Source organism: Eumetopias jubatus, unplaced genomic scaffold (genome assembly GCF_037043125.1).
Source record: "Eumetopias jubatus isolate StellerSeaLion01/CBP00866 unplaced genomic scaffold, mEumJub1_p1.0 scaffold_8, whole genome shotgun sequence".
NCBI classification, from domain to species: domain Eukaryota; kingdom Metazoa; phylum Chordata; class Mammalia; order Carnivora; family Otariidae; genus Eumetopias; species Eumetopias jubatus.
In genome coordinates, this window is record NW_028274814.1 from 131,762,659 (window position 1) to 131,889,033 (window position 126,375).

At 56.0% G+C, this 126,375-nt stretch overlaps 2 protein-coding genes across 11 annotated transcripts; both read right to left on the minus strand.

Moving 5' to 3' along the window:
• Nucleotides 1-25,944: 25,944 nt before the first annotated feature.
• On the minus strand, nucleotides 25,945-68,220 carry MFNG (MFNG O-fucosylpeptide 3-beta-N-acetylglucosaminyltransferase). 8 transcript variants are annotated; one of them, XR_015768739.1, is made up of 13 exons: nucleotides 67,873-68,220; nucleotides 62,680-62,728; nucleotides 62,187-62,289; nucleotides 61,617-61,770; nucleotides 58,570-58,655; nucleotides 56,654-56,819; nucleotides 54,811-54,896; nucleotides 53,251-53,409; nucleotides 33,383-33,681; nucleotides 30,381-32,072; nucleotides 28,919-29,043; nucleotides 28,365-28,457; nucleotides 25,945-27,600 (listed from the first exon to the last, which is right to left on the minus strand). XR_015768739.1 is itself a non-coding variant. In XM_028115345.2 (8 exons), exons 1-8 carry the CDS (start codon nucleotides 68,125-68,127, stop codon nucleotides 53,343-53,345), a joined length of 966 nt encoding a protein of 321 aa, XP_027971146.1. In that variant the 5' UTR covers nucleotides 68,128-68,220; the 3' UTR covers nucleotides 52,468-53,342. The 8 variants fall into 8 exon arrangements, 1 of the variants encoding a protein (XP_027971146.1); XR_015768736.1 differs by having other exon boundaries at nucleotides 25,945-28,457; nucleotides 33,401-33,681; XR_015768735.1 differs by having other exon boundaries at nucleotides 25,945-28,457.
• Nucleotides 68,221-68,353: 133 nt separating this feature from the next.
• Nucleotides 68,354-96,166, minus strand: CARD10 (caspase recruitment domain family member 10). 3 transcript variants are annotated; one of them, XM_088025368.1, is made up of 21 exons: nucleotides 95,985-96,161; nucleotides 95,560-95,811; nucleotides 94,527-94,664; nucleotides 92,361-92,686; nucleotides 88,737-88,922; nucleotides 87,677-87,832; nucleotides 86,935-87,060; nucleotides 85,703-85,894; nucleotides 84,363-84,497; nucleotides 83,899-84,014; nucleotides 82,944-82,972; nucleotides 82,373-82,496; nucleotides 77,281-77,440; nucleotides 76,746-76,857; nucleotides 76,036-76,279; nucleotides 75,787-75,856; nucleotides 74,606-74,708; nucleotides 72,974-73,132; nucleotides 72,756-72,871; nucleotides 72,185-72,297; nucleotides 68,354-69,902 (listed from the first exon to the last, which is right to left on the minus strand). In XM_088025368.1, exons 1-21 carry the CDS (start codon nucleotides 96,121-96,123, stop codon nucleotides 69,890-69,892), a joined length of 3,009 nt encoding a protein of 1,002 aa, XP_087881494.1. In that variant the 5' UTR covers nucleotides 96,124-96,161; the 3' UTR covers nucleotides 68,354-69,889. The 3 variants fall into 3 exon arrangements, with proteins under 3 accessions (XP_087881494.1, XP_027971144.2, XP_087881495.1); XM_028115343.2 differs by lacking the exon at nucleotides 68,354-69,902 and adding an exon at nucleotides 70,982-72,000 and having other exon boundaries at nucleotides 95,985-96,163; XM_088025369.1 differs by lacking the exons at nucleotides 68,354-69,902; nucleotides 72,185-72,297 and adding an exon at nucleotides 72,304-72,432 and having other exon boundaries at nucleotides 95,985-96,166.
• Nucleotides 96,167-126,375: the final 30,209 nt, after the last annotated feature.

The window sequence follows — 126,375 nt, forward strand, 5'->3', positions numbered from 1 at the left end:
CAAATCATGACCCGGGGTCCTGGGATCGAGTACCACATTGGGCTCCCTGCTCAGTGAGAGCCTTCTTCTCCCTCTGCCACTCCCCCTGCTTGTGTTCCCTCTCTCGCTGTCTCTGTCAAATAAATAAATAAAATATTTTTAAAAAGAAAGAAAGAAAGCGGTGTATACACTCACACATTCCCCTTTGCACACTGCCACACTCAACGAATACACAAAAATCACCCCGTTGCGCACGTGCACACACCCACCCAGCCAGCCAGCCACCTTCCTTGCGCGGCCCAAGGAAGGGACATAAAAGCTGCCCAGAGATGGGCAGAGTGGAAAGATGAGAGACAGAGAGGAGACGGGGAGACACAGATGGAGTGAGAGAGAGAGGCAGGGCCAAGAAAGCTCCACTCGGGCCCTGGGGCGATCTGCTCAGAAGCGGCCCAGGGGCCCCAGAAGAGGAAAGTTCTGGGTTCTACCCAGGTTCTACCCTCAGCCCAGCCACTCACCGACCCTGGGCCAGTGCCTCTCTGGGTGTCTGCCTGCCCAGGAAGGCAGGGCAAAGGGATGGAGACCCTGCGGGGTCTGACCGTCCAGCACTCCCTGGTCCTGATGCCCTGCCGAGGCCCAGCTCCCACCTCTCTCCCGGCCCCTCACTGTCCGCAAGCTGCCCCACGGGCCCAGACGGTCTCTGAGGACAGCCCCGTTCCTCCTCCCTGGAGCTCCCCCTGAATGCAGAATCCAGAACGGAGTATCCGGGTCAGTTGCCGTCTCAGCCAAGCCAGGAACCCCATTCCCAAAGCCCCCTCCCCCTCTGCAGCCACCAAGGCCAACGGATCAGAGAGGGGAGGAGCAGGGCAGTGACAAGGGCCATAAGTGCCACATGTCACGCATGCCTGTAGAGGAGTGAATGATGCTGCCCGCCTGCTTCGTCTCACTTAATCCTCATGAAGAACCTTGATCCCATTTTGCAGATGAAGAACCTCAGGTTTGGAGATGACCTGCCCAGAACCATGCAGCCAGCAAGGAGATGAATGAGCTGGCAGGGAGCCCAGGCCATCTGCTCCAAAACACAGCAGCAACGTCCACACCTTGTCCGGCAGGTACTGGGGAGAGCGGGAGGGGCCGGACAGGCAGACACCCCAACATTTCCTAACCCGGCACCGCAGGCCTCAGGACTCCGCAGGCCACAGCGTATCCCCAACAGCCTGAGAGGGGGTGGCTGGGAGGGCCGCTGAAGTCCTGCCTACCTGCTCCTGCCACCAGGAACCCCAACAACAAGCAGAGTCAGCATGTATTGAGCACTCACTGTATGCCAGGAGTAGGGCCAAGCTCTTTATACTATCAATCCTCAGAGGTGGGTACTATTTTAATTCCCATTTTGCAGAGGCGTAGCAACTTGTTAGAGTAGAATGGGGAGCTGAAGCCAGGCCTGGGCCCACAGGCTTGACCACTGTGTCACCCCATCTAACAGCCCCAGGACTTTCTCTGCTCTGACCCACCGACCCCCAAGTCAACACCCTGCAGTGTCGGACAGAGGCAAGAAGGGCCTCCTTCCTCCAGTCTCTGCTTAGCTCAAGGGCTCCCAAGCTGCCATCATCTGGGGTGCCTGCTCTCCTCTGCCAACCCCTCCGTGGCCCATCTCTTCCCAGGATGCTCGGGATCCTTGGCGAGCTCCCACCTCCATCCTTAAAGTGCAGCCTTGAGCAGGGAGAGGACGGTCTCTGTCTCCCCACAGACCTCAGATGGTATCCTCGGGAAGAGGAGCTGGGTCTTAGCCTGAGGCCCAAAGAGGGTGTCGGATGAGCCAGGGTCACACAGCAAGTCAGAGGCAGGAAGGAGAACTATGGCCCTTGGCTCCCCCTCATGGCTCAGCACAGAGTCTGCCCTCTCTCCTGTGTTTGTAAACCTTGACGCTAGGATGGTTGAACTTGACCCAGTGTGGAGGCAAGGGAAGGGGGGATGGATCTTTAGCAACTTCTAGAATGCCTTGGGCCTTACCAACCATGCCGCCCCCAGCAGCCCTATGGGCCTGCTACGTGTAAACAGTCCTCTCTGCAACCCTGTCTCATTCCATCCCCTGCAGGAGCCCAGCACTAAGCGGGTAATGTCCCCATTTCACCAACAGAGACTCATTTCGCAAACAGAGACTCAGGACCCATTTCACCAACAGAGACAACATTTCGCAAACAGAGACTCAGGACCATTCAGGATCAGGATGGAACACACTGTGCCTTGCTTCCAACCACAGAACACATCCTCCTGGAGCCCCTGCCCTAAATCTAACCCCTTCCTTAGGGACTGCCTCTTCCAGGAAGTCTTCCCAGAACTCAGGGAGCCTCCACTCAGAGGGACTGTGCTTTCTTCCTACACTCATGAAGCAGACTGAGCCTCTGCCCTCAGACTAGGGCTCCTGGGAGACGGGGGACTCCCTGAAGTCACGGCTATGGCTCCCTCAGACAAGGATACTGATGGTCTAGAATCCGCCCCAGCCCTGGAAGACTAGGGACTCCCTGAGGGCAGGGCCACCATGCTCCCCCTCCTTCACCAGAGGCAGTAATGAGGGTGAGACTCCCACCTCCCTCCTCCTGCGCCTCCACCCACACAGCCCCCCACTCAGAGTACAACCCTCTGCCCGACGGTACAAGCGGGACCTCTCCTCCTCTCCCTCTCCCTCCTGGCACTCCCCCAGGCCTGGCCTGTACCAGGCAGCCTACCTCCCTCCCCCGGGCCCTGTCCATGAATCCCACCTCTGTTGGGCACCACAGACCCCCCTTTCTCCTCCCCAAACAAATGGGGTCTTGAGTGAACCACTGGGACCGCACACAAGGCCAGATCTATTCCCTGGGCTAATGTCGCTGCCAGCAGGAGGCTGGGGGTGGAGGGGATGGTGGGAGCCGGGCTGGGGCCGGGGGGGAAGCAGGCTGTCCACGCCACAGCCTCTCTCGAGGTCCAGCCTCCAAAATCAGGGCCAGGGCTCTCTGAGCTAGGTCCTGGTGAGGCTAGGATCAGCAGCCCACGCCCTGTGTCACCCCAGAGCAGACCAACCCCAGACGCCTCCGTCGTGCCTCCCCTGCCCGACACAGTGCAGGCAGGAGCCTCTGAGCCCAGGTCCAAATCCCTGCTCTTGCCCTATAGAGATATTCCCCACACCTGAGGCAGGTCATCTGTAAAATGGGCATAAGAAGCCCTACTCTGCCTGGGCTGCTGTGACCGTGAATGCGGACGCAGACAGGAATGTCCCCGGCATGCACTAAGTGCTCAAAGAAAACCAGTTTTCTTCTTTCTTCGATCTTCTCTTCTTGGGGGGGTGGGACGGGCAGGGCGAGAGCCCAGGCTGCCAGGGCAGAAAATGGCCTTTTCCAAGGACTTTAAACATCTCCTATTCAGAAGTCAGAAGCTCAAGTCCCCTCAGGAATGAGCGGTGGGGCCTCCCAGGCCTCGCAGGACTGAATCAGGGGTAATTGAGCAGAGGCTGTTTTTCTACCCCAGGGAAAGGGCCTTGGAGTCAAGCCTGCAAATCGAAGCTCCAAACCCACTGCCTCCCAGAAGGCCATCTAGATAAGCCAAGACGTCATCTCCATTTTACAAACAAGTAAACTGAGACACAGAGTGGTTAAGTAATTTGCCTAGAGGCACACAACTAGCAAGCGCTGAGCTGATGGCTTTTGACAACTCAGGCCGCTACCAAAAGCTCTTCCTTAGGGCAGGAGCCTTCTCCACTTTAGAGTCTTTCTGCTATGTTGCCTCTGCGGTCAGAGTGAAGTCCAAACTCCCTAGCTCGAAAGGCCAGGCCCCCAGCAAGGTGGTGAAGGTGGTATAGAGCAGCAGAAAAAGCCCTTGACCCAGAGTCCACACAATCGCGGCTCGGAGGCCAGCTCTGCCACGCACTTCCCGCTGTATATCCGGGGCCAGGTGACCAGGTCTCCCTCCCCAGCCTCGCTGCTCCTGTGGGTGAGATGGGCATGACAAGACTGGCGTCCCATGGTGGCCGGCAGGGTTAGCCATCCATGCAGTCACCACCTACTTACTGAACGCCTGCTCTGTGCCAGGCCCCGTTCAAGGCACTTGGGATAGAGCGGGGAACAAGATCAAGAAAGCTCCTGCCCTCATACGCTGACACCGGACGCTGGTGGAAGGGTGAATAATAAATAAGCAAAAAACAACAAAAAAACCCAACAAAATAGCATCCGGTTGTGTTAGGGGCTAAAGGAACAAAGAGAGGGAAGAGGCCCAGGGTCACAGACAGAGCGCTCAGGAAGGGCCTCCCTGGGGAGGCGACACAGCACCAGAACAGGGACAGGGGCCAGCCCACTGGGGAGCAGTGTTGAGCACAGGAGGGGCCACAACCACCCCCCCACCCCCCCACCCCGCCTCCGTACAAAGGCCGAGGAATTCAGTGCAATGGGAGCCCAGGGGAAGCGCCCAGCACACAGCAGAAGCTCCAGAAAGAGGAGCTGGTGGTGTTGCTGCTATAAACCCCATGAGCTCCTTGCACCTTGCTTTCCTCTTCTGGAAAACAGGATGCCAGGCAGCTTCGAGGGAAGCCTGTCTCTTCCACACACGTGGATTCATTCTTATTCCTCCCATTTTGCAGGTAGGGAAGCTGAGGCTCCCAAGACCCCACAGCCCGAGGTCTTGTCATCCCCAACCCGAGGTCCTGCCAGCCTTGTGTGGCCTCACGGGTCACAGAGCGCTCACTGCCTCTCCCCCCCAAGGTGATCCCAAGACGGCGCTGACCACCAGAAAGTCTCTTGGAATGAATGGAGGTCTGTGCCTGGTTGGTCCCCCTTCTGCCATCTGGGGCCACGCCGGACACGTCTCCCCCCACTTCCCGCAGGTCACTGGAACGGTGAGGAAGGGCTCACGGGTTCGAAAGAGCACCTGCCGCTCCAGGGAGCCCCACCCAGGCGGCAAACCTTGGGCTTTACTGTTGTCCCCCGCCGCTCGCAGGCAAGGTGAAGCCGCGTCCCTATCACATGCATCGTACAAAGAAAAAAGTTGAGGCCCCCAAAAAGCTAAGCAACATGCCCAGGGCCACCCACCTAGAAAGTGGCAGAGGGAGACTCTGAACTCAGGTCTGTGGTGGTGGGAAGGACTTGCCCTGAATCCGTTACTCCCAGGACACCACCAGCCACTCGCCTGACATGCCGTGCCCCAGGCCCGTGAAGGGACGCTCGGGCCCCGTGAAGGAAGCCAGGGGGCAGGGGGCTCAGGCAGTGGCTGGGGAGCCAAGGCCCACGTGAGTAAAGTGCGCACACGGGCCCCTGGAACAGGTAGGCAGGTAGCATGGAACGCGGAGCCAGCAACACCTGGTTCTATGCTGGCTCAGCAACCAAGGTGCCGTGTGACCCTTCTCCTCTCCAGCCCCACTTCCTGCTGTCAGGTCATCGCCTCCGGGGCTTAAGGGTCACAGGGAAGGGCGCAGGGTGGCAGACCTCCAGTGAGACATCACCTCTGTCCTCCCTAGGCACGTCAGAAAATCATTTTTAGATCATTTTTGAAAGGAATTATGACGGTGGCAGTGGCTAACGCTTACAGAGGGTCCACGATGCGCCAGGAACCACACCAGGGGCATCGCAATCCCCAGAGACCAGCAAGCCCAAGATGCATGTGTGTCATCTCCATTTTAGAGATTGGAAAACTGAGGCCCCAGACCCTACAGCGGTAAGTGCCGGAGTCAGGACTCAAACCCAGAACTCTGCCGTCCCATGCTGCTTCCTACTCGAATTATCAAAGTGAAATGCTTGCTTCGGAGAAGTACCTGGGGACTGAGGGGAGAGAGAGATGACTCTCGGAGGGGCAGGCTCCCAGGGGAGGAGGAGTCAGGGCAGGTGAGTTTGGACATTTGGGGAGACAGGTGCCCAGGGGTCCAATCCCAGCCCCCCTGCGCACGTGCCTGCTGTGCGACCTGGGGCAAGTTACCTCCCCTATCTGATGCCTCAAAGGCAGGTATCAATGCCGGGTATCCTGGAGCACAGCAAACCTGAGGGACGGGGACCAAGGCACTTGGGGACAAGGCGAGAACATGCATCCGGATGGGGGGGACTTGTCCAGTCAAAGGCCCTGAGGAGGAGGAAGGCTCCAGGAGGCAGAGGTGGGGACGCCTGGCCGCAGAAGTGGGAGGGAAGAGCAGGATGAGCCTGGAAGTGAAGGGCACAGCTCAGACCCACCCACTGTGCCTCCGTCCTCCCCAAAGAACCAAGCCCAGGGCCGCAGTTCCTCCCTGTCCCCCCAGCCCCCCCCCCACGGACTCCCCCCCACCCCCCTCGCTCCCTGCGCGGCCCCTCTAGCGGCGCACCCAGCACCGGCCCTTCCCCGGGGCCCTCCACACCTCGGCAGCCACAGCCCCTCCACGTGGGGACCACCTCGTCCTAGAGACGGCATCTCGCTCTCCTTAGCAACCACCAACACGGTGCCCAGACCGCCAGCCTCCTCCCTCCGTCTCCTCCTCTCTCCATGGAGACCACAATGCCACAGAGGCGGCTCCCTCGCCAAGGCAACCACTCGGTACCCGCCCGGACCACAGCTCCCTCCACGTGGCCACCACCAACACAGCCGTGGTGACAGTGACAGTCTCTCCCCTCAGGGGCAGCCACCAGCCCCAGCCCAGACGGAAGAGCTCCAGCCTGTCTGAGGCCTCCAGCTTTCTGACCGCCCTCCCGACGGAATTCCAGACGCACGAGACCAGACCCGCTATTGATTCTGCCCCACGTGTCTCTGCTCCCAGCTCACTCCCAGCCCCTCGGTCTGCCCCTTTCTACAGTGGGAAGCCCCCCCCCCCCACCGCACCTCAGGGAGGAGAGGAGACCGTGCTCTCCCAGGCTGGGCACAGACACCCCGACCCCACTGGGGTGCAGGCAGGCCCTGCCGGGCCAAGGGGCAGCAGTGCGACTCCCTCCCACCCACCACGGTGGGCCTGTACCGGCCTCCAGAAAGGCCTGCCACTCAGCCAGCTGCCTCATAGGCCCTGAGGAAGGGAAGCTGGGGAGGGGCAGGTGGGGACGCCCACAGCTGGGGGCGGGCCCCCCCCCGCCCCCCAGCAAGGCAGGGAGGGCCGGACGGGAGACAGGCCCAGCTACACCACAGTTCGCAAGGCCAGGTCATGTGAGCCCTGCTCACACTCGCACACGGTCAGAAGGACCCTGTCCTTACCGATGTCTGAGGGCTAAGGGGGCCCTCCGGCCCACAAGGCTCTATCCCTGGCCTGGTCTCAGGGAGGCCCCCCTCGGCGGCAGCCGGCAGCAGCAGCAGCAAGAGCAATGGGGTCTCGGGTCCTGGTCCAGCTCCGGCGGCAGCAGCTTCTCACCCAGGTCCTCTGCTTCTGCGAGGAAGCGAGGGGGAGAAAGGGGAGGGAGGGAGAGGAGAGGAGGAGAGAAGGAGGGGGAGGGGGGCAGCAGGAGGGAGGGAGGAGGGAAAATGCTGAAGTCTTGAAGGGTACACTCACTTCTTTCTTAGGTTTCCCATGGCAACCGAATATACCACAAATGAATATCAGTGTGAGAGAGAGGGAGGAGGCAGAGAGAGGGGAGGGATGGAGGGAGATAGAGGCAGAAGATGGAGAGAGATGGAGGAGATGGAGGCTGGGAGGTGGAGAGATGGAGGTGGGGAGATGGAGGCTGGGAGGTGGAGAGATAGAGGCTGGGAAATGAGGAAGATGGAGGCAGAGAGGTGAGGGAGATGGAGGTGGGGAGATGGAGGCTGGGAGCCGGGGGAGATGGAGACAGGGAGATGGAGGCTAGGAGGTGGGGGAGATGGAGGTGAGGAGATGGAGGCTGGGAGGTGGAGGCTGGGAACTGCGGGAGATGGAGACAGGGAGATGGAGGTGGGGAGATGGAGGCTGGGAGCTGGGGGAGATGGAGACAGGGAGATGGAGGCTAGGAGGTGGAGAAATAGAGGCTGGGAAATAAGGAAGATGGAGGCAGAGAGGTGAGGGAGATGGAGGCTGGGAAGTGGAGAGACGGAAGCTGGGAGATGAAGGAGATGGAGGTGGGGAGGTGGGGGGGGAGGGAGGCTGGGAGATGGAATCAGAAAGATGATGGGGAAGAGAGATGGAAGGCTGGGTCCCCATCCTACCCCACTGGGCTCAGGAGTGAGAGGAGGGAAGGGGCTGGGACCACAGGACTTCTTTCAATCCCTCCCTGGTTCCTGGAGGAGGGGCAAACAACGATGGGTGGATTTTCTGGGTGCTGAAGGGACCCCATTCCTACCACCCCACCCCAGCCTAACCCATGTTCCTGACCCCCGCAGGGCCCCAGGGCCTGGAGGTTCTTCCCACATCCCAGCCAGACACCCCACTCAGTCACGAACATGCACAGCATACCCAGGTGGGGACGCCCCCCACACCCTCCCACTCCCTGTGGGCAGGTGCTCACATACACAGCCCCTCCCTTCCCACATGGGCAACCACACCACCCTCCTATTGGTCACCCCAACACCAACCCGACCTACTCCTTCTACAACTGGGCCCCAGCCCCTCTGCTGCAGGGAACAAGCACCGCCCCCCCGCCCCGCCCCCCACCCCACCCACCCCGCCCCGCCCCCCACCCACCCCGCCCAGCTTATCATCTCCCGTTGATGACTCTTGGGCACACACACGCCTTCTCCCAGTGTGCCCACAGCGCGTGCCCTGCTGGGTGTAATGCCGCCATATGCACTCACACACCCTAAGAGTAATGCATCTATTGACCTCCACCGGCACAGACACACACACTTCCAGACAGACGTGCCTCCACCCCACCTTCCTCCATCTGTGTGTACACATGCACACGCATACACTCACTCTCTTCCCCCAGAGGCCCCTCTCCCTGCCTGGCCCGCACCCCCCACCAGCCCAGACAGTCCTCCCAGCCCTCCCGCACAGGCAGGAGGCCTTGGCCCCCTCCACACTGCCATTCATAAACATACGTAGACCCTCCCAGTGCTGGCAGCCGGCGGCCAGCGAACAGAAGTGCGCCCTGGGGCCCTGTGCTGCCCCGCTCCAAAGCAGAGGACAAGGACGCACCAGCTGGCGCCTGGAAAGGGCTCCCAGGCCCAGGTCCCCAGGAATCCCTCCTCCACACTGGACCCTGAGCCCGGTGGCCAGCAAACACCCTCACGCACACCAGCACCCCCCAGGACACTCAGGCAGCAACTAACACCCGAGTTCCACAGCCCCTCCGACGGCCGCGTGCACAGAGACCCAGAGGCGCTGTCCACAGCTGTCCACAGAACCCCGATAGAGCGGTGCGCACCTGAACACGCCGACTCACACTTGTGCCACCATGCCCGCGGCCACGGCACACACGCCCCTCAACACACCCATGGAAACGCACTGGCGCCCACTCACCGTGGACGGCCCCCCACACGCACTCGGGCTTCGCCATACGCACCCAGACAAACATGCCCACAGGCACGGGGGCCCCTACACGGCCTCCCACGCCAACGCGCACGGGCCCCCGGCACACCAACGCACGGGGAACCACTCCCAGACCCCCCTCCAGCACACGCCGGGCCACGCCTGCACACCCGCGGCGCCGCCCTCCCAGCCCGTCCATACCCATCTGACACACACACCCCGTCGCCAACAAGTCGCAGGCCCTCGCTCGGGCCGCCCCTCCGCCCCCTTCCCGGGGCACGCGCCGCGGCCTGCCGCCAGCCCCTGCCTGGCCCCCGCGGGTTTACGATCCCGCGCACCGTGCCGAGCCCAGAGGCCGTGAAATTGGCTGCGAGCGGCAAGGCATGCGGCTGCAAATTCTAAGCACAGGGAAGTAAGGCAGAAACCCGGCGGGCTGCGGGCCACGGCGCGGGCGCGGGGCGAGAGGCTGGCGGACCCGGGCGCGGGGCGGGGCGGGGGGCGAGGGGGTTCCGTGAGCGCGCTCCCGCCCAACCCGCCGGCGTGCACGTGCCCCGCTGGGGTGGGAGGGGAGGGATGGCTGCGCGCGGGTGCGCCCTGGGGGCCCGTCCGGGACGCGCACCGGGGATGGATACACCTCACCGCCCGCGGGATCGGGACCTGCCTCCGCCAGAGCGCCCTCCAGATGACCGGTCTCGGGCCACAGCTACGCAACTCTGCGCTGCCGCCTCCGGGAGGCCTTCCCGGCTCTCCGTCCTCCTCCGGCTTCTCTGCTCCCACCTCCACCGCCTGGCAGCCCCTGGCCTCTGCTCGCATGCACAACTCCAGGCTCAGCTCCACCTGCACCCTGGCACCAAAGGAAGGGACAGGGAGGGCATGGTCTCTCCAAGATGCCAGGCCGGCCCTCTCCAGTCTCACTTCATCCCCACGGCACTTCATGCCTTTACCAGCTGTGCGAACTTGAACCCGTGACCGCAGACTCTGCCTCTGTTTCCTCGTCTGGGCAGCAGGAATGAAGCAGAGGGTTGTTTTGAGGGTTTAAGGAGGGCCACTGAACAAGCTTAGAACAGCAGTCGGTGACCGTGGAGATTATTAGTCAGTATTGGCCTGGTCTTGCCGCAGACAAGGGGCCACACTTCTCTGAGCCCAGGCTTCTCTGAAAAAGGCCGATGCCTTTGCTGCCTCCCCACCTGTGTGGGAAATCCGGAAGATGCAGCCCCCTCAGCTGCCCTCCAACCAGCAAACATGGGTGAATTAATAGTCTGGAGGTGCATTAAAAATGCAGGTTCCTGGGCCCCACATCAACCCTCCTGAATCAAAATCTCAGCCAACGAGGCCCAAGAATCTGCATTTTTTAACAAATACCCAGAGACTCTGGCGCTCCCTGACAAAAAGGATAACGCTCCCTTTCTTAGCCCAAAGTTTCCTGTCCCGTGTAATGGATCCCCAACTGCATTCCAGGCTCATCTTCCCAAAATCCACCCCACGCTTTCCGACCTCCAGACCTTGGCTCCCACCGTCTCTCCACTGGGCCTGCCCCCACCCAGACGCTGGCTGGCCCTCTTTCACCCTCCTCCAGCCAAGATTAAACAAGATAATAGCCGGCGTTGAGCCCTGCGCCTGGCACACAGCAGGTGTGCGGTCACGGGAATCCGGCCTTGCCCTGAGCAGAAGTGGGCCCCGCCTCTCCCATCCTGCTCCCCAGGCTGGCTCAGCACCTGCCCTGCAGCCTGCTCGGCCAGCCCATCAGGGTCAGGTCCACAGACAACCAAGAACCCCCCTGTGACCCAGGCCCTACTGTGTGTAGGCCCCACGCTGGGCACTTGGCAGATGTTTCACGTGTCCCATCTCTCTTCCAGATGTTCCATGTGACTCCTCTGTGTGCGTTCCTGCCTGAGCCCCGGGCCCAGCAGGGTGAGATATGCTTGTGGGCGCGCATGTGTGTGTGTGTGTGTGTGTGTGTGTGTGTGTGTGTGTACTGACTGCAAAATGCGTCAGTCCATCCTCAATAGTACGTAGATAAGAAGAACTTGCACAGGTCATTTTTGAGGGCCTACTAGTCTGCACCTGTGTGGAGCTGATGTACTAGTAGGAGAGACAGACAGGAAACAGCTAAACAAGCAGAACCATGAACACCCTCCCCTGCCCTGACCCTGGTAGTGAGAAGCGCAGAAAGCAAGGGAGGTGGGCTGCCAACCCCATCACTTGTGTCTCTCCGCCATCCCAGGAGAATTTCAGAGACAGAGGACAAAGATCGGCCAAGGAGGGAAACTGAATCAGGCCTGAGTCTTGGGTCTGGGCCCTGAGCAGGCTGGTCAGGCAGCCCTTCAGAACTGCTCCCCACCTTCCCCCCTGGGAGAGGTGAGGACCAGCGTGCAGAGGCCCATGCAGCATCACACATATACACACGGTCACATACACGCACAGGTACACACACAGATATGCCCTGCCCCCTCCCAGCCCCTCTGCACCTTCCAGCTGTGGGGACAGGCAGCTCCCAGGCCCCACTCACACCTCTGCGGGGCCCCCTAGCCCGGCTCCTGAAACAGTTTCTATGTATTTCAGGGGGTGAACGTAGAAACTGAAAGGAGAGGGAGGGACACACACACACACACACACACACACACACACACACATACACAGCCCAGGACCCACTCCAGAGAACCAGGAATGAATAAGGGAGACAGATGGGAAGGGGGAGGGAACTCATCTAATTGGCACCTACTATGTGCCAGACACAATGCTCCGCACTTGACATTCTCTTATGTAACCACACTGGAAAAGTTAGGAACCCGGCATCGTTATCCCCACTTTATATTGAGGAAGCAGGGCCTTCTGGAAGGGAACTTACTCGCCCAAGACACACACCATTAAAAAGAGACAGAATTTGGACCCTGGGGCCCTAATCTTTCCGCGAGCGAGACAGGAGGGAGAGGACGGTAGAGTGGCCCAGGGGGACTGCAGCTGAGGCCGTGACAGCCTCCGAGCCTGGGGAAGATACTGACCTGGGAGCAGCGTCCCCTCCATCACCCAGGGGCGCCCCCCCCAGAGGACCCGTTGGGTGCCGGCGCTGTGCTCGGTGCTGGGGGACAACAAGAGAGCGTGCTGCTGGCTTCGGGAATGTCACAGGTCACGCTGGGGGACAGGGAGCACAGAAGGAATGTGGACCAGGCCTGAGACCCTTTGTGCCCCTCTGTCCCTGCAGCCAGCGTCACACCCACTGCTTCTCCTGCTGACAGATGAACAAGGCAAGGCCCAGAGAGGCCCCTCACTCAGGGACACCCGAAGACGCAAAGGTCCCCTGGCAGAGGAGTGCACCGATTCGTGGTGCTGTTGTGGGGCTTCTGGTCCCGGTTCCACTGCTGTGTGGCCCTGAGCTGGTCTGCAACCTCTCTGTGTCTTGTGTGGGAAATGAGGAATAAGAATAGCTGTGCTGCAGAAGGTTCTGTGGGGATTAAACACTTACAAAGAGCTTCACCCCGGGCCTGGCTCTTGGGCTCAGTGAATATTAGCTCATAGCATTATTATTATTATTACTATCACTGTAATTATTGCTGCCAGTGTCACCAAGCAGCCTCGGCTTGCCCGGGTGGCTCCCTAGCCCTCAGGGCCTCTCTGCGGCCTCCCTGGGGACTGTCTGCAGAGAAGAGGGGGAGGGGCTCTATTATTCCAACCCCCAGAACCCCACCCCCACCCCCTGAGGAATAAGGGCCTCCGGTAATAATGGCAGTGACTCTGCCCCAGGTGCTGAGCCATGAGAAGGTTAATTTAATAGGGGATTGGACGGGGCAGTGAGAGGCAGAGGATTGAGTTAACCTTCTGGACTGCCGGTTAAGGAGGCTCGGGCTTCCAGGCGACCCTGCTTCCTGGCTTTCTGCTCTGCACGGCCCAGGGCACCGCCACCAACTGTGGGGGGACAGAGCTGGGCCCGGGGGGCACTGTAGCTGGAATGGGGGAGGGTAACCGTGATGGGTATCTCCCGGCCCTGTGCGTGGATGCCACACTTTCACACTTGCTCACTGAGCCTGCAAGACAGCAGCCGCTGCCTCGCAGACAGAGGAGAGCAGGGCTGACCCCTGTTGTCACACACAGCCGCTCAGCCGAGGTGTCACTGGAACTGGTTCTGCTTCCAAAGCACACGTCCTGCAGACTTCAGGGAACAAGGAAGCCACACTGGGGAGCGGGCATGGAGCGTGCTAGAAAAGGCTCAGCAGCCGGAAGCACCCATTTCTGTCACCCTGCCTATCGCTGAAGCTTGTAGGGTGGAAGGACTGGGGGTCGAGGCAGCCTCTTACAGTGGCCAGTGGACCCTCCGCCTTGGGGACTCCCCACCTCCACTGCACAGAGCTCCCTGTCCTGCCATAAAAACAATGAAAGTGCCTGCAGGAAGGGACCTGCCCATCCAGTGTGTCTCCCAGCACGCACCCACCGAGCTGGGGAAGGCAGATGGGGGCAAATGCTTGCTAAGGAATCAATCAACAGACAGCTTGCTTTACCATTCGGACCTCAGTTTGCTCATCTGTCAAGTGTCACATGATAGCAGCCGGCCGGCCCGCCCCACAGGACAGCTCTGAGGATCCGAGGAGGCAGAAAGAAGTTCTTTACAAAGTTCGACTCCGAGCTGGAGGACAGGAGGCCAGGGACGTGGTAGACAGAGCCCCCACATGGGCCAGGCACCCGGCACCCCGGAGGCTCACCGTCTCCCGTGACACCCCTCACCTTTCCAACCACCCCTGCCCCAGGTTACACATGAGACACTGAGGCCCGGAGAGGTGACAGGAAGGCCTAAATCACAAAGCACAGAGTGGCCACATGGGGCTGGAACCAGCGGGCCCTGTCCCCCTGGCTGTGCTGTCACATAAATTTGCTCACACAGCCTCGCTCACAAACACGTATCTCCATGACCTGGCTGGGGCTGGTGGAGAACAGGGACTGTCGGGGGAGGGGAAGAGGCACCCCACTGAAAGATGGGGGGCAGAGGAGAGGCCTTCAGGAGAGGGGCCCCACACCCACTTGGGGCATCTGGAGAGGGACCACTCACTCAGGGGCTCCATCCTCCTCCCCCTCTCACGGCTCACAACACAGGGCACAGAACCACACTCAGCCACACGCCCTCCCACTTGACATCACACACTCCGGCTGCTGAGGGTGACCCCTCACCCTGCTGTCCCAGTGACGTCACTGGCAGCCTGGAGCTGATGTCACACCCAGAGCTTCTCACTGACGTCACACCCACAGACAAATGCTGACATTACGCACACTTCTCCCAGAGACCCCTCCCCCTTCAATTACTCGTCTTTCTTGCTGCTCAGGGGCAGATGGCCCAGAGGTCGCCACCCACGTACACAGCTCGAGTCACTCCGGACAGGCGTTCACAGACAGGGCCTGAGTGTGCATGTGCGCGTGTGTGCATTCCTCACAGGACACACGTTTACACACATGCGCAGGCCCATGTGCCCTGCCGCTGGCCTAGACACAATCTGTCCCACAGGTGCCCCCCAGGCCACGGGCGCAGGTGTGTGAGCCATGGACACACATGTACACAGGCAAATCCTCCCCGCCCCGCACCCGTGATGCGGCTCCTTGTATGAAAATGTCCCTCAATGACTAAATCGGGCAGCCCAGGGCTGTCAGCTTCTACCACATTCCTCCAGGTGTTGCCAGCACCCCCCCCCCGCCCCCCCGCCTGCTTCTCTCCTCCTCCGACAGCCTGGCCTGCTGACAGCGACATCCGCAACCCGGACACACACACACACATACTCCAGTCCAACACCTGTGTCTGGGCAGGGGGGGCAGGGGGATGGAGGCAGTGCCCTCCAGAGGTTGCCACTGGGCTAGGAAGGGTTCGGGGAAAGGGGCAAAGCACGGAGCGCACAGCGACAGAAAGTGCCCTCAAGTCCCATGTTCCTCCCGAGCTCAGCCGAGGGCCAGCGCCACCATCCCCTTCTAACCTCTCTCCTTGGGCATGCCTGACACACTGTGGCTGCCTCTGTCCTGGACACACGCTCCCCGAGTGCACACACAGACATGCAGACCAGCTCTGTCCTCTCCAAACATTCCAAGAAAATCCTGCTGGGCCACAGTGTGTGTGTGTGTGCGTGTGTGCGCGTGTGTACGTGTGTGTGTGTGTGTTCAGACAGAGCGAGCAGGGTCCATGCGTGCACACAGCGCTGTGTGCACACACAGGGCACACACGTCCCTCCCCACGTGCACACACCACCACCCCCCAGCCAACACGCCCACCCCCCTGCCCCCATCTTCTGCCAGTTGCTGGAGTCCACACATGCAAACACACACACACACACACACACACACACACACACACACACACACACGCACGCAGCCCGGCAGTGGCCCTCCCTGCCAGAGCTGCAGTCTATGCCGATTTCTGCTGCTTCCCCGGGCTGTCTCCCTGCTTGCCCCACACCAGCACCACGGAGAAGGGGGCAAAGCCTTTGCAAGGATCCCCACCCACCTAGGGGACCCCATTCCCCGCATCTGGTCCTCTTAGCAAATCCATCGCCCTCCTGCGGGTAAAGGGGGTAAAGCCCCACCCTGCCCCCCTCCCCCTGGAGCAGCACCAATCAAACCCCCCCTTACCAGCTAGGAAGATGAATTCCTCGACCCCGGCAGCACTCGGGGAGAGAGGGGGCTAGAGTCCCCGATTCGCCAGGATGGGGGCAGAGAGGTGCGGTGTGGCACTGACTGGTACAGCCGTCCACCATCGAGCCTCCGCACCACCCCCCAAAAATGCTCACCTCACCGACCGTCCTCCGCGTCCTCACACCACGCCTCCGCCCACCACCACCAGTACCCCCCGCACTGGGTGGTCCCCCGGGGGTCTCACAGCGATCCCCAGACCCCGGAGCCCCTGGGGGTGGCTTTCCCTGTCTCATCCTCCCCCCCCACACCCCAGGATGTGTCCCCCGGCAAGCCCCACCCCCACCGGCGGAGGGGGGTGCCCTCCGGGTTCCAGCCCTCACTCCCACCGCCTCCGCCGGCCGCGGGCGCTCGGATCCGGAGGGATTGACTTACCTCCAGCCCAGCCGGGATCCGGGCCGAGCGCCGCTTCCGGCGGCGGCGGCGGCTGCGGGGCCTGCGCGCGAGTGTGAGTGTGAGTGTGAGCGCGGGTGCGAGTGCGCGCGGCGCCCGGCCGGGGCTCGGTGCGTGTCGTGTGTCTGTGGCGTGGCCCGCGTGTGCGTGTGTGTGTGTGTCTGCGAGCGAGCGTGTGCGCGCAGACACCGCCACCCCCGCCTCCCCGTCGCCGCGCCTCTGCCTCGGCGGGGCCCGCCTCCCGGGAGGGGGCCGGGGCGCAGCGTGCGTCAGGGGCCGCGGCCGGCGGTCTGTCCGTCCGCCCGGGCCCGCCCCGGCGCCCGGCTCCCTCCGCAGGCCTGTCCGCAGCGAGACCCCGCCCGCCCCCTCTCGAGGCTGGCTCCTGCCACCGCCACACGCGCACGCACAGGCACACGGCCGCGGGGCGGGGGCCGCGCCCGGCTCCAACGCCGCAGCTGCAGCGCCCGGGGAGGCGGCGGCGGCCGCGCGGACCCCGGAGCCCCCGGCCCTGGCCGGGCGCCCGCCCCCCCCGGCCCCACCCCGGCCCCCAGCCCCGCTCACCCCTTGGGCTCCGGGTCCCGCCGCCGCCGTCGCGAGCGCATTCAACAGCTGGAGGCAAACTTGCCGCGGGGCGGGCCGCCTGAGGTGCGCAGCGCCCCCCAGCGCCCGCCCGGGGACGCCCGCGGCCTCCCCCCCCCCGCCCCACCCCCCGACTCCACCTCCACGGGACCCCCTCCTCACCTCGTCCCCGCCGCCCGCCGCCCGTGCTCCACCGCGGGCAACCCGAGAAGTGCGGCTACTGCGTTCCCATTTTACAGGCGAGCCAACTGAGGCTCGGGGGAGAGGAGTGACTCGCCCAAGGTCACACAGCGAACTTGACCTCAGAGACAGTGTTAGACTCCAGATCTCGACCCTTGTGCAGGGGCTCTCAGCAGCGGCTCACTACCCTTCACCCCCCCGCCCCCGGAGACGCTTCTTCGGCCCTAGCCCCTCCCTGGCCAGCACCCCCACACACCTGTGCCACCCGCAAAAGGGTAGAAGCTAGGGGGAGGAGGTAGGAGATGCAGAAAGAAAGCTCTGGCATCCGGGCCTCTACTCCTGCACTTGGGCACACAAGCACCTGGTGGGGAGACTCGGCTTGTGTCCCGTGCACACGAAGGAACGCGCGCCTTCTCTCGGCCCCCACGATCCGCAAACCCACACGCTGAAGCCCTGCCTGGAGCAGGGCCTCCGCGTCTCCATCACTGAGGACAGGCATCCATCCAGTGCCTGTCCTCAGGTGGTACACAGCAGAACGTGAGATCCGGGCCGCAGGAACTCGCCGCAGGAGCATCCCATCCAGGCCAGGAACGGCAGCGACTCCCGGGAAGGAGCCACGGCCCGAGCTGAATCTTGACGGATGAGTAAGAGTTGGTCAGCTGAAGAAGGTGGAGAGGGATGTATCAGGCTGTGGGAACAGCCTGTGCAAAGGCACAGAGGCGTGAAACAGCCTGGTGTGTGTGTGTGCAGGAATCTCCACAGAGCTGGGCATCACTGGTGCAACAAGAACGTCTGCTCAGAAATTCCTCCCTCCTGTCAACGGGGACCAGGAAAGCAGGTCCAGGATGAGACTGGGAGGACAGAGAAGACCTGGAACGCAGGCCACCTTTATCTCCCCAAGTAGGAGACAGACAACAGGGTTGCACCTCTGCCCTCCACAACTGCACCCCAGGCTGCTTAGCACACTCCTACCCACCCTTCAAGGCCCCTCACTGCAGATCCTACAAGTCATTACGCTGTCTCTGCCCTCTGAACTGAGCCCTCCTACAGGGCAAGGGTTGTTCGGAACACATTGCATGTTCCCCGTACAGAGCTGGGGCAAGAAGCAGGGTCCCAGGCCAAAGTCCTTGCGAGAGGAACCTTCCCCCACCGGCCCGCTCACCTCAGGAGGAGACACAGCGACTCCTGCGCCCTCTGGCGGATAGAGTGCGCAACTGCAGAGAGCTCCCCACCCCGCCCCCCCACCCCAGTATTACCTCCGTGCGGCTCTTGCGAGCAGATCCTCTTCAGAGGTGGGCACTGGTGAGGCCCACCTAATCCGCTCCGGCCCAAGGAACTAAGCCATGATCTCAAGACATACCAAGCAGTGGGTGGCCAAACAGCCTCTTCTGGTTCTGCTTGGATGACTTTCCCAGCCATCTGCCAAGGGACAGGTCACACCCCTCTCTGAGCCTCAGTTTCCCTTTGGTGAAATGAGAATAACAAAAGCAGCCCTGTCCCCAACACAGTGCTGGGCTCACTACATGAGCACTCCCTTACCTTGGGACCTCCAGGTCTAGCTGGTTTAGCTCTGGGGTGCTTTTGAGCTCTAAAATGTTCTAAGAATCTCTCCCTGGAGACTGTCCTTAGTAGGCAGACATAGACTGGAAAGACTTTCAAACTCTTAACTTAGTCACTGCCACTAAATAGAAGAGAGAGTTGGCCTGGGCTCACCGAGGGTCATGGTGGACCACACTATTGGGACACCCGATTGGGCATTCTCTAGATGAGCACTGTCCAATAGAATTTTCTGTGATGGTGGAAATGTTTTATTTTTTTAAGATTATTTATTTATTAGAGAGAGAGTGCACACGAGCAGGGGGAAGAGCAGAGGGAGAGGGACAAGCCGACTCCCCACTGAGTGTGGAACCTGCCCCTGCGCAGGGCTTGATCACATGACCCTGAGATCATGACCTGAACAGAAATCAAGAGTCGGCCGCTCAACTGACTGAGTCACACGGGTGCCCCTTTTAAAAAAAATTTTTAAAGATTTATTTGTTTATTTATTTATTTAGAGAGCCATGTGATGGTGGGAATGTTCTACCTGCACTGTCCAATGTCACTAACCACATGTGGCGGTGGAGTGCTTGAAATTGTGGCTAGTGTGGCCGAGGAACTGAATTTTTAATTTTTATTAATTTAGGTTTAAATAGCTGTATGTGGCTAGTGGCTACCATGTTGGATAGTGCAGGTCCAGAAGGACAGCGACCTCCTCGCTGAAATAGAGCCCGTAGGGAGCTCTCTCTCACACACACACACACACACACACACACACACACACACACACAAACACACAGCTCCCCCAGCACCCTGGCCAGGCCTAGGGAGCAGGGGTGATAAGGAGACTGCCTAGAATCTCTCTAGATGGACAGGTAAGGTTGAGACACACGTGGGCAGCAATATGTCCATCCCTATAGTCACTGTCCTCGGTCAGGCCTTGCTGTCTTTCACCTGGACACCTGGACACCTGCGACAACCTTCCTCCTCACCCTCCAATAGCCCCTACGCAGGGAGGCAGTAGGTTTCATTTCTCATGACGATGCCAGATGATTGGCAACAGCTGCCTGGATTCTCCCATTGCAGGCAGTGTCATGATCAATTGGTGTTGTCTGCCTTGGGTGCAGCCATGGGCACCAGTGGTATGCCCTCTCTGCTAGGGAATCAAACCCCAACTCCTTAACTTGCCCAAGTAAGGCCCTTGGCAGTTGGGCCTTTACTTACCCCTCCAGCATCCTCTCGTATCACCCCACACATGCTCTGGGTCCCAGCGACTCCAATCCCTGCCCCTTCCAGAACATGCCATGAAACTCTCACCCCATAATCTCCATACCATTTGTGTTTTTGATGCTGCTGTTCTCTCAGCCTGGATGCCTTCCCTCTTCTCATATTCCCTCTCCCCTCTCTACTTCCAGTCTTTCATCAGGTACTGCTCAAAGGCCACCTCCTCTGTGAAGCCTCCCCTGACTACCCCTAAGCTGAGCTGGCCAAGTTGCTTCTTCCTCCACTGGTTCCTGGAACACTCTGTGTAGGTCTGAATGACAGCATGCATCCTATCGTACTATTATTCATTCTCACACGTGTCCTCCCCCGACTTACTCCTCACCCATCACCTCCATCGTAGTAGCTACTGTGTATGGTGGCTCACTCAGGACCAAGCACTGTGCAGAGCGATTTTCATACATTATTCTCACTAATAAGCCACCGAAGTGGACATTAGGGGGCTTTTGTTCTGGGAACCCAGTGTCTAGCTCCCTTCCCACCAACGCCGCAATGGCCCCTCTCCCCACCGCCATGTGGGGTCTTGGTGGAATGCGAATCCAGATGCCCCCCAACCCGCCTGCTGGGCTAGTTGAGCTATCAGAGGAGTGACACGTGGACAGGAAAAACCACCGAAGCAGAACCATCCCAGAAGCCTTAGTGCCCGATGACAGACAGGTGTTTCCAGCTGCCTGGACCCCCATCCTGGACCCCAGACCCTGTCTGTTCTGGAATCTCCCAGCGGTGCCTGGGAGCTGCCTCTAACAGCCCACCACTGAGTGCCCCTTGTCCCTGAGTTGACCACATCCAAATGAGCCCACAGCCCTGGCCACATCGCCATGAGGACATTTTTTCTGGAAGCTCTTCCTTTCTGCGGGGCTCAGAGAGTGAAGCGGTAAGAGCCAGAAGAACACAGGAATGCTAAAAGCTGCCCGTGCTGTTTAAGGTGAACAGCAAGATCCACCCTTTGTACTTAGATGAATTGTTTTTCACTTGGTCTACATGGCATTTTGAGTTGATTAAGAAAATTAGGTTAAGCGATGCTTTTAGTGAAACACACAGATAGCAGAGTATGTATGAGGCATCACACTCCTGTTTGAGATCCAAACCAAAAAGCAGATTTTCCGCTGTGTCTCCGATGCTGGAACCAAGGCTACAATCACTTGAGACAAGACCTAGTGATGAGACACAGGACCCAGAAGGGAAAACTGAAGCTCCCCTTCCTAAAATCTCTGCACCTTGCCCACCATGGAGCCATCCCGATGGAATATAAAGACGTGGAGACTGAGCTTCTCGGGAAGGGAGGCCCTTTACGTTGGGAGGGTTTTGTTTTGCTAGGCACTGTGACAGGTCAGGGTATGCAAGGTTGAAGGCAGGGGGCAAATTCCCAGTCCTAATAAGGATGAGAGGATGCGGAGCTGGGGGTTGAGAGAAAGTGGGTGGTGGGGGGAGAGGAGATTGCTGGTCAGGAGAGGAGGCATGCAGCAAAATCCCCAGAGGAGGCTTGGTCGTGAATGGATTTTGGAGAACACACACATTTCCAAAAAGGATTTTGAAGTCATTTTGCCGTGGAGTGTGCAATATAATCCCCCCTCCCCACTTCAGCCTCCCCAAACACCTTCCCTGCCCTGCTTCCTCTAGAGATGTCTACATGCTCTTCTTTGTATGGTCAGTATTAATTTACAATCACCTACATATTAATCATATTGCATTAATTCTTTCCTCTCACGTTTTCACCCAGAATTATTTTGCTCATGGATATGTTGCAGCAATTTACTTTAGTGAGCGTTTGCTATTTTCAAACTCTGTACTCTTGTTTATCTGAATTCATTGTATTTGGCTGTGAAAGAGATTTTTTGATGGTTATCGACTTCTAGGTCATCGGCTGTTTCCTTTTAGCATTATGAAAGGTGTGACACTATTTACTGACAAAAAAAATAGAGAAGTCTACATGTTTATCATATTAGCCATCTGTGGCTGTGTTAACACATTACCTCAAAACTCAGTGGCTTATATCAGAATTAAAAAAAAAAAACAGTTATTATTGTGCTGTTACTGCAGTCAGGAATTTGGGAGTGGGTGATTCTTGCTTGAGAAATCTCCTAAGATTGAGTCAGGCTGCTGCTGGGGCCGCACTCATCCGGAGGCTGGGCTGGGGCTTGAGGAGGTTGGTGCCAGGCAGTGGGCAGGAGGCCTCGGTTTGTGTCCCATGGACCTCTCAACAGGACTGCATGAGCATCCTCCCAGCATGGCGGCTGCTTCCCCCAGAGCAAGAGCAAAGAGGAAGCCACGGGGTCTTGTATGACCTATCCTCCGAAGTCACACATCCTCAATGTTTGCAATTTCCTATTGGTTACACGGGTCCGCCCCCCTCACCATCGAAGAGAAGGACACAGGATATGAATTCCGGGAGGAAGGTATCCTCGGGAGCCATCTTGGGAGCCAATGGGCTTGAGGTCAATCAATTATATTGGGGGGAAATTGAGAAAGTTCTGTGTTCTGCATCCAGACTAGCAGAGGCGAAAACAGAATTAGGAGTATAGATACTGGAGCTGGAGAACCTAATTCCATAGGATTCTATGATTCCGAGAGTCTCTAGTCCTCATATCTACGAATCAAGGGCAGCTCAAGGCTAATGGGGCAGGAAGAATGTACATAAAGTCCCTGATGAGGCTACACTAGAGGCTGGCTGGGTGTGCATCCCCCAGGAGAGGGTGCCTGTGAGGCTCAGAGGCCAAGGCCACACTCTAGGGGATATTTTGAAGTGTCCACGGGGATACCCTTTGACCCACAGATCGAGTTATGGGAGGGCCCCCAGGGAAGTTCATTAAGGGTGCTGATGGCATCCTGCCTGCCTGGCTTGGAGCTGAGATTCCTGGGTGGTGAGCTTGGCCAGCCTGCCTCCCCACCAGTCTCAGTAAAGCAGACCTGGAGGGTACCCTGGGACAGGAAAGGAATGAGATCCCCACCCCACCCCCACTCCCATTGATCTACCTGGTGTCTCCACTGGAAGGTGAGCAACTCCCAGATCTGGCCTTGTCCGACTTGGTCTGTGCCCCAGGTGCCCAGGCACTCACCAGGCACAGAGGGGAGTGCTCTGGGTGGGAGGGCCCTCATGAGCAGCCCCACCCAGTGGCACAAGGGTCAGGCTGAGAGGCTGAGGCTGCTCCAACACAGGTAGGGTCTGCATGCATGTGACAGACCACCTCTCGCAGCCTTCAGAGCCAGGAGTCACTTCTGAGACACCCCCCAGGGAGATCCAGAAGGGGATAAGGGGGGGTCCAGGCACTGTGCATCTACCGGATTTTTGCTGCCCACTAGCCAGAGGCTGCTGAGCCCCATGCGGCCAAGGTGTCTGCCATTCGGGTCTAAGCACCCTTACATGGGGCCTCAGAATTCTGCCGTCCAGGGACTCTGCCGGCACCTCAGGCCTCGGTCCTGCAGCCAGAGCAGGGGAGTGGCGTGAGTCTCTGCTGGCTCAGCGGCCACAAGGTCAGCCAGGCAGCCTGCGTTATTAAACCATCTATCTGGCTCTGCCCAGAGGGATGCTGGGGTGGGGGTAGACTCCATTCTACTGCCTGGGTCCAGAACTGGGGCAGCCGGAGGCCCCTGGGAGGCTGGAGGCCACCAGCCTCGTGGCCTGGCTCGCCACCGTTTTCCTGCTGCCGGCCCCAAGACTCAGGATGCTTCAGGGACCGGGGAGACGCCGACTGGCTGGTTTCCTCCTGTTCTTTCTCTGTTCAAAAACTTCCCGGCTCTGACTCCATGGGATAAAGTGCCACTCCTTACTCTAGCATCCGGAGTTTTCTGCAACCTGGCCACATTCTACCCAGAATCATTATAATAGCTCGAAATTGGGGCGTTTACTATTTCTTTCAGGCTCGATGCCAAGTGTTTCCCATGAATTAAAGTCTCAGCGAGCAATGACAGCTATCTTAGGAGGTACTTACTGCTCTTATGCCCATTTCACTGATGAAGCTCAGAGATGCTAAGCAATTTAACCAAGGCTGCCCAGAGGGAAGGAGCAATGCCATGATCCGCCCAGGTTTTCCTGCTGAGGGAGCCATGCTGTAGCCCAGGACGCTTGGGGTATTTGAGGCTGGTCGTCCCATTCTCAGCCTTTATACTCAATGTGCTCTCGGTCTAAAATCTGGGTGTCTGAAGGTCCCTGTGGGCAGGAGAGTAGCTGTGTGCTCCCGAGGTTCTGTGGGGAATGGAGGGTGTATGCCTGCTACCAAGTTACTCAGACCCCAACCCCGGTGCCACCTTGATGGCGCCCGGGGCTCCCCACAAACCGGAGCCATCCACGACCCCTATGAGCTCTGCCTCCAAAGTGTACCCTAAACCCAGCCCCATCCCTCCCCGTCTCTGCCACACCAGCAAAGGCGGGGTCCATCCTCTTCTCCTCTGTTCGATCAGAAGCCATCATGCAGTTAGCACTCCCAAAACGTTTGTGGAATAAAATGATCCAGTTCGTGCCTGAGGGAACAAACGAAGGAAGGAAAGAAGGAACGAAGAGTCATCCGAGGAGGAAAGCAAATGTCTGGGAGAATGGGAAGGTGAGTGAATTCAGCTCTGCCCTGGGGGCCAGGGGTGGGGGCCCTGGGCAGAAGGAGAGCGGGCACAGGAAGAGATGCCCCAGCTCCCTGCCAGCCTGACAGGTGCGGAGGGGCAGGCAGGCAGCGCACCCAGAAGGAACGAGGCACAGACGCGTGACATGGCCAGAGCAGCAGGGGGCAACTGAGACCCAGGAAGGCAACCCAGGACCCTGTCTCGTCCCTCCTCAGGCTCTGCAAGGTCCTCCCCAGCCCAAGCTCGGGTGCCCAGGAAAGGTGGAGGCATGCCCTGTCTACATCCCCTGGATTTCCCGGATGGTGTCTCTCCCTTCCTGGCCCACAGCCCAGACCTCAGATAAAAGAGCGACTTCTGCCCTTGCTCACGCGCGCAAATCCTTCTGATTGTTCTGCCTGTGGTTTCCCTCAAGCTTCTCTCAAATCTCCTGCTCTCCCCGTCCCGGCACCTCTTGCTTGGAGCCCGTGGAACCAGGTCCCCACAGCTCCATCATTTTATCCTCAGAACAAGCACTAGACAAGCGTCCACGTTCCCAACACCAGCTACCTCTTGGTTTCACTGGGTCCGGCCAGACCGATGTGGGGCTTTCCCCCCTACTTCTGCGGAGGAAATTTTCTGCCAGCGGCCCAGTTCCCTCTCCCTCCCCTCTGGTGCCTTTCCCAGAGCAGAGCCCAATGAGCAGCACACTCAGCTCCCAGCACCAGGAGGAGGGGTCCCCACACAGGGCCTGGCGGTGGGAGGACCTGTGAAGTCAGGGGGCTGTGTGCGAACCAGGAGCGGAGTGAGGCAGGTGTCAGGGCCACAGCCAAGCAGGCTGGAGTTCAAGCGGGGCAGGTCCCAGACTCCTTGGAGAAGATACCAACATCCTTCACCATGTATAGGGGGCCTCCCTTCGTGCCGTTATATACAACCCGTCAAATCCTCACAGCAACTTGAGAGGAAGGTATTAATCAGGGCTCATTGGTTGCAAGTGACAGAAACCCAACTCAGGCCCAGTTTGAATTGACTTAAACTCAAAAGAAGATATATTGGCTCCCAGAACGGGGCAGGCTGGGAACGCTGTGCCTGAGGAAAACTGGGAAGGAGAAGGAGGCCATCTTGAATGCCATCAGCATTCATTCTCTCTCTCTGTCTCTCTGTCTCTCTCTCCCTGGCTTAGTTCTTTCGGGCCATAGTCCCTCTGCAATGGAACCAGGAGTACCCACAACCCCGGGCTGACAGCCTCCCAGGCTGACGGGGAGACTGAGAGAGTTTTTCCTCCCGTTCCAAGCTGAACAATTCTAGGGAAGGGCTCTGATTGGCCCAGCCTGGGTCACATGCTTACCCCCTGGACCAATCACTGTGGCCAGGATGATGAGGGCAAATTAATGGCCCAGCCTGGGTCAGGTATCCCCACTCTTGTCACAGGGGGAGGGACCCTGGGCAGACAAAAGCAATAACAGCAGTGCAGGTTTTGTTTGGTTTTTAATCAACATCTTATTTTGGAATAATTTTAGGTTTCGAGAAAAAAGGCAAAGGTAGTGCAGGAGCGTTTGGCCGTGTACCCTTAGCCCAGCTTCTCGCGATGTTGACGTCTTACATAACCACGGTATGTTTGTCAGAACTAAGAAATTAGCATTGGTACATTACTATTAACTAAACTCCAGACTCCACTTAGATTCGCCCGTTTGTCCACTAACGTCCTTTTTCTGTTCCGGCATCCCGTCCCGGAGACCACATCACATTCACTCATTCCGTCCTCTTCGTCTCCTCCGCTCTACGACGGGTTCTACTTCTTCTCCTGCTTTTCATGACCTTGGCAGTTTTGAAGGGTACCGGTCACGTAGTCTGTAGCCTGTCCCTTGGGGCTTATCTGATGTTTTCTCACATCATGGGTCCCAGGACCGGGAGAAGAGCACAGAGCTGTGATGCCCTTGCCCTTGCTGTGTATCAGGGGGTAGGTGACATCCACATGACGGGTGTTGCCAACCTTGAGCACTTGGGTAAGGTGGGGATTTACTCCCATTTGACACATGGAGAAACTGAGGCTTGCAGAAGCTGAGCTGCTTGCTTTAGAGTGAGTAGCAAGACAAAATATGAACCAGGCCTGTCTGACTCCCATTATCCCACAGTTCCTTGGCGTTTTAGACGGGAAAACTGAGGCAGGAGCCCAGCCCTAGGGATGGGAAGGTGAGAAAGACTGCACCATGGAATCTACATGTGAGGTTTCCAGCAAGAAGCCGGAGCCCAAAAATTCTTCTTGCAGGTGCGAGGCCCTGTCCGGACTGGCCTGGGAGCCTGGAAGCCACAGTAGACTCTAGCCAGGAGGGACAGGGAAAGGACACAGGCTGACACAAGGACCATGGCTCAGCTAGGTAGGAAGTATGAAGGAAGGAGGGAATGGCAAGTGTGACTAGGCCAGAGCAATCCAGGAAGGCTCCCTGGAAGAGAAGGCTGAGATTGTAGGAATAGTCGAGAAGGCAGCTCCGGTGAGAGGTCTGTCCCAGGAGACAGGAGAGCAAAGTGTTTCAGACCAGGTGCCGTGAAATCCAACAAGACTGGGTTCAGTTTCTTGTGCTATCACTGCCTGACAAGTGGTCTTGGGCAAGTGACCGCTTCTCGAGCTGATTCCGGGCTTCCTGGCTCCGAGGCTTTGCCTGCCCTGCTCCCCTGAAATGCTCATTCCTGCGCCAGCTCTCAGACCTCTCCATCCTGGCCCAGCTACATACTTTGCGGGCCCCCTTTTTCAAAAATGATTAAGGCTTTCAAGATAGTGAGGCAGGCCATTAAAGTGTGGGGTCCTTCAAGGCAGGGGTGACAGCACGGGTCACATGCCCATGAAGGTGAGCCAGTTCCCAGCCCTCGGTGACCACCCGGACCCTGCGATCTGACAGCCATATTTTCTCTACGGTTCCTTGGCCATTCATCCCCAGCCGCCTACGGGTACCACTGGGGCCATCCTACCGAGCAGCTGCTTTGCTCTCACGTGGCTTGTCCTTGTCTTGCCCTGGGTGGAAGGTTGGAGGAGATGAAAGCCAAGGTGCTTCCAACAGTTAAATTTGATGTCCTTTCATTTTATGGCTTTAATATTTTTTTGTCAGGAAGCTTCCCAGCTCCCACACCTGAGAGGCCAAGAGGCGAGGGGTCAGGGTTTCCCTCATGCGGTCTCAAAACCCTGACGCCCCCAGGCAGCGTGGAAGTTTTAGAGGAGAAAATAACAGGTGGAAGAATTTCATCCACTTACATTGTGCAAATTTGAAATGTAAAATTAATGGCGATTTTTGTAGAAATCGCTGGGTTCTTAAAAGTGGTATGTGTTTTCCAAAGTACATCAGTCGGGGATGGTGGGTCCAAAGGGACCAACCTTCCCTCAACAGGGTGCTGTCAGCCTGCCTGGCACACATTTTTGCATTTTGTGCGTTACTACTCGTTTGTTAACTTTGCTTCCCCACCCCCTTGTTGTCAAGTGGCAGACTATTAGAATCAGCCTGCCGGCACACATCTCTTCCCTCTGCCGTGAAAACGTGTGCAACTTGCTTAAGCTCTCTGGGGTTAAATGTCTTTATCTGAAAATTCGAGAACTAAATTAGTTCTATGTCTTGGGTTCCTGTTCTGGCTTAAAAATTCTAGTGATGGGGAAAAAAGCCCACAACCATTTGATTCTGCTCATAGTTTTATGGGTCAGGAATCCGGGAAGGGCTCAGCGGAGCACCTCACGCTTGGGGTTCTCGTGGGGGTGCAGTCAGATACATTCTGGGGCTGCCATCATCTGATGGCCCAGCTGGGCTTGCAGCATGTACAAGATGGCTCACTCACAGAACTGGCGCCTGGTGTGTGCCCTAGGTTGGCAGCTAGCTCTGCTGGAGCTGGTGACCAAAGTGCTTACCTCCATCATGGCAGGATCAGGGAGCCGGGCTTTTTCCAGAACAAGCGTCTCGGGAGAACCAGGCAGAAGCTACACGGCCTTTTCGTACCTGGCCTTGGAAATCACAAGTCATCACTTCCCCTACTTTCCACTGGTGATAAGTGAGTCACTAATGCCAGCACAGATTAAAGGGGAAGGGACATAGATGCCACTTCTTAATAGAAGTGTCCCCCAAAATTGGGACTATGTTTTCAAACTGTCACAACGTATATAAAGCACTCAGAATAGTGCCGGGCACATAGGAAGCCCTTAAATGCATTTGCTGTCGGGTTATCGCCCTGAATAACGAAAATGGATTGGTAAGACAAAAATGGCTTGTTGAACCACTAAAGTAGGGATGAGAATATTAATGTAAATTTACATTTCAGAAAAAGGCATAAACATCCACTGTGAAGAGGATTTTGATGCGCCTGTGGAATATGCTGGTTGGGAGAGGTAGGATTTTGCACAGGGAAAGAGGAAAAGTAAAAATAGAAAGGACAACCTAAATAGCTGAAACCGAAGTCACGTCATACCTACGACCAGCGTGGGGTCTCTCATGTCGGCTCGTCTGGCGGCGGCGAGGAGCCTCTGAAGTTTGCACATCTTTCCCCCCAACAAAACAATCGAGCCATCACTCTGGGAAACCACTGGAGTGTTTCTAGAACAAGCACAAAATAAAGCTTTCCAGTACAAAATTGATGACTTCCATCCCTAAAGGCGGAGAAGGGACCAGAAGCCCAGAGGCATTATTCAAAGGTGCTTGCCTCGTAGAGAAGCCAGGTAGAAGCTATTCTATTGTTGAGACAGTTACAGAGCCAGCCACACGGTGAGTGACAAGTCAGAGCGGACAGGTTTAGCGGCTGGCAAAATTATTTTCTCTCTTATCCGATAACACTATTGGGAGTGTGGGGGCGGTCCGTAAAATCAGCGACCAACAATGTAGAAGGTGGGTGGTTATCCCACAGATGCGCTGGCAGGTACCTCCCCGTACAGATGCACAAAACCACTGGTGCACAGGGCAGCTCAGACCTTGGCACGCGCAGCAAGCCTCCTTCCTGCTCTTAGCTGAACCTGGCTGCATTTGATGGGCAATGTGCCCAGCACTCAGCCCATCCTGAGAATTCTGATCCTGATTTCCCAGCCTCCCTTGCAGCTAGGGGTAGGCATGCAACCTCGTTCTGACCAATGAGATTGAAGCAGAAAGCAGCTGGTGGGTTTCCAAGAAAGCTTTTTTTTTTTTCCTTTTAAAAGAAGTCAGACACAACTGGTGGGCCTTTCTTCCACCTTCTCCCCGCCTGGAACACTGACATAATGCTGGAGCCTGCTGTGGTAGTCATCTTGTCCCACCTCCAGGCTTCTTGTCGGGTGAGGGAAACAACCACATTGGACACAGCAGACTGCTCCTTCCTCCTTGAAACCCTCTCCTCGTGCTCTCCTCCCATTCGAGTGTCAACTCCATTAGAACCAGGATGTTCGTTTTCTTGTTCACTGCTCAACCATCACTGCTGTGGGGGCTCAACACCATTCATTGGATGAATGAAGAGACTTCTAGTTGTCCCCTAATATCTACTCTCTTTTTCTTCTGCGGAAATAGAAATCTGGGGGCACCTGAGTGGCTCGGTCAGTGGAGTGTCCGACTCTTGATTTTGGCTCAGGTCACGATCTCAGGATCATGAGATCGAGCCCCATGCTGGGCTCTGCGATGGGCATGGAGCCTGCTTAAGATTCTCTCCCTCTGCCTCTGCCCCTCCCCCACCCCGCCCCCTCACCGCTCACATGTGCACTCCCACGTGCCCTCTCTCTAAAAAAAAGAAAGAAAGAAAGAAAAGAAAAAAAATTTTTTTGCTGAGTACATAGCTGCCCAGATAAAGACTACATTTCCCAGCTTACTATGCAGATGGGTGTGGCCATATGTCTGGATTCTAGCCAATGAAATGAGAGCAGAGACAAGGAGTGCAATTTCCTATTCATGCCCTCTAAAGGAAAAGTGCATACCTCTCCTTTGTCTCTCTGCCCTTCCCACAGGCTGGAATGTGGCTGCAATGGCAGGAGCGGGAACGGCCATCTTAAACCAGACAGTGGAGCCAGCTACAAGTTGAGGGAGGCAGGTAATACAATGAAAACCTGCAACCGATCAGCGCTGGTCACATCATGCTCAGACTGTTATATCCGAGAGAAGTAAACGTCTATCTTACTTAAATCTCTGTCATTCAAGCTTTTCTTATAGCAGATCTATATTCTCAGGAATGCATCTTTATTTACTAAAACATTGGTGGTTGGAATTTTTCCAACAGACGCAGCCTGATCTGTACATATATGAAGGAAATGTCCTCCACGATGTATTTGGTCCTGTCCATCACTCAACATTGGTGCTGCAGAGGAGGACGTTCTTTGGTTAAGTTGATGATTACTTGTGAGCCACGACGTAGACCGGAAAGGGCCACAGAGATCAGGACCGACTCTCCGTTGCCGTGTAGGCTGCTAGGAAGGGCACTGCTATGTGGATGGAGGCACTTGCTTGGGATGCCAGTGGTCAAAGCTTATTCACAGTGAGCAGCTAGCAGACAACAATGTGTTTCCAGATCTTCATTCAGTGCCAAGAGAAATTGAGAATATTATAAGTGCAATCAAGCCAAGGCCACTGAGTGGACGTCTTTTTAGCCAGCTGTCAAAAGAGATGGGCTGAACAAAAGTCTGCTTTTCCAACCTGAGCCACTCTCGCTGTTGAATGAAGGTGCACAACAAGTTGGTTTTTTTTTTTTTAATGAGGGCCAAGATTCACAGTCTTTCTCTGTGATACAATAATGCCAATGAAAACCATTCCTTTGATTTTAAGAAACCTGACTTGTCTATACAGTTGCACCTGGAATAATGAGACTCTATCAAATGTTCACGTTTGATAAAAAGATATCAGGGTTTTTGAAAGACTGACTGGGGGGCAAATTTCTTGGTTCCCCCAACAGCCGTTGACGGTCCCAGTACTTGGCAATTCTCTCCACTGCTCAGGGGGAGAAATCGATGACGCAGCAATGAGCAAATTAAAAGCCATATCCAAGGGACGCCTGGGTGGCTCAGTCGGTTACGCATCTGCCTTCCAATCAGGTCATGATCCTAGGGTTCTGGGATCGAGCCCCGCGTCCGGCTCCCTGCTCAATGGGGGGCCTGCTTCTCCCTCTCCCTCCGCTGCTCCCCCTGCTTGTGCTGTCTCTCTCTCTGACAAATAAATAAATAAAATCTTAAAAAAAAAAAAAAAAGCCACATCCAAGAGCTGCTGCCGCATAAGAAGAAATGTCTCCCGGCGTGAAACGCAACCAAAGCGGGGTCTGGGCCTTTGGGCCTGACAGCATTCCAGCTCCGGAGTGTGCCGAGCATGGCATCTTCCCTTCTGACGGCACCATAAAGAGGCCTCTGTGTGAAATCGCTTCTTCATCAGCTCAGGGGCTGTGTCCAATCCTCAAAGCCCAGGACCACCTGACCACCATCAGGCACCTGTCCCCGTCCCCACCAATCTGTGGCTGAGCGATGGGTTGTCTGCTCTGGTGAAATCAAGAGAAGCAGCTGCCTGGTTGGGAGCCTTGAGCTGCTGGATGAGCTAGCTTGTCATCGGGCTAGATGGGGAGGCCCGGCTCTTTCACACACTTGGCAAGTCATGTTGGAGGGCCTACTATGTGCCCGGAACAGGGGGGCCTGGAAAATCAAAATAAAAAATAGAAAAGACAGGGGATGACAAACATAATGACCTCTTCCAGTGCAAGAAAGTCACTTTTTAATTGTAGCAAAATAAACATAACGAAATTTAACCATTTTTAAGTGTATGATTCAGTGGCATCAAGCACATTCATATCCTTATGCGACCAGCACCCCCGTCCATCTCAAGGACTTGCTCACCCTCCCCAACTGAACCCCTGTGCCCATTTAACACTAACGCCTCATTCCTCTGTCCCCAGCCCCCGGTTAACGGTCATTCCATTTTCTGTCTCTATGGATTTGACTATTCCAGGTGCCTCACCTTAAATGGAATCCTCCAGAATTTGCCATTTTGTGTCTGGTTTCTTTCACTTGGCATTATGCCTTCAAGGTTCATCCGTGTGGTAACATGGATCAGAACTTTATTCCTTTCTTTAAGGTTGAATAATCTGCCATTGTATATGTTTGTTTTACACTTTTCATATGTTTATATATGTTCTGTATTTGGTTTATCCATTCATCAGTTGATGGACATTTGGGCTCCTTCCACCTTTGGGCTCTTGTGAATAATGCAGCTGTGAATTTTGGGGTGTGTTTGAGGCTCCGCTTTCAGAGTTCTTTCAAAATCTTTTGAGTTTATACCCAGGAGTGGAATTGCTAAGATCCCATGGTAATTCTATGCTTACTTTTTTTTTTTTTTTTTAAGAGAGAGAGCTTTTGAGCACAAGGGGGAGGGGCAGAAAGAGGGAGAGAGAGAATCTTTTTTTTTTTTTTAAGATTTATTCATTCATGGGGCACCTGGGTGGCTCAGTTGGTTAAGCGACTGCCTTCGGCTCAGGTCATGATCCTGGAGTCCCGGGATCGAGTCCCACATCGGGCTCCCTGCTCAGCAGGGAGTCTGCTTCTCCCTCTGACCCTCTTCCCTCTCGTGCTCTCTATCTCTCATTCTCTCTCTCTCAAATAAATAAATAAAATCTTTTAAAAAAAGATTTATTCATTCATTTTAGAGACCATCTATGAGTAGCAGGGAGGGGCAGAGGGAAAAGAATCCTCAAGCAGACTCCCTGCCCAGGTTGGAGCCCCAGGCGGGGCTCGATCCCAAGACCAGTGAGTGAGATCCCAACCTGAGCGGAAACCAAGAGTCAGATGCTTCATAGATTGAGCCACGCAGGTGCCCCTCAATATTTCTCTTCTGGAGGAACTGCCAAACTGTTTTCCACAACGGCTGTACCATCCTACGTTCTACCATTAATTTTAAACATATTTTATTTAGATTTTTTTTTAATTATGACAAATCGTTTCTTAATTACCTAAGATTGGTGGTTCACCTGTGCCATGATGTAGCCCAAGATGTCATGGGTGGGTGCAAGACTGCTCTGTGGGTCTTCAGTTCTGCAGTTCTGGATCAGAAAACTGAGATGCTGAGGTCCTGTCATGCTCAGACTAAGATGTGGGGCACTGTGGGATAAGGTCTGTGGGTGCACCTTCAGGCCGCGGTGTTGGGTGTGGGGTCAGTCAGCTGTGTCTTCCCCAAACAGCTTTGGAGGAAGGGCAGCTGGAGGGGAAGCGGCTGAGGGCTGGTTGAGGCCAGTGCCATGTTCGGGAAGGGCTGAGAAAAGAGAAAATCATTCATTCCACAAACATCCTCTGAGCACCTGCCTCACTGGGAGCCAGCCTACAGAAACAAGCAGACCTAACCCTCCTGTGTAGAGACCCCAGCGAGTCTCTGCTTTCACCAAGTCTAACGAGCCCACTGAAGGTCTCCCCAAAACACCGACTCCCACACAATAACAGCCACCATTCATGAGGGGTTCACCATATGCTGGCTGACTACTAAGCGCACCGCGCAGATTAACACTTCATCCTTACAACAAACCCCATTTCACAGGTGAGAAGGTAACTGTAGCTCAGAGAGGCTGAGTAGCTTCCCAAGATCACACAGCTGGGATGTGGAGGAGCCCATGTTGGTCACCCCAAACTGCCCCTCTAGATGCGAGAGCCTTTTCTGAAGACACTGGAAGCAATACCAGCAAGGGGGTTGACATCACATGCTCCGCAGAATCCAGAATTTTCTGAAGTCCCTCTTAGAGGGGAGGCCTCCACCAGGGATATCTCCCTGCCCCTCCCCGAGGCGTCCTTGGGTCCTCCTTCCTTCTGCCCAGACTCCCCAGCACCCGCCCCTGCCCCGAGCCTTCGGCTGTGACAAATGGCTCCTTCCTTCTGTAAAGCCGTGATGGACATAACCCACCCACCATGGTGGCCTCTGCGAAAAGCCAGGCTCTCCCGAGAGCAGCCCCACCTCCTCGAGAGCAGGCAGGACTGCTGAGAGCAAACATTTTTCCCCTTTGTCACATAGAGTAATAGACTCTTGAAAAATCACATACTTGGAGGATCACAGTTGAATCTTATAATCTGAGACTCTCCATCAAAGAACCTTACAACCATGGACTAATAGAATCTTGGAGTCAGTGACTCGAGAATCCCAGAACACTACAATCTCCCCATCCCAGACTGGGCAGGGGCTGATATGGAGTGGCCCAGGCCGGTAGGCTGACCCGGGGCGGGCCGGGAGAGGGAGGGGGTCAGGGAGGCGAGGAAGACCTGGGGTGCAGAGGCAAGGGTGGGGGTGGAGGAGGGAGGCTCAGCTTGTTGTCATGCCAGAGGAAGCAGTTGGCGGGTGAGGCCTGGCTCTGTTACTGATGGTTTTTAATTATGTAAATCAGCCCAGGGCCTGCGCCTGGCACCGGCTTGGCATCCATCAGCTGGCAGCAGAATTAATCAATAAATAACCAGCTGGATGGGGCCTGGGCATAAGCACCCAGCCACGCCCCCACCACCACCCCAGAGGGGTCCTCCCCAGCTGGCAGGAGTAAAGGGATCACAGGCAGCTCGGGCCGTCGGTGTGGTTGCACACGCGCATGCCTGCACATGCATGTGTGCACACACACGCATGCACCACGCATGTACCCGCAGCTTTGGATCCATCATGTAGCTGCACAGGTGGACACGCCTGCCTGCACGGGCCCTGGACTGCAGCCGCCCCTGTGTGCCCGACACACATCTCCCCACGCAGAGCCCAGCACACGCCTGGGAGCACAGCCGTCGGAGGCAAGTTCCTCGCTCCGACCTCCCGCTTGTCTCAGGTGGGACAGAGCTTGGCAGCTCCCGGCCATACCCCTTCACCGCCACGACCACCCTGTGCGGCTGGCCCGGCTGGGCTGAGGCCCTCATTTACAGAGGAGAAAGCTGAGTCACAGAGAAGGGACTTGACCAGCGTTCTATCGGGGGGGGGGGTCCTTCCTCCCCCCCCAACTGCCCTTGCCCCCACCCAAAGGTTCGAAGGGGCTCTAGACCCAAGAAAACTGGGGCAGAAAAGTGGGGGGAGTGCTAGGGCCCCCCAAGCTCCTAGGCAATGCCACCTCCCCCTGAGAGCAGGGGCCTTGGTGACATGGTGGAGGGCAAGGCAGGCTCACCCCCCGTAGGGGCCAGGCAGGCGGGGGGACTTTCTGCTCCCCTAGGAAGCAGTGATGGATTGCCCCCTCCCACCCGGCACGCTCACTCCAGCTCCCCAGCACAGCCCCCATAAATCAGCCTCCGCATCTGGGCCTTGGCTGTTCCTTGATCACTTTCCAGCATCAGGGTTGGTATTTTCGACCATCCCTAGTGCAGGAGGGGACTTGTAGGAAGAATCATAAAATGAATGGACAGGTTTCCTCTTCCCCTCGGCCCCTTCTATCTGCCTCTGGCTTTCTGCAGGCTCTGACTTCTCTCTGGTTGGGATCACTAAATACTGAACGAGGAAATGACCCAAGACATGAGCAAGTTTCACCCAGCGTGCTGTAGGCCTCTGTCTCTGGGTCTGGTTGACAGTGCAGCTGGGGTCAGCTCACAACATCCGCTTCCCCCAACCTCAGCCCAGGGGTTTCCCAGCCGCCAGCTCCCCAGGAAGCAGGAAGAGGAAGTGGGAAGCTGCCCTGCGGGGTCAAAGCAGACTCAGCGGACCCTGGGGAGAGGCAGGGAAAGAACCTTGAGAGCCAGGGGTCCCCAGGGCAGTCAGCCCTTTGGAGCAACCACTCCTTGGAGCAGCTGATAAAGACTGTGGACTTCGGTGCAGGTCCAGGATGCACAGCGCTGGGAATTCAAAACCATATGAACAGTGGTTGGCAGCTCAGCGCCTGGAGCCAGGCTCCCCAAGTCTAAATCCAGGCTCAGCCGCTTAGTAGCTGTGTGACCCTGGGCAAGCTGCTTCACCTCTCTGTGTCTCAGTTCCCTCTGGGGTAAAGTGGAGTGAGTAATAGTACCTCTATCACATGATGAGTGGGTACATACTCTTTAGAAGAGTCACTGATGAGCACATTTAGATGCTCTAAAAATTAGCCATTGTTACCATAATTAAAGGTGCCGGTACCCAGGCCTTAGTGTGCGCATCAGAATGCCCTGGAGGGCTTTTAAAACCCAGGTTGCTGCCCCTCCTCCCCACTCCCCAGAGTTTCTTCCTCAGCAGGTCTGGGAGGGGCCTGAAGTTTGCATTTCTAACACATCACCAGGCTTTGAGAACCCACTAAAGCTCACGTTGATGCTCCCTACCCAGCTCAGCTCCCACACCTGCTCTTCAACTTGGGAACTGAGACCCAGAGAGGTGCCTGTGTGCCCAAGGCCACACCTGGTGGGGGTGGCCCGAGCCAGGCCTCCCCAGAGGAGGAGGAAGAAGAAACCACTCCCTAGAGGTGGAGTGGTTCTGTCACTAGCACCCCACCTCCTCTCCGACCATCCCCACTGACTCAGGGAGCAAAGAGGAAGAATTTGCCTTCCCTGCCAGAGGTAATCTTTTAATCTCTTTGGTTTTAATCTTGCAGCACAGCCTAAACCCAAATCCGGACAGGGGAAGGAAGGGGGTGAGGGACACAAATCTCATGTCCTGGGGAGGCGAGTAATCCAGGCTTTTAACCCCGCATTTTATCAGAGGTCTTTCATCCCATCTCTGCTTTCCTCACCCCCTGCTTCTGAGAGGCGCTTCTAATAGGAGATGAGGCGGCAGAGAGAGCAGACAGATGGCATGAGGCCACGTGGAGTAATGTGTTAAAATGACTCCACTTGGGGAGGCAAAGCTTTCTTAAATGCAACACAAAACAACATAAAAGAAAAATGATACACTGTGCTTCATTACAATGAAGAGTTATATTCATCAAAAGACACCATTAAAAGGAAGAAAAGCCAATTCACAGATGCAGAGAAGATATCTCAATACATGTATCTGACAAAGGACTACTATCCAGCATATATAAAGAACCGCAAATTAATAAGGAAAGAACCCCACTTTTTTTTTAAACAGGCAAAAGATACAAACTGGCGTTTCATGAAAGAAAATATCAAAATGACCAATATGCACATGAAAAGACAGTCAACATTATCAACCATCAGAGATATGCAGATTAAAACCACAACAAGTTATCATTCACACCCACAGGAATGGCCACAATTGAGAAGACTGAAAGTATCAAATATAGGAAGGGTACACATGGGAGTGGTAATGGTTCAAGCTGTTCGACAGTTTCTTACAAAGTTAAACATGTATCTATTCTCTGACCCAGCCATTCCACAACTAGGTATTTGCCCCAGAGAAGTGAAAGCATATGTCTACACAAAGATGTGAACATGAATGCTCACTGCAGCTTTACTCATTACAGCTCCAAACAGGAAACAACCCAAATGTCCATCAACAGACAAATGAATAGACAAATGGTGGCATAGCCCACAGTGGAATACGACTCAGCAATAAAAAAGACTCAACTACAGACATACATGCCACAACCCAGATGACTCTTACAGGCATTATGCTAAGTCCAAGAAGCCAAAAGAAAAAGAACACACTGCATGACTCTGTTTGTATGAAGTGTAAGAACAGGCAAAACCAATCTCTAGTGATAGAGGTCAGGATCGTGGTTGCCCTTTAGGAGAGGAGAGGCTGGTGACTAGGAAGGGACATAAGGAGCCTTCTGGGGTGCTGGGAATGTTTGACAAACAGGTAAAATTCATTGAACTGTACACTTAAAATCTACACTTTCCTTTCCTGTGTGTAAATTATACCTCAATTTTTTTTTTAAGTTAAAGTAAAAAAGAAATGAAAAGACACTACATTCAGAACATTTACTCAGACCATCCCCCCTCCCCTTTGGGACTCAAAGGACCCAGGGCCCAACCCAGCTCTGCCACAGTGTGACTTTGAGCCCATCTTTTACCCACTCTCAGCCTCAGTTTCCCTATCTGTAAAAATGAAAGAATCTCCCCCAACCTCACCAGTCTGTGGAGAGGATCAGTGTGACATGGAGGCAAAGATGCCTTTGGCAATGAAATGTTCCCTTGGATTGTCACAACCCTTGTGACCCCCTCTCAGGGCCTGGCAGAATGAGGGGGGTGTGTACATAAACTTTTTCGGTGGAACTTTAGGCCACCTGGGGCTGGCCCTACAGGAGCGTCAAGAGGTCTTCCTTGACAGGCTACCGTCTGCTGGCCACCCACATCCTCAAGACTCCAAGCTACCCCTATCCTGCCCTCCTGGGTGGACCACCCAGACCTCCAACCCAGTGCCAAGCTATACCATCACCACTGTCATCACGGTTCCTTCTAGAAGATACCTGCAAGGCACAGAGTCCCCTACTTGGCAGCCTTCTCCTCTCCCCGCCCCGCAACCCCACCGTGGTTGTCCAACAGAGCCCCTCCCGCAAGGTTGGAACTACTACAGGACACTAAGGGGAGATAAAACCCCAAACTAGCAAGCCCTTGCAGGGCCTGGGTGCTGGCACTTGCTGCTAGGGCTCCTTCCCCTAACCCTCTCCAGCTGTTTGGTCCGAAACAGTCACAGCACCTGGAAAAGCAACAGCCTTCACTTCAGGGTGCATAGGAGGATGCGACAATACTCTGGGACAGAGACTGCAGAGTACCCTCATTATGTCCTGTCTTCCATTTTCCTTAGTAAAAAACTCATATGGCAATGTGCCCAGCTGAAAGATTCCATTTCCCAGCCTCCCCTGCAGTGAGGCAAGGCAAATGAGGGCAAGCATAAATTGTTAGGTTGGGACAGAGGGAAACACTCGGCCGGTCTATACCCACCACCCCAGGAAGCAGATGTGATGATGGAGATCCAGCAGCCACATTGGAACATGAGGTAACTTTGAGGATGGAAGCCACATGCTAAAGTTGGTGGGATTAAGAGAAAAAAGGAGCCTGGGTCCCTGATGACCCTGTTGAGCCTCCCCCCCCCCCACCAGCCCTGGACTCTCCTACCTCCTGACATCCTTTGTGTGAAAGAGAAATAAGCTTCAATCTGGTTCAAGCCACCATTACTTCCAGTCTCTGTTATCCGCAGTGGGAAGCAATCCTGACCTGATACACGAAAGCCTCCTGAGGTTGCAATTTTTGTGCAACCCAACCTCTCACACCCGCAGACACCCTGCACCCCTCTCAGATAGCCATGATGCCCCAAAGACCAGTGGTCAAATCCCAGCTCCCAGACACTGTGGATCAGCCTTGGCCTGACCTGGAGCAGGCCCTGCAGCCCGGCATCCGGGGCACTCTGTGCGGATCACTGCAGCTAGAGCTCATCACACAAGTGCTGTCGAGCCGGCGGAGCGCTGACCTGGACAGCAAGCCTGTTGTAGAGATAAAGCAGAAGCCAGAATATTTACAAATCACAAAGAGGAAACAAACTAACAGAACACCAGCCAGGTACAGTAAAACTCTCCTCTGAGCTTGTTCTCCTCCGTCTTTGCCACGTGAAATGGGGTAGTTGGCAAGATGTTCCCTAGTGAAACTAAGGTTTGTGGTTCTCCTGCAAGAAGGGCACTGTTGGGGCGCCTGGGTGGCTCCATCGGTCATGCATCTGCCTTCCGCTCGGATCACGATCCCAGGGTCCTGGGATGGAGCCCTGCGTCCAACTCCCTGCTCAGTGGGGAGCCTGCTTCTTCCTCTGCTGCTCCCCCTTCTTGTGCTCTCTCTCTCTCTTTCTGTCAGATAAATAAATAAAATCTTAAAAAAAAAAAAGAAGGGGCACCGTTCAGCCATGCTCTGACCACCCTACACTGCTGTCCTACAATGCATGGCACAGCGGCTGGGGACTCAGCAAGGGCACCAGACAGCCAGGGTTCAAATCCCTGCTCCATGAACTGTGGCCCTCCTTGTGCCTTAGTTTCTTCATCTGTAAAATGGGCACCATCGGGTGAGGATTCCAGAGGCTGACCTGGGAGGAACTTGCAGTGGTGCCTGGTACGCACACAGGAGGGGCTGTTGATTGTCAGCCACAGTGGTCATGTTCGTGCTGAGAACTTTCTTTCTTTAGGCATGTGTGTTACAGGAAACTGAATTTACTCACCAGTTCTGGAACATTTCATCCCCTGACTTCACACTGACTGCTCTTATTAGAATTAACCCTATGAAGAGCCTCCTGGCACAGGAGGTGCAACCCAACGCTTTTCCTCTTGCTTCAGTTTATGCAAGGAAAAATAAGTGTGATTACAGGTGAATCAGTTGTCAAACACAAGGTCAGAAATCTCAATTTGTCCATGGCAGCGCCAGGAAGGCAATGCCGGGGAGCTCCCTATATCTCAAACTATCTCCCCTCCAACACTGACTGAAATCCCACCATTAGAGCTGGAGAGGCCCTAGGAGGAGAAGCAATTTAGGAACATAGCATCTTGGAGTAAATGGGAGTAAATGCACGTATCCAGGTCAGCAGCGGGGAGTGAATCTCAGCAGGGAAAGGGAGGGAAAAGCCACAGGCAAATTTTTGGATCTTCTCAGGGCAGTTGAGAAACCTACAGCCGCTAAAGGCTGTGAGCTCAGTCTCACCCACCTACACATACACACACACACACACACACACACACACACACACACACACGCACGCACGCACCACACACCAATAATCGCTTTATCCCAGCAGTCAGGGCTTAAGCGGCTATGTAGGCTAGCCCGCCCCCGCCCCCAGCTGCACCAGCCACCTCTGTCCCAGGGTGGGGTTCCCAGAGGCTCTGCAAGGAGACTCTTCAGGGCTGGAAGCTGAATTCATCAGAGCCCGCAGTTACCTGTGGTACACACAACCACCCTCCCTCTCTCCCTCCCTTCCCCCCCCCAACACATGCACAGACACACAGTCGGAGGCAACATACTAAACACGGACACACACTGAACTGTCCTCCCAAAGGTATGACAAATCCGGCGAAGCCACACGGAATCGTCCTGTCTTGGAGAAAGCTATAGCCCTGTGCTCCCAGAAACAAGGGAGCTGCACAGAGGACACTCACATCAGGTCCTTCCCCACCACCAGGGTCTCTCTGCCCCCACCCAGAGCCCCCCATTCCTGCCCCTAGCCAGGCACTCCACCCTCCCCCCGAGGCTCTCAGCTCCCCTCGTCCACAGGAGCCCCCAAGTCTTCCCAGGAGCCAAGCCCAATCAGGTCCTCTTCTCCGCCCCCCCCCATTCCCCTTCCCAGCACTCCGGGCCACCCAGGAAACTTGTCACCCTCCCGTACTTCCCCCATTAACGTCCCTCCTAGCCCTGGAACTCTAAGAACCCAGGAACAGGGAACCGTGTCTGCCATTGTCCCCACAGCCCGCAGCACAGGGCTACGCACCGAGGGGCAGGGCGGCAGCCTTCCCCTCCCCTTGCCGAGGGCACACCCTTCACTTCCCCTCCTTGGGGAGCCGCTGGAGGCTCTTCTCATTTTCCAGTGAGCACATGAAAACAGAGATTAGAGCAATTAGAGAAAAGTCATCAGAGGGCAAGGCAGGAGCCACCACCGCACCTAATTACCAGCTCCAGCAAGGCTTGGTGAAGCACAGACTCACTCACACAGATGACAGATTTGCACAAATTCCATAACAGGGAGGGGCAGGAGGGGGGAGCCAAGTTCCGTTTTAGCTTCTCTTGTTTTTGTTTCAACCTGCTCTCTGCTGTTTGCGGAGGCTTTCTCCTCAATGCACTCAAGAGAGGCAGACGGGTCGGAAATGATTTCGGTCCCATTCTATAGAAGGGAAAACTGTGGCCCAGGGGACTGGGGAAGAACTGTTTCAGAGGGTCCAGTCCACAGGACCAGTGCTCCTGACTGAAGTTGGGGACGAGGGTGGCCCCCGCCCCCAGGTGAGGTCCGCAATGGCCTTCCATCCTGTTTTCTGCTCCTCTCCTCTCCCTGAAAATAATCAGCAAAAGACTGAGGAACACAGGCATGCTGTCTGGTGCTCATGGTGCACTTGGATCTGCATGTGGGGCGACCTTGCCCTTCACCAAATGGCAGAATCATTTCACTGATGCCTGCTGTCGCCAGTTGGTCATGTTCTGCTGAGCCTGGTAGATATGCTGCGTACTGAGGGGAGGTTTTCTCAGAATCCGAGTGCAGCGGGCCCATTTTCATGTTCCTTCTCTGATGAGGCTCTTCCCAAGCCTGGCCTGGTCCCCCACAGCAGCTCCCCAGGCATCCTCACCTTCCTGTCCGACCCACCTTGCCCTGAGCCTGCCCTGGCAAGAAGCCAGCAGTGGTGCAGGAGTGCCCCCTGGTGGTGATAGTCTGCCCTGCCCACTGGGATCCCACCCAGGGGTGTAGCTAGCCCCACTCCACACACACCTCCAGGACTGCCTGTCTTGGCGAAGGGAAGAGTGGGCATCTGTGGAAGAAGCACAAAGTCCTGAGGCCTGAAGTCGTTGAGAATGGCTTCGTTCCTGGGAGCATGGAGGCTCCTGGGTGGCGGGTGGACACCAGGCATAGTCAAGCAAGAGGGCAGGAAGGATGCCCAGTATCGCGCAGGGTCCATCAGAGGAGCTCAGGAAATGTGGGACAGATGAATAAAAGAATGAGTGAATGTCTGAATAATGAATAAATGAATTCATGATCTCCTAAAAGGTGGTGTGAATATCACTAACAATACATAAGTTTCTTTTTAGATAATATTAACTTGTTTAAAAATGATATACTCATTTTTTAAGATTTATTTATTTTAGAGAGAGATTATGAGTGGGAGGGACAGAGGGAGAGGGAGAGAGAATCTCAACCAGACTCTGCACTGAGTGCAGAGCCCGACCCAGGGCTTGATCCCACCACCCTGACATCATGACCTGAGCTGAAACCAGGAGTCGGATGCTTAACCGACTGCACCACCCAGATGCCCCTGATATACTTATTTTTATGTGTGTTACTTAAAATATATCTGGCCCATCCAATTGATCATATAAAATGTCTTTTTAAAATAAATGTCTTGAGGCGCCTGGGTGGCACAGTCGGTTAAACATCCAACACTTGGTTTCAGCTCAGGTTGTGATCTCGGTGTTGTGAGATTGAGCCCCACGTCGGGCTCCACACTCTGCATGGAGTTACTTGGGATTCTCTCTCCCTCTCCCTCTGCTTCTCTCTTTCTCTCAAATAAATAAATCTTTAAAAAAAATAAATAAAATAAATGTCTTTAGGTACAAAAGAGTCAATGTAAGGAAAAACAGAGGGTAAATAACACGTGGGTATCCTCAGGACCTAGCAAAGAAGGTGTGTGATAAATGCTAGTGTACTAAATGAGTGAGTAAAGAGATGATCAGGCAGACTGTGGATGGTCTTTAGACAGCAGTAGGTCCCAAACGTGGCTGTATGTTGGAATCACCTGGGGAGCTTTAAAAAACATCTCTGGGCAGGTATGTGTCTCTGTCAGGTGGCTGAGGAGGAAGCCCCTGTGTCCTTGACACACTCAATTTGGGCACTGAATAAGGAGCACCCTGTGAAACTGCCATCATCGGAGGAAGCAAGCCATGCTTGGTGCCCTGGGATCCCCACGCTGGGTGAATAGCTGAAATTAATGAACCTGAAGATACGCAGGGAAAGAGAAGTGAGCTTATATTTATGTAAACAAAGTAACACAAGGTATAAAGTTGATGTGCATTTACTCTGATTTTAACATACTGGTTAAATATTTCCCATTTATCCATGCTGCATATCATGTTTTATTTTCCACATGTCTTTACTATCAGTTAATATAAGTATTACATTAATTGCTGCTCAGAACATATAGGATTTTCTGTCCTGAGTTTATTTACAAGTTAGTTCTTCATTTATTGGAATTTTCTCCCCTTCAAACAATTTTCCCTTATTGAAAACTGTGACTAGTTACTTATGAACATGTATTGACATAAAGTGGTTAATGTAGTTATAATCTGTTTATCTGTTTTAATTGGATCCTGGTTTGCTCCTAACAATTTTCAGTTACTTTCTTGAGTAGAAGTTGAAGGAGCAAGTGGTTTGGTGTGGGCTTTGTAAAGAGGTTCTGTTTGCTTCTAAATCTACATGTAGTCTAGAAAGTGCAGGTTGAGTTAATATCTGATGTGAGTTGTTATCTTGTTAGATACTATTAATAAGAGAAGAGAACTTCTAGTTGTGAATTTTCATGGCTATACCTCTGGGAAAGAATTGATAGAAATAAATTCTGTATTATTTGCAAAGATTGGCATACGCATTGAGGTTTGAGTCTGATTTTTTATATCAGTTTAATGCTATTCAGATAGTGGCTTTTTTTTTAAACTTTGAACGGATCTGTAAAACATAAAATGCAAATAGATTTGTCATAGCCCAGGGTCAAAAATTAGTCCTGTTGATGGCGAGTTATTTGATATTAATTCCATTTTATGAACAAATGCAATTAAGTTGCAAATCCCTTAACAGAGTGGAGCCTTGGGCCAATGTTTTAATCGGTATTAGGAAATGTCAGATTAGCATCCCCAAGGAAGAAGAAATCTTTGGCACAATTCCGAAAACATATGTGTTAGTTTTAAAGCTGCGCCTTGTTCTCCTACATGGGTTACAGGGAATATAAATCAGTACATCCTCTCTCAAGGGCAACTGGAGAGTAGCCACCTAAATGATAAATGCACCTTCTCTCTAATTCACCAGTCCTACTGCTGGGAAATTATCCTCCAAAATACTCAGCACGTGAGCATAACATATGTACAAGAAAAATCACTGTAGCTTTTTTTGAAGAGCATGTGACTGGAAACAACCTGAATATACATCAGTAGAGGACGGGTTAATAAAACACCGGAGAGCAAGTCTTTGAAACACTACATGGCTGTAAAAAAAAAATGAGGACCCATCAACAACAGAAAATAACCTGATTAAAAACGGGGCAAAGAACTTGAGAAGACATTTCTCCAAAGAGGATGTACAAGTGGCCAATAAGCAGGTGAGAAGATGTACAGCATCACTAACCATTAGGGAAAAGGAGATCAAAACCACAGTGAGCTACCACCTCACACCCACTTGGAGGACTACTATTCTTTTAAAAGAAAGAAAGAAAAATAACAAGTGTGGGGAGGGTGTAGAGAAAATGAAACACTTGTGAACTGTTGGTGGGAATGTAAAATATGGTGCAGCTGCTGTGGGAACGGATGGCCATTCCTCCAAAAGATTAAACATAGAATTACCATATGATCCAGCAATTCCACCCTGAGCATATTCCCAAAGGAACTGAAATCAGGGATGCAAACAGATATTTGTATACCTGCTGTGTTCACAGCAGCATTATTCACAAGAGCCAAAAAACGGATTCAACCCGAGTGTCCATGAATGGATGAATGGATAAACAAAACAACGTACACAGATGAGGGAATAGTCTGAAGCTGTAAAAAGGAAGAAAGTTCTGCTACATCCTGCAGCATGGAGGAACCTTGAGAGCATTATACTTAAACATTAGGAGAAAGTTTTGCTGGGGCACCTGGGTGGCTCAGTGGTTAAGCATCAGGTTTCAGTTCAGGTCATGATCTCATCGATTTTGGGATCAAGCCCCACATTGGGCTTCACCCTCAGCAGGGAGTCTGCTTGAGATTCTCTCTCTCTGCCCCTCCACCTGCTCGTGCTCTCTCCCTCTCCCTCTCTCTCTCTCAAATAAATGAATAAATAAATTAAATAAATAAATAAATAAATCTTTTTAAAAAGTTTTGGTGATGGTTGCACAACATTGTGAATATGATTAATGTCACTAAGTTGTTCATTTAAAATGGTTAATATGCCAAATTTTGTTATATATGTTTTAACACAATTTTTTAAATTAATAATGTACTTTTTAAAAGGAGTATGGGGAGTCTAATTCATCCTCTTTGATTAGGGGTCAGCCTTGGTTACTGGCTTCTAATGAAGTGATGCTCATCCTCTCATAGGCCAGGTCAGAAGAGGCAATCCAGCTTCTACCTAGCTCCCCTGGCTGAGAGCCCTGAGTCAACACGTAAGAAGTCCAGCTACCCAGAAAAGTCATGCCAGAGAGACCTCCCAGAGATAGAGAACAATGCCTGAAATTTGAGTCTTCCTCACCCAGGTATCAGACCCGTGAGAGAGCCTTCAGATGACCATAGCCCCAGCTCAGAGCCGCCCCAGTTGATACCCAGTGGAGCAGAGACAAACTGTCCTGTGAATCCTGCCCAAACTGCAGATTCGTGAGGAAAATAAGTGGTGTTCTGTTTTCAGCTACTAAGTTTTGGGGCAGTCTGCTAGCAGCATTGAGTAAATGGAACAGTAAACGTATTACTTATGTATTCGAGTTTATTTTGATTTAATTTTAGAATAATCAGATACAAATAAAACAGATTTAGACTACATAAATCTTGCAAACCAACTGGTAAATTGAGTGTTTCCTCTCTCATGGTCTGTATCCTGCCTCTATAAAGTCATTAAAGGTGCAAAGATACTTTCACCTGAATACTAAACAAAGCTGGGGGGGGGGGGGGTCAGTGGGCTGGAGACATAGCTGGCTGGGAACATACCCAGGCTCGGATCTTTACCCCAGAAGGCGAGGATATGGGTGGGAAAGACAAAGTTCACTGGGGGTGCATAGCATGAAGGGACAGGTTTCCAACCCAGCAGGGCCAAATGAAAGATAAACCTGGCCAGCAGGTCCTTGAAATAAAATCCAGAAGGTGGGAGAGGAATATGAGTGATATACATATCACGCGAGACAGGGTTTTGAGAAGCTTGAGGTGGAAGTTACCTGTCCAAAGCAAGAAAATTTCAGACCCGGACCACTGAGGGGCAAAAGGTTTATTAGCTGAACTTAGAAGAAGTTAAAAACAAAGGGATAATGTGTGCCCCCAAAGATCCTCCACTGTTTCCTCCCTGTGTGTGTCCCTCATCACACCATCATGTTCTGGAACTCCTGCTCGCTTGTTCACCTGTTTGTTGTATCTCCCTGTCTTAGTCAGCATCCAGTAAGCACTGTAACAAGCATCCCAAACCCAGGAGCTCAACCCAACACAAGTTTGTTTCTGGCTCTTCTGACAATTCAGTGCAGCCATTTGGCGGACAGCCTTCCATGGGGAGATTCTGGGACCAGGGTTCTGCCCATCTCCATGCTCTACCCTCCCCTAACCCACAGTCCCCACCACCAGCCAGCGATGAGGACAGAGAGAGAGCCTCTCGTGGGGGGTGGGGGAGGTTACAAGTACAGCACCGTCATCAGTCAGAATTCAGCCACATGGCCGCCCTCACTGCAAGGGAGGCTGAAAATGGAGTCCAGCGGGGGCCCAGCAAGAAGAGAGGAAGTGCCACCGCTGCCCTCCACCCCTAGGATAGGATCCTTGGGTGCCACCTCTCAACCACCTGGTTCATGGTATCATGCCTGGCATAAATTCGGAGTCTGTGAGCAAATTAGTGGTGCTCGAGCTCTATCATGGGTACTGGGCTGGGTGCCCTGTGCCCAAATGCCCCGGAATGAGTTGGAGGATGTCATCACTCCCGTTTCTCAGATTAGGAAACTGAGGCTCTGGTAGCTGTGCAGCCTGCACAAGGCCATGCAGCTAGTCTGTGCCATGGTTAAGGTCTCAGAGCCAGGAAGCCTCTGCTCTGGAGATAGAGGAGGCAGGGAGGGTTCTGTCCATGGTGCTGAACTCACCTCAGCCCCCACTCCGTCCTCTAACCCAGTGGCAATTCATAGCCTCCTGGGAAACCAGGGGAATATACAGACTCCCTAGCCCCTTATTTGGAGACTTGGATTCTAAGGATCTAAGATGGGGCCCTGGAATCCCTTTGTACCAAACACCCAAGATTTTAATGCAGCCATCTTGGTACTGGCCTAAAATTGACTCATTCAATTAAATGGTCATTGGTATTCATGAAGTGCCTGCTATGTGTCCAGCACTGTGCTAGATACTGGGAGGCACAGAAACGCATCTAGCAGAGCCTCTGCTCTGGGAGAAATTTAGAGAGTCATTCGGGAGGAGATGTCGGGAGGCAAGGAGGAAAAGCACTCCCTCTGTTTTATGTGGACACCGTGCTAGGTACACCTTTATCCTGCAAGATGAGATAAGTAGGTACCTGAAAACAGTAGTACCCATAACCATAACCAGTATTTGTACCTTTCCTTAGCGTCTCCCTAGTCCTATCTGCAAGGCAGTGTGTCACACATGCTGCTCCTTCTGATCTTCTCACAGCTCAAGACCCAGATCCATCAACTCATACATCAAGTCTTCCTGATCTGTACTGCCCTGTAAGCCCCCCAGATTTTAGTCCTTCCTCCTTTTGCCCCATGGTCTTGTTTCATCATCGTTACAAGATACGCCATGTTTTCAATATGTCCGGACTGGGATTTGAGCTCCCTCTTGAGGCTAGGTCTTGCATCTGTGTAACCTCTCACACGGGGATGCCTCCCCCACCCAGAGGAGGTGAGCAGTACATTCTTATTGGACAGATGACTAGGGGGAGTGGTAAGTGGGCGGAGGAATGTGTCCAATGACTGTGCGCAGGAAGAGTGCCACTGGGTTACAAAGCAGCTGGAACAAGTGCTCAGAACCAAAAGAATCAGGGTAGGTTTTGAGGAAACCAGGCAAGAGGCCAAAAGTCACTCAGGCAGGGCCAGCTTCCAGTCAAGGTCTGCCTCTCCCTTCTCCGGCTGTTTGGGGAGAACAGGAAGTGGAACCAGACTGCAGCGTCTGATGAGAACAGATGTTATCTGGGCCTGAATGTGGGGCATGGAGGAGGGGGCAGGGGAGGGAGAAAGAAAAGGGGGAAGGCCAGAGCCAACAAATGGAATATCCACAGACCCTCTTTATTTTACTTTTTATTATGGAAATGTTCAAACACACCCTAAAGGGAATAACGTAATGAATCCCCATGTGCCCAACACCCAGCTTCCACAACCACCCCTATTTTGCTATTATTTCATTCCTCCCCTCAATGTCAAAATTCCAGACATTATATCATTTCACCCATAAGTATTTCAGAATGTATCTCTTACATATGAGAACGTTTCTTATTAAAAAAGAACCCAGGGCTGCCTGGCTGGCTCAGTCAGAAGAGCATGCAATTCTTGATCTCGGGGTCATGAGTTCAAGCCCCACCTTGGGTATAGACACATTATTAAATAAATAAATAAACTTAAAAAAAAGAACCTCAATATCATTATCACACCTAAGAAAATTAACAATTTATTTTTTTAAGATCTTATTTATTTATTTGAGACAGAGAGAGAGAGCATGAGCAGGGCAGAGAGAGAGGGCGAGGCAGACACATAACCGACGGAGCCACTCAGGCGCCCCCAAATGAAAAATTTCTTAATACCATCTAATACAGGGCGCCTGGGTGGCTCAGTCGTTAAGCGTCTGCCTTCAGCTCAGGTCATGATCCCAGGGTCCTGGGATCGAGACCCGCATCGGGCTCCCTGCTCGGCGGGAAGCCTGCTTCTCCCTCTCCCACTCCCCCTGCCTGTGTTCCCTCTCTCGCTGTGTCTCTGTCAAATAAATAAATAAAATCTTTAAAAAAAATACCGTCTAAGATAAAGTCCATGTTCAAATTTCCTCACTTTTCTCAACAATGCCCTTTCTTGCCCATTTATTCAAACCAGGGTCTAAACAAGGTCCATGTGTTGCATTTGCTTGCTATGCCTCTCCAATCTCTTATAACCTCTAACGGTCCTTCCTTCCTGCCTTGTGATTGCCGTCGTGCTTGTTGAAGAAACCACGTCCTTCGTCCTGTAGAATGAGCTCCCTGTTGACATGCTGGGCTGAACCCTCACAGTGTCATTGGACATGTTCCACTGTCCCCCCATTTCCTGGATCCTGGTATTTAGATCTAGAAGTGTGGCCAGTGTAGGGCCAATTACTTGGGCAAGCAGACTTCCTGGGTGGTGCTGTGTCCTTCCTATTGCATCCCATCAAGAGCACTGAAGGTCAGGTTTTCCCTTTTGGGGTGATACTAAAAATGATCAGTGTCCCCAGGCTGATTACCCACCTGGGTGAAACCAGCTGGGCATCCACCAGGGGAAACAAGGAGGCCAGTGTACCCACCAGTAGTGAGCAAGGAAGTGGCTGTGGGGACACAGGTGAGGCGGACAGTGGTCCAGACCCCGGGGAGTGGAGGGGATGGCCAGTCCAGCACCCTATCTGCCCCCCCTTTTAACAGAAGAGAGAGGCCAGGGAGCTGTTGTTTATTGGACAGGTAGTACCTGTGCCAAGAGCTTTCTGTGCAGCATCTCAAAACAGCACAGCACACAACACAGAAGTCACTGTGTCTATTTTACTGGTGCGGCCGGTGAATGGTGGAGTAACCTGCCCAAGAGCATAGAGCCAGAGTAGAAAGGACAGTAGAGCTCTCCCGACCCTCCAGAGTCGTCCCACACTGAGGTGACCACTGCAGAGCCAGGTGGCCTCAAGCCTTGGTTCTGGCACCTCTAAGCCCTGTGACCTGGACCATGGGCCTTCTCCCTCTCTGTGCCTCAGTCTCCTAATCTATCAAATGGGAATAATACCTGCCCAAGGGGCACCTGAAGACCAGTACAGGGTGGTCCAACCTTGTCCCTCTCCCCTATGGCCGGCCCTGCCTGTGGGGCCCACGTGGGTCACATCAGTCCACAGTGCAGGCGGCTTTCTACTCTCCCATACAGACCCGCAAAGGGTTAAATCCAGACACACACACACACCGCACCCCCCCCCCCCCCCCCCCCGCTTCCTCCATCCCAATTCTGATCCTTGCTGACTCTGCTCCCCCTCCCTACCACAGCTATTCTGGGACAATGGAGGCAGCAGATGGCCCGAGTCCTGTTCCCTCCACCCGACCCCCAGGATCTGGGAACAACCCGCAAATCTCCTGCTGTTGCTTCTAAAAGCAGGCCGGCCGGCAGCCTTCCGGGTACGGGGTGGAGAGGACAACAGCTGTGGAGCACACCCAGTCCATCCCCCACCAGGGCTGCAGGGCCAGGGCCACCCCTACTCCGTTCATGGCCCGCAAACCCAGCATTAGCTTAGCCCAGAAAGAAAGGAGGCTTTGCAAGAGCCCAAGCAGCCCGACTCTGCACTTGACCTGCTGTGTGACCACAAGCACATGGTGGTCCCTCTCTGGGCCTCAAGCTCCTCCGTGGAAAACCAGGGCTGAGGCTCTGGTGCTCTATGGTTCAGGCTGTGCCAGACAGAGTTGCATGAGGGACAAGGTGGGGTATCATTAGCTGGGGTATCCAAGGGCCGCAGGGGGTGCACTCCAAGGAGCCCCCAGCCTTGGCTGCCTGGCTTATCCCTCGGGAGCTCTCCTCTGTCCTCCCTCCTATCCCCATCCCAGAGCCCCATGGTGGCCAAAACTTCCCACATCACTGGGAAGGATGCAAGGGGAGAAGAGGCATCCCATCCCCAAGCCTCCCCAACCTCAGCACCAGCATTCCTGAACTTCTACCATGACTGTTTTCATTCATTCAGGCAGCCTCTTTGGGACCTGCGATCCTAAGCATGTTTGCATTGATTCATCTCCTACCCCGGCTGTCAAACTGCCCCTTTCTCTGACACACCAGAGGCTGACTCCCTCGGCTGTGTCTCCACTCTGCCTCTCCCAATTCTCTGGCTACCCCCAACCCAGGCTCCAAGGGCAGAGAAAAGGAGAAGTAGCTCCCAGCCCACTAGCACCACATGGCACACACCCAGTCACACGTGGATACATTGTACACACATGTGTGTGACGTGAGCACCAACACACACATCCACCGCACGTGTCCTTATGCACAGATCTGTGTAGAAAGGGGACACACCACCCCACACAGTCACGCACACCCTCACACACCCCGGCTCACCGTTGACTCAAGCACTCGCTAGAACAGTCACTGCTCACGGAACCCTTCCTTCTCCATGCCAGACTGTGCCGAGCCCTTCACGAACGCTCTATCATTTCACCCAGATATCAACCCACAGAGAAGGGGTTCCTTCCCTCCTCTATAAAATGGGCATACAGGCCAGAGAGACGGAGTGGATGCTTCAAGGTCATGCATCCAGCCAGCAAAGGCAGAGCAGGGGTATCTAGCTCGGGACCCAAATCAACACCACCCATCACCACTGTGACAGGCCGATCTAAGAGCCCGCCCCAGCCAGGAACACACTGACTGCATGTAACGGAAAACTGGACCAAGAGAAGTTGAAACAAGTAAGGGTTTAATTTTCTCACAGAACCAGATGCCAAAAGGGACAGGTGTGCCTGATTGTCATGGCCTTTCCTTCATGATAACAAGACAACCGCCCCAGATCCAGACATCACATCCACATTCGCAGCCTAAAGGTATGGGGTACGGGACTGCCAAGTCTTCCCCAGAAGCCTCTCTATTGGCTTTGTTTAATTCGCACTAACAGACTGAGCAAGGGAGGCTGGGAAAGTGAGCAAAAGGATTGTCACCAAGGGCTGGGATCCATCATGATCCACCATCAGGGTCTGGGCACGCTGATACTCCAAGCAAAATGGGATCTGTTGGCAAGGGGTCGGAGCAAGGAGCTAGACACTGGTCAGCAATGACAGCCCCTGCCACAGACCCCGGGCTCTGCCCTTATTCCACCTGGGTCCCCTCAGGGGTTGGGGAACAAGCCAAGGGAGCCAGGAGTGGGTGGCCCAGTGCTTGACCCCAGGGGAATGACAGAGACCAGAGCTGGGGGTGGAGGCCAGACCCCACCCGAGGGCCTATGTAATTCTCTGGAGGGTTAGGACCCCTGAGCCCCAACCCAGTTCAAGGGCCCTCCATGCTTGTTCAATTCAGCCACCCAAGGCCCATAGAAGCCCAGCCCCTCGGGCCTCTCTGGCCCTCGCCTGGTGTACCTGTTCTCTGGGTTGTCCAACCCACCTCCCAGGGGCTTAGGACACCTTCACCGCCAGCCACCATCCAATCCTGGGCTGACCCACCCCTCAGAGGCCCTGCCAGGGACTCCCTACCAAAGAGCACTTGCCACGAGTCCCCAGGGCTGCCTGGGGAGGCCAAGGACAGCCAGAAGCCTCAGCCCAAACTTTGCCCGGCCGTTCAGGGTTCATCTGGCCATCAGCTGTGGGCACCAAGGAGTATCTGGGTAGAGGAGACAATGGAGGGAACGGAACCTGTGGAGAGACCAGAAATGGACAAATGGTCACCTGACTCCCACGCTCACTCCACAGGTTCCTGGGAGAGCACATGTCACAGAGACGGTTTGGAGCCGGATTTCTCCCCCTCAGCACTCTTAAAACTTAGGGCCAGATAAGTCTTTGCCTTCGGGTGTCCCGTGCATTGTCCAATGTTTAGCAGCACCCCTGGTCTCTACCCACGAGAAGCCAGGAGAACCCCCGAGTCGTCACAATCAAAAATGGTTCCGGACGTTGCCAGATGTCCCCAGGGGGGTGGCCCCTCATGAAAACCACCGGTTCAGAGAGACTTCAAAGGCCAGAGATGCCACAAAGAGACCCCAGCTGAGGCCAGACTATCTGATCACATGTATCTGAGTCCCCAGTCGGCTCCAGCCCTATTAGGCAGGAACCTTTGGATTCTAGAATCTTCGGGCTCAAAGAGAATTTCCCATCCACTCTTAAACCTCTTGGTAGTCTAGCCATAACTTGTGCCCTTCCACTGATGAGGAGCTCACTCCAAGAGAAGGCGATTCCTTTCATCTCAGAAATGTGAATTTTTTTTCCTATATTGAGCCAAACTCTGTCTCCTTGTAATGTCTAACTTGTTCAACACAGCCCTGGCCCCAGGGCCCCTTAAACAGTCGTGAGCTCTCTGCCCCCGACAGACAGCTCTGCGGGACTTCAGAGCCAGGAGTCCTAGTTCCCCCAAGGGTTCTGTACTCCAGATAAATCCGAAGGCCCGACAGAGCCCCCAAGGCCTTGGGGAGTCCCCTGCCCCCTCTCCTCCTGCATCTCAGCCACAATGGCTGCCGCTACTTCCTTCGGGCGGGCCTGTCCTCCCACCACAGCGTGTCACAGGCTGTGCACCTAGATGCTCTACAGCAGCCAGGCCTGAGCGGAACAGCCTCAGCCTCCCTGTGGCCTGTGTAGGGACAGAACCGGAAGGTGCCTGGGCGCCATTTTAGCCTCCTTTCCAACCATCTACCTACTGAAAAGAACCACTGAAGAGTATCAGAGACACAGAGAGCCTACAAAAGCTCAAATAAAAATTTCCCATCGGGGCCTGAAGTTCTGCCCTTAGAGCATCTCCTTTGCCCAGTGAAGACATTCCAGTGTTCCAGGGGCTCCTGAAGAACCGCAGAGGATCAGGGCTGGGAGAGCCCTTCAGATCCATGACACCCAGCTCCTTGTGTTACAAATGGGGAGGCTGAGGCCCAGAGAAAGCAAGGTATTTGCCCAAGGTCACACAGCAATCCTGGGGCAGAGCAGAGACTGAAATCCCCTCCCTCCACTCCTGGCTCTGCGCTGTCAGCCTCCAGGGCTTACCTTCCCTCCAGGTTCCCCTATGCCTGGACTCAACCCCTCCTCCAATCCTGCAGTTTGAGCCCCCAGACTCACCTGGAAGGGTCCTCCTTAGGGGAGAAGGGGCCTTGTAGCTTAATGACATTGAGCTTCCCCTCAAAGACGCCATAGCTGAGGGTGACCTGGGCAGAGAAAAGCAGAGAAGAAAGTGAAGGTTGGCGGGGTGTCCCGCTGGGGACCCCGCAAGGGGGCGGTATTGGGCCAGAAGCAGGGAAGATCCATAAGACATTCTGAGGGGCGCAGAGAGCCTGCCTTGGCCCCTGAAATTCCACCCTGAGCATTCACTGAGGAGCCCACCCCACTCCGCAAGGCGCTTCAAGCTCGTAGGGCACTATCGTGCCCAGACCCTATTTGCTTCCCCAGCTATCCACCTCACCTGAGAGGATGGAACGAGTCCCTTGCCTATAGACTACGAAACTGAGTCTCAAGAGGGGAAGGCACCGTTCCAGTAAAGTCCATGCCTGGACAGAGGTTTCTTGAGACTCACCATGAGGTCTTCACACTCCCTCTCTACCCAGAGCCTTGGGTTACTCCACATACAATGAGGACATGGGATAACGCCCCTCGTCAAGAGGCAGGGGACCACAGTAGTTAAAGACTGTGGACTTAGGGGCCACCTGGGCAGGGTTCAAATCCCCCCTCTGCCTTATGTTAGCTGTGCTATGTTCAGCTCTCTGGGCCTCAGTTTCCCCACCTACAGAATGGGAATGTTAGTGCTGACCTCATGCAAATGCTGGAAGGAAACAGAGTTAAAGCAAATAAAGCCACCCCAGCACGGTGCCTTGTGTGGTGGGTATTCTGAAAATCCAGCCATTAGGGTACCTGGTTTTGGCTGCCCAAAATCTGCCCCCTTTTCCTGGCTTCAAGCCTTGCGGTCTTATTGGGGCCAACCCTACACCCCCGTTCCAGGCCTGGCGAATCAACACTAACGCTTGGCCCTGGTAGGAAACGGGTCATGTGACACAAGCAGGCCTTCCAAGCAATGAGCACCAGCCCTGGAATGTGGCAGAAGGAGGAGCTCTCCTCCTGTGGGTGGGGTGGAAACCTGGAGCTGCCATCTTGCCTGCCTGTGGGTAAGCCCAATGTCAGGGAAGACAGATCAGAGTGGGGACAGTCTGAGCACGCAGACTCAGCCAGAACCAGCAAGGCGGCCCCCAGCTTCTCAAGCTCATGAGCCCATACATGTCCTTGTTTGTTCGACTGGTCTGTGTTGCATTTGTGTCCCTTGCTGCCAAAGTGTTCTGACTCGCACTGTTGGGTGAAGGATCCCGAGGGCCTCCCAGCCAGGATCCCTACGGAACTGGCCACCCATGAGTAGGAGGGCTGTGTGTGCAAGGCAGAGCCAGCTGGAACTCCGTGGAATCATTGTTTGCCAGGTGGTAGAATGGGGTGCCCCTCCCCCAGCCAGACATTATGCCTGAGGTTTCCCACTAAGCACCTGATCTTTCTCAGCAACATCTGGGTTAGAAAGAAAGCAGGGGGGCAGCAGACAGGTAAGCTTTGGTGAAGGCAGGACAACTGACAGGCAGAGTTGGAAAGGGCAGGCCTGACCCCTTTGGAGGGACGTGGGGGGGGGGGATGGAAGACGGAAAAAGGAACAGAGAGACAAGAGGGAGCAGAGCAGGTAGGGAGGGGAGTGGTCTGAACCTGAAGGCAAGCTTCACCTGGTCTGTGCAGGTCGTTCCAGCTGGCGTTCGGGGACCAGACCAAAGAATTTGAGCATCACAAACGCTAACCCTTGCGGGTTGGAGGTGGAGAGGGCTGAGTCACTGTGGGCCCGTCTGAGGGTCCTTTCCCACCTTGAGCCTCAGTTTCCCCATCAGTATGGGACAGCCCTCCCCCCACACATCCTTCCCCCACTGCCCCGGGGCCAGCTCACCTGCTCTGGGAGCTGGGCAGCCCCCAGCAGCTGCAGGGTCTCCAGGTGGGAGTGGAAGAGGGGGCTGGGCTGCAGGCGGCCACCTAGCTTGCACTCGACAATGTAGCCCACAGTGCAGTCATCAGGCAATCGGATGAGGGCAGACGTTTCCACGAAGCGGGAGCCGCTGAGAGACAGAGCCGTGCTGTGGCCACTGGCGCAGAGCTCCCCCTGCCTCCCAGAAGGCCCTCCCTCCACCGGGGTCCATGGGCAGAGCAGAGCCTCTTGTGCACTGGGTGACTTCGGGCAGGCCACAAACCCGGGGAGCCTCAACATCCTCTTCTGTGAAATGGGCATGAGAATGGCCGTGCCCTCACTGGGCTATTGTGAAGATTAAGTGGAAGAATGGCAAGAAGTAGCCCTTTATAAATGTATCCCTTCCTCTCTTTACATTCATTCATTCATTCATCCATTGCTGAGCCTCGAGGAGCTACCCGGAGCCAGGTACCGGGCTAGGGCTGCAGATACAGAGATGAGAAGAAAAAGCGTCCTGCCCTCAACAGCAGCCCTCATTCTGAGGGGAGACAGTGAACAGGTCATTTCAGAGTAGGACTGGCACTAAGTCAGAGAGAAGCATGAGGCCTGGGAGACACAGGGAGGGTAAGGTGGGCTTCCCAGAGGAGGTGGCAGTCTTTTGTTTTGCTTTTTATTTAATCATGACAATGGCAGGCTTTAAATAGAGTCTTACAGAATGTGTTGGAGTCAGCCAGATGTGGAGGAGGGAAGGGGCAGTGTCCCAGGGAAGGGCATCACCGGACTGCATGCCCCATGAACATCCCTGGGGGCCAGTTTGGGCAGGCCGCGCCGCTGCACAGAACGCCTCCCTGAGGGGCTCAGTGGGTGCAGAAACCTAGCCTTCCCTTCCCACCCCAGGCTGTGCCCGAGGGTTGCACCTGCCCAAGGGGGGTACCTTTTCCAATTCACACAAATATACCATAAAGGTGGGTAGAAGCCCGGATGGGGGCACTGGGCACAGGGAGGACCCCTGGTCACGTGTACACACCTGCTGTGGACATGTCCTAGGACAGCACTACCACTCCCAACTGGGGCCCGAGGTCCCCCCGGGAGGACCCCTCCTGTCCAGGTCAGAGCACGCCAGGGTGGTATAGGGGCAAAGCAGACAGGCCTTGGAGCCAAAGCCAGCAGCTGAGTGACCTCGGATCTGGGTGACCTTGGACCAGTCACTTGCCCAACCTCTCACGCCTCGGTCTCCTTAGCTGTGGAAACAAGGCTGACATACCTTCTTCCCCAGTGAAGTGCAGCCCTGGCTCAGAGTCAGCCCCCAACACAAGGTAGCGACACGGATGTTGCTGCTAATAACAACATCCTGTCCAGGCAGATCTCGAGAGGCCAGGCCTTTGCCACTTCCTCTCTAGAATACCAGTACCCTCATCCCATACTGGGGGCTTCCACCACCCCAAGGAACCCCTTCACTCGGGGACCTCTAAGGCTATCCCAGTTCAAAGGCCACCCCTTCCAGGAAGCCTTCCTCTGTCCCTAGGCAGAAGGCCCTACTTCCTTCCTCTGAATGCCTCTACACTTGGCCTTCACCTCCCCTGTGACACTGGGGACCGGGTACCAGCCCAAACATTTTCCCATTTCACCCTCACACCAACCATTAGCGATCATATTATCAAGTCCATTTTACAGATGGGGTCACTGAGGCTCCCAGAGATTATACAACTTGCCTGTGTGTGGCAGAGTGCCCTGAGGGCAGGATGGCAGGTGGCTTGCTCACCACTAACTGTGTAACTCTGTGACACAGCATGAATGAGAGGCAGTTTCTCCTGAGCTCACTCTTAAGCCCTTCCTGCTGCAAAGCCCCCCACACATACCAGGCCCTACTCTCCCCCACCCGCCAGTGGGGCTTTGCTTACCTGGCCCATGGGGCCATCTTCAAAGCCAGTTTGCGATTGATGCAGAAGCCAGCACCCCCGGTGGCAAACCAGAACTGTACCAGCCTCTGGCAGGAGAGGTGGGGAGGGCCAAGGAGCAGGGTGAGCCTGGGGGTGGGGGCAACACCCGGGCCCTCCCTCACCCCCCAACCAGCATGATTCAAAAGCTTTTCATTTCACATTTCACTAAAGTCTTGCGACAGCCTGACATTATTATGCCCATTTTACAGACAAGAAAACCGAGGCCCAAAGTCACATGGCTAATTATTAATTAATTAAATTAATTAATAAATTAATTAAAAGTCACCAATTAGACCCCAGTCTGGCTGGATTTCAGTTAAAGAGAATATGTATCCTATTTGTCCGCCCAGCACACCTTACCCCTTTCCCCAGCGGAATGCCTCTACCTCACCCCAGGTGGTTCGGGGGCAGGGGTGGGCTGCCAAATACAGCATCTGCTCCCCTGGGCCACAAGAGGTGGGCAGGAAGGGTGGATCACAAGGCCACACCCCCTGAGCCAGTGATTGGCTCAGTGATGGGAAATGACTTAGGCCAGCCAATCCGAGTTCTTCCCTGAGCTCCCTATGCTACCTAGGGGGAAGAGCTGCTTTCTACAGAGACACCAGTCTTGGGAGCGGTAGTCCCAAAGCCCCCGGTGCCAAGCCACCTGTACTGGCCTCACCACTTCCAGGTCCTGGGACTGAGAAAACTCTGCACAAAGAAAGATCGCGGCCTCTCGCAGAGTAGAGAGAGAATGACGTCCCCAAGGCCAGCAAACCCCTTGACATCTCAATCTCAGGAACCAATAACCTCCCTTGGGGTTTAAATCACTTTCTGCCCCTGCCTCGTCAGTGAGGCCTCGTGAAGTCACAGCTCATGAATTTCTCTAAGGCTTTTGGCAAACCCTGCTCCCTTTCAGCTGTACTATATCTTGACCAACGAGTTCCCTACAGTTACCTTCTCCCAAGTACATAGTTGGTGCTTAATTGATGCACGGTGCATGGGGTTGGGTTATCTCCCATGATGCAACAGTAAGAAGAATCCAGGGCAGGAAACTGGGAAGCCTGACTCTGGGGCCTCAGCCTCCTCCACTCCTCCCAGCTGTGTGACCTTGAGAAAGTCTCTGCTCCTCTCTGGGCCTCAGATTTGTCACCTGTGAGCACTTCTGCTCCAGTGCGGCCAGCCCTGTCTCCTCCTCCTAAAGATCTCCATGAGCTGCTTCTAGAAATGCCTCCCTCTTAGCTAGAGGTCAGGCCTCGAAGCAGAATGAACGGGTTCTTAAGGACCTGACACATAGGAGGTGCCCAGTGAATGCTCGTTTAATGACCTACAGGCCCAGGGCTTCTGTTCCCAGATAATTAAAGGAGCGACGGCATTAACAGTAGAAGTGCCTATGACCCTGAGCACTGCTATATCGCATCCTGGGCCACAGACGAGGTGACGAGGTGCAGAGAAGGGTGGTCACCAGCCTGGGGTCCCAGAGCTGGGACTGAGCCTGAGCCAGAACTCTTGCCCCCTTTTGCTGTTCCCCCCCCCAACCACACAACCCGGGGGCTATCCCAGAATCCAAACAGGCTGGGACACTTTGGGGCAGAGTCTAAGGATCCTGCCGATGGAGTGTGTGCAAGGAGGGTGTTAGTGCACGTTGTGGGGTCAGGGCCTGCGTGTACTCAACAGGTGCTGAACCTGCCCAGTGAGCAGGAGGCCGGGGGACGCAGGTGTAGCTGGGTTGGGTACCAATCGCTGACACTTACTAGTGTCATCACGTGCCAGGTCCCATTCCAAGCACTTGGGTAGGTGACCTCATTGAATTGTTCCCTTTTTTGCTCACAACCACCCTATTAGGTGGGGATGGTTATCACCCATTTTGCAGACGAGGAAACTACGGCACAGAAAGGTGGGGTGACTTGAGCAAAAGTCAGGAAGCCAGGAGGTGGCAGATGGCGTGTGAAGCCCGAAAGCCGGGCTCCAGAGCCGCGTGCTCAACCCCTACCGCCAAGCATGTGGTGGTGTGGGGGCCTGGGGCACCCCTCGCTCACCTGCAGTCAACTCACACACACACCCCCAGGGCCCAGGAGGATTTAATTAGGGCTCAGAGGCCGATTAGCCACTGATAATTAAGGTTGTGTGCTTCCTGCTCTTGGTCTCCCTAACGAAGCAGATGGTGAGCCGGGGAGGCAGAGAGCCCCACTGCAGGCCCAGCTCCTGCGCCACGTGCCGCCTCTAGGGAGGGGGCGCCCCCTGACTAGCCTTTTCCCTGGGGCCAAGGGAGCCCCCTAGGGGCCTGGGTCACACCAACACCAGAAGCCTGGTGGGTCCTGGGGACCAGGAGAGAACCATGCTCCATACTTATACTACAGAATTCTTCCGTGTTTATCTGCAAGTTCAATTTAACTATTATCCTGATTTTTGGTTTATTTGTTTCCTAAATCTCACAACCCTCATTAGCAGCCATCTAGGTCTGGAGCTGAATGAAGCTGGTGCTAGGGACCCCATTATGCCCAGGTGTCACCTCTTTAGGTGCTGGTCAGTGAAGTCTGGAGAAAGGAGGGGTGCAGAGGGGAGGGGAGTGCTCAGGGGCTGGGGGGCAGCGCAATTTACCGCGCAGCCCAGCAGTATCGGGCATTTGAACAGCCTGTACAACTACATGACAATACCAGGGGCTAGGAGCCCTGCCATGGAGTCAGGCAGCCTCAGCTCAACCCCCCCCCCAACACACACACCCCCCCCACCCCACACACCCCTGTCACTGTGTGACCAGAATGAGCCCCTGCTCCTCAGTGACTGAGGCCCTCCTGTGTGCCAGAGTCTGCGCCTCACCTGCATTATCTCAGTCTCCCCAATTCAGAGGAGAAGACAAGATCGATGGCAAAGTCACCAACCCAAACACACAGCAAGGAGACCAAATGAGAAAGTGGGAAAACCCACCTGACTCCGCAAGGGCCCTGGCCCCGGCCCGGCCCCGCCCCCCGGCCTGGCCACAGCCAACACCCACGGCCAATGCACGAAGGAGGAAGGAAGGGACCCACCGTGCGGTTGTGGGGCCTCGGCTCAGAAGCGCGGATAGGCCGGTTCAGGCTGGGCCGGCCTACGTAGACATCGTGAGTCTGTGGGAAGGCTTTTAGCAGCTTCAGCAGTGCCCTTGGGTTCACATAGTTGTCGTCATCCACGTGGCAGAACCACCTGTGAGGACAGAAGGGGGATGGTAAGCTTGGAGGAGGGTTCCCAAGGGCCACCAGCTAGCCAGACTCCCCCATGCCCCCCATAATCAGTCAACAAAATTTGGCAGTGAGAGTAGCTAACACTGAAGGCCCATGCTCTGAGCCTGATAGCATCTTGTGTGAGCTCCCAAGGAGAGTGTGCCCACTTAACAGGTGGGGACCAAGGTTCAGAAAGGTTAAGACACTTGCCCAAGGTCACACAGTCAGGATATGGCAAGACTTGAACCCAGACCATCTGCCCAGAGACAGACCCCAGGAGGCCCTTACATGATTAAATTCACAGGACCCAGCCGACTTCATTTTTTGACACAACACCCTATTCAGGAACTAGCCTGAGGCAAAGGTCACACCTGGCCCCAGAGACCCAGGGGCACTCACCACAGCCCACGGGCCAAGAAGGTGTCAAACTCAGCAGCCATCTTGCAGGACAGGGCGGGGTGGCTGTGCTCAGCAGAGCAGTTGGTGACCACAAGGTGGGACCCTGGAGAAGCGGGGACAAGTCAGGGGACCCTACCCAGGTCCTCCCCACAGCCGGGCACACCATGAGAATGCAGAGCAAGACTTCAGCCTGGAGCGGCCCACCCATTCCCATTTTACACATGGGGAAACTGACCAGGGAGGGCTCACTCCCCAGGACCCCAGAGCTAATGAACAGGAGGCTGGGCTGGGACCCACGAGTCCAGGGTACCGTCCAGAACAGCCCCTCCTCACACCCACACCCGCTTCCAGGGAAGAAGCCTGCTCCTCTCCTGGGCAAAGGGGAATCCCCACATGCCAAGAGAGGGCAGCCCTGTTTCTTGGGGACCCCAGGCCAGGGGACAGCCGCCCCAGCTTTCCCTGGAAACAGCTGAGGGGCCCCACCTGGACTTACCCAGTCTCTCCTGGAGGCCTTCATCTGAGCTGTCGGTGAAGACAAACGTCTAAGGAGAAAGAGGAGTCAGGACCGGAGTCGACCAAGGACAGCCCGCAGGCACGCCCCTGCTGAAGCACCTGTCAGAGCTCCATCCTCCGGCAGTGACAGACACACCCCCTCCCAACATCATCACACACTCCTTTCAGACACCACGACTTTCTCAGCTACTCCCCTGACAAGACACACAACACAGCCTCACACCACACACCAGCGACCACGTCACTTGCACGAGTACCCTTGCAGACCAGCGCCCATGGGGACCCTCCCAGAGTCACACCCTCTTCTATCCCACACACATACACACACTGCAGTCCCCCTTGGCCCCTCCATCACCACACGTACACAACCTGAGACACTTTGTCAGGGGACAGACTCTGCGTGGCAAGACCCACACCCTGGGACAGCACACCTGCTTGGGGAGATGGCCATGGCTTTCACAGCCACACAGACTCCCTGGGCAGGTGCAGGATCCTTACGCATCTCAGAAATTTTACATCATGATCCAACCCCAGCTCTCCCAGATTGCAGAAGCAGCCCACCAGCGGCTTGCACAATTCCTGGTCCCTGATGACCTCACTGAACCTCAAGACAGGTGTCATAATCTGTCCCCCTCGCAGATGGCAAGACTGAGGCTAAGGGACAGGCTATGGTTGTACAGTTGGCAACTGCTGAGCTGGGATTCGGACCCACGGGCCCTGGATCTCTCCTCACCACGCCCCAGGCAGGTAGAGGCCACTCAAGCCCTAGATAAATTGAACACAAACTGAATGAGAGACGAATGAGAAGCAGCTTGTGGCAAGACAGACCCACAGCCGGGGACCCGTCTAACCCCCATTCCACACCCTGCCCAGCACATGCACCTTTCCCTGCCTGAGCAGGTCCTCTTGTCCGCCAAGCACAGCGAGAGCCTCCTCTGACCCTTAGGTGGCCCTGTCCAGGGCCTGGACAATTTTGAATTCTTTCCAAGGGAGGACCAAGAAGAAAGCACCCCACCTGTTGAAAGGCCCTCAACATCCCCATCCCTCACTCGGGCCACTCTGGGGCTGGCCCTGTCCTCCTTGCAGACTCAGGGCCTCCAACGGCATGCCCCTCCCTGCTCAGCCACAAACTTCTCCCTGGTTTCCAGGAACTAGCCCTTCAGATCAGATCAGCCCCTGCTTTGAGCCTCAGTTTACCTGGCCGGAAAATGGGGGCGAGCAGTAGCTGTGACAGTAAAGTGAGATAATGTGAGAAAGAAGAAGAAAGAGGTGGCAGCGAAGCCAGGCTCCGCTTCTTATCTCGGGGGAAACTGAGGCTCCAGAGACCAGAAGCCAGGGTTGGGCACAGGAAGGGGCACAAGGGAATGAGTCCTGTCTCCCCAAGAGTCCACAACCATGGGCCTTCTGAGCCATTATCTTTCAACGGATTAGGACAAGACCTTCAGATCTCTTTTCCTGTCAGGACCAGAATCAGATAATACCCATACCCACCACCCCGCCTAGCACCTTCTGTGGCTCCCTACTGCCCTCAGGATAAAGGCCAGCCTCCTAAGTGTGGCCATGAGGGGCCACCCAGCCCCTGTGCCTGATGCAGCCTATCCCACCACTTCCTGCCCCACCCCTTCTCTTAAATCCAAAGGTCTTTCAGTTCCCCAAATGTGCCACACACATGCACACCCCTCTGAGCCTTTGCACAGGCTGTGCCCATTTCTTGCCTCCTAACTCCTAGTTCAGTCATCACTTCCTCCAGGAAGCCTTCCCTGACACCCCTCCCACGTGCCCCTCAGCCACCTGTTCCTGCTGATGGTAAGTAACAACAGCCCCTTGGTAATGAAAATCTATCCTTTGGTCTCTCCCACCAGACAGTGACATCCTGAAGGGCACAGGCCTGGTCTGATTTATCTCCCTGTCCAGGAGACCTGGGCAGCATCCACTTTCTGAACCCCCCTCCCTGGGGTGTGTCTCCCACCTTCAGATTTAGCTAACACTGGAGGTCCCTGGATGTCGCTGCAGAAAGTGTTGGTGGCCCGATGCTGGCCCTCTTCTCTGTCCCACCCACCGCCTCAGTGATGCTCTCCAGCCCCTCGGCTTTCAGCAAGAAGCCATCAAACCCCACGGCAGCCCCAACTTCTCCCCGGGTGCCTCAGACTCAGTGCCCCAGCTCCTCCTGGACCTATGCTCCTCTCGGTGCTCCCCATCTTGCTGGGACCCAACACGCTGGGGTCACCACACCTCCTCTCTTTCACACCCCACACCCACCCAACCTTCAAATCACCCAGGATGCGACCTCTCCACAGCAGCCTCCACGGCCACTGGTGGCCCAGCCCCTCCCTGGTCATCTTCTGCCTGCTTTGCTACAGTCACCCTTGCCCTGGTCTCTCTGCTGTCCTGTCCCCACCCCAAGTCTGTTTTCAACACAGCCCCCAGGGAGCCAGGGAAGTAAATCAGGCCTTTCTTGCCCTGCTCCCTGGGAAACTTTTGCCACCAAACATTCACCAGATAGTGGAACTCTCTGGAGTTTGGAGCATGGGCCAAATGGGCCAGGGCATGTTTGCTGATGGATGAATAAGCCCCGAATCAGTAGGGGAAGGGGGAGGGAGGGGGTCCCGCTGCAGGGCTGGGGGCTGGGCAGGGCGCATGAGGCCGGTGTTCCAGTCCCTGGGAACCCTGAGATTGGCACAGAGCGGTGGGCAGAGTTTCCTCTGAGCCAAGGGTTGCATTTAATTTGTTTAAGCAGGAGACTCTGACAATGGTTAAAACCTCACAGGAAAACGAAAGGATAGGCAGCTCGCTGGGGTCAGGCGAGAGGGGACTGGGGGCCATCTGGTGAAAAGGAAGGAAGATGTGGGGCAGGCTCTGCAGCCCTTACCCCCCACCCACCGCCCTCGAGGGGTCTGTGGGGAAGGGAAAGGCTCCCCACGGAGCCTCCCCCAGCCCACCCCCTCTGCCGGGGACAAAGGCTACACGAGCCCCAGCCCTGCCACCACAAAGGCCCACCTGCCACCCGGCCGCCCTTAACCAGCTGGGGCGGGCGCCTGGCCCTGGAGTTAACTAGCTCAGGCCCACTGCTGAGGGCAGAGCTAAGAGAGGCTCAGAGACCCTCCTGTCCTGTGCAGATGGGGAAACTGAGGGCTGAAAGGGGGAGGGTCTCAGCCAAGGTCACAGAAAGAGATGCGCCAAAGGGTTGAGACAAATGAGCCCCAGATGCAGTGTGCGGTAAGCATGTGTCTCCCTGCCTCCCCTCCTCTTCCTCGATGTAAGCATCCTTCCTTTCCTCAACCCTACATAAAGGACAAGGTTTCTCGACTCTGCCCCTTGTGCTGGGGGTGGAGGGGTGTCACGCAACTGAGTGAATTCATCTCCTACCTCAGCTTCACTGTGCTCAGTTTCCTCGCCTATAAAACAGGCCTATCGATACCTCCCACTCGGGGCTGCTGTGGGGGTTAAACAGAGTGAGGCATCTGATGGGCAGCCCCTTGGGTGCTGAGCAGTGGGCATGTGGGATTGAGCTTGAGGCACACAGTGGGTGGTTGCTTCCTCGCCTTTGCTGACCTGGTCCTGCCAGGCCCACTCAGGCTGGGGGCCCCAGAACCCTCTCCTGTGGCCCAGCGACAAGGCAGCTCTGGGATCCTGGGTCTCAGCAGAGAAAGAAGGGCCCCAGCCAGGAGGAGGGGGCTGGGTCCCACTGGGCTCTGCGCCCCCAAGCCTTCGGAGTGACGTTGACAAGCACTTCCTCCCTCTGGCCTCAGTTTCCTCATCCGGGGCAAGGGCACCACCATGGTGATCAAGACAAGGCAGGAAGGGGCCTCAGACCACGTGAGGCAGGCTCCCGGGTACACAGACGCAGCACCATAAACAGGAAGGTCTGTGGGCAGGGCCAGGCTCAGTGGCTTCCGCAGGAGGAACCAGAATCTCCCCAAGATGAGAAGCTGTGTGTGGGGGGTCCAGGGAAGAACCTGGGTGCTGGGGTCCCCCTGGAGAAAGGGTTAAATAGGGTGCTAAGACATCATGGTCAGGAAATCGGGGAGTGGGGGTGCCCCTCCCCAGAAGGCCCTGGGCTCCTGCAGACATCCCCTCCCCTGCTCCTTGGCCTCCCAGGAGCCCGCAGTCCCCTCCAAAAGCCCAGTCACTTCCTCCCACTGAGCCCGTCACCACAGTAGGGACTGTGTGTGTGTGTGCGCGTGTGTGTAAAGCTAACCCTTCACCTCCCCCAGAGATGGTTCCCAACACCCCTAAATCACTGACTTTGCTTGGGAAGGGCACTGGGTCTGTGGAGGGCAAGAGCCAGAGGGACTCAGCTTGTCCCCAGAAAGACATAAGCCATACGGCCCCATCATCCACACACCTCGTCATAGCCCGTCTAACGAGGACACTCTGGCTCCCTGCAGGAGCGCGCGCGCGCGCACACACACACACACACACACACACACACACACACACGCACATGCGTGCTGGGCAGACCTCTAACCTCTCCCCGCCATCGCTTGGTCACCACCGTCACAGCGGACCTCCCCCCTCCATCCGAAACTGCCCCACAGGAAAGGAGCACAGGAGATGAGGCGCCGCTGCGCTGGGCACACCCGGGGTAGCAGCGGCGGCGGGGGGGCTGCCAGGAATTCTGATGCTCCCCCATCCCACCCCTCTCCCCGAACAGGCCCCCCCAAGACCTTTGCCTTCTCAGCGGCTCAGCCCCTGGTCTCCACCCGAGCAGCCCGAGCAGCCCAAGCAGCGGGACAACAGGCCTGGGCTGGGGGCAGCCTGGCCTGGGCACACGTCCGAGTCAGGACCCCGCAGACGCCTCTACCCCGGCCACCCTGCACCTCCCCGCTGTCCCCATCGCCAGTCTGGGCCAAGGTGGGCAGGAGCAAAGACTGTGCTAGAAGAGCCAGGAGGGACTGAGGAGCCTAGGGCAGGGGCCCCGCCTGGCCCCTGAAAGACATGGAGCAGGGGGCCTCAGGAGCACCTGGCTCCAGGGCCAGCGAGGGGCCCAGGCCGGGCGGCAGGAGCCGCTGGTCCCCAGAGGAAGGAGGAGGGGGAAGACAAGCCCAGACTGGGCAGGTGGGCGGGCAGCTTCTCCCTGGAGGCCGCCAGGGACCCCAGCCCAACAGAAAGGCCTCCAGGAGTCCCTCAGGCCAGGGCCCACTCCTGGGGCCCGCAGTCGCCCACTTGTCACCTGTTCCCTGGTCCTGGAGACCCACGTGTCGAGCAGCAGCTCCAGGCGGGAGCGGTGGAAGGCTCGGGTCGTCTTGACTGCAATGAAGACATCGTGCAGCCGCAGCTCGGGGGACAGAGGGCTTGGCGGGCTCAGTCCGGGGGTCTCCCGCATGCTCTGTGGAAACAGGCTCGAGTGGTACCGTAGGGAGACGAGCCCCATGCACAGAACGGTGAGGAGGGCTCCCGCCAGGCCCCGGACGAGGCGGCACTGCATTGGCCCTGGGACCCCAGACAGCTCAGCCCCCGAATCCCCACCCGACAGGGAGGCGAGGCTGGTTCGGCAGGGGCCCCGGCCCAGGCAAAAGTCTGGTAGGCATCGGGGGGTGGGGGGGGCAGGCGAGGAGGGGAGAGGTGGGAGCCGGTGCTTTGGCCGGGGAGGCCGAGCCCCGCCGCCGCCGCCGCCGCCGCCGCCGCCAGCCCTCCACCTGCTCCCGGCGCGCTCCCGCCCGGCTCCGGGACGCCTGGCCCCGCCCCTGCCTCCAGCGCAGCCCGAGGGGCGGGGCCGGCCCGGGGAGCCCCAGAGGTGGCTGGAAAAGGCTCTGCCAAAGGGACAGCCCCGGGGCCGGCCAGCTGCTGCAGTGGGGGTGGGGACAACAACAAACCCTCCATGCCCCCATGGAAGGGAGGGGCCGCCCAGCCTCCCCACTCCCCAGGGACTGTCAGGTTAGCTCATTCAACACCCATTGTTTTACGGTGTCCTGCTCTCCAGCCTCCCAGCTTTTGCTCACACTGTACCTCCTCCTGGATGCCCTCCCCCATCCTCCTCACCGTCACCCATGTTCCTTTCACCCAGCTACATCCTACTTGGACGTTAAGGCTCAGCTCAAGGATGCCCCCCTCCCAACCCCCAGGGCGCCCACAGTAGTTTGCTCAGCTCCTTGGCTCTTCACAACAGCGGGAGGATTGCTAGTCCCGTTGATAGCTGAGCACATAAGGCACAGAACCATCGAAGATGACCCAGCAGCTCAGCCACAGAGCCAATCGAACCCAGGTCTCTGGGTCTCACCTGGCCCCCAGGAGGCCCCAAAGGGTGCCTGTCCTGCTGTAGCCGACCGCACCCCATCTCACTCAGCAGTCTTTATTGCTGCCTCTCTCCTAGCCAGGCCAGGGACAGAGGGCATTCTATCCAGCCACCGCCTCCATCTGGTTGGACACAAGGTCATTCACATCTCATCCTTCCTGTTAGAGCCCTGCATCTCCCATCTCCTTCAGAACAAAAGCCCAAGATCATGCCGCAGCCAACAGGTCCTGTGTGAACTGGCTCCCCATTCCCTCCAACCCCGCCTCCTACTACTCTCCCCTTGCTCCCTCCACTCCAGACCCACTGGGCTTGTGGCCGGTCCAGGCACACACCCACCTCAGGACCTTTGCACATGCTGTTTCTGCCTGGGCCTTTCCCTAAAAGGTCTGCACATATCACTCCCTCACCTCCTTCAGACCTACACAAACGTCATGTTCTCCACAAGGACTTCCCAGGCCACTTTTAAAAAGTTGCACTATCATCTCCCCCCTCCTTCCTAGCCCCCCCAGACCTGTCCTTTCCAGGTCCCTTTTTCTGCCGTGTTCTCTCCATAGCCCTTTTTATCTTCCAACACCCTAAATATTTTACTTATCTACTGTCTGTCTTTCTCATGAATATATCAGGGCAGGGGGTTCTTTTTTATTCACTGAATCTCCACTGCCTAGAACAGTGCCTGGCACACCCAAGAAATAGTCATTAAACACAAGAAAGTACCAGATGGCTGGTGAATTGGACTGGGCCCGCTGGGGCCCAAGCCTGTAGTAGGCGTTTGGGGTGAGAGGAAAGGGGAACCAACCCTTTTGAATCACCCTCCTGTGGGCCAGCCCCACGCCAAGGCCCTTCATGGCCCATCTTCTCAGAACGGCATCTCCGAGGGACGATCCCAGGCTTCACGCCACAGACCAGGATTCAAATCCTGACTGGGCTACTTACCAGCTATGTGGCTTTGGTCAAGTTACTTCACCTCTCTGAATTTTAATTTCATCATTTAACAAATGGAGACAAAATTAAGACATGGTGAGAATTAAGGGGTTAGTGGGCTTCTCTGCCCAGTAAAGGGAAACCTACCATGGGACCAAACAAAGCCAACTGCCTCACTGAGGTCCCGCAATGTCACCCAGACTCATGTCCATAGACCAAGCACTGGGCCAGGCATGCAGCAAGAAAATGGGGAGGTCCGTTTACCCAAATGAGCATTACTCGGTCTCCACACCCAGGGAGCTCACGGCCACCCTCAGAGACCCACCATCCTGCCACAAGGCATGACTGAAAAGTCCCAAGGCCTGGCAGAATCAAGCAGCCTTCCTGGAGATGGTGTCTGAGCCAGACCTCAAAAGACACTAAGATATAGGCAGCCCCCACCCCTGAACTTGGGACTTCCCAGCTTCATTTCCTACCACTCCACAGGTGGCCAAATTCAACCCATTTTCTGTCTCTGAGACTTCACTCCGGGGATTCCCTCCACCTAGTAACCCATTCCCCCACCCCAACCTCCAGGGGCTGACCCAAGTTCATCACTAGGACAGAGGGCAGCCATAGGATGACCAAGGACAGCACTTAGGCACATAGGTCCAATAAATACTTCTTGAAGGAATCCCAGACCCTAAGCTGAAGCAGCAACCCCCGTGGTAATCCTGCCTGGACCATCCTCTTGCCGGTGGAATGGTCTCAGGACCTGATTGCGCACAGAGGGTTTGCTCGTGGTCTCCTGGACTCAGCAGCCGGGCTCCTTAAGCCAAGACCATACCCTGCTATCCTCAGTGTCTCCTCTCCAGGGGACGCTCCTCTGAGGATTAGACACAGGCAGGGCTGAGCGTGGAGGGGGCCCATCTGTGGGGCCCTTTCTTTGGTCATTCAGGGGCAGGTAAGGTGATGCCAGCAGATGGCGGGCGGCTCTGGGATGAGTCAGAAACGAAATCTGACCCTTCCCATGGGCAAGCGGGGGCCTGAGAGGTGGTATCAGCCTGATCTGGGGGTGGGGGGACGAGCCGGGGGAGTGGAGAGGGGGTCCGGGGCCCGGAAGGCGAGCAAGCAAAAGGCCACCAGCTTCTATGACAAACTGTTTAATGTTCCATAATGTGTAGAATCTGAGTGAAAAAGGCCCGTTAAAAATCAACAGGCCGTACATTCTGGTGACGGAGCAGCCGGCCTTCCCCCCACTGTACCTCTGAGAGGCGGGTCACTGCAGGGAGACGGCGCTGTGAGAACATGGTCCTCGGTGTACTCCCCGGGCACACACGAGGGTTAGTGCCCAAGTGTCACGGGACGGGGTGTGACATTTACACAGGAGAGAACCACAGACATACATGTGACGAGAAGACGCGAGGGGCCCGGTGGGCCAGGGAAACCACGGTGCCCACACGTGGAGGTATACACAAGAAACGTGAGCGGGGTGCGGGGGAGGGGCATGCCGGGCGGGCTCGGGGCTTCCTTGAACAGAAGGGAACGAGGACCCAGGAGACCTCATGTGCCTGCCGTGAGAACCTGGGTGTGTAAACCAGTGCACCGGAGTGAGAGCTCAGATGCTCCTGGGGGCAAGGAGAACAGGTCACAGACACGTGCGTGGGGCCCACAACTGGAATCACGGAGACAAGGGGCGCACTGAAGGCCCAGAGCAGCAAGTACGGGGGCGGTGGGAGCTCCGCCCCGAGGGCTCCTGGAAATTCACTCGGGGGAGAGCCCAGAGCTGGGGGCCCCACGTCTGGGAGGCCAAGGGTCTAGGAAGGCTCAGGATGAGGAGGACCCAGCTCCCACTGCAGACACCGGGGTCCGCAGCGGGGGCTTCGGAGGTGTGTGAGAAAGCCGCAGGCACCAGAAGGGGCCCCTCAGGCCTCGCTGCTGCTGCCGCCGACGCCCCCGGCACAGCTGCCGCGCTCCACCCACACGAGGCGGGCCTGCTCCTGCAGGATGCGGCCGCGCACCACCTTGGCCAGCCCCTCCGAGTGACCCCATGCATGCGCAGGCACCTGCACCCAGGAGCAGGGCAGCCCCCAGAGCACCTGCTCCGAGCGATGGCACTGCCGCAGCAGCTCCGAGTCCCGGCAGCCGGGCCGGCCCAGCAGACCCCTGCCGAGAGAGCGGGCGGGCAGCGGTCAGAGCAGGGGCCCAGGACAGACAGGGACACAGAGACACACCAGGATACAGAGAGCCAGAGAGAGCACGGACAGATGCAGAGAGACAAAAAGACACAGAGACAGGGACATCCAAAGAGGAGGAAAGGCTGGTCCCACCCACCCCCACCCTTCCTTACCTGACTTCCCGGACGTTCTTCTCTGTCACCTCCACGTGTATGACGATGGGGTAGATCTCGTTCTGGACCAGCTCCCGCACGCCCCGTGCACCCAGCTCCAGCAGGCAGTGCTTCTTCTCAGGAGACCAAGGCTACATTTTACTCCGGCCCGGAGACACCAACCTCCCTGCCCCCACTGGGCCCCACGGCACAGGCCCCCATGGGGGCCTGCATCCCTCTCCAGAAGGGCCTTGGCAACAAGGAAAGAGCTGCAAGGGAAGGCGGGAGGCCTGGGGAAGTAAGTCACATCCCCGCTCCGGACCTCAGCTTCGCCATTGATAGGATGGAGCAAACCCTACCACCACCCCCATGCCTGGCAGCCCCTAGCCAGCCCCCCAAGGTAGCGGCGAATCTGAGACGGGATGGACGGGTGAGACGGACCAAACACCTCAAAGGTGACCCACGTTTGGTTGGCCCAGCGCTCCCACTTGCAGGTGAGGAAACAGGCCCGTGGAAGGGCAGGGGCTTGCCCAGCGCCCCTCAGACTCTAGCCCTCTGGCCCAGAAAGGCAGCCCCCCACCCCAGTACCTACCTTCCCGACAGACTCCTGGATGGCACGGAGCCTGCTGCCCAGCCCAGGGGTGGCAGGCTGGGCCTTGGGGGCTCCAGGTGCTGAGGATGAGCACTGTTCCTCCCCAGAGAGGCTTTCTGCAGAGAAGTGAGACGCAGGGAGGAAGGGCCAGTGGGCTGGGCTGCCCCGGGGTGCCACCCAGCCCTCCCCATCCCTCCCCTCCCCGGGCACAGGCTCACCCGCTGGGCACACTTGGAAGTCCAGCCGGGAGTTGGGCAGGTCAAGCAGGTTGCGGATGAGCCGGGGTGCCAGACACTCGGGCAAGAGCACCACGGGCCGCAGAGCGGACACCAGCAGTGGGCGCACCAGGCTGTAGGGTTTGAGGCTTCGCTCAGGCTCTGCAGTGGGGTGGGGTACAGAAGAGATGAGGGTGCAGGTAGAGTCCCCAGCTCCCCATTCCGAGGGTGGCCAGCCCCCTCGATACTCAAAACCCCATCACCTCTTCTCAAGCCCCCCATCTCTTTTCCCTTCCTAAGTCTTACTATTGCTCCTCCTGGGGGTGTGTGCGTGCGAGTGTACGTACGTACACACACACACACACACACACACACACACACACACACGCACACACCCCAGAGCTGCCCCCTCCTGGCTGTGTGTGCGTGCGTGTACGCGTACGTACGTACACACACACACACGCACACACCCCAGAGCTGCCCCCTCCTGGCTGGCGCCTCTACAGCAGCGTCGAACCCTATCCCCCACCTCACCCTTGTCCGCTCCAGACCATTCTCCTCTCAGCGGTCAGAAAGAGGCTTTAAAACGAAAGTCAGATCGAGTTACTCCCCTGCTTTCAATGTGCCAGTGACTTTCCACGACCCTCGGGAAGAAGGCCACATCCTCCACATGGGTGACCCAGCCCTGCCAGAGCCTAGAGAGGCGGCGAGTCCCGTGCCCCAACGCATGGATCGACTGCCTCCAATCACAGGGCTTCTGCATGACTTGGGGAGGCCTAGCCGCACTCCAGCATCTCCCGGCCCACATAACCCCAACTCTCCCTTCAGAGCCCCGGTTATACCTTCCCTGGTCCCCAGCCATGCAGGGTCTCCGGCATGCGCCCCAACACACCCAGTTCTCCTCTAGTACACGTGCCGCACTTTGTAATCACGTTTGCAGGTAGAATTATCTGACTGGCAGGCAGCTGCACCCACCCCCACTAGGCAGTGTGCTCCAAGGGGAAGTGCCACGGTGTCCCCTGGACCAAGCACAATTCGTGACAGACCTGGCGTTTGATAGGCACTTGCTGTATTCAATGGCCTGCACACACATCACACACAGCTATACCTCGGTGCCTTTGCACGGCTGTGCCTTGTGCCTGGAACAAACTCCTCTTCATCCCTGAAAACCCTACCCCAATTTCCCTTCCAGGAAGTCTTCCCTAACCACCATCTTCTTGCCTCTCAGGATTGCTACCCCTCATCTGGGCTCCCCCAAGCCCTTCTCCCTGATCCGACCCAAGGCCTCCCCTTCTGCCTCCAGAAACCCACTCTGGGCTCTTCGTGGTGCCCGCCAGCACACACATGTGAGAAGCGCAGCGACACCCGCTCTGCCAGACAAGAACAGAGCTGTGCTCATGTGTGCCCCAAAATCATACAGACCCACAATCACACTTGCACACGTGTGCCTCCTCTGACTGGCTCCCTCCACCCTGGTGGCCCATGTGCCCCCCACGGGGAGCCTCTCAGATCCCTGGACGCCCTGTTCCCCGCTGGAGGAGCCAAAGGGACCACCAAGTTCCCAGGCCCCCCACACGTGCACACTCGTGGACGCCGTGACCAGCACAGGACATGCCTTGGCCACAGTGCGCTCACCTGAGCAGGGCTCCAGCAACAGCTGCTCTGGAGAAGCCGCCGCGGAGCTTCCCCCCTGTTTGGGCTTCACCAACCGGAGTTGGTCCAGGGCTCGCTTCTTCAGCTGGGGAGGGGGCAGAGAAAGAGGAGGCCCTGAGAGCCCAGTTCCATCCCACCCTCAGGGAGGAGAGGCTGGACGGGACCCCTGGCAGAGGGGGCCGGGCTGCCCCTGCTGTCCGGGATCTGTGGAAGAGCTTGGGTCAGCAGAAGGGTCCCCTCCCCACCAGGCCTTCTCCTGCCCTCACCCAGCCCAGTGCAGAGCCCCCCACCACAGGCAGGCGAGGGCAACCATCCCTATGGGCCCAGGGAAGCAAGCTTGTCAGTACCAGTTAGAGGCGCCTGAGGTCTACCCCCCCGGACTTTACAGATGGGGAAACCGAGGCCCAGGGACCCGAGGAAGCTAATGTCACACAAGAGACAAACTTTGGGACCCCTTCCAATGAATTAGCAATGTGACCTGGTGTAAGAAGAAAAGAACAACAATAAAGACAGCACCAATCACACCAACAGCTACCTACCAGGTGTCAAGTGGCTACAATGTGACAGACTCTCACTAAGCCCCAGATGTCATGAGCTCACTGAAGCCCGCGAGGCAGGCAACGTAACTCCTCCATTTCACAAAGGAGGAAACAGAGCCTCAAGGGAGGGTCAGGTGCTGGTCCAAGGTGGCGAGGCACGTGGCAGAGCTGGGATTCGAGCCTGGGCAGCCTGGCTCCAGAGCCCGAGTTCTCATCCCCTTAAGCACCATGGCCTCTTGAGTTATTTTTACTTCTCCGAGCCTCACTTTGTCCGTGTTGACACAGGGAGGTTCACCCAGCCCAGCCCTTATCCGGGGACTGGAAAAAGGAGAGACTGCTGCTCTGTCAAGTGCTTATCGTGGCCAGGCCAGCTCCTAGAGCACCGGGCACCTGCCACCTCCTTTAACCCTCTCAACACCCCTGGCCAGCAAGCCCCGCCGTTGTTCTGTTTGCCCGGCATGCAGTAGACCATCAACCACGTCCAGGAGAAGGAGCGAGGTGGGGGCTTCCCTCCCCTTCTCCCCGCAGGGCTTCCAGAGAATGGAACCCGGCCTCTCCCTTTGGGAGCCGACCCCTGGCAGTCCCTCGCCCCAGGCCCTTGCCAGCCCACCCGGTACCGCTTACATTACTTCGGGACCCTCGGTGGCGGCTGGAGGGCAGGCCTTTCTCCTGAACTTCTAGGAGCTGCTGGGCTCTGTGGGGTAGAGGTGGGGGACACACGTCATGCATTTGTAGGGAGAAAGGGAGGCCCCCTCCAGCCCCCCTCATCCTGTCCCAGAGGATTGTGAGGGGTTGCAGGAAGAGGGGAAAAGTCTCCCAGCCTGCTCCGGGCTCCCTGTGGCACCTGTGCCCAGACTCCCAGGTCTGCATCACCTCTGGTAATTGGGCACAGTGCCCCGGTCCAGGTCCCACAGCGTCAGGGGGTCGACCCGGGTGCAAAACCACTCCTGCCGCCGCTTGTACACCGGGTCCACCAGACGCAGGATCTCCTGGGCTTTCACACACAGGGCGTGAGGGTCTGCTCGCTCCGGCAGGGTAAGGTTGGCTCGGATATAGAAGGGCTCGGTGCTCAGCCCCTTTGTCCAGGCGTCGAGGGCCTCGTGGAAGGACTGACAGGCTGAATGTGGGAAGGGCAGGGGCAGCAGGGCAGGCAAGAGGACGACAAAGTCAGGGAGCAGCCTCGGGCCACAGACATGCCCCTTTCAAGGCCTGGGCTGCCAAAACCCTACCTTCTCCTTCTTAAAGTCAGAGCCTGAGGCCCAGAGAGGGCAGGCACCTGCCCAAGGCCACAAAGCCCACTAGGAACAGAACCAGGACTTAAACCCAGGTCTCTGGACTCCTGTCTAGTGCTCCTTTCACAGTAAGCTCCTTACTGAGGAGGAGATGGACAACCAGCAAGGGGACCGCAGTGCGGGAGGGAAGGGCACTGCCGAGAGTCCGGCAGCGAAGTGTCTTGTCTCTCTCTCTCTCGTGCCTTGGTTGTCCCACCTACACAATGGGCTGGACAAGCTCTTTTGGGCTCTCAGCTCCATCCCTCTAGGACCCGGAGTCCCCAGTTCCTCCCCGCCCCGGACCAGACTTACCCTTGAAGTCCATCAGGAAGGGGAACGTGGACACCTGGCTCCAGGGCAATGTTCTCTGCTGGACCTCACCTTCCACACCTGCCCCCTCCAGGCCAGCAGCCTCAGCCCTTGGCTGGGAGAAAACCCAGGCAGGCAGGGAAAGAAGTGAGCTTCCCAGGGCAACACAGCCCTGGGGCTGGAGGAAGATTGGGGTGGGGATGGCGTGTCCCATAATTCAGATGCCCCCACCTGCCAGGATGCCAGTCCCAATCAACAGGACTCCCGAACCAGGCTGCCACATCCTGGTCTCTCCCATGTTTAAGGGTGGAGATCTGTCGAGGTGCTGTCAGTTTGCCCCACCTCCCAGCCCACCTGCCTGATCAGATTTAATGTACCGCTGGTTGAGGTAGGGCAACCCGAGTGTCATCTCTGAGCCTGCCTCTGCTTTGGTCAACCCCCAGAAACACTGCCCAGTGACCCAGATCCACCAATCAGAGGGCTCCAGCCCCAGCTAATGCATTGGCTCCACCCCCAACTCAGAAGGGCAGGATCATACCTCTCTGGACTCCGCCCTGGCCGACCCTGGCCCAGAGAGCACCCTCCGCACCATGGCCCCAGACCAGCTGTCCCCAAGGAACGACAGGCCATCTGCGCCCTTGTCCTGGGACTCGGGCCCCCCCGGGGGGCTCCGGCAAGACACCCGGATGGCCAGAGACCTGGGAAGAGAGAAGGGAGAGGGGAATTAGAGTTCAGTCAGTATTTCCACGTGGTTCAACCTTCTTGGGAGAACCATCACAGCAATCCCCCCAGTGTGCCATGACTCCCACCCCTGGGGCCACTGCACCTGCCGCGCTGCTGGAACGCCCTTCCCCCTCTTCTCTGCCTGGTGAATTCCGCTCATCCTGCAAAGCTCAGTTCCAAAGCGACCTCTCCCTCCCAGCCCCCTGCACATGTGAGGCAGAGCTTTTCCCGTAGGGCCGCACCATCTGCACCTGGCCAAGAAAACCCCCTCGGAACCAGGCTGCTATCATGCTCAGCTCCGGGTCCCTAGCACCAAACACCATGACTGGCACACAGCAGACAACTAATAAAAGCTTGTTATGCTCACAGTTGAGGGAGGAAGGTCACCATTAGAACATAACACAGACCAGAGACGGTTACAGCCAGCCGTGGGAGCACAGAGGGGAGCAGCTTCCCAGAGGAAGAGGCCGCGGGGCTACACCGTGGTGGAGAGGAGAGGCACTTCGGGAATAGACAGAGAGGAGGTGGTGTTCCTGAAGGGCTGGCAGGGGCAGAGGTGCGGAGGACAGAATACAGGATGTGGGGAAGGATTCAGTAACAACAGTAATAATAGCAACAGCGAACACTTACTGAGTGCTCCCCATGTGCCAGACGCCATGCTAAGCTCCTTGTCCTAATTAGCTAATTTAACATCATGGGAGACAGCTCCCAGAAAGGGCTAGCTGGAGCCAGCCCGCAGAGGGCACAGAACGAAGGCGTCTGGCCTTCCCCGTGGGCAGTGGAAACCACTGGCAGTTAAGACAGAGTCACCCAGATCCCCATGTTGGCAGCATTCTTCCTGCCCCTGGAGAGAACTGCTAAGGCCCAGGGGCCAGCTCAGAGACAGTTGCCTGGAATTCCCTTCCCTGACTCTCCCCCCAGCCAGGCCAGAGCATCAGGGAAGAGGAAAGGCCAGAGTGTCCCCCGCCTCCCCATCGCCCCCCCACAACTGCAGCCCACGCAGCCACACTGACCCCTGCTGCCAGCATGGGATTAGCAAGGCTACAGGGACTTTAACCCAATCAGCACCAGTGGGGAGCAGGGAACTTTGACCGCCCCCCACCCCCCAAGCCTTTCTCGGCTTCTACGCCCTCAGTCAAAACAGCCAAACCCGAGGGGCTGCAGCTGGACGGGGTGGGGGGGGTGGGCAGAGGCATCCGCGCTGCCTTCATGGGCTCCTTCGGCCCAGGACTGTCCTGGCTGCATGGAGGTAGCCCTGCCAGAGATGGGAGGCCGGAGGCTGGGCCAGGCTAGGTTGCCCCACGGCTGGAGAAACACAGTCCCGCTCCACACCCAGCATTAACTGGGCCCCGGATTTGGACGAGCGAGCTGGCTGCTTGATTCTGTCACCACATCCATAAAGCCAGGACAGTAATGGCATCTTCTCCCACCACAGGTATGACGGTCAGACAAATGTAAAGATCATGCGGGTAGAATGGAAACCAGAGGGCTCCAAGGAACACCCAGCTGCAGGCCTGGCCCCAGGAGGCTTGTGAGATTCACAAGGTCATGGCCAGCGCTGTTTCTGATTGGAATGGAATGGAAAATGTAAGCCAGCCGCGCTTCGAGTAAATCTAACTATTGTCTCACGATCCTTTTCGGGCATGTGTACTGGGTGTCTGTCGCTGTGGGGTGCCATCAGGGGAGTCTGAGGAAAGTGGCACCGGCAGGGGCTCTGGGGCCAGACGGCCTGGCTGCTCAGCCTCTGGTCCTCCGCAGCCCCAGCAGCATCCACCCACCTCATCATGGGACTCAATTAAACGTGGAGTGCTCTTCGAACGTGGCCAGGTAACACTGCGTGCCCAATCAAAACTGGACATCTACTGTTCTTAGGTGTGGCCCCCACTTTCCCCACCTGTTCCAGACCCACAGAGAACCGAGCATCATGGCTTCCCCAGTCAAGAGCCCAGCCAGCAGCCTGCACTCAGCCCTTCCCCGTCCCACTTGCTCGCCCCCCACCCTCTGCCCTGGCACACCACCCCCATCCCCCGCCCTGCAATCCCTGAAACCCCAGGCCAACACAGCTCAGGCACTGCCCTGAGGCAGGACACCCTTGCCCAACTCCCTGAGGGACCATGTGACTTCTCTGTGCCTCCATGGCCCCCCTGGGGAAGGGGGGAGTGTCCACCTGGGGGCTCCCTGGGGCCAGGTCCAACTGGGTCCCTCTCAGCACCAGGTCTCAGCAGACAAGTGCATGGCGGGGGGCGCGGGGCTGCCTGCTCCAACCTCTGGACTCCTGGGTCTCTAGCAACACAACCTGACTGACCCCAACCCTCCCTGTGAGTGGTGGGAAGGATGGGGTCCCCAACTCCCAGCCCCTCCCCCCCGTGTCCAGTGAGGAGTCGGGTCACAGAGGGAAACCGGGCCAGTCCTTCACTCTGCCCACTCTGAGCAGTGATGGGCCGAGTAACCCGGATGAGTGCTCCCCCGCCCCAGTGCACTGTGGGAAGACCTCTAGGCCGGGCACATGACTGCTCTGTTCCAGGCCAGGGACCTATGAAGCTCAGACTCAAGCCTGTCACATAACTTACCTCATTTAACCCTCCTGACAGCCCCATGGGAACCATCTGTGAGCCTCCATGTTAGAGAAGAGGGAAACTGAGGCACAGGGAAGTTATAACTTGACAAGGGTTGCCCAGCCAGTGGGTGGTGGAGGAGAGCGATAATCTCTCTGGGCAAGGGCAGCTGGTGCCAGAGATGTGGCATCCATGTGACCAGTGTGGGTGGGGGCAGGGGCCTGCCAGGGAGACCCACCCTGACATTCACCCAGCAACTCTCGCCCAGCGCTTGCCCCCCTCAGCACCCCACTTACACTCTCTGGCTCTTCCTATCTCCCCGCCTGCCTGGGTGTCCATCCAGCCTCCAGCCTGCCCCAGCACACCCACTGTTCCAGCATCCCCTGCCCTGCCCCAGGGCTCTGGGAGCCCAGAAGGGCAGGGGAGACCGGGAGGCTGCAAAGGCCCAGCACACAGTATGCACAGACCACAAGCATGAGGTGAAAATAGCTTAGCCGGAAGGAAGGTACCACGGAATCCCCAACTCCACCACCGAGTGGTCTTGAGACAAATTCCTGACTCCCCCTGGGCCTCAGTGTTGTCATCTGTATAATGGGGCTAAACGCACCAGCCTTGCAGGGCTTTTGTGGGAACCGAGCAGCACCGATCACAAGAGCAGGGAGCTACCATTACCACTCGCTCTGAGCCAGGCACTGCTCCAAACACTCTAATGGGGACCCTGGAACCCCACGACAACCCCATTTTACAGAGCTGGAAACCAAGGCCGTGGGAAATACAGTGACTTGCCCAATATCCCTCTGTAGCAGGTGACAGAGCCCCAGTGTCTGTTCTTCCCCACTGTGCTCTGCACGGTAACACCGGCCCGGGACACGCACGCACGCAGGCAGCAGCCCACACACCAGTCCGGGATCCCCGCTGCCCCCCAATCTATCCACGGCTTTCAGTCCACCACCCCAGTGCGTTCTCTCGCCCCACTCCTCCCCAGGAACTGCAGAGGGGGCCCCTGGGATCCCAGGCCCCGGGCGGGGGCTGGGCCAGAACCTCCTGCCCCGGTGCCCCGTGGACAGCAGCCAGGACCCCTGCTGCAGGCCGCGCTGGAGGAAGGGAAGCAGGCAGGAAGGGAGGCGCCTCCGCCCCTTCCCCCAGAGGCACGTCCTGCACAGGGAGAAACAATGTCGTACTGGGCCTGCTGCCGGAGGGCAAGAGTGGGGGCAGGGGCCTGGACCAGGGCCTGGCCAAGCTGCTCAGGCCCCTGTTCCTGCTCTGCCCCAATTTCTTGTGTGGCCCATCCTCTGCATCCCGCACCCCCACGCGTCCAGCTCTGACGTTCCGTGCCTCGTACGCCCTTTCCCAAACCCAAATCCGACCGGGTCACTGGGGACCCCGGCCCTGGCGCTTCCCAGCTGTGCGACCTCAGGCAAGTGGCTTAACCTCTCTGAGCCTCGATTTTCTCCTCTATAAAACAGGGATGATCCTAACAACACCCACCTCCCCGAATGGAGAGAATAATGTGAAGCAGCCAGCAGCCAAACCTTGCCGCGTTTTCCGGAGCAGAGTGTAGAAGCCAAAGTCCACACTTTCCCGCCTGACTCACACCGCCAGCCTGACTCACTGAGCCTGCCCGGCCCCCTCCCCCTCCCGCTCCAGTCAGAGCCAAGCTCCGGGCTCTGCCTGGACAGCCTCTGCCCTCTGCTCTTCCCCAGCTGCCCTCCCTACCTGAGTTCCAAGGCCACATTCTCAGCACGGCCTCCTCTCTCGCCCGCCCTCCCGAGACCCACCAGCGAGCCTGACCAGGGAGGTCACTCTCCAGTCAACACTGACAGAGCACTTCGCCTGCAGTGCATGCTGAGCCCATCTGTTTCGTGACTCTTGTCACGGGTTGTGGCCAGCCCAGCTGCAGGGCTCCCATGGTGGCCCCACCCCACCCACAGCACGAAGCTCTGCTGGGAGCTCAGAGCCGGGGAAATGAGTAACAATTACCATTTACTGAGTACCTATTAACATGCCTGGCAAAGCAGGCTACTTTCCTGACACGAGTCCTAAACCCCCAAACCACCCCCATGCCGAAGAGATCACTGGCCGCCTTCGGCAGAGGAAACGGAGACCCAGATAAAGAAGTGACCAGCCCAAGTCACCCAGATGACGAGCAGCAGTGATAGGATTTGAATCCCAGGTCTCTAAAAGCCTGACTATTCTAAAGGTGCATGAGGCCGAGGCTGAGCTGTTATTCCCTCCCACCCCACCCCTGCCCTGCTCCAGGAGCCTGACCCTCCCACCCCCCTGGCTCCCCCACTGAACTCCCACCCGACCCTGTCCCTCCGCCCCCCCACCCACCCCAGGCAGCCACAGTACCTGTTGAGGAGATCCAGGCCACAACCTCTGGCCAGGGGGCCGTCGGGCTTCCCCAAAGGCCACACGCTATCGGAGGATGAAGACGAGGAGAGGCCAGGAGACCAGGGCTTAAGCGTAACACTCCCTGGGCAGGGGTGGGGTGGGGGGGAGGAAGTGAGGTTCTGGGGTGCCAGACCAAGAAACCAGGGCCTGTGAGAAGGGGGTGAGCCCCTGGAGCCCAGGGACTGCCCAGGACCTTAGCAGGTTTGAGGCCCCAGAAGGACACTGGACCCGCAGGGCTCAGGGCTGGGCCAGGGTGACCCTGGAGAGAGTGGAGGGCGGCCTGGGACCAAGGAGCCCGTATAGCACAGCCAGGCATGGGAGAGAGGAGCAGGCCTGGGCTCAGGGGGAGCGGCATGGCCCGACTCCCCACCCAGGGCCTTCCTGAGCACAGCCTCCCCTGCCTGGCCAGGGCACAGGGGGGCCTCAGGAAGGGGAGCCAAGGGCAGAGCCAGCAGTTCAGGCCTCAGGTGGGCTGGAAAGCCACCCCCCACAGTTGAGCCCTCCCCACGGAGTCCCAGAGGGTCATTACCTGTGATGTCGGACATGCTGCTGAAGGACCTGGGGGTGGGGGGGAGGCAGGAGCTGAGGCACAGGGAGCACTCTGCCCCACTCCACTCCTCCTGCACCCTGGCCACCAAGAGGTCCTGCAGCCCCCAAGCACACAGAGGCTACAGCCAAGGCAGGGGTCCCAAGCACAGGGCAAGTGTGCCAATGAGCAACCCTCAACTCACAGGGCAAGGAGCTAAGAGCCTGACCTCCGTCCCACGTCCTTCCACCTAGAATGCCCCCTGGCCTGTCCTGAAATGCCACCCTCTCCTGGAAGCCTCTCCTGACCTCTCACCTTACCCCTCGCCTCACCCCTACTTTCTGCCTTTGTCATTCGTGACTCCCAGGTGCCTTCCTCATCACACACCCTAGTCACAGGGGACGCGCTCATCAGATCAATCAAGTCCGTGTTGATCACGGCCTCCTGTGCCCAACGTCCGTAAGGGAACAAATCAAGGGCAACTTGCCCGGAAAAAGCTGTGACGGGGGACATATACCAGCCCCTGCCCTTGGTCTTGCCACCAGCAGACACAGCCTGGTTTTTCCGGACCCCGTTTGCCGCTCTGAACGTGGGGCCTGGCTTTCTTGCCTGAGGCCCCTGACCCCTTGGAACATTCTCCATGTCCCCTAGTCCTGAACCACCTAGACATCCCCCGGGGTTTAGGATCATTGAGGCTTGCCCTCCAGGGGCTCTCCTGCCAGGGTGCTCCCCAGGGATGAAGCCCACTCCGCCCTCTGGCCTTGTCTTAGCCTCTGACCTGGGTCACGGCTGTGACTCCTGGGACCTGAGTCCCCAGCGCCCCAGCCATTGAAGAGCCATCAAGGGAGGTGCTGGCCCAGCCCCGACGCTGGTGCTAGGGATTCCGGGAGATGGCTGTTTGGAGAAACAGCAGCAGCACGTCCCTGAGCCTCCACTGCTTTCTCCCCATCCTGTTTACCTCTTCGGGGGTGCAGGGTCCTCCTCACGCTGCCGGCGGAGGATGGAGCCAGCGCTTGGGGGGAAGGGCATTATGGAGAGCCGATTGATCTCCTTCTCGCTGTCTGTCGCCTCCTCCTGCCAACAGGCCACAACAGGGTCTGGGTCACCTCCACGGCATCTCCCACACCTCAACACCCCTACTTTGTGCCCATTCCACAGGTGACAGACAAGTAGGGCCCAGGGCGGAGGTGTGGGCTCTGCAAGAGTACAGTGGGGGTCCCAAGTCTCCTGGCACCCAGGCCCAGCACTGAGCTGGCTCTGGGCGAGCTTAATTAAGGCACTTGGGGGCCTCAACGTCCTCACATGTGAAATGGGACTGTCGACAAACTGGACAGCACTCCACATATTAGTAATTACGTCACATGAACACTATTAGCATCCGTACCCCGCCCCCACCACACTCGGGGAGGGCAGGTGTCTTACCGAGGTGTGGGGCTCGGATCCCCCCATAATGGCCGCCTCCCCAGCTGCTTCCGGGCCTCCCAGCAGCGGGGGGAACTCACTGAGGCTCCAGGTGCTGCTGAGGTTGGAGCACAGGGAATGGGAGGAGGCACAAGCCTGGGAGAGGAAGGGGAGAGGGGAGGTGAGCAGGGCGGGGCAAGGGTCAAGGGTGAGCCACAGGCATTTACTGGATGCCCGGAGGAGCAGGGACAGAGCAGGGAATGAGACAGCTGGATCCCTGCCCTCACCGAGCTCACAGCCTAGAGCAGACTGACTGTAAACAAGCAAGCTGATTAAGGAAATAACCCCACACTGCCAAGAGAGCAGAGAAGGAAGGTGCCCAGTGTGGGGAAGGCACTCAAAGGGCCCAACCTACCTGGGGGCAACGGAGTGCTTTCTAGAGAAAGTGTGGTTTGAACTGAGGACTCAAGGATAAGTAGGCGTTAAGCAGATAAAGTTGGGGAGGATGGTCCAGGCAGATGGAATGGTATGCACAAAGGCCCTGGGGCAGGACTGTGACACAATCCAGGAATTAAAAGATTGTGACCCAGAGAACAAGGTTCGAAGGAGGAAGGGGCCCACCTTTCAGGTCTCTAGGGCCTGATAAGGGGCTTTGTCTTTACCTAAAAACAAAAAAGCCACTGAGAATTTTAAGTGAGAGGAGACAGATTCATGCTTCCTTTGTTCTATTCCTCCAGGCTTCATGCATCAAATGCAGGGCCAAGGGATCATCTTCAAGCAAACCCAAGATAGGAAAAGGCAGAGTTCCTGACAGAGGTCCAAGGACTAATATCTGGTTGAGAGGGGTGCTGGCTGGCTGTGTGACCTTGAGCAAGCCCCTGACACTCTCTGGGCCCTATACAATGAGGGAATTGGACTAGCTGGTCTCTGAGGGGCTTTCAGGCCTTCCTGCAGCCGGGCTTCTCCAAGCATATGCAAAAACAAACTTCACTATTCCTGGTGCCCCAGGAGCAACCCCAGAGACTTGGAGACACACGTGCCCCTTTCCCGTCCCCTGATGCACCAACCCACCCCAGCGGAAAGCTCCACCAGACCTGCGTATTCTCCGTCCTGCCCAAGGGCTCCGTCCCAGACCAGCAGGTTCTTGACCCAGGGGGAGGGCTCCAGCCAGGACCCACGTATTTCCTCCCGGAACCTGCATCTTCCTGAGCCCAGCCGAGGGTTCCCACTGGGTCCTGCGGAGTCCCACCCCCGGGGCTGATGTCTCCCACCGGGTCCTGCATGTTCCCAACCCCGGCCAAGAGGTCTTGCCGGGACCCCAGCATTCCCACCAGAACCCCTGTACCCCTGACCCCGCTCACCTTGAGGCAGGGGCCGCCCTGGACCCGTTGCAGCTGTGCCTCCAGCAGGGCCTTGGCGCCCTCCAGGCTGGTGAGCGTGGTCAGCAGCTCATCCCGCTCAGCCTCCAGGCCCCGCACCTGCTTGCGGTACTGGTCCTTCTCGATGAGGCTCTGGGAGTACTGCAGCTGGATCCGGTCACGGCTCTGGATGGCCTGGGGAGAGCGGGCAGCGAGGGTGAAGGGGCCACACTGGCCCAACTGTCCTGCCCTCTACCCTCTGGGATGGGGTGGGGGTCAACAAGACCAGCAGCTAACAGGTAGTAAGCCCTTCCTGGGTGCCCTGTGCTAAATATGAGCTCATTTAACCTTCACATAAACTTTCCAAGGTGGACGTTCTTTTTATTCTCATTTTACAGACGGCCCAGCCAGCAGGGACAGAGCTGGGATTCAAACTCAGGTGGTGGAGGTGCCGAGTCCAGGCTCTTGCCGTCTCCCAAGAGCAACTTAAGCCTCTTCTGGGAAACCCACTGTGTGCCTGGGGCTTCACTCACAGCATCCCGGGCTAGCGGAGCAGCTGGGATTCAAACCCAGCACACCGCACCCAAAGCGCTTGTCCCCACCATGAAGACCAGGGTCCCTGGGAGCTGGGACAATGGCCGGGACCTGCCCCCCAATGCCTCAGGGGGCATGGGGGCCAGAGGCAGTGCAGGGTCCTGGGCCCACCCCAGACCACCAGGTCACCTGCACTTTCACCATGCCCACCAGTGGTCCCTGAGGCTCGCTCTAGTGGGATTCGAACTTGGTGCAAGGACAAAACCTCCTGCCCTGCCCCCTGCATGGGGAGCCCTCCACAAGGAAGGCAGGGGACCAGGAGGAGATGGCCCGCCCTGTGGCCACAGGAGATGAAGACCATGAGACCCAGGGCCCAGGAGTCAGAACTCCAGCGAATTTCTTCGCCGGCAAATATTTGCAAGTGCCTCCCCGTGTTGGCCTTGTCCTTGACATGAAGGGAAGAAGGGATTCGGAATTGACAGGTGCCAGGACCAGCTTTCCTGAACGCGGAGCTCAGGTGAGGCAGGTGTGTTCAGGGGGCGGGGCTGATGGATCTCGAGTGCTTAAAGGCCAGAGTCTGTGCTTCTGCGGGCCTCCTTGCCCCTCCCAGACCAGTCCGAGCCCCGGGAAAGTCTCCATCTACAACCCTAGTCCCGCTTCTCCCCGTCCTCCTGAGTAGGAGAACCAGCGGCTGGCCTCACCTGGTCCCGCTCCTTCTCGATCTCCTCCAGCTGGGCCAGGACCGTGGCCATTCGGTGCTTGTAGAGGTCGCAGTCCTTCTGCAGCGTGCGATGCTTCAGCCGCAGGTCCTCCATCTCCTGCAGGTACTGCAGGCCGGGCGGGGTGGAGCCGGCCGGGACGAGCACCCGGGTCAGACCACGGGGCCGGGCACCGGGGCAAGCTCACCAGCAGATGCTCAGCGGGTCCAGGAAGAGAGGCCTGAGCCTCAAGCACAAGGGCCCACCTCCCCAGCTGGGTGGCCTGGGCCACAGACTGACTTCCCCTCCCTGGGCCTCAGGGACCTACCGTGTAAAAGGGGGATAATCCTAACAATGACACCCTCCCAGGCCACCCTGGCCTCCCCATTTAAACTGGGATCTGACCTGCTGCTCTGCTTCTTGCCCAGCACTTGCCCTCTGCTATGTGAAGTAACTGACTTAGGATTATGTGCACAGAGTACTGTTGGTCTCCCCTATGAGAATTTACCCTCTACAGCAACAGAAACCTTTATTTTGTTGCCTGCAATGTCTCAACATTCGAGAACAAACGAACGCAGGTTTCTTAGCACGGTGCCTGGCACACAGCAGACGCTCAGAGTAGGTGGGCTGCAGTACCCTCCCCTCCCTAGGAGCCAGGCTGTTAGCAAGAAGGAACGCGGGAACAAGGCCCGGACGGGGCCGGGACAAGGCAGGATGGTGGGGTGGGGCGCGAGGGAGACGCTACCTTGTCCCGCAGCTCCTCAGCCCACTGCAGCTCCCCCTGGACGGCATGCAGCTTCTGGCACAGCTCCTGCCTGCTGTCCTGAGCCTCCCGCCAGTCATGCTCCAGGATGTCCAGGAGGATGCGTTCTGAGCCTGGGGCCCCCAGCCTGCTCGCTTCCTGAGGAGCACAGTTCAGAGGCCGCCTCAGCCTCTCGCCCAGGGCCCGCCGTGACTGAGGCAGGAGGGAGAGGGACACATGGCCCTCAGCTCCGCCCCACTCGCTCTGCCACCTTGGCCGAGGGCCTCAATCTCTCTGGACCTCCGTTTCCCCGTCTGTAGAGTGGGTGCGGCCCACAGCCCTGCACACCCTCCAGGGAGCAACTGGGGTGGAAATGAAGTAAGTGGCTGAGGGCGTGCTTACACAAGTTGGCCCGGATTTTATTCCTAAACGAGAACCAAGCCCACTCACTCTTGCTCTGGCCCCCAGCCACCGCCCAGGGCAGCTGACGAGTGCTATTTCCAAAGCCTGTCCCCACCCCTCTGACAAGGGGTCTTCACAGGGGCTGAGCCTGGCGCAGGTGGGTAGACCATGGGCCCGAGATCCAGCCCACACACCCACACCCCAGCCGGGCACCCCAACCCTGTGAAATACAACGGAGCCCCGGCTCCCATCCCCCAGGCGGCAGGCCCACACTGCCACTGACCCGCCACGGACCAGCCACGGGACACCCAGCAAGCCCCAGGGCCACCCAGACTCAGGGATCTGAACCTTTCCAGGGTCAAAGACTCCTCTACCAATCTGAGGAAAGCTACAGGCCTCTCCCCAGAAAAGTGCTCACACGAAATCAGGTGCACCGTTTCGGGAAGTTCAGAGACTTCCTGGGGCCACCCCCAGGTCCCAGACCAAACACCCAGGGAGAGCTGAGCGCTAACTAAGGACCCTCCACTCAGGGCTTAAGACAAGACGCCCGCCAGGATTCCATCTCCACTCCAGAATCCTCATCCTCCGGGCCTCAGGGGGATGAGTGAGCAGCTGGTGGTCTGACCTCCCCACACACACTCCCCCTCACTGCCCCTCGTACCTGCTGCAGGCCTTCCTGAAGCTCCTGCAGGGACGCGGTCAGCCGCTGGTTCTCGGCGCGCAGCTCAGAGACCAGGTCCACGCTGTCCGGCTCCTTGTCCTCGGCCCCGGGGAGCGGCCCCCGGGCCCTCCGCAGCAGGGTGCACTCCTCCTCCAGCCGGCTCACCTTGAGCTTCAGCTGGTCCACCTAGGGCCCAACACAAGGATCAGCCCCAGGAGGGACGCAGCCCGGGGAGGGGCCACCGGCCAGGGCACAGGGAGAGATATCACCCTCTCAACTCCCCCTGCCTCCAGGGTTCCCTGAACAGGAGTCCTCCCCGGACTGGTCTATGAAGAAGGGACAGGCTGGGGAGTCCCAGGGGACTGTGCTTCAAGGACTTGGGGGCGGGTGTAGCACGTCCCCACAGGCTCGTCTGTCCCACAGCTCCAACACGGAGCGCCGGTGATCCAGGGGCCGGCGCGACAGGAGAGCTGGGCTGCGCCAGGAACAGGGAGAGCTGGCGTCTGGGCCCAGCTCTGCCTCGGACTCAGCATGACAGTGGACGGGTAGAGGCCTTCAAACTGTCAGAGGCTGGCTTTTGGACTGCCAGGGGTGGGACGGTGGCTGTCTTCACAGCCTTCACTAAAATCCCAGAACCCCAACCTGTCACCAGCTGAGTGTGGGCCGCCGGAAGCTGGCCCGGGGAAGGGGGGTGGCGTGGTAGGTGGGCAGCTGCGTGGTGGCCTGGCCGACGGTGACACAGTCTGCTTGCTGGATGAGGAGTGCACCCGGCCAGGGTTATTTCCCATGTGGGGTCTGAGGTGGCCGGACAGTGACAAGACTAGCAGCAGGTGTCAGCCACAAAATGAAGTCACTGTTGGGACAAGGACACAATGACCTCTGGTGCTCTGCGTAGGCGTGCCAACATCTGGTGTCCTAGGAGCGCCCTGGCCTCTCTTGGAAATGGCTGGTAGCCCTGCATCCCTCAGAGCCAGGCGTGGCCACACACACACACACACACACACACACACACACGCTCGCGGGTCTGGATGCTGGGTCAGGCAGCTCCACTCCTCCTCCACAAAGGACTCAGAAAGAAATTCATGACTCTCACATTCCTTTCCCCTCACAAAACATGCTTTGTGAACCGCCAGAGAAAGCTAGTTACAAGGGCAAGTGTGGTCACACCCTCTCCAATGAACTGCCCCCACACACTACGGCCTCCGGCCTGCCCCGTGGCCAGCAGGCGCCCCCGATGAGCTCAGAGGACAGGCCACTTGGGAGTCTTCCCCCGAACACCAGGAAACGCGGATGCCTCTAATCCTGGCGTACAAACTCACTGAGCACAAAATTACAGTGTTCGGTCCTGAAGTTTACGTTGCTCAGAAATAAGAGCTCATTAAATTTGCACCTTATAAAACACGGTATTAAATCTCAGCCACCACACACCTGCCCGTGGGGGTAGGGGACCCAAGCAGCCAAGACAGGTGCCATCAGCTACTCTGTTCATTTCCTGCAACACCTCTGGTTAATTCTGTGGCAGGAAAGCTCCGAAAAGTTAAGGCAAATTTACGCTAGCTACGTTCAAAGAAAATCTTATCTACTGGTTAAAGTTCATCCCTTGCCCTCTACCCCCTAAACCGGGGAAATGCGGTCACTCTCTGCCCAGGGGCAGATGACCTCAACCCGAGGTGGGCATATGAACATGCACCTGCTGCTAATCTGCAGACACACAGAGGCACCTCCAACACCTCTTCTTCATCCCCCTACCCCACCCCAGGAGACCCCAGACAGCTGTACACACACACACACACAGAGAACATCCCCCCGGGCATATACACACATCTGCCACTTCAGGGGACCCAACTCACAGCTACACCCATCCCAAAGACAAAACAAGCCATGCCCCTCCTGACACCCCGGGGCTGGTGGCTGTCCCACTGCCCCCTCTGAGTAGCTGACCCCTTTCTTCCAGGAAAACCTCACAGCACACCCCACATCCGTCTCAGGAAAAGCAGACACGGCAAAGAAGGGGGGACCCTAGTCTGGCCCCAGCAGTGCTGACAGCAAAGTCAGAAATCCTTCACTCCTGGGCTCCCAGGAAAGTGCTCTAACCAACCTCCCCGAGCCAGTTTCCTCATCCAGAAACGGGGGCGCTCACAGTGTGTCCCCCCACCGGCCTCTCCCGGTGGAGCTGCTGAAGTCAGGGAGCCGGTGCAGGGCAAACAGAGGACCATGCCTGAGGCGGGAGGTGTGGGACCGCGGTTCCAGCAGCCTCGTCCGTGACCTCCTGCAAGGACCAGAAGGCAACTGAGGCACAGGGAGGGAAGCCTTTTGCCAGGGCCACCTTTGCTCAGTCTGCCGCCAGACTACAGGCCTCAGACAGCCCCATCTCATGCCAAACACCGAGCAGATGCTCCGAGGACAGCCTCACACCCTCCCATCAGCCACCTACACTCTTCAGCACGCCTGGCAGTCTTCAACGAGTGGCCTCCATGTCCCCGATCAGGACTCTCTCCTCCCCAAACGTCAACCCGCCAGCACGCACGGCCACAGGCTCCGGCGCACCGACGCACCAGCACCTACGGCCTCCCACGGGCCACCCATCGTCCCCGGGAACCCACCGCACCCGCAGCACCGCAGCAACAGGGGGCTTCAAATCACACAGGCAGCAGCCCCCCCCATGGACCTCGTACTGTATCGTTGGAGAGAGCCTCCTGGGTGCCACTGGCACTGCTAAACCCTGGACAAGCATTCGCTCACTAAGCCCTTTGGACAAGTCCCTGCAGCGGGAAGACACCAGCTTTACCCCCATACTGAGTCCCAGGAAGGAACCCAGAAGGCGGGCTCAGCTTCTCGGCCTGGACGAGGTGCAGGCACACTCACCACCGGGAAGGAGCAGGCCAGCCGCCCCTGGATGGGAGCGGGCAGAAGAGCATCACGCAGCGGAGGCCAGCGTGGGTGCCGGGCAGACCTGGTGCCAAGCCAGGCTGTGCCGCTTCCCAGTTCTGTGCCCTTGAGCAAGTGCCTCCACAATCCCGGCTTCAGTGCCTATGTTTCAAAATGAAACCTGGTGCTTGGTGCCTCAGCGGGAATCACACGACATGACGTGTATAACCGGGGTGGTGGTGGAGCGCGGTCGCACTTAATGACAGCTGCTGATGACCATCCAGGTCTGAGTGCTAATGGTGCCAGGCACTCATGTGTCTCAAACTCTGGGTCTTAAACTAGAATCCTCACTAACCAAGGCTGCTTCTTCACCTCGGCCCTTACCAACCTCTTGGGCTAGGTAATTCTGGGCCGTGGGGGCTGCCCTGTGCTCTGCAGGCTGCCCAGCGGCATCCCGGGGCTCCCCCCCCAGAGGCCCAGAGCACACTCCTCGCTGGGAGCATCAAACACGTTTCCAGACACAGCCAAATGCTTCCCCCGTTGAGAACCACCCTCGTAACTCAACGACATCAGGGCTACCAACCCCCCTGTGTTACAGGTGAGGAAACTGAGGCACAGGATGGGGACGGGACCTGCCCCGTGGTCCAACAGCTGGGAGACGGTGGCTCTGGGCCACAGGCCGGCTGCCCCATGACGGTCAGTTTTCACAAAGGTTACTTCCCCACTCTTCCCCACCCGCCCCTCCCTGGGGCCTACCGCCAGCTGCAGGTCCCGGCTGCGCAGCACTGCAGAGTTCTTCTCCTCGCTGAGCTGGGCCAGGCGCATGGCGATCATGTAGTTCTCGTCCTTGAGGCGCAGCAGCTCCAGGCTGCCCGCCTCCCAGTCCTCCCTGAGGCGCTGGCAGCGCTCCTGAGCCTGCTGTTGCTCCCGCAGCCGCTGCTCCAGCCCCGCCCGCTCCTCCTCCAGCACCCGGCCCCGAGCCTGCAGTTGCTGCTCCCGCTGCAGCTGGCTCTTGCGAGCCTCCCGCAGCCGTCGCACCTCCGTCATCAGGAACTGGGTCAGGCCTTCTGGCCCCTCCTCATCTGCCAGGGACAGGGGAGAGAAACGTCAGGTCAAGCCGATGAAATCCAGGGGGATAGCAGCCTGCACCGAAAAACCCAAACTGTGAAAACACTAGACAGAAATTCTGGAACGTTGTTTTAGCATTCTGGAGTAGAGGCGGCCTTCCTAATTAAGGTACAAAATCTAGAACCTATAAGAGAAAAGATGGACAAATCCATATAAAATTTTTTTTAACTTCTGAACAATGTAAGAAAAGATGTAACAAAAGAAGTTAAAAGATAGACAGCAGAACAGGAGAAAGTATAACAAACGTAACAGATGACTCAGAGCCACTATATATAAACAGCTTCTACAAATCAATAAGAGCTGGGCGCCTGGGTGGCTCAGTTGGTTAAGTGACTGCCTTCGGCCCAGGTCATGATCCTGGAGTCCCGGGATCGAGTCCCACATCGGGCTCCCTGTTCGGCAGGGAGTCTGCTTCTCCCTCTGACCCTCTTCCCTCTCGTGCTCTCTATCTCTCATTCTCTCTCTCTCAAATAAATAAATAAATAAATCTTTAAAAAAAAAAAGAGCTATAAGAGAAAAAACGGACAAATCCATATAAAAATTTCTGAAACTTCTGAACAATGAAAGCTGTGACAAAAAAGTTCAAATGTAACAAGTGGAGCAGGAGAAAATATAACAAATATAACAAAAGATTCAGAGCCACAATATAAAAAGAGCTCCTACGAATCAATAAGAAAACACAAACCAAAAAATATATGGGCAAAAACTAATAGGCAAGTTCCAAGACAAAACTGGTTAATAAACAAAGGAAAAAATACTCCAGCTCACCAGCAATAAAAATCGTAACAATGACAATAATAGTAACCATGAACATTTGGCTCCATTCTTTGTGCTAAGTAAATATAATAATTTACTTAACCTCATGACAACAGTATAAGGTAGATACTATTGTTACAACCACTTGAAAGACAAAAAAACTGGAACCCCGAAAGGTCAAGTCATTTGCCCAAGGTTTACTAACTAGTAAGCTGTGAATGACTTCTCAATGAAGTACAAATTTAAAACGAGATATCTTTGACATATGAGACTGCCAAAAACATTTTTAAATGGTCCCCGGGATTCATGAGGATACAGCAAAATGGGCACTCATACCCTGCTGGTGGGATGAACACTGATTTAACACTTAAAATACGTACAATCTTTGAGAAATTTTACTTCCCAGAACCTCTCCTCCTGAGACACCCATTTGCACAAATATACACATACAAAGATGTTCCCGGCATCACTGGTACATGTTACAAAACCAGAAACAACCTAGATGTCCATGAACAGGGGGTCGCTTAAATGACTTATGGCACAATATCACTAAGGAACATGTGCAGTCATTTCAGATAATGCACCAGATGTGCAAGAATCGCTAAAATCAGTTCTCAGGAAAAGTGAACGTGTGTGTGTGTGTGTGTGTGTGTGTGCAAATGCAAAGAAAAGAAGAGACTCACCAAACTGTCACCAGCAGAACAGAGCTGAAGGAAGAAGTAAAGATCTTTTCTTTTTATTCTAAAGTTACCCGGGGTGTCTGAATTATTTACACAGGAAACTATAAACCCATGTATGTCTGACATGTGTGCATCCGAAAACAATTTTAGGGGGAAAGAGCCATGTTAAGTGGGCAGGCTCTAAACTCAGACAAAATGGATCAGAATCCCAACTTGGGCAAACTGCTTCTGGTCTCTCCATGCCTCAGTTTCCCTATCTGTTCAACAGTGATAGCGGAAGTGCCTCCACAACAGGGATGGGGTAAGGAACCTCTGCATGGGTGCCCCAGGCACCAGCACCCACTGCGGACTCACTCACCAAGGATCATGGAGCAGCGCTGGGCAGGTTCCTGGCCCGTGAGCAGTGTGTAGTGCTCGGGGTAGTAGAACTCCAGCGATTCCAGGAAGGCCTCATAACCCCTCTTGCCACGGCAGCGCAAGATGTCCATCAGGCGCCCTGGGGAGTGGCAGGGGGTGCCCCAGGGTCAAGGGCAGGGCTTCCCCCAGTGCCGAGCCACTTCCTCCCCCTTTCCCTCTCCATGCTCCAGGGCCCACGTTCCCCAGACTTTATTTCCCCAGATTTTTGAGCCAGTGACACACACAGGGGCCTGTCTCAACACATCAGTGGGCAGAGCCTGTCTGCCCGAGCCAAGAAAGCCAGGACCCTCCTGCCACGCACCTGTGTTTCAACGGCTTCCCAACCCCCAGCCTGCCCACCCCCCACCACACACACACACATACACACACACACACACACACACAGATCCGGGGCCAGCAAATACTTCCTGCCTTTTAAGTGCACACAGGAATCCCCCTACCCCAAACGCAAAGTAAAATACTATTATTCCCCCCACCGGTCAATGCCTGAAATTCCACCATTAGACCCTCATCCCTTTGCTAGCTAACTCTAGTTCAAAGACACACCCTGTGGGAACGGGCACCCTCACAAAGTTTGATGTCTCTTGAGCACTTAAGGAAAAACGGCTCCCCAAGGAATGTGTGGTACACAGAGGTAGAGGGCAGAGAGAACCCAGGAGATCAAAAGGCACAGGAAAGATGCCCGGAGGTCCCAGATCTAGACTGCACTGGCAACCACACCCACCTCCCTGCTCTAAAGTGGGCCCAGGAAGTGGGAGGAAAGTCCAAGATAGATAAACCCCAGATGCCCGAGTGGGCAGCACACACCCGCTGGATCGTAATGGTGGTTCAGGAGGCAGGATGGTGGGTACCAGAACCCCTGGCCTCGAGCGCCAAGGCTCGGGTGCGCGGCGCTCGGGGGCGGGGCGGGGCGGGGCGGGGTAGGGGCAGTCAGCCCCGGGAAGGCTCGACCCCGCGCGCCCCCCGCGGCTCACCGGTGCGGTTGACACGGCACGGGAAGCGGTAGGTGCTCAGCACCTCCTCCTCGTCCTGCTCGTCGATGACCCGGCACTGGCGCAGATAGGGCGTCAGCTTGGCCGGGTTGAGGGCGCGAGTCAGCCGGTGCCGGACGCCCTCGATCCGCTCCCACAAAGCGTCCTCCTCCGCCTCGGACCCGGAGCCGGCCCCAGTCTCCTCCTCGGCCTCCCCAGCCTCGGCCCCGCCCGGCATGGTCGCGTCCTCGGGGTCTGCGGGCCAGAGGCGCGCGGGGGTCAGCTGGGTCGCCCGGGGGCGGGGTGCGCCGGCCGATCCCCCCGCCCCCACCTCGGGACGTCGCCCGCGGGAGCAGCCGCCCGTCGTCCCCGGAGCCCCCTCCCCGCGTCCCCGCCGGGCGCTCGCGCCCCGCGCCCCCGGGACTCACCCCGCACGCCGCAGTCGCCTCGGGCTCCCGGGTCCGCGCTCGGGCGGCGGCTCCGCCGGCGCAGGGGGGCGGTGTCCGCGGCGCTCCGGGCTCCGCCCCCGTCCCCGCGGCCGCCAGGGCTGCCCGGATCCCCCCACATCGCCGCCCCGGCCCGGGCCGAGCGTCCGGCCCCGCCAGCCACCCGCACGTCCGCCCGCACGCCCTGCCTCCCGGCCCTCCGGCCGCGCGCCTCACCGCCCCCCCCCCCGCTTCCTGTTTCCCGCCGGCGCTCCCGGCCCCGGCCCCGCGGGGTCCCGGCGGCCCGCCCACACCTGTCCGGCCTCCCGGCGGGGCGGGGACCGACCACGCACGCTCAGCACCCCCGCCCGCGCCGGGACACACCTTCCCCGGGGCACGCGGCGCCGGCTGCCCAGACGCGCAGCCCGCACGGCGGCCACACCCGCCCGCGGCCCGCCCGCACGCAGCGCACCCCGGCACGCGCATCCCGCCGGCACTCGGCGTACTCGCACAGAGCTCCCACAGCACGGGGGTCCCGCACGACCACGCACACAGCGCACGGGCTCTGTGCAGAGCCACACACGCAATCGCAGTCCTATCTGCTCCGTGACCGTGAAGCGAGGGGCCAGGGCTCCGGTGCTTACGGAACCCCGGAGGCCGCCCCCAGAGGCCTCCCGGGTCTAAAGCACTTCCAGGGCCCTGCTGGGCCGTGGGGCCACTGGCGCCCTCGGTGTGGGAGCAGTGCCTGGGAGCACGTCATCCTCATCCCAGCCGGGCCTCTGGCCTGCTCCTGACCTGGGCAAGTGACCAAGGGCTTGTCCTCTTGGGGCTCGTTGCCCCCAAATGGACTGCCAGCTCTGGCACCTGGCAGCCCCCGCGTGGGCAACAAAGGACAGAGGTCACGGCCACCTTCTCAGAGATGGGAGTCTGAACTGTAAGGGCGCCACTGCTAACACCCACCCTACATGAAGTCTCATTGAAAGCCAGGGGCCCCATGTTTCCCAAAGGGTGTTCCTCCAGAGGAGGGGCTGAATTCAGAAATGCTTGGGAGTAGTTCTGTGGTCAAAACCAAGTAAGTTTGAGAAGCGCTGCATCCATACTCCTCCTTCCCCCTTGGGAAACTCTTGGTCACTCACCATGATAAAGTCTACAACCGTAACTACTGGTGCTCGCGATACAGTCTCTCCGCGCATTAGAAATTGCCCGGGGTGCCTGCTGGGAGGGGGAATCAGGAGGAGCCAAATCCTAGCCCTGCCCCTTTCCTGAGGTCACCGTGCTGGGTGGGCCTGAGAGCGGAGACAATAAACCCATTAAATAAATGACTTTATGTAAAGTGCTCGGTACAGAGTTGGCGCTCAATGACAATAGCCAACAGTTTTGAGCGCTTATTATGTATGGAACTTATTACGTACAATTGTTTTCCAGAATATATAGCCCCTTAAATCAACAAACCCATTTGTTGGGGTCTGTGGGACTTCTCCTATTAGCCCCATTTTCCAGATGAGGAAACAGCTAAAATACGAGGAGCCACATGGGCAATATTGTTGGTGCTGTGCTAAGCCTGGAGGGGTGGGGGTCTGCCCGGCCCTTTATGAGCCTCCTGCCACCTGCCAACGCAGTCGCCTTCCCAGTCTCTTGGAACAGCACTGTTTGGTGCCCCGGACTAACCACCTTAGAGTAAATTGCTTGCAGCGGTAGGACTAGGGAATCCTCAACTCTGCCCAGGGGCATTAAAAACTAAAACTCAGGAAGAGGCAAGACAGAGAAGGGCGGTCCAGCAGAAAGAAGAGCCAGTGCAAAGGCCCAGAGGTGGGAAATCTCACTTTGTGTTCCCAAAGGGCCCTTCATTCCTCTCACTTGCTCAAACTTGCACCATTCCAAGCCATCAGTCCCGCTCACCAAAGTCCCCATGACTCAGAACCCCCAGGGGTAGAGATGAGGTGAGTGGGCGGTCCTGCCCAGAAGGCTGGTGAATAATCATCCCACTGGCTTTGCAGAGGGAGCTCTGACCCTGTGCTGGATTCTGAATTCATTACATGTCACGCAAGCCCAGAGAGGAGGCCCATCAGGTAAGGTTATGGGCAGACCGCCCGGTCCCAACCAGGAAACTGTTGACTTCACCAAGCTTTTGCGAGAATGAGCAGTCTCCGTGTGGACAAGGAAACCAGATTGAAATCCCTACTCTGCTCCTCATTTGTTACTGGACTTTGGGGAGCTGGATCCTCCTTTCTTGACTTAATTTCTCCCACCCATGCAGTGGGGTAGGCCTGAACAAAATGAAACTGCAGCATGGCACAGGCTCTGGAGCCAGACTGCCTGCATTCAAAGCCCTTTCCTGGTGCCTCAGTCTCCTTATCTGTAAAATGGGGAGGATAATAGTACCAATCAGATAGGGCTATTCTGAGGATGAAGGGAGTTAACACACACAGTGCCCTGCGTGTAATAAGTGTTCAGTATAGTACTGGCTGTTGCAATCTGCGAGGGCTCTGTCTGCTGGGAAGGCCCATGACCAGCAGATCCTGCCACCCCACCTCCACGTTCATCCTGGCTTCAGTGCCAGCACACTTGAACCCCAAAGAAACCTCTGCCCTAGTTTGTCTGGAATGCTCCTCCCTCCCTTTTTCTCATGACTGGCTCCTCTATACCCTTGAGTTCTCGGCTCACATGTTCCCTCCTCAGAGAGGTTTCCCTGTCTGCCCTGTGGAAAGATCCTGCCATTATTCCTCTGTCTCTTCCTCCTACTTTTGCCCGTTAGGGCTCTCATGAAAATCTGTCAGTTCTTCAATGCATCTGTCCACATCCATCCCTAATAGGATGTAAGCCCCTAAGGGCTAATGTGGTGTCCACCTCCGCATCCCTGCATCCGTAGAGCCTCGCTCGGTGCCGGGTACACAGCTGGTATGGCAGCAATACGGGGAGAAGAAATGAATGAGCAAATGAATAATACATATTAGGGTTCCGTGCATCTGACACACTGAGTAAGCTCCCAGAGCTCAGAAATGACAGGACCCCAGGGCCTGGGGCAATAATAACACTCACCAACACTGTAGAATTCTTCTTGTGTGCTGGGGTCATTCTGAGGGCTTTCCACAGATGATCCACACGACAGACCTGGGAAGTAGTCACTATTACCACCCCATTTCATGGACAAGGAAACTGAGGCTCCAAGCTAAGTAACTTGCCCAAGGGGACCCAGCTGGGAAGTGGGAGATCTGGGAATTTAATGCAGACACAATCTACTTTTGAGTCAACTTGCTTTCTTTTTTCTTTTTAATAGGCTTTATTTTTTTAGAGCAGTTTCAGGTTCACAGTAAAACCGACTGGAAGGTACAGAGATTTCCCATATACTCCTGCCTCCCCCATTATCACCATCAGCTTGCTTGTCAGCACTGCCCAACACTGCAGACAGGCAGGCTTCCTGCAGGAGGCAGGGCAGAAGCTGAGCCTGGGAGATTGGAAGAGATTTCTGCATACAGACCGGGAGCTCGCTTGCTCCTGCAGGAGGGAACCGAGTGTACCTGGGTGCAGCTGGAGTGAGTGGAGCGGAGAGGGCCCAGAGGAAGCCCTGGGGAAGGAAGTTACTAGGTGTTCTTGTTGCCTATTGGTGCATATCGACCCAGCCCAAACACAGAGGCGTGAAACACAACCACCAGTTTATTTGGCTTTGTGACTCTGCAGCGGGGTAGCTGGTCTCTGTTCACATGGCATCCGTTGGGACACATGAAAGGGCAGTGCATGCTGGACAGCTGGGGCTCCTCAGGTACCTCTCTCTTTCTGTGGGCTCACTGCACGGTCTGTCTCCAGGGCATGGTGGCATTGGGACAGCCATCTTCCTTACACGATGGTTTCAAAGACACACATCAGAAAGAGAGTTAGGGGAAGCCATCCCACTTTATGACCTAGCCCTGGCAGTCAGCCAGGGTCACTTCTGTCACCCTCCACTGGTCAAAGCAGTCATAAGCTTGCCCAGGTTTTGGGAGAGGGGGACGGGGACAGGGCATAAATGGCCTCTCTAGATGGAGGAGTGGCAACGTTCTGCTAGACATTTGAGGGAAATTTATTCCATCACTGCAGATGACTGGAGCTGGATCAAGGTGTCAGTCAGGAAGCCCATATACTGTAGATTCAGTCTCCGTGTCCTGGGTGGAGGTGACCTTCTGCCTCAAGCCTTCATTTAAAGCTTGGCAAACATTTTTACTCAGGTATAAAACACAGTAAGGTACACAGATCTTAAGCGTGAGCTCAGTCGATCTCTACTTATGTGTACACCCCGGCAACCACCCCCGCAATCAAGGTACTGAGTGTTCCCCATGCCAAGTCAAGACCCCCTCCAGAGGCAATTACTCTTCTGTCCTCGATCCCCATGGACTGAGTTTCAGCAATTTTGTTCTTCACATGAAAGGACTCATGCAGCGTGTGCTCTTTTGTCTCTGGAGTCTTTTCATGCACCCTGTGTTAGTGAAATTCTTTCATGACAGGTACGTGTGTTTGTAGATTGTCCGTTCTCAGTCCTGAGTGGTGCTCTCTTATGTGACTGTACTGTGGGGTGGGCATCTGGGTAGTTCCTGTTGGGGTTCACCGCTGCTGTGAACATTCAGGAGCATTCTGATAAACATATCCGGGCGTTTCTGTTGGATTCATCCTCAAGAGTGGGCTGGCCCGGTCACGGGGTCACCCGTGTTGGGCCTTGGTGATCTACCAGGCTGTCAGCCTTGCCCACGCCAGCACCATTTTACCCTCCCGCCAGCTCTGGGTGCCTTCCATATCCTCAGCAGCCCATGCTGAGATAAGTTTAATTTTAGCCAACTTCTTGGAGGTGAAGTGGAAACCACTTTTTCGAGTGAGGTCTCCCTCCCAGCCACCGTTTCTAAGACAAATGAAAGGCGATGTGAAGTGAAAGCGAACGCTATGGAACGTGGTGTCATTGCTGGACTTGGTTTTGCTCTGTGTTATGTGTTGCTGCCTTTATTGGGGTGATTCTGTATGGTGAGATGAGAAATAATAAACATAAGGCATGTCTGAGCCCTTCCTAGAACAGTTCTTGGTAAGGACAGGCAGCCACCTAGGAGACAACACTAAAGCAATGATCTCAGAAATGGGGAAGCCATGGGGACAGAGGTGAGCACGAAATCCACGTCACTGTAGAATTAAAACTAAACAAGGGAAGAAGAGTGGGGAAAAAAACCCACAAAATGTAAATGTTATAAACTCCAACAAAGCAAAAATAATCTAAGCAATAATAACAGAGAAGTGGGAAGGAGGGGAGGTGAGAGAAAGCAGAGAGGGAATCCATCTTCAACTTCAAAGGGTCCATTCATTCTGATTAAATTGAAATATGCAGTTTTTTTTATTTTACTCCAAGTGAAAGGTAAGATTGTGCAACTAGATACAAATAACCAACCCAACTATTTGGTACTTACAAGAGACAAGATTTAAATATAAGGACGCAGAAAGGTTTAAAAGGATAGAAAGACATACCACACAGGGCACCTGGGTGGCTCCGCTGTTTGAGCGTGGGACTCTTGGTTTCAGCTCAGGTCATGATTTCAGGGTCAAAAAATCGAGCCCCGCGTCAGGCTCCGCGCTCAGCAGAGTCTTCTTGAGTTTCTCCCTCTCCCTCTCCCTCTGCCCTTCCCCCTGCTCATGCCCTCTCTCTCTGTCTCATAAATAAATCTTTTTAAAAAAGAAAGACATACCACACAAACGATAACCAATCGAGTGTGCTGCAGGTGTCCCAGAGTAGACTTTAAGATAAGAAGCATTACTAGAGGGCGCCTGGGTGGCTCAGATGGTTGAGCGTCTGCCTTCGGCTCAGGTCATGATCCCAGGGTCCTGGGATCGAGTCCTGCATTGGGCTCCCTGCTCCTTGGGAGCCTGCTTCTCCCTCTGCCTCTCTCTCTCTCTCTCTGTCTCTTGTGAATAAATAAATTAAAAAAAATCAAAAAAAAGAAGCATTACTAGAAACAAAAGGGACATTTCAATCAGGAAGATATCAATCATCCCAAATGTGTATGCACCGAATGGCAGAGCTTCAAAATACAAGCAAAACTTAACAGAACTGGGGAGCCCGGCTGGCTCAGTTGGTGGAGCATGCGACTCTTGATCTGGGGATTGTGAGTTCAAGCCCCACGCTGGGTGTAGAGATTACTAAAAAATAAATAAATAAACTTAAGAAGTAAAATTATTTTTTTAAAAGGATGCTCATCATATGTCATTAGGGAATTGTACATTAAAACGATCATGAGATTACACACCAATTAGAATGGCCAAAATCCAAAATACTGACAACACCAAATGCTGAGGAGGCTGTGGAACAACAGGAATGCTCATCCACAGCTGGTGGGAATGCAAGATGGTACAGCCACTTTGGAAGACAGTTTGGCAATTTCTAACAAAATTAAACATACTCTTCCTATACGATCCAGCTATCACACTCCTTGGTCTTTACCCAGAGGAGTTGAAAACTTAAGGTCACACAAAAACCTACACATGGATATTTGTGGCAACTTTATTCACAACTGCCAAAACTCAGAAGCAACCAAAATGTCCATCAGGTGAATGAATAAAACTGTGGCATACCCAGGCAATGGAATATTCTTCAGCACCAAGAAGAAATGAGCTATCAAGCCATGAAAAACATGGAAGAACCTCGAATGTATATTACTGAGAGAAGCCAATATGGAAAGACTACATATAGTATGATTCTAACTCTGTGACATTCTGGAAAAAAAGCAAAACTATGGAGACGGCAAAAAGATCAGTGGTTTCCAGGGATGGGAGGGGAGGGATGAATAGACGGAGCACAGAGGATTTTTAGGACAGTGGGACTATTCTGTATGGTACTATAATGGTGGATACATGTCATTTCAAATTCATCCAAGCCCACAAAACGTACAACACCAAGAGTGAACCTAATGTAAACTATGGACTTTAGGCAATAATCTGTCAATGTTTCATTGATTGATAAAACAGGCTGTTGATCGTGGGGGGAGCTATGTTTGCAAGGGATATGTGGAAACCCTCTGAACTTTCCACTCAGTTTTGCTGTGAACCTAAAACTGCTCTAAAAAATAAAATCTATGCTCCATCTGTAGGAACATCAAAAACATCAACTTCCTAGGAATACAGGTTTCCCCCACTATGCACAAGCGGAGTGTTACTGTGAGAACTTTTGTAAGCCAAAATCCTCTAAAGAACAATTACCATTGGTTTCTACGGAAACATGTTTGAGTGCTCTAAGACCCCCCAAAAAATAACCTCTCTTAGGCTTTTCTGATACCTGAGGACACATCTTGCTAACAGATGCACAAAATAAATCTAGATAAAGCACAGACGCTCAGAGTTCCAAGCTCTAGCAGCTGGGTACTGAACACAGTCCCAGGGAAGGAGCTTGGAGGGGCGACTCTTGCCACTTGGGGGGTGAGCTGCTTCCCTAATGGCTCCTTGCAAAACCAATGCTGAATGGTATTTTTGCTTTGGGCCTTTTCTGGTAAAACTGAAAATCTTCAGATTTCTTTTGGCTCGTAAAAACAGGTGCTAATGGAAGTCTTCTGTAAAAACGAAGCAGCGAGACATGAACTTTGGAAAAACGGGGGATACCCGAAAATCAAACAGTGTGCAAGACCCCTACACTGAAAATACAAAATATGATTGAGCATCAGGGAAATACAAATAGAAACCACAATAAGATTCCATTTCACACCCATGAGGATAACTTAATCAAAGTGACAAACAGTAGCAAGTGTTGGCCAGGATGTGGAGAAATGAGAACCCTCTCCCATTGCTGATAGGAACGCAGGGGAAGAAAAGGTGCAGCCACTTCGGAAAAGAGTTTAGCAAGTCTTCAAAAGGTTAAATATAGAGTTCCCAGATGACCCAGAAATTTTCACCCCTAGGTATAAAATACCCAAGAGAATTGAAAATATCTGCCACACAAAGACTTACACATGATGTCCATCACAGCATTATTCAGAACAGCCCAAACGTGGAAACAACCTAGATGGCCATCAACTGATGCTCCTTGGGAGAAATAGAGTCTTTTTTATTTTTAAGATTTTATTTATTTATTTGACAGAGAGAGACACAGTGAGAGAGGGAACACAAGCAGGGGGAGTGGGAGAGGGAGAAGCAGGCCTCCCACTGAGCAGGGAGCCTGATGTGGGGCTCAATCCCAGGACCCTGGGACCATGACCTGAGCCGAAGGCAGACGCCTAATGACTGAGCCACCCAGGCGCCCCAGAAGGATGATCTTTTCAGTAAATAGTACTGGGTCAATTGGGCAGAACTGGGGAAAATGTGTGCGTGCACGTATTTGTGTGTGTGTGTGTGTGTGTGTGTGTGTGTGTGAGAGAGAGAAATCTCCCTCTGCCCTCCTCTTATAAGGATACATTTCGTTGGGGCACCTGGGTAGCTCAGTAGGTTAAGCGTCTGCCTTCGGCTCAGGTCAATATCTTGGGGTCCCGCGATTGAGTCCCACATTGGGTTCCCTGCTTAGCGGGGCGTTCTGCTTCTCCCTTTGCCCCTCCCACCCCCACTCGTGCTCGCTTGCATGCTCGCTCTCTCTCTTGCAAAAATAAATAAATAAAACTTAAAAAAAAAAAGGATACATGTGGTTGTATTTAGGACCCAACTAGATAATCCAGGATGATCTCCCTGTCTCAAAATCCTTAACTTAATCACATCTGCAAACACACTGCAGGGGTTGGGATGGGCACATCTTTGGGAGCCCATTTCTCAGCCTACCACAACCCCTACCTCACACCATAAACAGAAATAAATTCCATACCTAAATGTGGAAGATTAAAACAATAAAGCCTTAGAAGAAAATACAAGAGAACATCTTCATGACCTTGGAACAGGCAAAGTTTTCTTAAACCAAAAACAAAAGCACTAACCATTTAAAAAAAAAAGCATATGTATGTAAGTGGCCAATATTAAATTAAGAAATATGTTCAACAGGGGTGCCTGGGTGGCTTAGTCGGTTAAGGGTCTGTCTTCGGCTCAGGTCATGATCCCAGGGTCCTGGATGGAGCCCCATGTCAGGTTCCTGCTCAGCAGGGAGTCTGCTTCTCCCTCTGCCTCTGCCCCTCCCACCATGCTCTCTCTCTCTCTCTCAAATAAATAAATACAATCTTTAAAAAAAAAGAAATATGTTCAACAAAAAGTACACTTTAGAAGAGTTAAAAGACAACCCACAAAGTGGGAGAGGATATTTACAATACACGTATACAACAAAAAGTTTCTACTTTATATATATACATATATATAAAGAGCTCCTACACATCAATATGAGAAAGGCAGACACCCCAATAGAAACATGGGCAAAAGACTTAGATAAAAGAGCGTACCCAGATGGCCAGTAAATGCATGAAAGGGGGCTCAACCTCATTAGCAATCAGGGAAATGCAAACTGAAACCACAGTGCAATATCACCGTACACCTACCAGAATGGCCACAACGAAAAAGGTTGAAAATGCAAGTCAGGGAGGATGTTGAGTAATCAGAACTGGTGAGAACGTAAATTGCTTGCTACCATCACCTCGGAAATCTTTAGGGCAACTTCTGCTAAAACAGAACATCCGCAACTCTCCAAATGTCCGTCAATAGTAGAACAGATAAAATAGGGGCGCCTGGGTGGCTCAGTTGGTTAAGCCTCCGACTCTTGATCTCAGCTCAGGTCTTGATCTCAGGGTCGTGAGCTCAAGTCCCATGTTGGGCTCCACATTGGGCGTGGAACCTTCTTAAAAAGAGAAAGAGAGAAAAATAGCAGAATATATAAAATAAAGTGTGGACCACACAACAATGTGAGCAAATAATGTACAATTAGGCAACACGGAGGGGGTCCCACAAATGTGACACTGAGCAAGAGAAGCTGCAGACGAAAGAGGATATGATTCTATTTACACAGAGAACAAAAATAGGTCAAGATTTAACAGGTCAGGACAGTGGTTCCCTTTGTGGGGAGTTGGAAGGGGGCACAAAAAGGGTTCATGAGGGGCTGGTGGTGTTCAATGTCTTTTTTGTAATTATTATTTTTATTATTTTTTAAAGGTTTTATTTATTAGAGAGAGAGCACGAGCCATGTCTTTATCTGGGTGCTGGCTACATGTCGTGTTCAGTCTGTATACATTTACGAGTTTTATATGTATATATAAGTAGAGTTATATTTCAATAGAAAATTGTACCCACAAAAGCAAATTATACATTGTAGCATGAGTCAAATGCAAAAATGTAATTAAGTGACAACAGTAAACGCAGAATGTACATTGCATGCCACCATTCGTTTAAAAAAAACTGGGGTGGGTGCCTGGGTGACTCAGTCGGTTAAGTGACTGCCTTCGGCTCAGGTCATGATCCTGGAGTCCCCGGATCGAGTCCGGCATCGGGCTCCCCGCTCAGCGGGGAGTCTGCTTCTCCCTTCAACCCTCCCTCCTCTCATGTGCGCTCTATCTCTCATTCTCGCTCTCTCAAATAAATAAATAAAAATCTTTAAAAAAATCAGAAATGTAAAATTAAAAAAATAAAAAAATAAAAAAAACTGGGGTGTGTGTGAATATACGGGCATGTATATATGCATATGCGTACATCATCCCTTGAAGAATGTGGAAGAAACTGCCCTCAGCTTACTGTCTTTCAGAGGGGGATCTGGAGGCCTTCATGAAGTTTTATCCAGTAAGTATATTTTCAAAACTATTAAATAGTTCACCCATATGAAAAGGTTTACAGAAAGACAATAAACACCTAAAAAAATGTCTAAAAGACCAATATTTGGGAAGTACTGGGAAGTGGCAAGGTCCACAGTTACCTCATTTGGGTTTCTTTCCTCTTTCTCTTTTTTCTTTTTTTTAAGATTTTATTTATTTATTATTTGAGAGAGACCGAGAGAGAGAGAGCATGAGTGGAGAGAGCGAGAGGTAGGCCCACCGCGGAGCAGGGAGCCCTAGGCGGGGCTCGATCCCAAGACCCTGAGATCATGACCTGAGCCCAAGGCAGCCGCTTAACAGACCGAGCCACCCAGGCGCCCCCTCATTTGGGTTTCTGTTGGGATCAGAGCAAGGGGCTCCGGGTTGGGGTGGGGGTGGGATGGCTCACGTGCACCCCCTCCCCTTTACAGAAGAGGAAACCCGGGGGCAAGACAGCGGCCCAAGTCTGCGTGGCCTGCCCTCCTGCCCCCAGGTTCGACTCTGGCTAGTGGATAGGTGGTGGGGCTTTGGAGTCAGATGGGGGTGGAAGGTTGTGTGACCTCTGAGCCGGGCTCTGCTAGTCTGAAAAGTGGGGACAATACCCCCCACTTCGTTCTGATGTCAGCAGAACCGATGTACGTGGGTGGAATAGCTGGCGGGCCGCGGGAGCTCTGTAAGTGGCCGTCCCAACGCCGTCCGCAGGGAGGGACTGGCTGCAGCCTCCGCGCGCGCTGCTCCAAAACGGACACACGGTGGCGCCCTCCCCCCGCGGGTACCGCGAGGTCCCAGCCCCTGAGGGCGTTGGCTCCTGGAGAGAGGGACACGTGGGGGGAAGCTGCCTGGGCACACGCGAACTCACACTTCTGGGCCCTGGAGATGGAAGGGTGAAAGACGGAGGGCGTCCCTGTTCAAGGAGGCGGGACTGAAGGGGCTGGCAGCCCAGGAAGGAGGGAAAAGGGGAAACAGGCTCCACTGGCACTTGTCGTATGTGAGTGGTGGGCCCCTAAAAGATAGGTCCACCTGGAACCTGTGAATATGACCTTATTTAGAAAAAGAGTCTTTGCAGATGTAATTAAGATGAGGCTCTAGAGATGCGATCATCTTGGATTATCCAGGTGGACCCTAAACCAATGACAGGCGTCTTGTGAGGGAGGACGCTGACCTGGAGAAGGGCATGGGGTAGCAGCAGAGGTAGAAGTGATGGCAGCCACAAGCCAAGGAAGCCCCAGAGCTGGAAGAAGCAAGAAAGGACTCTCCCCTAGAGCCTTCCAGGGGAGCCCTGCCCCAACCTTGATTTCAGGCTTCTAGCCTCCAGAACCGTGAGGAAATAAATTTCTGTTCTAAGCCACCTAGTTTGTGGTCAGTCGCTATAACGGCCCCAGGAAACCAATAGAGATGTTTAAATTCTCTTCCTACTGCTCAGCCCACTGACTCCCACCCCTCGTAGCCTATGGATGGCACCCGAGGCCCCCCAGCTCCTGACCCCACTATTTGCTCCCCAAATCCAAACTCCACCATACCCACTGTTTTCCAAACATGCGCTCTTTCACCCCTCTTACGCTTTTGCTTTCGGTGGCCCGCTGTCTGGGGTGCCCCTCCCTCTAGGTCCCCTGTACAACTCCTATACACCCTTCAAAGCCCTCCCTAAACATCCTCTCCATCTCTTCCCAGGACCCTTGTGCCACTCCTCACTGGTCTTCTTGCTTCAGGTGGGTCCTCCAGTCTATGGACACTCTTGCCGCTCAGATCTAACTTGTCACTCCTCTGCTCAAAAGCCTTCCATAGCTCCCTGCTGCCCTAAGGATGATGTCCAAAGGAATGAAGTACTTCAAATACCCCTTCCCACCTCTCACTGCACCCCAGCGATGTCTAATGTACCCATGTGCTACATACCTCTGGACCTTGGCATAGGCAGTGCCCTTCCCCTGGAACGCCCCCTCCCGTGCCAGGCATGCTCCAACCCATGTCTCAAGTGGCCTGTCCTGCAGAACCCACCATTCTGCAGTGACAACAGCTAAAACATCTTCAGGCTGACCACACACCAGGTACTGCTCTAAGTGCTTTACCCTGTGAGTTCTCATAAAAACCCCAGGAGAATGGGGCGCCTGGGTGGCTCAGTCAGTTGTGTCTGCCTTGGGCTCAGGTCATGATCCCAGGGTCCCAGGTGGGCAAACTGAGGCCCAGATGGAAGAAGAACGGTTCAGAAGTGGCAGAAGGATCTGAGCCCAGCCCACACTGTCATTCCTCCTGTGGGGGCCGCAGTTGAACAAACTGTTGAAGTCTCCCCTTATCCACACCGCAGCCCCAAGCCCCAAATTCATTGCTGGCTCCTCTGTGGATTCTGAACTTTGTCAACACACCCCTCCAGTGAGCAGAAGTGACCCGATCACACGGTGGTCTCCCCACCAGGAAGCACCTGAAAAGCTTCTCTTTACTTCCCTCGGTCTGTGGTAACTGGCACAGTGGAAGGGGTTCCATAAACAAGAATGAATGAGCGAGTCACAATGGTTTCCAGGGATGTCAGGCCCTGGGAATGTCTCACCCTACTCAAAGACAAGAATAAATTATGCAAATCTCTGGAGCCAGACTTTTTGCCTTCTCCCTCCCTCCTCCAACACCCCCCCCTCGGCCCACCAGGTTTCTGGGAGGGCCCTGGGCTCTCCAGAAAATGCCCCAGGCTCTCTAGTGGCCCGATTCCTGATTACAGACGAAACTAGAGCTTAAAACCTGGTGAATCACTAGCAACCACCAGCCAGGGCCTGTTGGGGTGTCAGGCAGGAAGGGAGAAACCAGGCTCCCCCGCCCGCCTCCCCTACTCCTGCCACCCCCAGCCCTGCCGTCACTATATAACCTCACAAACCTCTGTAGTCTTGGCCACACGAGGTGGAAAGGGCCTAGCCTTGGGTGCCAGTGACTTTGAGCAGCTCCGAGACTGTCCCCACTCCCCACCCCTACTCAGCCACACCCAGGTCCCAAAGAACCCACAGCCTGAACAGCTTGCAAACCCTCTTCCCGTCCCTGGCCTGGCGACTCATTAATGACACCCAGGTGCAGCACCCCCGTTTTAGCAGTAGGGAAACCAGCTCAGGAAGTAGAAACTACCGAGACCATCATCAAGTGTTCCAGGGGCTGGAGGCGGAGGTGGGGGACTATAACCCAATAGTTAAGAGCCCAAGTCCAGGTTCAAATTCTAAGTCGACTCTGGTAAGTCACAGGGTTCTTGCAAACTTGGACAAGTTTCTTAGCTTCTACAGGACTCAGTCTCCCTGTCAATAAAATGGGAAGCCACTCTAAGTACCTACAGGTCACAGGATTATTGTAAGGATCCTATGAGTTGACACAGGGCCTAGAACAGGCAACGTATACTCTATAAACAGTGGCTGTTTTTTAAAGCGTATTTCAAAGGAATCTTTTCCCAAGGACAAAGCATTTGGAGTGAATCCTTGTCATCAGAGACGAATGTTCCCCATACCTGTCTGGTAGAAAGCTCAGGCCTGGGGCCTCCTTATAAATCCTGAGGCCTGTCCCACCCCAGACCTGCCAGGTAAGAGTCTGGGGGTGGGAAGCTGATATTTTTAATAAAGGCCCCCAGGGTTCCTTGAATCAGGCAAGTCTGGGGATCTCAAAAGACTTGGAAACTCAAGTCTTCTTTTGAAGATTCTTCTGGTAACATACCTTTCACCCACCTGTCAACAGGTCCTTGGGGGAAAACCAACTTTCTCTTTTTCCCAATTAGTAACACTACTACTTGTAAACTGGTATAAGCACTCACCAGCTCCAGTGTTTGCTAAATTCATTCCATCCATCAACAGCCCTCTGAGGCAGGTTCTCTCTTTAGCCCCATTTTACAGAGGCAGAAACTGAGGCCAGGGAAGGTAGTGACTTGACCAAAGTCACATTGCTGAAACTTGGCAGAGCCAGGACTCTATTCGCGGTCCCAGTATGGCCTGGGCCAGCAGCCCCAGCTCCTCCGGGAAATGCCCTGATGCTCTGGGGCAAGTCTGTCACGAACCCGCAGGCTTCTCAGGTCGCTTTGCAGAGCTAGAGGCCAAGGTCCCAGTCCCAGTCCCCAGGACCTTCCCTTCACCATGGCCACGAAGCCACAGCAAATCCCACTGGCTCCTTTACTGGACTCCCCTCTGCATCCTAGCCCAGGGCAAAAGAGGGCGCTCCAGAGCCAAGGCAAGTCCAGGCTCTGAGGCATTCCCCCACCCCATCCGCTCCTCACTCCCTCACCTGCTCCTTTCTCCAGCCCCATCACGTCGCCAGCATTTTCTCTAGAAGTGCAGTGCCTTTGACCAGGCTGTTTCCCGGGCCAGGCCCACCCTTTCTTGATTGTAAGCCTCCATGTTGAGAGGGCAGCCTCCTCCAGGAAGCCCTCCCTCACTGCTACTCTGGGTTAGCTGGCTTCTTTTTTTTTAATATTTTTTATTTTTATTTATTTGAGAGAGAGACAGAGCACGAGAGGGAAGAGGGTCAGAGGGAGAAGCAGACTCCCTGCTGAGCAGGGAGCCCAATGCGGGACTCGATCCCAGGACTCCAGGATCATGACCTGAGCCGAAAGCAGTCGCTTAACCAACTGAGCCACCCAGGCACCCTGGGTTAGCTGGCTTCTTGGTGTTCCCACCGCCCTCTAGGGAATGACTGCCTCGAACCCCGATGATGCTGTGACCTAAGGATCTATCTCCAGTACTCTAAGCTGGGGGTGGGGGGGGCAGAGACAGAGGATAGGTGTCACTCACCTCCTTCTAGGCAAGGTAGGGGAAGAGGGACAGAGCCAGTCTCCCCGCCCTGCCTCTTCCAATGGCCATGACCCCCAAGCCCTTGGTCAATACCTGTTGGGCAACCACAGGACAGATTGGCAGGGACTGCCTGGAGGGGGAGAAGGGCAGAGCTGTTTGCTTCCTGAGGGGCAACTTTGGCCAACCCCACCCCTCCATCTGCACACCCCGCCCCCCACACCTGTGCTTGGGCCTGGGGCTTGGAACACGGAGGGACTCCTTGAGGTGTGGTCCGTGGTCTCTCTGGTGGTCCCAAACCTTGGTCCGTGGTCTCTCCGGTGGTCCCAAACCTCCAGGCAGCCCCTGCCCCATCCTCCAGAGACGGTGCAGGAACGAGGCTGACGGAGCTGCTGGCTCGTGGCCCTTGCCCACAGATGAGAGACTGTGGCTGCCAGAGCCCGGTCAAGCCAGAGCTGAAGTCTTGTGGCCCCAGGGAGGCAGGATGGGGTTTGGCCTCCTCCCTCCCGGCTCCCACAGCCCTCCCCTATCCAAGCAAGGGAGGGGCCCTGGGGCGGGGGGGGGGAGAGAATGGGGCGGGGCGCCCAGACTGGTGGGGGCTGGGCCCTGGAGCCAGGGATGCTTCCTGCGGACATTCTGGACATTCGACTCCCACATTCCTGGCCATTCCAAAGACTCCTCACTCCTCCTCCCTTCTCGCGTTCCCCAGTGCAGGGGGGAGGGCAGCGGCCTGGGTCTGAGCTAGCGCACGGGGCCTCTCCGGGAGGGACGGAGGTCTGGGCTAGAGGGGCTGCCCCGGAGTCCTGTCCAAGGCACCGCCCCAGGGGTCCTTGTGATTCTCATAAACAGGAAGTCCCCCCACCGCTGCAGACAGGCCCCTGTGTGTGTAGACGCTGGGCTCTGGAGGCCCAGCGGCCCTTGACCTCTCCGGCTGCTTCCTGTTAGCTGGGCCAGAGGAGAGAAAGGGAGACAGAAATGGCCTGAGATGGGGAGAAGCCTGAGGGAGTGACGGCAGCAGAGACAAGCACGGAGGCTGAGAGGGGAGAGGCCAGAACGAGCCTGGCACGTATTAGGTGCTCAAGAAATAACATGGCCTGTGGCTGGCGGGGGAGGAGAGGGGCCACCCTGGAGAGAGCAGCAGAGTTAGGGGAGACAGAGGCTGGGCCTCCCTGCCCCACTCTCACTGAAGCCTAGCACATAGTAGGTGCTCAGTAAGCATGTGACACCTATGTTTAGGACAGGCGAGGAGGGAGTATTCTTGCGGGGGCAGCACTACTTGGGGGGGCTGGAGAAAGGGGCTCCCCTGGCCTGGCTGCTTCCCCGGGGCGGACAGCCCCCAAGACTCAGCGTCCCGTTGTCCCTGCCTGGCCCCCACCCCACGGCTGGCTGGGCCAGGCCACCGTCTCAAGGCCCTTTATTTTTAAAATCCCTGTGGTGTTCCCACCCCAAACCGAAGGAGCAGTGCCAACCACAGATCCGCCTGCGGCCTGGGCTCAGGGCCCAGAGGCACTGGGGGTGGGGCATCCGGCCACCCTGCAGCTGCCAAGACAATTCTGGGAGGCCAGCGAGGCCAGCCAGCCTGCTGGGCAGGTAGGGAGGCCCCTGGGACGCCCCCATGCGGCGCCCAAGGTGTTAGCCCGGAGGCCCCCTAGGGCAGCAACCCGACGGGCACATTCAATCCAGTGGCACATTCTTCTGTCCAGCAAACCGTCGTGTCCCCACAGTCCACCAAACAGATATGTGCACGGCACCTACTGTGTGTAAGGAACGACCAACAGGCTCGACCCCATGGGGGTGGCAGGTGGGGCCTCACAAGGATGCAGGTGGTACGGTTGTGGAGCCGTTCAAGAAAGGGACCCTAGCTCCTCCCAGGCCACGTGGCCTTGGGCAAGTCATTTGGCCTCTCGAGACTCAGGCTCCTCTAGTAAGATGGGACAGTGAGAACTACCACAGAAGGCAGTGGTGGTTGCTGCCCTCATGGAGCTTAATGTCTTGGGGCAGGGGTGGGGGGGGGGAGGGATGGGGCGCTGTATGAGCAAGGTCATGGTAGTCTCTTAAGACATGGAGCAGAGGGGCGCCTGAGTGGCTCAGTCGTTAAGCGTCTGCCTTCGGCTCAGGTCACGGTCCCAGGGTCCTGGGATCGAGCCCCGCATCGGGCTCCCTGCTCAGCGGGAAGCTGCTTCTCCCTCTCCCACTCCCCCTGCTTGTGTTCTCTCTCTCGCTGTGTCTCTCTCTGTCAAATAAATAAAATCTTAAAAAAAAAAAAAAGACATGGAGCAGAGACACGGGAGGGAGAGTGTCGGTGAAGCCAGGGGTGGGGCAGAAGTTCATTTAAATGGGTGGTCTAGCCGACTTCGGAGGAGGTGAACTGGGGCTGAGAAGGAGACTACCTTTCACTCACCTTGGGGAAGAGTATTCCAGGCAGGGGAAGAAGTGGTGCAAAGGCCATGAGGCAGGGGTGGAGGGGAGAGCCTCAGATAATGGGTAGGGAAGGAATCTATAAACTCTGGGGCGCTGTGCACTTGGCCTTCCAAACCTTCTTGTTATTGTCATTATGTCAAGTCTAGGGAGGAGACAGGAATGTCCAGCAGACTCAGGCCACCGCTGACGGCTGTCCCTGCATCCCTTCCCCTTCATTTACTCCACCTAGAGAATGCCAGGCTGGCTGGCCGGCCGATGTGCGTGGGCCCTTGGACTACAAAGGGTGCGCACTCTGGCCCAACCCGTTTTCTCCTTTGATCCTCCCATTAGCTATGAGGTAGGGCAGGCGGGGCTTATTATCACTGGCTCCATTTGATGGACAGGGAAACCGAGACCGGGGGTGGGCACGAGATCCTGGCGGTGGCTTGCTGAGATCACCTAAGTCATTAAGGGCAACACTGAGCCATGTGCCCAAGTGGCCTGGTGCCCAGGCGAGCCCATTCACCACACAGTAGTCCCTTGGGACCACCCTCCAAAAGCATTTCCCCACCTTACCCCAGCATCTATGTTGGCACCCACAAACCAGCACACAGACTCCACCAGGAGATACCAGCCTTCCTGCAGGCTCTCGCCAGAGAAGAATGTGGCCTGACCCTCCCCTTGGGAGCTCTGGCCAGCAGGCCTTGGCAGAAGAGACGCTGGCTGAGTCAACAAGAGACTGGCAGGGGCTCAGGCTGCCCACTGAGGTGGAGTCAGAGACCTAGAGGGGGCTGCCCATACCCCGCCCCTGACTCTCCAGGGCCACCCACCCTCCTCCTGGGCTGGGCACCAGCCAACCCCGTTAACCCACGCAGCCCTGACAGGGGATGGCCTGGTGAGAATCAGTTGGTCCATCCCCCTGCAGAGAGGTGCTGTGAGACTTCAGGTAGGTTGCTCCACCTCTCTGGGTCCATTTTTTCACCCGTGAGACCCTCTACTTAACCTTGAGGCTGTTGTTGGAGTCTTTGTGAATTAATAAAGGTTATTCTGCACATAAAACCCGCAAGCTAAAACAACAAGCCACTGTGTCTCCTCTCTGCAAGCTGGAGGGGGCGTTCCTGAGTCCAAAAGCTAGAGCTGTGCCCTGTTGCCCATGCCATGTAGGTGCTTAATGAGCTCTTGCTGTGGTGTGACAACTGAGTCCATGGAACAATGCAGAAAAGTACAAGAAGCCTGAACATCTGCAATCATCGTGACCCATACCCTCAGCCTGTGTGGGCAAAGCTTCTTTCCCAGCCATCTTTCTTGATCACAGGCATTATTATTCCCATTTTACAGATGAGAAAACTGAGGCACCAGGAGGCAAAGGAACTGGCCCAAGATCCACGGCTGGGATTAATGGGAGCCAGATCTTCTGACTCCTGGGCAGACATTCGGAAAGGCGGAACACCTGGGGGCCTCTGTGTGCAACACCAGGAGGCGGAAGGAGGAATGGTGAGCAGGGGTTATGGGGAGTCGATTTCGGCTCCATTTCGGGGAGAAATCCTTGACTGGCAGAGCTGTCCTTGTGGGGTGAGCTTCCAGCCACCAAAAAGGTAGAGGCAACACCCAGCAGTCAGGGATGCTTCTGAGCAAGTCCGGCCCCAGGGCGATGCATGTGTAGCACATGAGGTTCCTTTCCAGACATTGAGACTGAAGGAACAGGGTCCCCTGGCCTCCTCAGAGCCTTTGCCCTGAAGGCAGCAGGGCACTGGGAACTCCACAGGCCTGGGCTTGAATCCCGTGGGACCACTTCCGAGCTGTCAGAGGTGGAAGAAGTAAATTTACCTCCTTGGCCTCAGTGTCCTCATCTGTATAATGGTGGTGTGAGGATTCGAGCAAGCCCAAGTAGCTCAAGTGCGAGCCTGACACTTAGAAGGTGCATCATTAGTGTTCCCCTAGCTTCTGATAATCTTCCTCTTGCCATCAGTCTAGGAGAGGGAGGAAGAAACCAGGAGCTGAGAAGCAGTGGTGGGGAAGGAGGATCATTGGGTGAACGCAAGCCTCAGAGCCAGGAGTGCCGGGTTCGAGCCCCAGCTTCACCAGGAACAGGCAGGTGCCAGGAGGAAGTTGCTTCCCCTCCTCTGTAAGAGACCACGTATGTTAAAGCCCTTCATCGACCCAAGAGGGCCAGCTTTTGTCAGAAGAAAACAGATGGGCCCATGCATCCAGGAAGGGGTGAGAAAGGAGCCCCCAGCCCCATCTAGATGGGGTCACACGAAGCCCCAAGGGCTGGGGGCTGGGCAAGGCGGGGGGGGGGCCGTGATGCTGGAGATGGTCCGGCCAAGGCAGCGCTGGCCTCCAGCCCACGGGCCTATCTCTCAGGCCAGGCTGGACGGCAGAGAATAGACCATTGTTTCTGTGCCTCAAATACTTTTCCTGTCCCCCCTTACCCCTCCTCTCTCCACACACCCCCCCACGTTGAGAACAAAGATCTCCTGGAGGACCCCTCCTCACTGCCCTTCCATCCAGGCTCCTGGACGCCTGGCCCAGCTCTGGAGAACCTGGCTCCATCACCCCTGGGACAACAGGGTCACCGGGCCCGGACCCTTCAGCTGTCCCTCCCCACCTCCTGCAACTACGCGCACCTCAGACCCCCACTCCCGCCTCCCTCCATCCATCTGACTGTCCTCATCAGGGGTGGGGCTGGAGGAACTGACCCTACATCCTTCCTAGCCCCCGTCCAACTTCTTGTCCTGTTCTCCAAGAGAAAGGGAGCCTGGCGGGAGGCGGCGGGGGGCGGGGGGGGGCTTCCCCGCCCCCATTTCCCTGCAGAGCAGTGAATAAGGAACCAGAGCAGAGTTGGCCTGGAAGGGTCCAGCTGAGAAAACTCTTGCACATGGCCAGCCCTTTTCCCAGAGCCTGGAATTCCAGAGGCGTTTCCGGCCCTGACAGCTGCCTGCCGGCAGTCAGGGAGCCATGCTCTCCCTCTGGGCCTCGAGGCCACGCCCTCCCAAATACCCTTGGGATTAACTCCCATCCTGACCCCACTGCTCCGAACAACCCATTCACACCCAGGCATCACCCCCAGAAACAGCTGGGCAGGACAGCCAGGGACTAATCTGCCATCACCTGGCCCTCAGGCCACCCACCAGCCCCCGGCAGGGCCCCGATGTCCCTCATCACTCAGTGGTCACTCCAGCCGACTCCCCATGGGGCACACACTCATGCCAGACACACACACTTACTGTACTCAGCCTGGCTCACATGCCTTCTGCTTTGCACAGCTTCACACGTCTGTATAGAACCCCATACCACCTCCTCCAAGAAGCCTTCCTGGGAGCCCTGCCAAGTCTGTGCTCTGTCTGAGCCTTAACTGTCTAGCTTGCCGTCTGGTCTGTTATGAGGAAAGCCCAACCAGGATCTCAAAGCACCCCACTCCCGAGGGCAGCCGGTGCTGGGGACAGAGCAGCGGCCCAGGCTAGCTCAGGCCACAGAGGGCCTCGCATTCAAGGCCTCTCTCCCATCCTCCATAGTAGACCCTTCCTAGCTCATCCTCTACCCTCCTGAGCCCTGTTCTCACCCCAGCTCGCCTAGGGGCAATAATTCCCCAAGCTCAAATACCACCTCCTCCAGGAAGCCTCCCTGGACCTCCTCAGTCAGTCCTCTGGCTCCTTGGCCTCTTCTTCTTTTTTTTTTTTTTAAAGATTTTATTTATTTATTTCAGAGAGAGAGAATGAGAGATAGAAAGCACGAGAGGGAAGAGGGTCAGAGGGAGAAGCAGACTCCCTGCCGAGCAGGAAGCCCGATGTGGGACTCGATCCCGGGACTCCAGGATCATGACCTGAGCGGAAGGCAGTCGCTTAACCAACTGAGCCACCCAGGCGCCCTCCTTGGCCTCTTCTACCACTGTTTTGACCCTTCATCCTCACCAATATCTTGGCCTATGTCTTCCCTACCAGACCAGAAGTCTCTGGAGAGTAGGAATTACACTCCTTACTCACTGCTGCCTCTTCACAAGGTACCCCTGCCTGGAGCCTGACCCACAGCAGGAACTTACTTAAAATGTGTTAAATGAAATCGTCTTTGGGGGAAAGGAAAATGGTAACAATAGGAATAACAGTAGTTATCCTTCTTGACAGGTCAGACAGTGAACGTCATGGCTCATCACAGACAACACAAGTGAGGACCAGGCAAGAAAGTGGCTCGTCCAAGGTCACTCTGCTAGTGAGAGGCAAAGCCGAGATCTGGACTCTTGTTTGTCCGACTTGCAAATACACGCTGGGCCGTACTGGTGAGAGCATGGTGGATAGCCCCCTTGGCCCCATTGCCAGTCTGCCCTAGCTGACGACCTAATCTGCCTCACAAACTTCCTCAAGAACCCAGTGCTGTCCCCTTTCCCTGCAACACCTAGGTGCATCTGAGCCCCTGCCAGGAATCTGGCCCATGGGGACTCTCCCTGGAGTGGTCCCAGGAGAAGGACACCTGCCCTTATGGTGGGGGCAGTCCAGTTCAGGGGACAAGGACCCCCTTCCGATGCTGGCTGTGACCATGCATTCCCCAAATTGCCAGGAATACCAACATCACCATCTCCGGGGAGACCTCACAGGCCAACAGGTACCAATACAGACGCTCTGAAGGAAGACCTCCAGGAGGAGGTGACATTTCAAAGCAGCTCAGAGACCCATGTTGGTCAGCAGAGGCCGGGTGTGAGTCGAGGTAAGAGCTTCACAGGATGGACAGGAAAAAGAATGAGTGAATGCATGGAAGGACAGGTGAGTGGGTAGATGGGTGTGGGTGTGGGCAGTGGACCAAGGGATGCTGCACGGGCAGGATATATAGGTGTATAAATGGATGGGGGCGGAAGGATGCATGGGTGAGTAGTTGGACAGATGGGTGGGGGGATGGATGAATGAATGGACAGGGGTGTTGGCAAGGGGGTCAAGTGAGGAGTGGGTAAGTGGTTAGGTGATTGGATCGGTGTGGAGAGTAGGTAAGCAGGTAGACAAATGGAAGTGTGGAGGGGGAGGTAGATGGATAGATAGAAGTGTAAGTAGTCTGTAGGAGGATAGAATGGTAATCGCATCCATAGGTGGAGGGACCACTGGCCACTCAGGAGAGAGAGTACTGGGAAGACCAATCAATGGACCAAAAGCCCAGCCAGACTTTGGGATGGAAAGGGTACACGCAGGGCTCCCTCGGGAGAGCCTGGGATGAGGGCTGATAGATGTGGCCAAGCCAACTCACTCAGCTCAAGGCTCCCACTCCAAACCTCACTGGAGCCGGGTGGGTAGCCACGGGCATTCTTGAGTCCCCAAGGCGGAAGTGCCCCTCTCTAGCTGCACCCTGCTCTAGCTCCACAGAGGACTCCCTGCCCAGAAACTGCCTCCTGCCCATAAGCCCTAAGCTTCAGCCCACCCAGTCTGCAGGGGTGAGTTGAGGGGGCAGCTGAGCTCTGTGATTAGGCCCAAGGGCCCCTGTTCCTCCAGAACAGAGGAGGAACTAGGGGCTCCTGAATTCTAGGCAGCCAGTCCCAGCTAGCAGCTCCCAATCCCTGGCTGGGAAGCATTCGTTCTGCATTCTACATGGTGATTACAGCTCCCCAGGGTTAACCCCTGCACTCCTGGACACAGACAGCCCCTCCACAGGGAAAGGAAAGGGACCACGAGAAATGGGTGGAGGAAAAAAGCACAGGAAATGGGGACTGCCCATCCTGCATCCTTCATAAGGGTGCCAAGACCCCTCCATTCCACCCATTTTCCAGAGAGAAAAACTGAGTTGGATCCTTAAATCAGGAGTGGAGCAAGGAACAGGAACACAGCCTACATGGAGAGAGGCTTTGAATGAAGGGAGAGGGCCGCTCTTAGCCTCAGTTTACCTATCTGTAAAATGGGCAGAGAATTCCTGACTCACAGACTGCCTCGCCATGAGCTGGTGGAGACAAAGTGCCTGGCACACAGTAGGAAGGTTCTCAGCCACTGGCACTCTGCCCCCAGCGCGGAGCTGGAGAGCATGGGGGAAGTGTGTGGCAGGCTGTAAGCATGCCCACTAAGACTGCTTTCCCAGCCATCTCTGGGGCTGGCAAGTAGCAAATATCTGCCGTGGAATTGTACCCATTTTATAGACAAGAAACTTGAGGATTAGAGAGGCCAAGTGCCTTGCCTCCAGTCACACAATGGCTGGGAAGCCCATGGGCCAAGTTTTGGGTTCAAGGCCTTTGACGCGGCACTAAATTGCTTCCTTTGCCGGCTGTTCTGGTGATCCTCTGGGGAGAATGACAAGTAATTTATTGTCTAACTAGGTCACCGTTGAGAGTAAAAGGAAGAACTATTAATAATTATGCTGAGGGGCGCCGGGTTGGCTCAGTCGGTGGGGCCTGCGCCTCTTGATCTCAAGGTTCTAAGTTCAAGCCCCACGTTAGGTATAGGGATTGCTTAAAAATAAAATCTTAGGGGTGCCCAGGTGGTCAAGTGTCCAACTCTTGATTTCAGCTCAGGTCATGGTCTCAGGGTCGTGGGATCGGGCCCCGTGTCAAGCTCCGTGCTCCGCATGGAGTCTGCTTGAAATTCTCTCTCTCCCTCTGCCCCTCTCCCCACTCTCTCTGTCAAATAAATAAATAAATCTTTAAAAAAATAAAATAAAATAATTATGCTGGGCCCATCCTGGGCAAACAGGGAAATATGGCCATCCTGCCAGAGCAGGAGGCTTTGGGCAAATCACTGCACATCTCTGCAAAATGGACATGATGACAGTATTGTCCCTATGGGGCTCTCATGAGGATTAAATGTGGCAGTGCCTCTACGAGGCTTTAGAGCCTGGTATGCATTCGATGCTCAATAAATGCTGGTTATCACTACTGCTATTGATAATAGCTACTACTCCCTGCCTCCATCACTGTCCTTCCAGTTCATGCTTGGCTCAGAGAAAGAGCTTCCAAATACACATCTGACTCACACTGCCTACTGGCTCCCCATCCCTGCCCAGAGGAGGCTGGACGCCCAAGGGTAAGCCCCCAAAACCTGGCCCAGTCCTCTCCCAGCCCTTGACTGTGCCCCCGCCCCCATCCCTGCCTCTCAGGGGCAGTCTCGCTTCTTCCTCACCCCTGCTCTTCAGCACCCCTGAGACAGCAACCCCCAGGACAAAACACCTCCGAGCCCGACCCCGAGGAAAGGGCTCTGACTGACAGGAGTCTCAGTCCTACTGCTGTGCCACTTGAGCAGGTGCCAGAATTCTTTGTGTCTCAGTTTCCCCATCTGTCCCTCTGTCCAGCTGGGGGAAAAAAACCCTCCCTTTGTGGCCAGCATGAGGATTCAGGGAGCCAACGCAAGTCTCCTCCACCAGGCTGTAAACATGGCCCTCCTCCCAGGCGGATGATTTCCTCCAGCCACACCTGCCTCCTCCTGTAGATCCTTAGGTCCAGATCTTTGCTTGTGCGGTCTCCTGCCAGGTGTGTGTGTGTTTGTGTGTGTGTGTGTGTGTGTGTGCGCACTTACACGGTGTTCCCCCTATGTGTCCTTTACAACTTAAAGTCGGGTATCACCTTCTCTGGGAAAACTTGCTGGGCCCCTCCACTCCCCTGGAGGCTGTTAGGAGTCTCTCTGTGCTACCACAGCCCCCAGGACTTTCTGCCTGTCCCCAGAGAGCTCACAGAATCAGAGGAGGGCAAAAAAACATGAGGCAGGGATCAGAGTTCTCTCTCCCTTCCTTGAGGATGACACAGGGTCCGGTGCAGGGTGGTTTCCTGCCCCTCTTGGATGGGATTGGGGGGGTGCTCAATAAAGCTTTCTAAACCCATCCATCTGAGGTTTGGTCTCATGTACCTGTTCAGCAAGCCTCCTAGGTGCTGACAGAGCAGAGAACACCTAATAACATAACATCCGATGCCTACTACTATCCCATTTTACAGATGGGAAACTGAGGCCTAGAAAGGATAAGCAGTGGCTAGAGCAGGAGAGGAAACCAGGCAGTTGGGTTCTAGGGCCCCCACCACACCACACACCACTCTACAAGTTGCCTGCTGTGGTCTGCGCCCCAGTTGGGCTCAATCAACTCTGTGTTCCAGCACCCCCGAGGCCTGCGCTGGATTGAAAGGAATGGGGGATTGGGAGAAAGGCAGTGGGCATCCCAACTCGTAGAACTCAGGGTCTCTGCGGGTCTGTCCGGCATTCAAGGCCCCGGAGACCCGAAGGGAGCGGCTGGGGAGCCCAGTTCTCAGGTCTGGGCGCCCCAAAGCCCCGCGGGGAGCCGGTGGGGGAGGGGTGGCCGCCGCTGACCCGCGTCGCCCCGCCCGGGCACCCGCACGTTCCCGGGGTCCCCCGCTCCCTGCCGGGAGTCGGGGGCGGCGGGCTAGGGCCCCTGCCCGGCACCCTCGCCACCCCCCTCCAGCTCTCCTCGCCCCTCTGGGCGGCCCGACCGGTGCCCCGGAGGGGGCCCGGCCCCGCCCGCGGGCGGGAGGAGCGAGGCGCGGGGAGGGAGCGCGCCCACACCCCGCCCCCGCCCCCGGAGCCAGCCCGCGGAGCCCGCGGCCAGGGCGGCGCAGACCGGCCCAGCCACTCGCCCGGGCTGCGCGCCGCGACGCGCTGCCGCCGCCCCTGCCGCCGCGTCCGCCCCCCGGCCCCCGGCCCCCGGGGCTCGCCGAGCGAAGGTAACAGCGCCACCCGGGTGGGCGTGGACGCCGGCGGGGGGGGGACCGGCACCCTCCTAGGCGCCCGGGGGCTGGGGCGGGGGAGTGGGGGAGGCCAGCCTGCCGGAGGCGCCCCCGGTGCCAACAAGGAAGGCCCAGCCGCCGGCAGCGGGAGCAGCGCGGGGGTCCCTCCAAGTTTGGGGGTTGTTTTGTACTGTCCCCGGCGAGCGGAGGGGCGCAGAGAGTTGGGGCGGGTGAGCGGTGAAGCGGGCTGCGGGAGGAGGGGGAGAGCAGAGGGCCGTCTACGCTCCTTCCTGCCCTGGGAAAGGAAGGGAAGGAACGGGGAGGGGGCGATGTGCCGGAATGTCGGGCCCCTTGGCGAGGCCGGCGCGGAGAGCGGGAAGTGGGGGGCGGGAGGGACCGCTGGGGAGATGGACCAGGCACCCTGCCCCCAGGCACCCTGCCCCCTCCCCAACCACCGCATTCCAGGCCGAGCAGCGGATGAGGTCATCCCGTCCGGTTCCCCTCGGGCCACGGCAGCCGGCTGTCCCCTTCCCCCGCGGAACGAGCGACCCTCCCCATTCTAACCCCCTGCCTCCCAGAGGGAATGTTTTATGGCCCAAGTCTTCCGCGACTTCCAGTCCCGACTGGCCTCGAGATTGTTCTGTCCTTGCCCCAACCAGGCAAGACCCGCGAAGCCTGAAGCCCATTTTCTAGACCGGAAAACTGAGGCCTAGAAAGGCGGAGGGACCAGTCCCAGGCCGCCCCAAACGCGTTGTGGGGAGTGGAACCCAGGACTGGGGGGGGACACTTGGTCCGTGGCCACCCCCCTCCTCGAGTGGAGGGCTTCGGCCGTAACTTGGAGTGGTGGACCAAGAAGCGTCTCTCCCGCTTTTTCCTCTTACTCCCCTATGGCCCCTGGTGCTCCCTCCTAACCCCTCAGAGTCCAGCAACAGGGTCCCCACTGCGGCCGCAGACAACTTGCTGGCCTTTTCTGGCCTCGGTTTGCCCGTCTCTCCACCTGTGGGGAGGGGTGCTTCAGGGGATACGAGGGGCCCCAGGGAGTTAATCTTTTATTCTAGGGCCAGAACTGTCCTGACCCAGGCAGGGCCGCGCTGTCCAGTGGTACGGGTGGTGTTACCCAGCTGGACGCCGGTGGGGAGGGGGCTGTGTGCATGTGCCTGGCCTCCAGGGTGACAGGTGGTGCGCTGGCAGGCACGAGGGTGACCCTCAGGTGAGCGCCAGGGTGCAGGAGCCCAGCCCCTGCCCTCCCCGATGTCGGACAGCACCCCCTGCCTCCACCGCACCGCGGTGCCTCCACAGCGGCCCCTGTCGGCCCCCTCCAGCCTTGTCCTTGCGGTCATTACCACCATTGAGTAACCTCTTCCCAAGTGCCCCAGCCTCACTATCCTCTGTAGGCTAAATACGAGGACCGCTAGGACCTTGAGGCTGCTGGGTGACCACTCTTGCCCAGGTCACAGGCACCGAATGTACACAGTCTCCCGCCTCCCAGGCCTGCCCTTCCCGAGCTCAGCAGCTGGGCATTGCCTCCTCCAACAACTCTCCCCAGGCCCCTGTGGTCCTACCCCTCCCCTGACATTTACTTGTGATGGTGACAGAATCCCAGGGAAGCTCCGGGGCCATCCACTTTTTTTTGCTCTGTGACTTGGGGCAAGTCAATCCCCTTTCTGCGCCTTATTTTGTTCACCTGTAAAATGGGTGTCGTGAGCGTTAACAGGTAGTAATCCCGGGCTGGTGAGAGGAGGTGGGCCTTGCACCAGGACACCTGGAGCCCCTCTTCCTCCAGGGCCAGGTGGGGCACACCTGATCGCCAGCAATAAAACCCTGCAGTCAACAGCTGGGGTCAAATTGCTGCCACTAAGGGGCCCCCAGTGAGAGATGTTAGTGCTAACATGTTGGATTTGAACTGGGGCTGCCCTGCTCCAGGACCTGGGGCTTTATTTACAGCACCTTCCACTCATAACTCCTCTGGGAAAGGGCCAGCTTTCGATGCTGTTCTTGTTTTCCACGTGGGAAAATAGGTCCCCAGTAGCAATGCCCTGCCCTTTGTCCCACAACCTCTCTATTGGCAGGGTCTCTTTATTGCAGTGGGCAAGGTGGAAGGGTAAGGAAAGACCTTTCCGAGGTGCCCAGAGGCATCTGGTCTCACGAGTCAAAATGGCCGTGGGGATTCAGTGGGGGCCAGAGTCCCTTTTGCAGAGAGAAGAGTGGCTACTTGGAGGTGGCGGCTGGGAGAGAGGTGGGTGTAGCCACAAGACAGACACAGGGACCGCTCACATGACATCTCAGGGTGACCCCCCTCCCCAGTTCCTTCCCCCGCTCACAGAGTCGTCCCGCATCTCTGCAGAGCTAGGAAACCTGCCATGTACCTGCCAGGACCTTGGCCAAGTCCCTTCCCTCTGAACCTTGGCTCTCCCTGTAAAAACGGGCTAACCCCTCAGCTGTGCGGGGCAGTTGGCGTCCGAAGACGTCATGTACTGGTTGGCCAACGGCAGAGTGCTCCGTAACTTCAGCAAACATTCCGCAAGGACTTGGTGCCGGGGGTGCCAGGGAAAGGGATGATTCAGACACCCCCCGCCCCGGGGGAGGAGTTAGGGTTGGGGGAGGATCAGATGGTGGGAAGGGAAGAGAATGTAGTCAGAGAACAAAGCAAGCTTTGTTTTATTGCTTTCTTTGTTTTTATCTTGTTATTTAACCTATTTTGAATTTCAAATAACATTCAAAGGGCAGTACTGAGATTTTTCTGCTTGGAGGTGGCAGCGAAATTTAAAAAAAAAAAAAGTTCAGGCACAGATCTAGGTGTTCTTGTTAAGGATTATTATCAACTTTTATCAGCTGAGGTCCCAGGCCCGCGGAGGTAGGTGACTTGCTCAAGGTCACACGGTGAAGCTTTTCCCCACCCACCTACCTACCCTCCCTTGGAAGGTGGCAAGGGGTGATCCTTTGGCAGGAAGGTCATTGTAGCGATCTCCTGCGATTGAACCCCTGTTGATTTGGCACTTGCCACGTGCAGAGTTCAAGCTGGATGGAAGGAGGGAGGAAGACAGGAACATCTAGACGGCGGCCCCACCTTCACAGTGTGTTGCCAATCTGGGGAAACAAGACTGGGCTCCAGGAGCCAGTCAAAGGCTATGTGAGTCAGAGGCTCTGAGTTCAAGTCTCCACTAGCTCTCTTGATGGGACCTGAGTTCAAGTCTCGACTAGCTCTCTTGATGGGACCTTGAGCAAACTTGGAACCTCTCTGGGCCACAGGAAAGCCAGAGGTCAGACCATAGGCCCATAGGCATCCTCCAGACTGCACTTTCTATGATACTAGAAGGGATGGGGTCAGACCAAGAGAAGCTTAGAGAAGGATGGGGCGGGGGAGGAGGCAGGGAGATCAGGAGGGGTGGGCAAGAAATAGCTTTTGGCACCAACTGTGCTTTTTCCAAAACTTGTTCCCTGACAACAAGGCTCCTACCTCAATTTGAAAAACTATAGTAAAATTCTTTCCTGCGGGCCTTCTCAGAGCCTTCAATCTGCTCAGGCATGCAGTCGGCAGCTGGGAAAAGCCACTTTTGACCACAGGATCCTTTTTCCAGGAAGCACCTTGAGGCGGAGCGTTCTGAGGAACCTCTGTGCAGGCTGTTTACACAGCAATTCCCAAAGCCTGTGGCAGGGCACCTCCTCCCTCCTGGCCTCTCTGAGTGGAGGACAGTTTAAGCCACAGAGAAGGGAGGTGATTTGCCCAACCTGGCAGCAGAGGAGAATGTACCTTGGGGCTCAAGGGCTCTGGGTTTGCAGGGGAGGATGGGGTGGGGGGTGCTCTCCCTCGCCATTTTGATTGTGTAGCTTCAAACAAGTCACTTCACTTCTTTGTGCCTCAGTTTCTCTAAAATAGTGCCTCCCTCAGGGCTGTCATGCGGGTTACATGAATGACAGGTAATTTATCAGCACTTAGTAGGTGCTTC

Excerpts from the sequence above, each read along its gene's own strand:
- MFNG (XM_028115345.2), bottom strand. The coding sequence starts at position 68,127 with ATGCAGTGCCGCCTCGTCCGGGGCCTGGCGGGAGCCCTCCTCACCGTT. Across the intron at positions 56,820-58,569 it reads AAGATGGCCCCATGGGCCAG|CGGCTCCCGCTTCGTGGAAA; the intron begins GTAAGCAAAGCC and ends TCTGTCTCTCAG. Across the intron at positions 53,410-54,810 it reads CCTAAGGAGGACCCTTCCAG|GTTCCGTTCCCTCCATTGTC; the intron begins GTGAGTCTGGGG and ends GTCTCTCCACAG.
- CARD10 (XM_028115343.2), bottom strand. The coding sequence starts at position 96,123 with ATGTGGGGGGATCCGGGCAGCCCTGGCGGCCGCGGGGACGGGGGCGGA. Across the intron at positions 84,498-85,702 it reads AGGGCGGCCCCTGCCTCAAG|GCTTGTGCCTCCTCCCATTC; the intron begins GTGAGCGGGGTC and ends TTCCTCTCCCAG. Across the intron at positions 74,709-75,786 it reads ACCGAGGGTCCCGAAGTAAT|CTGAAGAAGCGAGCCCTGGA; the intron begins GTAAGCGGTACC and ends CCCCCTCCCCAG.